General features: G+C 44.6%; 1 protein-coding gene across 1 annotated transcript; it reads left to right on the top strand.

Moving 5' to 3' along the window:
- Positions 1-481: 481 nt before the first annotated feature.
- On the top strand, positions 482-96,594 carry HGD (homogentisate 1,2-dioxygenase). The gene is made up of 14 exons (XM_033940322.1): positions 482-642; positions 37,687-37,758; positions 39,879-39,967; positions 42,229-42,334; positions 58,976-59,035; positions 73,029-73,120; positions 75,460-75,494; positions 77,195-77,274; positions 79,182-79,281; positions 81,482-81,606; positions 84,143-84,247; positions 87,385-87,511; positions 90,208-90,389; positions 96,154-96,594. The coding sequence occupies exons 1-14, from the start codon at positions 628-630 to the stop codon at positions 96,295-96,297; spliced, it is 1,332 nt and encodes a 443-aa protein (XP_033796213.1). The 5' UTR covers positions 482-627; the 3' UTR covers positions 96,298-96,594.
- Positions 96,595-121,896: the final 25,302 nt, after the last annotated feature.

The following is a 121,896-nucleotide window of genomic DNA, read 5'->3' as shown; positions in this document are numbered from 1 at the left end:
GAAACCAGAGGAGCAACAGTTCCATTTATCGTCTGGGTAGCAGAAGTTTCATTTACTGCAAGTTAACTTTCTTAGAAGCCAATTTCTGTTTGAATTTGTGATTAAGTATCCAGCAGCCCAGTAAAAACGTGTAAAGAGCTGTGAAAACAGTTTCAGTAAAAAGGGGCATTTAAAACAATTTTATGCAACTGTTGCCCCTAGCAAAGTGTCAAGAAAATGTACAAAATATGAAAAGCTGCATGAAACATTACACACACAATAACATGCTTGGAAACAGGTTTCTTCTCATGTTTCTTTGCAGGTAAAAAAAATTCTTTAATGAAGAGTATCCCAACAATTCAATTCATTGCAGTGACAACAAAAAGTTAAAATCCCACAAATAAACCCAGCCCACCACTTTCATTACGTTTGGCCCTACGCTTTCTGGATTGGTCAAGAGGCTGACTAGGCCTGTATTTAATTAAACTCACACTGAGTAACGTTCCTTCTGCAGAGTTGGTGAATTTCACAGCAGAGCTGTACATAGTAGGAAAAGTGGCTTAACTTTCTGCAACAAGAAAAGCATTGCAAAGTCTGAGGCTGCAGCTTTCTCTACTGGAGGAAAAGTCAAAATCTGATTCAGAGGCCATGGCAGAGCTGAAAGTAAGTGTGTTTGCTTTACTGCATGTCCTGATTTGATTCTCATGGGAAACCTGATTTTCTTCAAATGACTTTTGGGTTCTGCTTTTCTGTTATTTTTACTCATAGAAAGCATTGTCCGGACTTCTCCCTCTCCTCTGCCTGGCTTCTGCATCTTTAGAGCTGAGTTTCCAGTTCCAAGCGAGAGATTTTAGATCAGTCCAGGATTCGTGACAAGCCTATTCTGAAGCATTATTTGACCTACAGTATTAATTTCAATTAGTATAATTAAGGGCTACAAATATCATCACGGCATTAGGACTGGTCAAAAACTCTCCCTCATGAGTAGTTTCTCAGTTCATGCATCTCTGCAGATGCTTTCAGTTCCGCACATCATATTTATTGAAGGCAAAACAGATCAATGATTAAGTTTTATGATATTTTTTTTTTGTGTGGATGGGAGGAAGGTTGTCTGCATTTATTTTAGTTTTTTTGCTTATTATATTACTTCATATCATTTATTGCAATTAAGCTTCAACCCACCAAAAGCCACAGTAAACCAGTGCCCTGCTCTTACAGATTTAGGGGGCGTTTATGAAGCAGCCAATCAGATTTGTCCAGACACATCTGCCCAACACATCTGCACAGTCATAGCTAGTTCTTTAACACGGTGACTTAAAGCTATACAATATAGAAAAAATAAAGAGGGAAAACCCTCACCGTATCCTATTCTAGGCTTTTAAGTGCTTTCTGCTGCTTATTGATGTTTCTTGTGACTTGCAGAACCTTGTCATTTATAGATTTTTTTTTTAAAAAAAAAATCTATTAAGGTTCAGGAGCTGAACAACTAGAGAGAGGAAATGTGAGCAAAGAAGGCTCCAGAAATGTTTGTGATATTTTACTGGTGATTAAGTATTCGCTCTCTAGCCATAACCTAGAAAGGAGAGGCCTTTCTGAGAATCCATAGTTAATTCTTTACTGAAATGTTACTTCAGCGTTCTGACTACCTGTGAAAATCAGTTAACCTGTGGCTCTCCATTTTACAGAGGAAACAGTTAAAAGCTGACTACCTCCAGCTATTTAACTTTTCAGTCAAGGAATTTTCGGTATTCAAAGAAAATCCCAGCCATTCACTATTCTTTCAAGGGAGCTTTTCATAGAAACATAGAAAGATGACGGCAGAAAAGGGCTATAGCCCATCAAGTCTGCCCACCCTACTGACCCACCCCTTTAGTCTATGCCTTAATAACCCAATTCCTTAACTTAACCTTCGTTAAGTTAATTTTGAAAATTTCTAAATGCAAAATTCATTATAATTAGTTCAAATTAGTTGCTATAATAACCCTGCACATTTTCACAGTAATCTCAATGGGCTTTATTAATCCATATTTGGAATTTAGGATTATTTGTATTCTCAAAATTCAATTTTACCTACTGTAGGTTTTCTTTCTATCTTAAACAAATTAAATATTTTTTATACAATATAAGAGTTACCATACTGGGACAGACTGAGGTCCATCAAGCCCAGTATCCTGTTTTCAACAGTGGCCAATCCAGGTCACAAGTTCCTGGCAAGATTCCAAAAGAGCAAAATAGATTTTATGTTGCTTATCTTAGAAATAAGCAGAGAATTTTCCCCAAGTCCATCTTAATTAAGCAGAGAATTTTCCCAAGTCCACCTTAATAATAGCTTATGGATTTTTCCTTTAGGAAATTATCCAAACCTTTTTAAACCCTGTTAAGATAACAACTTTTACCACATTATCTGGCAACAAATTACAGATTTTAATTAAACATTGAGTGAAGAAATATTTTCTGATTTATTTAAAATGTACTACTTGGTAGCTTTTTTGTGTGACCCCTATTCAAGGGTTACCATATGGTTCCAGAAAAGGAGGACAGATTGAGACATCCAATTTTACTTCCATTGCTTTCAATGAAAGTAAAAGCTGGATGTCTCAATCTGTCCTCCTTTTTCTGGAACCGTATGGTAACCTTACGACTTATTCCTAATATTTTTGGAATGAGTAAATATGCGATTTATATCTACCTCTTCCACTCTCCTCAGCTGTCTCTTCAAGCTGAACAGCCCTAGACGCTCTAGTCAGTCCTCGTAGGGGAATTGTGCCATCCTCCTTTATTTTCTGTCACCGTTCTAATCCCACTATATCTTTTTGAGATGCAGTGATCAGAGCTGCACACAGTATTCAAGGTACAGTTGCATCATGGAGCAATACAAGGGCATTATAATATTCTCACTTTTCCATTCCTCTCTTCCTAACATTCTATTTGCTTTCTTAGCTGCTGCTGAACACACTAAGCAGAGACGTCAACATATCATCAACAATGATACCTAGATCCTTTTCCTATGCGGTGACTCCTAATGTGGAATCTAGCATTCTGTAGCTATAGTCTGGGTTCCTCTTTCCCACATGCATCACTTTGCACTTGCACACACATTAAATGTCATCTGCCATTTGGTTGCCAAATCTCCCAGTGTCGTAAGATCCTCTTGCAATTTTTTATAATCTTCTTGTGATTTAACTACTTTGAATAACTTTGTCAGCAAATTTAATTACCTCACTAGTTATTCCTATTTCTAGATCATTAATAAATATGTTAATAAGCAGCAGTCCCAGCTCAGACCACTATTGAATCTCATTGTCTACCCTTTTCATTGAGAATACTGACCATTTAACCCTACTCTCTTTTCTTATCTTTTAATCAATTCTTCCAGTGCAATAGGGATGGTATGCTGATCCAAGGGACTTTCATCTGCTCTCGTGTCTGTTGTAGGAGATACTGATCAGTTCTCAGAACCTCCTCCTTCTCCTTCATCTCTGCTGCCTCCTGTCACCTATTTCTTCTGCATGTGAGCTTGCTCGATCTTCTTTGGTGGCTTTTGTGCAGGACTTTGTGTTCCAGTAAAGCTCCAGTGACTGCCTAGCCTGCATGAGAGGGATGGTCTTTGGTCAGTTGCTGATAGGTGGATCCTCTGGGGACCTGCTCAGCCAGCCTGCTTGAACTGTGGAGCTATGGGTTTTCCCCTTACTGTTTGCTCACTCCTTGGCTTGATCAGGAGTGCTAGCGCAGGCTGTCTGAACACCAATTGCATTTCTTAAGAGCACACATGATGTCAACTGCACTTTCCTCCTCCCTCCTTATGGCATTTGGATCCTGGTCATGGGGGTTGAGGCTCACTCCAACAGTGGCCCGACTAGCAGTTGAAGATTCAGAAGATGCAGCTTTCCTGGTGGTAGAGGTCTTCTCCGATTTCCAGCTGAGGCAGGCTGTAGCACTTCTTCCCAGCATCTGGTCTGTGAGTAGGGCTGTTGCAGCCCACAGGACAGTTCAGGGGAGGGGGGGTCTGAATTTGCTGTTTTTGTGGTTATATTTTGATGTAGCCTTCTTCTTTCCCCACCCTAAAAATCCTAACATCACTGGTTTTGGCTTTTTGATAGAGTTATAGCTGTTTTTTCAGCAGGAAATCCTGGTGGTGGCCATCTTTATTTTTCCTGATTTGAATTCTAAGTTCTTAAACTTCCTTAAAAAGTCTTATTTTTTAGTCTAACCACCAGGGACGGAGTCCTCATCCTTCCTGCATCTGCTCCTCTGAGTAGACCAGTGTCTCCCCCAGTTTCTGACAGTTGGTTGGATGGAGTCATTGAGGAGGATGATCTGGGCACTTTTCCTCTCTCCCAGAGTGAAACTTCAGTCAAGGACAATGCGATTCTGTGTGAGAGAGATTAGGGAGTAAGTGCTGCTGTGGACCAGGGTGAGGACCCTTCTGTTCACAGGCTGTTCAAGTCTGCTGCCCTTGATGGACCACCTTATTGAGTCTCTGAAGGAGCTTAAAATTGATTCTCCTCAGCCTACTGCCTTTTCAAAGCATCTGAATATGAAAGTTCAGATTTATGAGCACTGGAAGAATCCAGAGGGCTCCCTTAAGGTAGCAAAAGCAATGTCCAAGTTATATCCTATGAACCAGGAGTTCAGCAGATGTTTGCTATGCTTAAAGTGGACTCCTTAGAGGCTCAAGTGACAAAGTGCATGTCTTTGCCTAGCGAGGGAGGCATGGTGCTCACGGATCAACAGGATTGTAGGCTAGACATGTTGCTCAAAAGGCAGTAAGAAGCCTTGACTTTGGTGGTTAAGGCTTCTGTGGCAGCCTCCTTTGTTGCTTGAGCATGCCATTCTGAGTTCCGTGATGGAGGAGCAACTTTAGAGCTGCTGTCCCAGTTGTTGCTGGTGTGAGTGGACTATGTGGCTGATGCTCTGGATGGCCTGTTTTGGGTAGCAGGTGAGGTCTCTGCTTATTCTGTGTCTGCCCGCCAGATTTTGTGGATCAGACATTGGGCTGAGGACATCCCCCCCCAATCAAAGCCACTCTCAGCAGGCTTCCTTTCAGGGGCAATATGCTATTTGGCCAGGGATTGGATGATCTTGTGGCTAGTGTTCAGGACCGCCATCCAAAATCTTTTCCAGACAGCAGGCCTCGGGCTGCGAAAGGGCAAACCTATGGGTCCTTTTGAGGCTCACACCATTTGTGCCAGTTTTTCTCTGGATCCTCACCCCTGAGATCCTTTCAGAGATCATTACAGAGGTTCACTGGGAATAGAAAATCCCAGGGCTCAACCTTTTGTAAAGGTGGGCAGGCCAAGAAATCTCAATGGTGCCAGGCTTCCAGCCCCTCCATGCAAGATTGGAGGCCGGCTGCATGACTTCCTGGAGGCTTGGGAAGCTATCATGATCAACCAATGGGTGCTAGAGGTTTTCAGGGATGGCTACAAGTTAGTTTGCCATCCCATATCTGCCTGGTTCGTGGACTCCCCAGTGGGCTGACTGGAAAGAGCCGCCCAGGTCCAGATGATCTTAAGCAGACTGCTAGATATTTAGGCGATTGAATGGGTGCCAGATGCAGACTTGGGCTCTGACAGATACTCCATATACTTTGTCAGAACCAAGAAGGGTTCTGAGGAGTGGAGGCTGATCTTGGAATTGAAGTACGTCAACGCAGCTCTGTTTTTGGCTAGAGGTGCTTTGGTCGGCCATTGCATCTGCACAGCCAAGAGTTCCTGGCAGCATTTTTCAGTTCATGGCTGTGCTGTTTGGTCTTGCCAGAGTGCTGTGGACCTTCACTGAGGTGATGGTTGTGGTGGCAGCCCACCTCTGCAAAATGAGTTGGCTTGTCCACCCTTACTGAGATGACTGGCTCATCAGAGCTTCCTCAAGGGAAGAAGCGGAGAGTGCAGTCCAGGCCATTATGGCAACTCTTTAGTGTCTGGCCTGGATTGTCCACTTAACAAAAGAACCAGTTGCAGCCGGTTCAATTTCTGGAGTAGCTGGGTGTCAGATCCGACATGGAGAAAGGCTAAGTGTTTCTTTCAGAGGTACGCAAACAGAAGCTTTGGGACCAAATTTTGGCTCTACTGGTGCAACAGAGCCCATAAGCCTGGGACTATCTTCAAGTTCTGGGTTCAATGGCTGCCATGATAGAAGTGGTCCCTTGGATGAGAGAGCATATGTGTCCCCTACAACACTCCCCTTCTGTTTCTCTGGTCACTGCAGAGGGGCTCTCTGCATGTTCTACTGCCCTGGACAACAGCTGACTGCTGTAACCTGGCCTGGTGACTATGTTTACAGTTGTTGACCTCAGGGATGTCTCTTTGTATCGATTCTTGGACCACACTTACATTGGATGCCAGCCTTTTAGACTGGGGAGCGCATTGCGAGTATCTGTCTCAGTGCCATTGGTCCATCAATAGGCTGGAACTCAAAGCCATCTGACTTGCACTGAAGCAGTATCAGTCTTGGCTAATGAGCAGTCTTGGCCAGCGGATGAATTCCTGTACATATTCCCTCCCTGGCCAATGATAGGCAGAGTCCTGAGAAGAGTAGCCAGACACCTGTAACGTGTCATCTTGGTAGCTCTGGACTGGCTCTGGCATCCATGGTAAATGGATCTGGTATGTCTCCAGGATGGTCCTCCTGAAGTTTCAGCTGCTCGAGGGCCTTTTCTCTGAGTCTGATCGTGCTGCAAGATCCGGCATATTTTAGCCTTATGACATGGCTCTTGAGTGCTCTTGGTGGTGTATATGCTTCTGAGAGCCATGAGGACTGCCATATTTTCAACATATGCCAAGGCATGGGATTCCTTCCAATAATGGTGTCAGAAGAAGAAGCTGGACCTCACCACAGCCTCTGTGTCATCAGTACTGTCCTTTCTTCAAGAAGGCTTGGACATGCAGCTTTGAAAGTTCAAATGGCTAGAGTTTCCTGTTTTAGAGCCAAGGGTGTCAGGTGTGCTGCATGTGTCTGGTAGCATTATAGAAATAATTAATAGTAATAATAGTAGTAGTATTCACACCCAGATATTATCTGATTCTTTAAGGGTGCCCTGACGCTTAGGCCTCCAGCTCACCAGCCCTGTCCTTTTGGAACCTTGCTGGAGGGGATCTCTCAATCTCTGTTCGAAACCTGACTATAAAGATGGTTTTTCTGGTAGCAGTTACTTCTGCTAGATATGTTTTGGAATTGCAGACCTTGTTTTACAGGAATCCTGACCTCCGTATCATGGATGAGGGGAGGTTCTAGAAAGAAGGACAAAGTCTTGAAGTATTTGGATATCTGGAGGGCTATCTTGCGATACCTGGACGTCACGAATGATTTTGTCTCTCAGACCATCTTTGACTTAATGAATCCAGCAAAGAAGGGGAGGCAGGCTTCCAAGGCTACCATTTCAAGATGGATTAGGTCAGCTATCTTGTCCTCCTACATTGTCTGCAGGAAGCAGCTGCTTTTCACTCTTTGAGCGCATTTGACTAAAGGAGTTGCCTCTTCTTGGGCTGAATGTAGAATAATTCTGCCAGATATGATTTGTCAAGTGGCGACTTGGTCATTTCTTCATACTTTCACCACGTTTTATAGGGTGGATGTGGCAGCACAGGAGGACTCCACGTTTTGGATTCTCTGTTTTGCAGGCAAGCTTATCTCTCCCATCTGGAGTTTTAGGGACTGCATATGTACGTCCCTTGGTTCAGCATACCATCCCTATTGCACTGGAAAAAGAGATTAGGTTCTTACCTTAATATCTTTTCCAGTAGATATGGATGGTATGCTGAATCCCCCGCCCATCATTGTCAATGCACCTACCTGGACTATTTGCTGCCTGGAGGCTGCATCTCTGAACTTTATGCCAGCTGTCCTTATTTGAAGAAATTGCATATTGCATTTATATAGATCCATAAGGGTTTTTTCCTGTGTTCCACAGTTCCTTATGAACCGATTCGAATCGGGCAGCACTACTGCGTAGTTCCTCTCCCCTAAGGAACAGCTTGTAGCTAATGTAGGCCACTGGGTATTCTTCCCCATTCTCCTCCTGAGCCAGGACTACCCCAAGTCCAACCTATGAGGTGAACCGAATCGAATCGGGCAGCACTACTGTGTAGTTCCTCTCCCCTAAGGAACAGCTTGCAGCTAATGTAGGCCACTGGGTATTCTTCCCTATTCTCCTCCTCAGCCAGGACTACCCCAGTCCAACCTATGAGATATGTTTCTATCACAAAAGGTCGATTGAAGTCTGGGCAAACCAGCACCAGCTCTGAGCAGATATCATCTTTCAAAGCTTGGAATGCCTTGTTTAACTTTGACATTTACTGTACTTTTTTCTGGGTCATTCTTCTGTAGAAGGTGGGTTAGACCATGGTGGTCCCTTGGTCAGTATTTCCATAGGGATTCCCTTCCTGGAGAAGACTTCCCACAAAGCTCAGTGACCACTGTAGTGACCTTCATGTTGCATAGAGCAATAGCCTCTGGATATTGAATGGTATAGTCCAGAATGACTGACTAAAATATACGTGTTGTCCCAGGCAGTGTGTTCCAGAGGTCCCACAAAGTTTTCACAGCCACTTGATCAAAAGGGTGTTAACCAGGGGCATAGGCACAAGAGGGCCCGGTGGAATCCTTGCAGGACTATTCAGCTGACAGATCAGGCAAGATTGACAGAATACCATATATGTATACTCAAATATAAGATGAGATTTTTAGGCTAACAAAATGGCCCAAAAATGGGGGGTCTCATCTTATATTTGGGTGAGTGCCCACCCGCTCCCCTCCCAGACTTGTTGCAGACCTCTGCCGGTCTGCTGTATGACCTGATGGGCTGGGACAGGAGGGATCCCTCCCATCTCCTGTCTAGGCTGACTCTGACAATTTTTTTTACCTATCTCCCGCCTCCCCCATGTACCTTTATGAATCCCTGGTGGTCCAGCAGTGTACCAGGCAGGAGGGAGTTTTCCTTGCTCCTGCCCCACACTGAGCCCCTCTGAATGGCTGCTGAGTTTTTACGGTCTAGGAGTGAACTTTTTTGCGCTAAGCTGCTCACTGAATGGCTGCCACCAGTTTTCATGGAACTCATGAGAACTGGCGGCAGCCATTCAGGGAACAGCTCAGGGCCGGGCAGGAGTGTGGAAAGCTTGCTTATGCCCAGTACGCTGCTAGACCACCAGGGATTCAAAAAGGTACATGGGGGGTGATGGGAGGGAGGTAATTCAATTGTCACAATTGGCCGGGACAGGAGACGGGAGGGATCCCTCCTGTCCCAGCCTACCACTGGACCACAAGGTCATAGGGCAGGCTCGGTGGAGGCCTGCAGGACATCGGGAGAAAGGGGGGACATGGCAGGGAGGTGGGACAGGGGCAGAGCCTGGCAGGGAGGGATGGGGACAGGGTGGAGAACCAGGCAGGGAGTGAGGGGGGGCTGAGTGCAGAGCCTGGCCGGGCAGGGCACATGAAATTAACCCCTCCCCCAGCTTATATTCAAGTCAACCTTTTTTTTTTCCTCCCTTTTGGGGGGAAATAGGGTACCTCAACTTATATTCAAGTATATATGGTAATTCTATTTGCTTGTATATGCCTAGCCAGAAAATACGGGCCAAATTCCATTCTCGGTTTTCTCCTCGCCCAGGTGACCTCCTAGCAGGTGACTATGGGTTAACTGCCTGACTTGCTTGTGGTAAGGCTGCGGAACTAACAGCTGTTCTATTGAAAGGTCACTTGGACACACAAAGTCAGAGGCGTGAAAAAAGTACAAGAAATTTATTATGGTATACCGGACTCTAGTGCAGTTAATAGCCTGCCTACTAGAGTGTCAGAAACAGGAAATACACGGACTTTTATGCCCTTTTTGCAAACTAATATATGCAAAAACTACAATTTTCATTTATTACTTCTATAACTTCTCTTCAATTATTATTGGTCCTAAGCTCACACTAGCAGGTCACTTATCTAACTCTTACAGTTCTAAATGTTAAATGTACAGAAGGGCAGGGTACATCATGGCTCAAACTCTTATCTATTTAGCTTACAATGTGGTAAGGCAGGGACATACATTTTAGGCAGATGAAGTCAATAGATTGTACACTTTTTTCAGCTATGTAGGCCAGAACAATATTTTAAACAACAGTTAACCATTTCATGACCCTACACTATCTCCTCCCTCTCCAGGGTTCCCTTAGTCACCCTATACACCAGGTCCCTCTTAATTAAAGTATGGGATTGTTATGTTAGAGGGATTTTTTTTTTTTAATTGAGAATAGAATGTAGCACCACAATGCCAAACGCAAATGCCAAAACAAAATTTCCATACAGAGACATTTGGCAGATATACAGTGAACAAACAAGCACCAAACTGTATGAATCAAAACCCAACCAGAGAAAATATGGAAAATATGTATGTGGGTGCAAGCACTCCACCCCCTTATTTTGTGTTTTATAAAGACAAAACTTTCAAACATACAATACTACCCTTCCTTTCCCCTCCCCCAGTCTAAACTCCTGTGATCATTGGCAAGTCAGAAAACAAACCATGAAGATTTCCAAAGGGTACAGGTAATTATACTAGGTTTTCTCCTTAAGGCCTGTAACCTTTTATATTCCCAGTCAGCCATTTGTAATATTAATGTATGTCAGTGAGACGAACGCCAACTCTCTCGCCTTTATTTTCTCAGCCACTAGGTTGGAGAACCATATTGGCTTCCTTTTTCTCTTGTTTATATTGATTTTCTTCTCATAAAGGTCCGTAGCCATTTTTATCGCTCCTTTCAGCTTAGACCACTGTCTTTCCACTTCTCTTATGTCCTCCCATCCTAACAGCTCTTTCTTCAGGTACTCTCCCATAGCATTAAAGTCCGTACGTTTGAAATCTAGGACTTTAAGTATCATGCGGCCGCTCTCCACTTTACCCTGGCATAGTTTTAGTCCCCATATCACTGTATGCTTCTCAAGGGAGATGTGCATCTAATTTACCCTTACTCGTATCACTCTATGCCACTTTTAAAGAGATTTGCATCTAGTTTACCCTTAAACCCTAGAATGGTGGATTCTGCAATTACTTCCTCTGGGAGAACATTCCAGGTGTCCACCACTCGCTGTGTGAAACAGAACTTCTTGATATTCGTCCTGGACCTGTCCCCCCTCAGCTTCAGTCTATGTCCTCTTGTCCGTGTCACATTGAACATTGTAAATAGCTGCTTTCCCTGCTCTATTTTGTCGAATCCTTTCAGTATTTTGAAAGTCTTGATCAGGTCCCCTCGCAGTCTCCTCTTCTCAAGGGAGAATAACCCCAGTCTCCTAAGTCGTTCCTCGTAGTCCAGGTTCTCCATACCATTCACTAGCTTCGTTGCTTGTCTCTGCACCCTCTCTAGCAGTTTTATATCCTTCTTTAGGTATGGAGACCAATGCTGGACCTAGTATTCCAGGTGCGGTCTGACCATGGCTCTGTAGAGCAGTACTATAACTTTCTCTGATCTACTCGTAATTCCCTTCTTTATCACACCTAGCATTCTATTTGCTTTCTTCGCCACCCCTACACATTGTGCCAACGGCTTCAGGGTCCTGTCTATCAGTACACCCAGGTCCTTTTCCTGTTCGGTCTTTTCCAGAGTTACACCTGACATACTATACTTGTAATCTTTATTTTTTCTGCCCAAATGCATCACTTTGCATTTTTCCACATTAAACTTCATCTGCCATTTATCTGCCCACTTCTCCAATTGATTCAAGTCGCTCTGGAGTTCCTCGCTGTCCTCCTGTGATCTGATTGCCCGGCATAGCTTTGTGTCATCTGCAAACTTGATGATTTCACTGGATGTTCTTTCTTCTAGGTCATTTATGAAAATATTTAATAAGATGGGTCCAAGTACCGAGCCCTGGGGATACACCGCTAGTCACTTTTTCCCATTCTGAGAACTTACTATTTATGCCCACTCTCTGTTTTCTGTTCTCCAGCCATTTGCCTATCCATCTTAGTATATCTCCCCCTATTCCATGGCCTTGTAGTTTCCTGTGAAGTCTTACATGTGGAACCTTGTCGAATGCTTTCTGAAAGTCCAAGTATACAATAGCCACCGGTTCTCCACTATCAATTCCTTTATAGGTCCCCTCACTCTTGAGTGATTCAAAGAGGCATCATCTGCAAATGGTACAATATTTTGGGGAGCAGTACCATTTTGACCAGTACCATATACCCCAGGAAAGAGATGGGCAGATCTTTCCAGCTCTGGCAAAAGGATTTGATCATATCCAATTTGTCAAGTACATTCTTACGATATACAATATTACTATCTGAATTTAAGTAAACACCTAAATATTTTAAAGTTTCCTTGGACCACACTAATGGGAAAGAGGGATTGTTTGGGCATTTACAGTTAGGTGAGAATGCCAATGCCTCAGATTTTTCAAAGTTAATTTTTAAACCCAAGAATGATCAGTTGAGGGATCCCCTGTGTAGTTTGTCCCAAAAAGACAAGCATATCATCCGCAAAAAGATCAATCTTTTTTTTTATTTTTTTTTTAAATAAATCTTTATTGATTTTTAAACTTTGCCAATGCAATACAAATATCTGAACATAAATATTTCATAAATCGCATTATTAAACATACAATTTATACTTAGAACAATCATTTTCTCCCCCCTCTTACCAAATTACTACAATAAGACAAATTATGTAATTATAATTATTATAATTAAGTGTTTTAATAAACAAAATATCTTTCCCTCCCCCCTCCCTCCCCTGGATGTGAAAGGAATTCTACCAACCTAAAAAAATAAATAAATAAATACATTACAATTATTATGTTGTAACAAATATAGTCAATGGACTCCACACTCTATTAAATGTACTGCTAAACCCCAAACACTCTGCATTCATTTTTTCATATTTATAGGTGGTACAAACATTTGTCCACCAAAAAGTGTAATTTAGTCTGTCATACCTCTTCCAATTATGTGTAATCAATTGGATAGCTATTCCCGTCATTATCATAAAAAGTTGACTTTTATATTTATCCAAAGAAGGCTTGACTTGTAAAAGCGTACCACAGATTATGACTTCATATGTTAGGGGAATTGCTAAATCAAGAATAAGATTAATTTGTCTCCAAATTGATTTCCAGAAATTAAGTAACAAAGGACAATAATATAACAGATGATCCAAAGTCCCTATATCATTATGACAATGCCAACATCTATTAGACTTGGAATTATCTAACTTTTGTAAACGTCCTTTGCAATAAAAGTAACCAAGTTTGTCTCATAGATGCTGACCTTGTACACTTCAACCTCCAAGACCAAATTCGTGGCCAATGAGATACAGAAATATACTGTTATCTCGATGCTCCAAATCTTAAATTCTTTAGAGCCCACCCTTATTCCTTGCAACATAGATTATTGTCTGTCTGATTTGAGCCACCAACGGTTCTAATGATAGGACAAAAACATAGGTGACAAGGGACAACCCTCTTTGGTGCCTTGTTCAAGCATAAAAGAGGGAGGGGGGGTAAGATCACCATTGATTAGAGAATGACACGGGGAAAAAATCTGTCCCCGTCACCGCCCCGTCCCCGGCCCACCATCCTCTGCACCGCCCCGTCACCGCCGTTCCCTTCACTGCCCCGTCACCGTCACCGCCATCCCTTTCACCGCCCCGTCACCACCACTGCCATCTCATTCACCGCCCCGTCACCGTTCCCATAGCATCCATATAAGCACATAAGCCTTAGTACTCTAATATTTAGCTTATTCCGTTCTTATAAATCAAAGTTCCTGCTGCTGAACTAGAGAAAGATGTTCAGCTAGCAGGGCTTTGTTTATAAATTTTTATCAACACAACTAATATACTACTTTATCCTAAAGCAATAAATAAATAAATATAATTTTTTTCTACCTTTGTTGTCTGGTTTCTGCTTTCCACATCTTCTCATTCAGTTACTTCCATCCACTGTGTGTCTTCTCTCTGCGTCTTCCATTTGCTGTTACTGTGCCTCTCCCTTCACCCTCCCCCAATTGGTCTAGCACCCATCTTCTTCCCTCCGCTCCCCCATAGTCTGGCATCTGTCTTCTTCCCTTCCAGCATCTTCTCCCCACTCTGTCTTCCACATTTCCCTTCAGGGTCTGTTCCTCTCTACCCTCTTTCAATGTCTGTTCTATTCCTTTCCTCCACCACCCTTCCCTCCCTCCTTTACCATCTGTTCCTTTCTTCCACCCTTCAGCTCCTCTCGCGTGGCCTATCTATCTACCTCTCTCCCTCCCTCTTATTTTCGTGGCACGTTACAATGTAATTTGTGCAAGCCGCTGGAGCCTGCGAGCTCGGTCCCTGTCCCATCCCCACAAACCATCTCGTTTCTGTGTTCCTCTTTTCCCCATTTCTAATATCTCCCCTATGTATCTGGCATTTGCCCCCCCCCCCCCCTGTGTCCATATACCATCCCCATGGCATGTCGCCTTTATGTCTCTGTCCCTATGCCCCATGCACATAATTTCTCCTCTTTCTGTTACCTTCCTCTGTCTCTTTTCAACCCCATTAGCTTCTTTCCCTCTTTCTTCCCCCCCCCCCCCTGCTTCTAGCATCTGGCTCACCTGCCTGTCTTCCCCTTTCTTTCCTGCTGTGGGTTTCTTTCTTTCCCTCTTCATCCCCTTGGCCCAGAATTTATTTTCCTTTCACTCCCTCCTTCCTATTTTGAGCAGGGAACACACGCAATCGCGCGGTCCAGCAGCCCCTACCTCCCTCCACCTCACCTTATATTCTGAGTTTGCCGGCTTTCTTTTTCCGCGAGCTGCACGCATTTAAAAAGACGTGGACGCGCGGCTGCACAAGTCGATCAAACTTCTCCTCTCCTGCAACTTCCTGTTTCCGGTTGCGTCAGAGGAGAAGATTGATTGACTCGCGCAGCCGTGCGTGCACGGCTTTTTGAACGCGTGCGGCTCGGGAAAAAGGAAGCAGGCAAACTTGGAATATAAGGTGAGGTGGAGGGAGGGAACTGGCTAAACGCTGTGGGCAGTGGCTGTGGGGACCGCGCGATTCTTGATGCCTCACTGCGGAGACAAGACCATTCACCGCTCCATGGGGCGGTGAATGGCTTTGTCCCCATCCCCGCAGCGACTGCCATTTTTCTTTCCCCGTTCCGGCGGGTTACCCGCGGCTAGCCGCGGGTAACCGCCACCGTGTCATTCTCTACCATTGATAAGAATCTGTGCAGTTGGGCCTTTTGTAGAGTGCCTTAACTTCTGTTAGAAATTCTCACATTATATTGAGGGAGAACCCAAAACAGATAATCCCATAAAATCTTATCAAACGCTTTCTGTTGGATAAATTAAATTTGATAGTAATTTCTGGGAAAGATTTGGACTGGTTTTCTGCATTAAAAAAATTATATAGTTATTAAGAAAAGGTAATGTTTTTCTGCCAGCCAAGGCCTTAGGCTCCTTCTGGGTGCATCTTGAAATGTATTGGAAGGGGCCTATGACTCTGACCCAAGTTCCTATGGCCCCTCCCATAGAAGGAGCCTTAGGTACCTGGTCCAGTCAGGGCCTTAGGCCCCTTCCCGGTGCATCCTGGGTACACTGGGAAGGGGAAGGCCCATCATTTTGATGAGGCGGGCCTGCTGGTAGGAGTGAGTGGGCATCCCTCCTGATGATTTTCCATCAAAGGTACAAGGGGGGGGTGGAGGGGTGTGTGAGGATGTTGGGCTTGGCGGGAGGGGTCTTTCTTTGGAGGGGTACTACAGGGGAGCGGTGGGTGGGAGGGAGAGAGAGAAAGGAATAGGGGATTTCCCTGCTGGTTCAGCTAATTGTGGCAGGGGAATTCCCAATCAGCTGAGCGTACAGGACTCTCTAAAGTTGCAGTTTCGGGGATTCTGGCCGGCTCAGCTGATTGGGGATTCCTCTGCCACAATCGGCGTATGGTAAGCTGTGGACTATTGTCGGGATCCCCCGACAAAGATGGGCGCCAGAAATATAGGTCAGGGTTTTCTGTGCTTACATTTCTGATGCCTATCTTTGCATGAATCGCACCTACATAAGCACTTGAGGTACAATTCTCTAAACATCACTGTCACATAATTGACACACGATCAGCTGTTACTTTTAAAGCAGCCGCTGACATGGGCGCTGGTTAGAGAATCCGGGGATTAGACTATTTTTGTTAAACCGACACAACACGTGAGTAAATCTAGACTGTAGACATTTTAATTGTATAAATCATTTGGATACATAGTGTACATTTCTTGATGTTTTGTGATAAATTAGTCTTCTTAATTTTAAAAGAAAAAAACTAATTATGGGGAAAGATTGCTAATGGATCGCAATGACAGTCTATTGCACTTACTAATAAATGGCATGGGGCATGTTCGCCGTTTGAGCCATTTGCTTGGCCTGGTTCATTTCACAACCTTTTAATTTGCTGTTATCAATCTATAAGAAATTTGTGATTTGACTTCTTATATATAAGAGACACATAGGCATCCATATTTAATAGAAAGAACAAGTTTGGAAGCGTCGTGAAAACTTCCAGCAAATGCCTTTCTAATTTTAATTAAGGTAAAGAAACATTAATTTGTAATAAACAAACATTGACATTTTCATAGTCCATCTAACTTGCATGAAAAAAATAGCAATAACGTGGCTGAGCTGTCACCGGGCATCCAGGTGGCATTCATTTATCTCTGCCTAGGGAGCAACTCCTACCATTTATAAATAAATCATTGTTAGAAGTGTCACCCTACGATAATTATGTAGACAAATGAATTATGCCAATCCTTGAACACAGGCACTAATTATACTTCTGTGTGTATTAATATTTCACCAGCCTTTCTTTCTGCTTGCCTGCTGTCTAATCTTATAAAGAAAAGGTCACAGAAATAGGTCAGCAGATGGCTTTCAGCGAGTCTGCCCGGCATTGCATCAGATCCATCCGAATCGATAAACATTGTTTAATATTTCATGTTTCTTCGGGCTTTTATCATTCTGCAGTATTTTATTTCTTTAAACTTAAGAAATATGCAATTCTATTCATTTGGAAAGATGACATTCTTAGAGATGCTTTTTGAGTGCCAGTGCTCAAATGTTACTACATCTTGTATTTTTATATACCACCTCAGTTTATCCTTATACCAGGAGTTCTCAACCCAGTCCTTGAGATAACACCTAGCCAATCTGTTTTTTAATGACTATGCATGAGAGAGAGTGCAGTGCATGAAAATCTAAATCATATATATTCATTAGGGCTATCTGAAAACCAGACTGGCTAGGTGTGTCTTGAGGACTGGATTAAGAACCCTCGTATGCCAACAACACTGGGGAAAAAAATTGAATTGATAAAGCAGCAGCAATTGTGAACAGATGGGACAAATGTATAATGGTCCTGTGAAACATGGCACAAAAACTGGGCCAGTAATGGAACTCTCCAAAACAGACAGTTTTGATTCATATAGCTTAAGAAGAATTCTGCATATCTAGTCGCATAATAAGGTTAAAACCAAAGTGATAAGAGAGAGAACTAAGCCACCAGTTAGTATGAAACTAGTGAATTGGAAACTTAGATAGTTTGGGCACCATAGGCAGTGGAATGCTTTTTGTATTGGGGGGGGGGAGGGGAGAGCTACAACTACTACTATTTATTATTTCTATAGCACTGTGGCTGCCTCTCTTTCTTATTCTCTTTCTCTCTCTCTCTCTCTCTCTCTCTCTCTCTCTCACACACACAAGCAGGCCTGGCAGTCTTCATTCTGTAATGATGCTGCGTAGCGGCTGCTGGAGGATTTAGGAGGTGGGTGGGGGAGTAGAGCCATAATTGACTCTGACTGCCAATTTTTGGGGAGGCTATGGCCCCTGTGGCCTCCCCCCATCCCGACGTCAATGTGGGGCACCTACAACAAAATAGCAAGTCGTGAACTGAAACCAAACGGGGAAAAGAGGTCCAAGAAGCCAAGACAGATGTGGTATCTAACAATCAAAGTACCTCACTGGCCATCAAGTGTGGAAGATACATAGGTCTTTCTGCCTTATGCACAGACTGGCTCTAAAAGACATTATTTTATTTTTAGTATTTATATACCACTTATAGCCTAAGTGGTATACATTCAGGTACTCAAGCATTTTTCCAATCTGTCCTGGTGGGCTCACAATCTATCTAATGTACCTGGGGTCGTGGAGGATTAAGTGACTTGCCCAGGGTCACAAGGAGCAGCACAGGGTTTGAACGCACAACCTCAGGGTGCTGAGGCTGTAGCTCTAACCACGGTGCCTACAGCCCAAAATGCTTTACAGTAATCACAAGATATGCTATAAAACAATGCAAGAAATAGGGTATGAAACATTATCTCTTGATATGTAAACATATAGAGATAATGGGGTCAATTTTCATCTAGAACAATCATTGGACAACACTTCATTGATATGTCCATATAGGTGGCAGAGCTGAACATACATATAGGCTAGTGACCATGCCAGGACTCTTCAGTTTAGATCTAATTTTAGTAGCAGGACTAAATGAAGAATGAAGTTTATATGAATTTATTTGTTTAGTGACTGAATATTGCCGTTATCTGGATAATTTTTAGGGCTGCTCTTGCCTCACCCCTAATTCAGCCTGAAACTATCTATATAACTTTTAAATTTCTACAGCAAAGCTAACTATTAATTTGGACTCCGATTCTATAAACAGTGCCTGAAATGTAGACGCCGAGAAATGCGGTACACAGCGCCTTTCAGTCTTGTTAGACTCGCGTCTAGCAGCACCTAAACTGGACTTAAACACTGGTAGGTGCCTGAATCGTAGGCATATCTTATTTATGCCAGGGTTTTCTTGGCCTAAATAACAGCGCCAAAGGGCGGGTCAGATCCCAATGGGCTGAGTGAAACTTCACTTTCCAAGCTGAATCGCTCCTGGGATCCAGTCCCAGAAATGCCCGACGCTGAAGGAACTATAAAAGCTGTTATTACAGTTTGTCGCGGCGTTGATGATACAGGCAGAGGGAAACTCCTCTACCTACCTCTCCTCTTAGGCATGAAAGAGTAAGTTATAAATCTTTCTGAAGAAAATCTTTAGAACGCTGATGAGCGAGCTCGAGCTCACGCTTCCTACTTGGTCACCATCTTGCCTCCCTTCTCTCAAAGGAAAGATTTATAAATATAAAGAGTTTTACCTCATGCAAAATTATAATTTCTTTAATAAGACATTAACCAATTTTTCTGCGGCCCTCCACGTACCTATAAATCCAAAATGTGGCCCTGCAAATGGTTTGAGTTTGAGACCACTGTTCTAGATCATTTCAAAGGGAACTTCTGTGGCTCATTTCCCTTTGAAAATATCTTACCCTTAAAATAAAGAATCATGTTATTTGAATCTCCTATCTGTACATGAGGCTGACTGGGAACAAAACCATGTGCATACAGTTTAAAGTGTTAATGTACACCTGCCTCAATGTACCCTAAAACTGTCTGGTTTTAACCTTGGCCTATGGCTGTCTGCCTCAACATACACTGAGAAAGTCCATTTTTAACTTGAGTCATGTGAACTCGTAGCTAGACTGAGAAGGCCGGCTTTCAGCTATTCTAATTTTCCCAGATAAATTCCAATTTATTTGGGCAATAGGTTTGAAAATTGTTCTCATTTGACTACAGGTAAACATATCATTAACATAGTGGATGTTGACATATACCAAATTTGGACCATCCCATCTGCTAGGTTGTCCCCACCCTCCACACTTTATTTCCCAATTTCTCCAGCTAAAGCCATTTTGCAGCTAACAGACATACAAGTGTGATGACCTGCAAGATCTTGCTTCTTATCCTTGATTGCCTTAGCTGGAGCATGGAGCCAAGCAGGTCCATCCTTGGCAGCCTACCACCTCCTCTCAATTGTGTCAGAGAATGTGCAAAGTCTTGACATCGATTCACTACCTGCTGATTAATCTTCCTGTATTTCCTTGGAATTTAATGCCAGAGAACGTATGAGCTAAAGGAATAGGAGGAAATTTAAAAACAGTCAAAAACGAAGGCAGATAAAGGCCATATGGCCTATTCAGTCTGCTCATCCATGCCATCATATTCCTCTCCTTTAGAGATCCTATGCCATAGACATACACAAGAGTGAATGTGAGAAAGAGACAACAGACAGAAAAGGTTGGAATAGGTGCCACAGAAGCTTCACATCTGAGAAACAGAAAGGAAGAGATGCATGCACTTAGAATGCACAGAGTATTATTACCTCAAGAATGAGAAATAAGGAGACATACTTTTGAAAACACCTCAAGAAAGGACTCTGAGACTTAGGCTGTGTAAAATGCATAATAAATACACTTATTAAATGTAATCATTTTGCAGTGCATTTGCTTATCTGATGCTTACTTGTGTAAGGAGATAAGTCCTTCAGTTCCTGGTATAGATATGTGTTTTTAGGATGTTTGGTTTGTTGGTGTGCCTTAAATGTAATGCATGCTCAATCAAATTAATGTGATTAACCTATGAATTAACATGTTATGCTAGAAAGTTCTGATGCATGTTTAAAAAATATTAATATGAATGTGTGAAATAAAATAAAGTCCAACATTGGGGGAAAAAATATCCAAAGGTGATCTGAAAATGAACTGAAAACATTTTCTGTGGTATGTCTCTAGCTCATGGTCAAATGGCTGGTCTCTGTTGTCTTCCCTTTTATTCTTAAAACTGCTTTCTACCCCACCTGTCTTCCAGGGCTTCTATAATGAGAAGCATTTTTTTTTCTTTCTTTCTGCTTTAAATGCAGTTATCTGCAGATTATTTATTTTTTACCAGATGGCTTTAGGCATGACATCTGATAAAGAATGACTCAGCCACTTTGTCCTGCCAATGCACCACAGACAGCCTGTCACAATGATATGGTGCATTATCTGAATTACAGAGTCTCTCCCATCCCTTTCCCTGTGCGGCAAGCTCACCACCATCCTTCCTCTGCTACATATATCATTCATCCCCAGAATGCTTTCCTCAGTCCCAGAAAACCTGCAAAGGTTGGCAGGGATGATCTTGGTACAAGGAGTGTAGGGATGTGTCTCTCTGTACATCTATAGGCAAAGCAGGGAGTAAGCATTGCATGCCAGAAAGGTGCCTGCATCCCTATGGAACATAGCCAACAAATCCTGCAGCTCTAAAGAGGGTAGGAAAGCTGTTTCAGTACAGAGCAAGTTTTGCTGTATAGCTGCTTTGGACTATTGTAAAGCAAGGTGAAAGGAATTAGCCTTCTGCATAGCAATCAGAATCCATTAATATTCCACCCAGTATGTCCTTATGATGAAGAAAGTACGTTCTGCCAATCTCTGTCATAGAAAAGACATATGGACAATTAGATTTTTAATCCTAAAAAAATCCAATATAGATTACGGGATATGAGAGCTAAAAGCTTCCTCTGATGCCCTTTCTTCACACAGTGGTTAAAGATTTCTTGCTGAGCTGATTAGTTATACTCTATATGCTCATGCCTCTGTGTACAAGAAATTCACATTTGTGGATTATAGTTAACTTTCCATTTTATTCTAATAAATTCTAGTCTTTATTTTATGTGAAATGCAGCGAATGTTCTTTTTGCCTATGAATTTATAACATTGCCAATTTCCTTAACCATGTATTACCATCTCTATAATTCTATGCATCCATACATCACATGTGTCAGCACTGGGCAATTGCATACCTCAGCCAGATAAGTGATGCGAGTCAATATGTTCTGGCACTGGTGGTACCTTATGTGAGGCAGAGAGAAATTTTCAAAAGCCATTTGCTATTTCCCCAGGAAAAAGAGCTTTTTGAAAATTGCATGCTTTGAAGGTAGCAGTAGAACCCAGTTTCATGGAAGGAAAGCAATTACATGCTCTCTCTGGACACGCCCTCCGCCTTGAGAATGCCCAGAAAAGATCTTACTCACACTACCTACTGTGCCTCTGGAACAAACTACCTACCTGCATAAGATCGTTAGAAGGTCTACTGAATTTCAGGAAGGCAATAAAAACTCGCTTCTTCCCCTGGCCCTCCATGAGAGTATGCCAACTCAAATTCCCCAGACCTTCTGACAAAGGGCTCGACTCTCCACTTTCTCGAGTCTCAGATGCTGATGTGCTTCATTCTATGTCTGACCATGCCATGTTCTGTCATCCAATGTTCTACTACCACACTCATGCTGTTCACCATCCTTGTCCTACTATGCTTTACTGCATACCATATTTACCATACTATGTTGGCCCTACTGCATTCTCTTATACCATGGTTGCTACACATTGTTGCTGTACAGTGATATAAAAGAATTTCGAGTGACAGTGAGATACTTTAACAAAAATGGTGTCGATATGTAAAGCGACTTATAAGTTTAGACCAGTGGTTCCCAACCCTGTCCTGGATAACCTTCATGAATAGGCATGAAACAGATTAGCATTCCTGTCACTCCAGTACATGCAAATCTTTCTCATGCATTTTCATGAAGGCTATTCTGAAAACCTGACTGGCTGGTGGTCCTCCAGGTCAGGGTTGGGAACCACTGGTTTAGACGGTGATTCTATAAAAGCTGGGAACATGATCAGTGGTATTCTATAAAGGCAAAACCAAAAGGGGTGTGTTTCAGAGAATGGGTGTGCACTGGGTGGGATTAGAAACTACACATGCATTATGTAGTCCATTAATATTGGGCGCATATATGGTGCCAAAACGATGAACCACAAACAGTTACTAAATGGAAGAGATGTTTCTTATGACTTGGAATGTTGGTTGGTGTATTGTGCAGCTGGCTGGCATCTCAGTGTGTGGTCAGGCCTCATTCATCCTTTAACTGGCAACTTGTCTGGCCTCATTTGCCTCTCTAGTGTCCCATTACCACACACTAGGCTCCATATTGTCCCTATCTTCCAAACACCACCTCCACCACATAAACAATCTCCATAGCCCTCTTTTTAGCCTCTATACCCTCTCCCTTCAAATCAGTAGCGTAGCCACACATCCAAGTATGGGCGGGCCTGAACCCAAAATGGGCGGGCCTCTCTCTTTCCCTCTCTTGCCGCTCTCCCAGCCTGTGCATAGCATTATCAGATGTCAGGGAAAGCTCAAAAATGTCCTCTTTATAGAGGACTGGGTGCCCGGATGTTTGTTTGTTTTTAAATAGGGGAGTCTGCCTGGGTTTAGCTGGCTCTCTTGGCTCCCCCACCTATCTCCTCCCTGGGTCCAGCTGCTGTAATTTAATCTTCGGGCAGCCATCAGCAGCAATGAGGTGAGCCTGTGGCTGCTGGCCTGCCCCAGAAGCCGCCTCGCTGCAGGTACTGCCTACAGCGAGGCGTTGCTGCAGAGAAGTGGTTTCCGGGGCAGGCTTACCTTGCTGCTGCTGCTGTTGGCTGCCCGAAGATTAAATTAGAGCAGCCGGGCCCGGGGAGGAGAGTCAGTTTACAGTTTATTTAAAATTTGATAAAATGCTTATAAAGCTTTCTAAGCACTGTACATAATAAAAAATGGGGTACAAAGCATACAGAGAAATATACAAAAATACATGATGCACAATGGGCAACGACTTCAGGAACAAAAAGAGTATAGGGGAAGAACTACAATAGTATAAAGAAAAGTTCACATTAAAGGAAAAACGAAGGGAAGGGGACTTGACTAGATACAAATTTCAAGAAAAAGAGGAAAGACATGCTGAGGAAAATAGATTTAGGTTTCAAACGCATCCTTAAAGAGAAAAGTTTTCAGGGAATTCTTAAGTTTTTCGAGTATGGGTTCCTCTCTGAGATGAGTTGGGAGCGAGTTCCAAAGCTGGGGCATGGTGATTAAGGGGAAGCAGTGTTGGAGGAGGGAGGGAGCTGGAGAAACGGCATGGGGGTACTGGAGAAACAGCATGGAAGGAGGGCTGGAAGAAACAACTTGGATGGATGGAGGGAGAGAGAAATAGTATGGAAGGAGGCAGGAGAAACAGCATGGAGGGAGGGAAGAGCACTGGAGAAACAGCTTGGAGGGCTGGAGACTTGGATGGATGGAGGGAGAGAGAAATAGTATGGAAGGAGGCAGGAGAAACAGCTTGGAGGGCTGGAGAAGCATAATGGAAAGAGACTGCTGGAGAATACAGCATGGAATAGGGTAGTGCTGGATAGGAGGGGAGAGACAGAAACAGCAGGAGCAGAGGATGGCAGGAGAGAGAGGTGCAACAATGGGGGGGGGGGAGTTGGTGGTTGGAAGGAGAGAGACAGAGAGAAGCACCTGTGGGGGAGAAGGGTTGGAGGAAGGGAAAGAGAGAGAAGCATTGGTAGGGTACAGAGAATGGAAAGGGGGACCAAGGAAATGGGTGGAGTGTGGGCAGGGTCATGTGTCCTCTTTTTTGACTTCACAAATATGGTAGCCCTACTCATATAGTCTCTCTCTTTCCCTTTCATGCCACCCCCAGCCCATGGAGCCTTTCTTTTTCCCTCTCTTGCCACCCACCCCCAATCCATGCAACCTCTCTGTTTCCCTCCCCCCAGCCCGTGCAGCCTTTTTCTCTTCAAGACCCCAGCAGTGGGTCCTATACATTGCCGGTGACTGACCTGGAAGCCTTCCCTATGATGCAAAATGCAAATGTATCAGAGGGAAGGCATCCAAGTCAGCTGTCAGTAGTGTGCAAGGCATGGAGAGGACAAGAAAGGATGCATGGGCTGGGAGGGGTGGGAAGGTAGGAAAGAGGCTGCACAGGCTGGGGGGGTTGGCAAGGGCAGCCTGTGGTTGCTGGGTAGATGGGCCCGAGCACAAACTGGGCAAGCAAGGGCTGTCTAGGCCCATCTGTAGCTACACCCGTGCTCCAAATTCTCTCTCTCCAGCCATCTCTGTGCTATTTGGCTGTGTATGTTTGTGCTTTGGAGTGTGTCCCTGTGCCATGGTGTTTATATATAGTGTCTGGTGAAGGATATAAAAAGACTTGAAGCGGTCCAGAGGAAGGCGATGGTAAGAGGTTTGAACCCAAAGAAATATAAGAAGAGACTAATATGTATACTCTGGAGGAGAGGAGGGACAGGGGAGCTATAATACAGATATTTAAATTCTTGAAAGGCATTAATATAGAACCAAATCTTTTCCAGAAAAGAAAAAATGGTAAAACTAAAGGGCATAATTTGAGGTTATAGGGAGGAAGACTTAGGAGCAATGTTAGGAAATTCTTCTTCACGGAGAGGGTGGTAGATGCCTGGAATGCTCTCCCAAGGGAAGTGGTAGAGAGGAAAATAGTGATGAAATTTTAAAAAGCATGGGATAAAATAGAGGATCTCTAATTAGAAAATGAAGGATATAAAGTAAAGAACTAAGGCCGGTATTGGACAGACCTGCATGGTCTGTGTCCCATATATGGTGATTCGGTGTAGGATGGGCTGGGGTGGGCATCAATGTGAACTCCACTAATATGGAACAGGAGGATGTTACTGGCCAGACTTTACGGTAGATTTCCTGCAAACAACGGGATGATTGAATAGGCTGGAGTGAGCTTGGATGGCAACTTCAGCATTTGGAACCTAGGACAATACCAGACTTTACAGTCTATGGCCCAGAAATATCAAAGAAGACACAAGTTAATTATGTATTTTTTAATGAATATAATTTATGGGCAGACTGGATGGACCGTTCTGGTCTTTATCTGCTGATATTTACTATATATAATATGGTGGTATATGTCTCCCCCTGATTATTCCATTGTGTATGTGTGTGGAGAAGGGAAGGCTTATGTATCTCATGGTGTCATTGCTGGTGGTGGTGGGTACTGGGTGTTAGTAATGAGTGAATAGATGGATGACAACTGGCAGGGGGACTGAACTAGCGAGTGAATGGTGGACTGATGACCAGTGGGTAGCTGAATAGTTGGGGAGGGGGTTTATAACTAGTAGATGGGGGATAGGGGGTGTGATGGGGGATAGGGGGTGAGATATACCACCTCATTTAATAATCTAAGCAGTTGGCAGAAAAAAATTTTTTAAACTGTAAAAAAACCCAGCAAATAGACAGAACTGGGTTGCTAAAGGGAAGTTGCTAAAAATGTTACAAGATTAAAAATATAAAAAATAAAAAAGGGAACAAACAATGAGGGAAGGTAAAAAGATTCTGAAATTGCTAAAAAGTTATAAAAGTATTGTCTCTGGCCTTTACTTTCCTTCCATTTCCACCTCCATCCCTTTACCTTGCTGCCACTTAATCATATTGCTATAGGTCTAGACCAGACATGGGCAAACTATGGCCCGCGGGCCATATCCGGCCCATTTAGTTTTTTAATCTGACCCACCGACCATCTGAACCCCACCAACCGCGAGCCCTCCAAACCTCCCTCCAGAGCAGCGTCAGGCCGGCAGCACTCTAAACAGGCTGCTTCATGGCCTTCACTCATCAGAGAATTCCCTCTGCTGCATCACTGATGATGTCATCAGTAATGCGACACATGGAAGACCGCAACGAGAGAAGGCTTTGAAGCAATCTGTTTAAAGTGCTGCTGGCTGGATGCTGCTCTGGAGGGAGGTATGTAGGGCTTGCGGTCGGTGGGGTTCGGATGGAAGGGAAGGATGGAGAGTGGTTCGGCTGCACAGCGGGGGCGGGTGCTCAAGGGTTCTGCTGCACAAAGAATGGTAGGGAAGGATGGAAGCTGGGCAAGGGTTCTGCTGCACAGGGGGATGGGAGGGATGGAGAGATAGAAAGATGCTCTTGGTCTGGCCCCTCTGTCAAATTTAAGAACCTATTGTGGCCTGAGTCAAAAAGTTTGCCCACCCCTGGTCTAGACGCACTTTCTGCAGTGGAAACATCTGCTGGCTTTTTAACTACAATTCTCAGGTCTCTATACACATACCTTTCTGAGCATGTGCAAACAAAGTTATGCATACAGATGAACAGTCGACTGAGCATCAGCACAAAGTGGTTTGGGCTAAGCATTACTGTCCTGAATACATATAAGCTACAGTAAAGTAGCCTGATGTTCAGAGACAGGTACTTCCTTTTATACTCTGATATTTGTGGCAGTGTGAGGGGGTCAGTGATCACTGGGGGAGTGTGTGTGGGTCTTTACATTGTCTCTGCAGCGGTTATCTGGTCACTTTGGATACCTTTTTGCCACTTATACCTGCTTTTACATCATCTAAGTCACAACGTATAAGTTTCATCCAGGAAGTCTTGTGAAACATTAGATTATCCCTGCAAGACGACTAAGTGTAGGTTGGCCCACATTCCACCCAATTACCGCCCTAACCACTCCTCCATATATGCCCCTTTCAGCTCTGGGAGCACAGCGGCATTCAGAGGCCTAAAAAGTCCCTGGATACGTCCAGAAATGCAGTTTGATTATTGGCACTTTGACGACCTGTATCCATATCGAATACAAACCAGACTCCAGCCAGAGTTTTAGAAAAGTTGTTGTTGTCTTGCTAGTCAACCTAGCCAGTCTCACTTAAATCCACCATTCTGAAGGTGCTCAGTTGAACTTGGTTCTAAGAAGAGACACCGCCTTGGTCATACAGTGTGGCCTTTAACGTTAGTAGAAACACAAGCATAAAGCCATTTTGTCATAGGTAGAGAATGACACGGTGACAAAATTCATCACCGTTCCCGTCCCCATGGATAACCGCGGGAAACCATCTTCATGTCATTCTTTAAGGAAAGAGGGAAGAATCAGAGTATGAATGGCCACAACCACTGACCCGCAAGCTTTGCTTTGAATAATGCTGGTGTAGAAGGACAGAGGATGAAATAGACACTAGAAAATTACATGGGTTTATTTCCCGCGGTTATCCGCGGGGACGGGGACGGTGATGAATTTTGTCACCGTGTCATTCTCTAGTCATAGGCTATCATTTCAGAAGTTTTCAGGTTTTAAAAAACTTACCCATATCTAAAAGTCCACTAATTTAGAAAAAAAAAAAGCTTCCAGTGCTACCATTACTAGAGGATCAGCCCTTTCTCCAGTGAGTGGATGTGAGAGAAGCAGGAGAGGAGAAAGAGGAGAGGAATAAGAAATGGTATGGAAAGAAAGGTTGGAAGAAAGATAGAGCAGATGAGAGAGAAGGTGGAGAAGACTGGAAAAGAAAAGATAGTAGAAACACCGAAGGAGAAGCCGAGGGAAAGAGATTAAAAAGAAGGAAAGAGATTAGAGAGAATTAGACCATCAGTAACATATAGGGGGCAAGATAAAGACAATAAAAGGGTGACAGGCAATAGAAGTGGAGGGGTAATGTCAGATTGACATGAAGGAGTATTTTGCCAATTTATCATCATTGAGATCCTAGAGAAATGATCAGGTGAAAAGTGAGGAAGAGAAGGGTCAAAATGATGGAGGGAAAAGAACTGCTTGAGATGGCATGAGGGCAAATGAATATAAGAACATAAGAAGTTGCCCCCGCTGAGTCAGACCAGAGGTCCATCTTGCTCAGAGGTCCGCTCCCGCGGCGGCCCATCAGGCCTAGTGCCTGAACAGTGGTCCCTGATTAATTTTGTAACTTACCTCTAATCCTATCCCTATAATCTACCTTTACTCTTATCTGTACCCCTCAATCCCTTTGTCTTCCAAGTACCTATCCAAAGCTTCTTTGAACCCCTGTAGTGTGCTCCTGTTTATCACATCCTCTGGTAGCACGTTCCATGTATCCACCACCCTCTGTGTGAAAAAGAACTTCCTGGCGTTTGTTCTAAACCTCTCCCCTTTCAATTTCTCTGAGTGCCCCCTTGTACTTATTGATCCCCTTAATTTGAAAAATCTGTCCCTGTCTATTTTTTTCTATGCCCTTCATGATCTTGAAGGCTTCTATCATGTCTCCTCTAAGTCTCCACTTTTCCAGGGAGAAAAGCCCTAGCTTTTTCAGTCTGTCAGTATATGAGAGGTCCTCCATGCCCTTTATTAGCTTAGTTGCTCTTCTCTGGACCCTCTCAAGTACCTCCATGTCCTTCTTGAGGTACGGCGACCAGAACTGAACACAGTACTCCAGGTGTGGGCGCACCATAGCACGATACAGTGGCAGAATGACTTCCTTTGTCCTGGTCGTGATACCCTTCTTAATGATACCCAACATTCTGTTTGCTTTCCTTGAGGCCGTGGCACACTGCGCCGACGCCTTCAATGTTGTGTCTACCATCACTCTCAGGTCTCTTTCAAGGTCGCTCACCCCTAGCGCTGATCCCCCCATTTTGTAAGTGAACATCGGGTTTTTTTTCCCTATATGCATGACCTTGCATTTCCCTATGTTGAAACTCATTTGCCACTTTTTGGCCCATTTTTCTAGTGTTGTCAGATCTTTTTGGAGATCTTCGCAGTCCTCCATGTTATTGACCTTGCGATATAGTTTGGTGTCATCCGCAAATTTAATAACCTCACGTTTTGTTCCTGCTTCCAGGTCGTTAATGAATATATTGAATAGGAGCGGTCCCAGCACCGACCCCTGTGGAACTCCGCTCGTGACCCATTGCCAGTCTGAGTAATGTCCCTTTACTCCAACCTTCTGTTTCCTGTCTGCCAGCCAGTTTTTGATCCATCGGTGGACCTCCCCTTGCACCCCATGGTTCCATAGCTTCCTTAGTAGTCTTTTGTGTGGCACCTTGTCGAAGGCTTTTTGGAAGTCAAGATAAATGATATCTATGGATTCCCCTTTATCCACCTGGCTGGTTACCCCCTCAAAGAAGTATAATAAGTTCGTGAGGCATGACCTGCCCTTGCAGAAGCCATGCTGGCTCGACTTTAGCTGCCCATAGTTGTCGATGTGTTCCCAGATGCTGTCTTTAATCAGTGCTTCCATCATCTTTCCCGGGACTGAGGTCAAGCTCACCGGCCTGTAGTTTCCTGGGTCTCCCTTTGAGCCTTTCTTGAAGATGGGCGTGACATTTGCTATTTTCCAGTCTTCCGGAATCTCTCCAGTTTTTAGGGATAGGTTGCATATTTGTTGAAGTGGCTCAGCTATTTCGTTCCTTAGTTCCTTGAGTACCCTTGGGTGAATGCCATTCGGACCTGGCGATTTGTCGCTCTTTAGCCTGTCTATGAGAGCAGTGAGGGAGAGAATAAATGGAAGAAACTTGTAATGGAAGGATGGGATGAGTATGAAGAAGAGGCAAGGAAGAGGCAGATGAACATCAGAAAGGATGGGATAGAGGAGCTAAGAGACGGTGACTGAAAAGGAGAAAGTGACAGAAGACAGATGGAATAGACAGGAGAGAGTGAGGGGAAGAGGAGAAGAAAATAGGCAGCACAAAGGCAAGGGGTTTGAGAGGAAAGGGGAAAGGAGAAATATGAGGGTAAGGAAATAGCTGAAGGAGGAGTTTAGATGAATAAGATGATGTGTTTGTATCTGGCATGAACTCTAGTCTGTTATTGAAGAAGACATGGGGGAAGCCACTGCTTGCCCTGTATCGGTAGCATGGAATATTGTTACACCTTGGGTTTTGGCCAGGTACTACTGACCTGGATTGGCCACCATGAGAACAGGCTGATCCAGTAAAGCTATTCTTATGTTCTTATGAACCTACTTTAAGAATGGGCAGAATCAACAAACTTAGGGGTCCTTTTATAAGGTGTGCTAACCAATTTAGCTCATGCTAATGATTAGCATGCCATTCAGTGGCATAGTAAATGGGGGTGCGGACCGCCCTGGGTGCTGAGTCGGTAGAGGGGGGCGCTGCCTCCTCTTGGCTGCACCTTGCCACGCCACCCCTCCCCTCCCCTGTACCTCTGTATTATATTCGCTAGCGCAAGCAACTTCTGCCTGTTGCTTTGTGCCATCCTGGCTCCCCTCTGAGTCACTTCCGGGTCATGGGGTAAGGAAGTGACATCAGAGGGAAATCCAACGCTGGTGCAAGCAGCATGCTGCCAAAACCACTCACGCTGGCGAAGGTTTAGAGGTATGTGGGGGTGGGGAGGTGTGGAATTGGGGTGAGAAGTGTGAAATGGGGGTGGGAAGGAGCAGGGAGGCTCCACCACTGATGCCACTACAATAAATGATAAAACACATTTTATCATTTAGTGTGCGCTAGTCATTAGCATGTGCTTAAATCAGTTAGCACACCTTAATAAAAGGACTCTTAAGTTGTCATTTTTTTAAATCAGAAAACTGTTCAAAATACTCTTTAAACTAATTTTCCATTGGTTTTAAAAGCGACCGCTGCTGCTGCTGCTACTTATAAATGATCAGGAACGGTCACAAAAGATGTAAATTTGAAAATGTAGGGCCTCGTTTATCAACAAAATGAGCTTGAGAGCGTTCCATAAGCTGCTTCATCACAGCTGCACGCAGTCCTGCTTGAATAGCTCAGTGTCCGATTAATGACTTGCTCTAACATGTAGATTAGAAAATCCTGCATGCAGCAAATGTGCCCCCTGGAGACTTAAGCGTAGAGCTTTCTTACCTTGGGCGTTTTAAGATAGATCTGAATGGAACAATGTCCTGGCATCCTATACAGGCCACAGGAAGCCTTGGGCACACTGGCCCTACAAACTGTCCAAGTTGGACGTCGGGTTTTTTAGAAAAGGTGAATGCAGTTAGCAGAGCCTCATTGATTCCTAAGATGCTGCAGTCCTACGCTAATCACTCTGCTGTATTTTTGACAGTCAGCCAAACAGCAGCCATTGGCCAGGACTGCACTGGTTGGAGCATACTATTTGGTCTATTTAATTGAGTTGCAGCTTGGGTGTATATCTGTATATATAGAAACACAACCAAAGTCTCATCACACAGGACATTTAAACATATGGATAATTTTATCCCAAGAAGCACAGAAGGATCCAGATACAAACACAAAATCCTCCTCCTCTCCGTGTGTGTGTGTGTGACACATCTGTCCTTTATCTGAATTTCTCTTTTGAAAGCATAGGGCTCTGAATGGGGTTTTTTTTTTAAGGATGTGTGTAAACAATCCTTCAAAATCCAACAACTCTTCACCCTAAAACATTAACGTTTATTTGGAGTTTGAGTAGTATCAGCTTTAACCAAAAATTAGTTCTTCTACTGCATCCTTAAAACCTGACGCCTGAAGGGAATCGTCTCCAAAAATGCTGTGTGCATTGAATCCTTAACAAGTGCAGAGGGCCAGGCTCATAGCCAAGGCTACAGTTAGCAGCCTTAATAACTGCAGCATTGAGAGGTTTATATCTAGAGTTATGATTCTATGAGTATTACAGTGCCTTTTAAATTATTTGTGGAAATAATTTTCTATTTTTGGCTCTTTGGACTTCAACTTGAATTGAAACCAGCCTGTGTTGGGACACACCACTATGAGTCTTCATTTCCAGCTGGAGTTCATTCCCCACCCTCCCTTTATTTTTTTCATTTGAAATCCTCTGTCCCCATTTGTTCCAGCTGTCTCAGTTTTTAGGCAGAAAACACAGATTGTGGTTCCCTCCAGAATGTGTATACATATACCCTCGACCAGGGGTAGGCAATTCCAGTCCTCAAGAGCCGGAGCCAGGTCAAGTTTTCAGAATATCCATAATAAATATGCATGAGATAGATTTGCATCTCAAGGAGGCAGTGCATGCAAATCCATCTCATACATATTCATTGTGGATATCCTGAAAACCTGACCTGGCTCCGGCTCTTGTGGACCAGAATTGCCTACCCCTGCCCTAGACATTTGGCCTTGCTATCATGTACTGACAAGGTCCTCCCCTCTCTTCCCTTCCTCATCTGCCTGAGGACCAGGACTGTCTCAAAAGGTTATGGTGCCCTGGACCTACTTCTGTTTTGGCACCCTGAACCCAGACCCATTGTTTTTCAGTGCCCTCATGCCCCGCCCCTAGACCAGTTCCCTCCTTCCTCCTTTGAAGCTACTGCCCAGTCCCAATAGGATGCAGCTTCATAGGCCAGCTGCCACAAGGAGGGAGGACCAGTGTCGGTAACAAGCAGCAGCATCAGGATGGAGGAGGGACCTCTCTTCTCTGACACTAGCCCACTACCCTCACAGCAGCTGGCCTATGAAGCCGCATCTTGTCAGGATCATGCAGTAGAGTTGGAGGAGGGAGGAGTTAGAGAGTGTTCAAGTCATCTCAAAGCTTAAGTGATGGGCTGGTGATGTCACGGCCCTGGGCATTTGGTACCCTGGGCCAGAACCTCACTCGGTCAATAGATTAAGTCGACTCTGCTATCAACTTCTTAATGATTTCAGAATTTGAGGCACATGCCATAAAGAGTGTCTATATCCTTTCCCCCTCCCATACAGAATATATGTTGTAGGCTACATTTCTAAATATATTCATGTCAGTGAAGTTTCCAGAACATAAAGATGCACAAGTTGAATTTCATCAGTAATATCCATGGAGAAGCAGCTAGTCATCATCAGCCAAATATTAAAAATACATTATATGTTCACAGGTGTCAAGGTGAACATATAACTTCATCATCTGTATATTTTTGAAATTTATATGTATAGTAGTATTGGGGCAAATATCTGACTGAATGATCGGATACTAACCATATAAGAAGGGGCTGGATTTGGAGTAGATGAGGGTAGGCTTTAAAATATTCACCTGTTGTCTAGATAATGTACGTATATGTTTAGTTTAGGCTTGCTTAATACAGTCACTATACTACTGTATTCTGTGCTGCTCCCTATATGAAGTATGGTGAAGAGGAAAGGAGGTATGGTGGAGAAATCACAGTGAACATGCCTTATAGAATAATTTCCAAGCTCTCTGCATACATATGTGTCTGTCTGTGGGTATATCTATGTCTGTGTATGTGTGTTTTATATTTGTGCATATGTGTTCATGTATGTGTTTTTACATCTATGTTAGTGTTTCTATATGTGTATGTATATGTATCTGTGCTGTCTCTGTGTTGAAAAGAGCAGTCTGAAAGGAGCAGTTATCTAACAGGGAGGAAAGGGAATGGAACTTCTATGCCATTCAAAGCAGGTATATATAGGTATACCAGGTATACAGTATACCTATATACTTGTATATGTAGGTATTTATTGTACCTTAGGCAATGAAGGATTAAGTGACTTGCCCAGGGTCACAAGGAGCAGTGCTGGGATTTGATCTCACAACATCAGCGTGTTGAGGCAGCAGCTCAGCTGTGTTTCCATGCTATATGTACTGAAACTCTCCCTTCTAGAAAAATGCAGAGAGACAATTTTAAGGGACTTTATTTCTCTGGAACCCAAATTTGGTCTGACCCATTTGTGAATTTGATGTGTGTTCTGCCCCCATTTTGTGTGGCCATTTGCTCAATTTCTTGTATAAGAACAAGTTCCAATGTTTATGCTAAGATTGTATAAGTAAGGTGTGCTCTGTGGACTTAAATCCCCAGAGGCCTTTGCGTCTTCCAGAGAGCTAGGCTGCATCCACAGAGCTTAAGCCCGCTGCCTTCTTCAGTTTGAGAGAAAACAGTTGCCATATTTGCAGACCGCATGGCTGTTTGAGTACCTGAGTCTAGCACTGTTCTCCACCAGGTTTTCACCCTTTATTTCTAACAATCTAACACAGCTTAGTGTTATATCTAAGTATAGAGAACAGTGTTATTTCCATAAGGTGTGGACACACTCCCAGCTCCCTTTTTTTAATAGGATGGGCTTGTAGAGTGAAAAGATTCTGTGAAAATTGAACTGCCTTGAAGTCATCAATTGTGTTTATTCTTTACTTCATGTTATTAAAGAAAGTTGTTCAAGAACTACAGAGTCTGGCTGATAACACTAAGACTACAAAAATAAGGGTTAACTAATAGGAGTTTCATACAATTGCCAATATAACTCAGAGTGAGTTGAATAGTGTTTGGCCATTCAGAGGAGTCCTGTTTCCTGTACAGAGATTGAGGAGATTTCAGTGAGGAAATCTACAAAGACTGTTCAAGGAAACTGTAAACTGTCCAGTAAAGCTATGGTCAGTACAATGTGCCTTTTCTACAGTTAAGAACATAGAAATAGCCATACTGGGTTAGACCAATATCTTGTTTCCACAATGGTCAATCCAGGTTGCAAGTACGTGGCAGAAACCCAAATAGTAGCAACATTTCATGCTACCAATCTCAGGGCAAATAGTGGCTCCCTCCATGTCTGTCTCGATAGCCGACTATGGGCTTTTTCTCCAGGAACTTGTCCAAATCTTTTTAAACCCAACTACCCTAACCACTGTTACCATATCCTTTGGCAACAAGTTCCAGAGCTTAACTATTTATCGAGTGAAATTTTTTTCCCCATTTGTTTTAAAGATATTTCAATGTAACTTCATTGAGTTTCCCCTATTCCTTGTAATTTTCTAAAGAGTAAAAAATCAATTCATTTTTACCCATTCTACTATTGCCATGGTTTTCCTTCACACTAACCCCCTCCTTTACAAAGCTATGTTAGCATTTTTAGTGTCAGCTGCCGCAGTAACAGCTCCGATGCTCATAAAATTCCTATGAGTGTCTGAGCTGTTACCGCCACAGCCAGTGTGAAAAATGCTAGCGTGGCTTTGTAAAGGAGGGGGTAAATTTGGTCCCATTCTGTTATGTTTGCAGACACTCTTATGCACAATTTCTTTCAACATTCAATTGGGTGGAAAGAATACAAAAGGTAAATTAGAGTATTCTGAGAGTGAGGAGTTGCAAAGAGCTGGTTCCAGATTACCAGATCAATTGCTAGTAAGTAGGTTAAAAAGAATTCATTTAAGTGTTTGTACACAGATACCAGAAGTCTAAGGCAGCAATATTCAGTTAACAAGGAAGAAAAGGCTCCCTCCTACCCACTTCATTAACACTATTTGGGTTCTGATAGGATATTTAGCAGCACATAATTAGAGAGTGCTGGTGGGCAGAGTGATATTCAGCATCACTGTCTGCATTAGCATGGTGTGTGTGTGTGTGGGGGGGGGAGGGTAGACTGACCTGGGCACTGCTTTGGCAGGGGCATCAGCAAATCTCCTCTTCCTCTGTGCCTCTCTTCTTCAAATCTTTATCAGCAGCATGTCTTACCTGCTGCTTGCACTGGCCTTATCCCTCCCTCTGATGTCACTTCCTATTGGTGGGGACCAGGACGTGACATCAGAGAAATTGAGGCCAGTGCAAGCAGCAGTCAGAAACATTGCTTGTGGCTGGTGAAGATTTAAAGAGGTTTGGGGCACGTGCCATAGTGATGCCAAGAGGAGCGTGTGGGGAGCATAGTGCAGCAATGACAAGGGGAGCATGGGGAGGCACATGGCGCAAACCTCCTTGCTATGCCACTGAGTATCTGGTTAGTGACAGGGTAATCTGGGGTCAAAGTTAGGTCAGAGCTGGAAGTTACCCGAGCACTGCCAATATGCTGCAGTATACCCAGATAACTATCTTATTAAAGTAAGACAGTAAAAAAGCTGTCCTAAGTTAACCAGGTATCTATCTGGTTACCAATGCTGAATATCAACAGCATCTGGGTAGCACCTGGGTAACTCCTGAGCCACCCTAGACCCGGATATTCAGTACCAGTACCCAGATAGGGGCTAACACTGAATATCCGGGTCAAACTCAGCTGGTGGTGGCCAGCATTTAAAGAAACACTGAATATAATAAGATTGACGAGTTACAGTGAATGGCATTAAATACAGATACTGACATAATAGGCATCTCAGAAACCTGGTGAAAAAAAGGTCAACAAGTGGGATACTGTGATATTGGGATACAAGACTTATTGAAATGTCAGGATAGATAGATATAGGGGTTCTTGTTCCGGTAGTAATACTAGCAGATCTCAGAAAAGTACAATTATGGGAGTGCATGAACAAGTTCATCTTGTTGTATAAAGGATTAAAGTGGGTGCGGGTATTCTGCCTGTAAGGGGGGGCTAAGATTGGAAGGGAGCTGATGGGGAGCTCAAAGAAGAATAGGGCTCATGTTGGGGCTGGTGCATAAGTGACTGATAACTGGGAGAAACTTTGGCTTGAAGGGACTTGATTGCTGGAGATTCTGATACTGTGATATTGGGGAACTAGGACTGGAAAGAGGCTGATGCTGGGGTTGGGAGGAGCTAGGATTGGAAGGTACGTGGCTTCTCTTGAAGTTTTTATAATGTCATTGCTTTCTCTTTTCTCTTTATCCTTTAGTTTTTCTTGTATTGATTCCTGAACTTTTATTATACTCTTACTTTTTATATAATTTTATTGTAACCTGTATTAATGATCACTTTTTAAATGACTACTGTTAACTTTTCTAATGATTTTTTTTTTTTTTTTGCTTTTGTGAACCACTCTGTTGGTTTGTCCAATGGTCTATATACAGAAGCCTAAAGGGGCTGCTGCTGGGGTTCAGTGTGTATGGGGGGAGGGCTATGATTGAAAGGAGGCTGATACTTTATTTATTTATTTCAAGGGAGCTCAGAATTAGTTTACGTGAATTTATTCAGGTACTCAAGCATTTTTCCGTCTGTCCCGGTGGGCTCAAAATATGACTAATATGCCTGGAGTAATGGGGGGATTAAGTGACTTGCTCGGGGTCACAAGGAACTGCGTGAGTTTGAATCTACCACCTTAGTGTGCTAAGCCTGTGGCTTTAACCACTGCACCACACTCTGGGGTCCACACTTCAAAAGCAACAGGTGGCTCAGGCAACTAGAATGAGCCCCTTGATGTAGCTGTTGTTCTAGTTTGTTTTTTTTAATATATACCTCGTATAAATTTAGGGCCCCTTTTACAAAGCCGTAGTAGTGATTCTTCCATGACAAATGTACCGAAACCCATTTGATTCCAATGTGCTTCGGTACATTTACTGCAGGGACCTTTGGACAGTAAATTACACAAAATTTTATATTTTAATATAAGATTCATGTGAATGTTGTGCATTTTCTGTATGTTTGTTTGTTTTTTTCAGTACCTATCTGGATTTGGTAATGAGTTGACCTCAGAGGATCCACGCTGCCCCGGAGCTTTACCACAGGGACAGGTACTGCAGATTTCTTACAACTATTTCTGCAAGTTTAATCCAATCGCATTGTTTATTCTTAATTTCCTAAACAGTACTCCCCTGAAATTCGTGGGGGTTCCGTTCCAGAAACACCCACGAATTTCAAAAAACCGCAAATGCAGTTTAGGAGCTGATCGAAGACAGGAGAGGGCAGCTGGGGCACCAGCTGGTGCTAAAAATCATTCTCAGTATTTTCCAACTGCCTCTTCCTGGTACTAAAGTCAGGCTACACCAATCAGGAGCTGCTTTGACACAACAGATAGCGTGTCAAAGCAGCTCCTGATTGGTGTAGCCTGACTTTAGTACCAGGAAGAGGCGGTCGGAAAATACCGTGAATTACTGAGTCCGCGATTCACAAACCTCGAAGTTGCAGGGGTTTACTGTACTACCTACACTTTAGATGGGATCTAAGCAGTTTACAATCCATTCTAAAATATACAGAAATTTGATAAAGCACAACAAAGTCACTATAATGAGTCATTTACAGTGTCATTTGCAATAAACCTCCAGCCAACAATGCAGCTCTTCACCAGGAAGGCCAAATGCCTATTTAAAATAATACATGTCTTTTAAAATGTTAAATTTCTTTAAAGAAGCTTCATTACAAAGCTCAGAAGGTAATTTATTCCAAAACTGCAGAGCTTGCCAAAATAATACAGTCCCATGGCCTTTAAATAAATGGAGAATGACCACTCTATGATCTGTTAATGAATAGTGATCTAGAAGGTGCATATAGTACAGCCATTGATGTTAAGAAAGAAGGAATTGTACCATAAAATGCTCTATGGACTAGTGTTAAAGTTTTAAATTCAGTGATATTAAATTGAAAGCCAGTGGTATTTCATTACTAAAGAGGTTACATGGTCCCTAACCTGTGCCTTAACTAAAAGTCTCATGGCCGCATTCTTCAGTTTACAATCTTCTTAAAGAACATGAAGGAATACCTAGATAGATAACACTTGCATGATACTATTTTGGAAGAGGTGATCTAATTAATGAAATATAGCTGTTAGTGTAGAGGATTGTGCTGTAAATGGTTTAGAGATAGCTTTATTCATATGCTAATAAATCATTTATAAATTGTTACAGCCTCTGAAAACTCTGTAAAAGTTACACAACTGTGGATAGTCAATTAGATGAGTCTTCTTTTCAGGTGATTATTCCCTTTCCTTTGGGTTTCTCTGGGACCCTTCTGGTCTTTGGTCACCTCCAGTCCCTTTGGGGTCACTTCCAATCTCTGATCACATGTGGTCACTGCTGGTTTCTTGTCACCTCTAGTCACTCTGTGGTCACATCCACTCTCTGGTCACCTCTGGCCATAATGGTATGGTTTGTGCTCTTGGCCAACCTTTGGTCAAAATGTTAAGGTTTGAGCATACTGGGGATTAGGCAGATGCCAGCATCCATCCCCCCCAAGGCTTGCCCATAGGAATCCTTGTTGCCAAGAACTCCCGTTCTGTTCTTCCTTAGTCCAGTGGTCTTGTGAAGGGGTTCCCAAGAGGCTTAGGGTGAGATTACTCTGGTGGACCCTCTGCTGGCTGGGATACATTCAAGGACCCCTTCCTTCCTTCCTTCACTGCAGGCATAAGGGCTATTGGTGTGGTGTACAGTAGGTTTTGGGTGGGTTTTGGATGACTCACCATACAATATAAGCTGGTTATGATATGTGTACCTGGGACTTTTTATGTGAAGTTTACTGACGTGCCTCCTAGGGTGCCCCACTGCTCTGTTGGGATGGCTGTATGGCCAGTCTACTAAAAATGCTGGTCCCTCCTACATCCCAATGGCTTGTTTTATGCAAGATTTTTGTGTGGCTTCCATAATGTATAAACTTGGATTCAGACGTCATATCAAAAATACCCCTTCACATCTCACATTTTGTAATACATGCAGTAAAGCATTTTCAGAGTACAATATTTGCAACATTACAGCATGCATTATTAAATTGTAAAAATGTAATACGTAATACAATGAAACAATATAGCTAGGAAAAGAAAACAATTTACAAAGCACTAAACCAAAATGACCAAAAATAAGCCCCTTCTTATATCCATGCATGCCCCTATAGATTATTAATGCTGTCATTTTTCATATTTCAGAATAATCCACAGGTCTGCCCCTACGGCCTGTATGCAGAGCAGCTGTCTGGATCCGCTTTCACTTGTCCAAGAGCCACAAATAAAAGGAGGTAGAATAATTCAGTGTTTCTGAAACTCTTCCACTGGTCGTCTTCCCCATCCAAAAACCTTAAAAATGATTCCAAGACCTTACCCATAGTGAGATGACTTCAGATTGCATATTGAGATGTGATGCTCTCCAAACTGTTAATGTCTGTTTAATATCTTGCCAACTTGCTGTTACAGTGGTCCCACCCCCACCCCCTATTTCCTGTGACAGATTTTCAAAGGGATCGTTGTGAATAGTGCTGAGGAGGAGATGGATAGAGAAAAGGGAAGGAGAAGGCAACTCTGAGATGGGGGAAGATGGGGAACTTCAGCAGATGGAAATGGGATCTTAGGCAAAAGGGATAAATGGATAAGGCAAAGAGTAGAGGAAGGAGGATCAGTAGAGTGAGACAATCTAATTGCAGCCTTCCTCTGAACACTATTTTCATCTCTCACTATTATACACATCTCCTTCAATCCCCACACTCACTCTTTGCCCATACCCCTTCTCATTCCACACTTCCTTCCAATCCCTTCACTCAATTTTGCCTTATCCACTTACTCAATCACATGCCATTTCCCTGCCCTCCATTAATTTGCTTGCTCTCCCCTTACCCCATCTACTCATTTTCTTGTCTAGTTCCTCCCACCCACCCCCTTACATGCTCACTCTCTTGGTTTCCATCCACTTACTCATTTTTTTTTGCTTGCATTAATTCACTTGCTTACTCTCCCTTCTCCTCCCATCCTTTGACTCCTTTCTAGTGCTCCACAAACCTCTTGGCTGCAGCAGAAAACTACTGGGAAGTCAGCACTTCAGGCTGCAAATTCATCCTCTACATCAATGGTTCCCAGCCCTATCTACCAGCCAGTCAGGTTTTCAGGATAGTCCTAGTGAATACACATGGGGCAGATTTGCCTCCAATATATGTAATGTAATGTAATTTATTTCTTATATACCGCTACATCCGTTAGGTTCTAAGCGGTTTACAGAAAATATACATTAAGATTAGAAATAGGAAAGGTACTTGAAAAATTCCCTTACTGTCCCGAAGGCTCACAATCTAACTAAAGTACCTGGAGGGTAATAGAGAAGTGAAAAGTAGAGTTAGAGGAAAAATAAAAATAAAATAAACATTTTAACAAGATTTTAGTTTCCAGAAAAAGGGCTTTTTCAGGGAAGAGACTTGGCCGACAGTCCCAGGATGTCTATGTCTCCTCCCCTGCGATGTTCTCCCATCCATACATTCCCTCCCAGACACACTGCCCGTGCCCCAGCCGCTCCAAGGAGGCTGCCACAGATGAGGCCCACGATGAATGCAGGATTCTCTCCTCTGTACATTTTTCTCATGCAAATTGATTAGGGTTATCCTAAAAACCTGACTGTCTGGTGGTCCTCCAGGACAGGGTTGGGAACCACTGCTCTACATCCTGGCTGCCCTGTCTCTAGCCCAGTGCAGTTCCAGCAGCAGGCCAGCGACTCAGGCCATTCTCTTCCCTCTGTTTCCAGAGGGATTGTCATATTTTGAATCACAAAGCACAACAGACTGGCCAGGAAGTAGAGGGAGGGGGGAAGATGCAGCCTCTGATTGGGATCTTTTCTGTGCCGCAGAAAAGAAGCACATTTTTCCCAAATTATTTCCTTAGCCGATGTCTTAAAAATGACATGGCAGTATAATGAAGCAGCCTCTCACATACTAATTTTATAGGCTCATCTGGTGGCTTCTAATTGCCAACTGGTTTTCTTTAAGGAAAGTCTGAATCGTTCCTGGTTCTACCCCATTGCTTATTTGGACCTGGAGTTTGCACTAGTGACTAAGGGGGCAAGTGTGCCTACCTCTGGTGTTAAAAGCACCTCAAAATTTCATTACAAAATTTTGTTCACCTGGATCCTCATGGATATTCAGTTTTATGAAATCTGCTATTAATATATGAACTGCAAGATTGCCACTTTTAATTGGAATATGTTTTCTCGTGAAATGACCACATCAGCTGTGTGCATTTCCTGTATCCTTATAGATATTTTACAATGGGTTCTGCATTCAGCAAGCCTTTTGTAAAGTACCTTGCTAATCGTAAACATCCCAAATTAGACATTTGTTTTCTACTTATAAGACAAAAATTTGCAGTGGGGATCTAATTACAACCTCAGTCTGGTTGGCACCCTGAAATCATAGGGGCTACACTCTTAACTGCTAAGTCAAGCAGCTCTAGTTTATAGATTACCTATTGAAGGACTCATTGCTTGAACCTCACCCTATGTTACTGCTTCTCCTTTCTCCAGCTGGCTGTATCGAATTCTGCCTTCAGTGTGTCACAAGCCATTTGAGCCCATTGACCAAGGCTATCTCACACACAATTGGGATGAAGTGGAGCCCAATCCCAACCAGGTGATATCTCCTTGTGAGATGATGCACTCTTGAACAAATTTAAATATTATTAAGCAATCCACACAGTTTTGAGATGTATTGTTCTCTGTGTGTGACTGGGGGAGGAAGGGGGTGTTTGTGAATAGCATAGACTGTCCATTATTCCTTATGCCTTATGAAAGATTATTCTTGGATAGTAATGATGAGCTGGGAGACTATAGGCTCTGCAGCCACCTTGTTGCTTGCTTCCCTTTCACTATGTGATTGACAGTAGTTGTCTGATGTATGTGTCTGGTTATATTTACCATTTATAAGACATGAGGGGAATATTACTTCAGCAGTCAAGGCATACCTTTCAACATATAAGACCCAAAGCTTGATCCAGCAATCAAGTGCCTTGAGCTCTGACTGGGTAATAAGCAACTGGGAGAAAAGAAAAAGGTCTGCAGTGAAATATTATTTACTTGCTGTTCGCTTCTTTGTCCATTTTCCCCTCTTTAATCGGATAGTGCCACTGAAAATGTCCGGTTAGTGCTCAGTCCAAAACCGGTTATTTTGGAGGCATTCCGGGAGCAGAGACAGCACTTAGCCAGTTATGTGCTGATTTTCTCTGAGCACGTGCAGTACCCGGGCCCCACTGGGCATGCCCGAGCCCTACCCATTTCCCCCTGCTTCCCCCTAATCCCCAGTCTTTAGTTTCCGCCCGTTCCCATTGGTCGGATTTTTCTACAGCTCTCCATTACAACTTTTCTACTCATCAACTTGAAGATGCCTGAATCATCTAAAGAAACAACTGGGATGCAGGAGGAGGATGAACACACTGGATCCACATGAATTGTGCGCCCACTGATTGGATCCGGCACTCGAGGTTTCCGTGTGGCTTGCATTGTGCGCACATGTCACCACGTGCACGCAAGCTAAGGAAGAGGGCACTGAGAGACTTCATGAAGAGAAGTGAGGCCCGAGAATCTTCCTCCAGCAGCCATCCTCATCGGAGCGTAGCAGCGGGGGATCCACAGACGAATCCGGTGAGGAGCCTCCAGGACATCCTGGCTCAGTCAACCCCCCCGACTGCAACTTGCCCGGTCGAGAAATCTCTCCCGGAGGTCCTGCATGCTGTCGCTAGCCGCCAGCTCCTGCAGGAAGCTGATAGGAGTCTCACCAGACCGAGAGATCTCTCCAGGAGTTCCTGCATGTTGCTGCTTACAGCCAGCCTCTGCAGGGCATGAAGAGAAGTGAGGCCCGAGAATCTTCCTCCAGCAGCCACCTCATCAGAATGCAGCAGCGGGGGATCCACAAGCTACAGTGGCAAGGAGCCTCCAGGATGCCCTGGCTCAGCTAATCCCCCCGCCTGCACTTGGCCCGGTAGAGAAATATCTCCCGGAGTCCCTGCATGTTGCCGCTTAGAACCAGCCTCTGCAGGGCAGCCGATAGGAGTCTCGCCAGACCGAGAGATCTCTCCAGGAATCCCTGCATGTTGCCACGTACACATCCTCTGCAGGGCAGCCGATAGGAGTCTTGCATGCTGCTGCGTAAATCCACAGCCTCTGCAAGCAACAGATCGGGGCTTTCACCCTCCAGACGGCATGCTGCCTCTTACAGCCAGCCTCTGCAGGGAGCCGATTGGGGTTCAAAGGTAAGTCCTATTTGCTTGTTTTTGGGAAAACCTCTGATAATCTGTTGCAGCCCCGAGGGCTCTGCCCCACCCTCCTCCCAATCTGAATTTAAGTAGAAAGAATCTCCCATGCTTCTTTCCCTTGGAGGGGACCTGCAGACCTCTCCCCCCAGTAGGAGACATGCTGCCCCAGAGTTCAGCTTATAAAGGACATGCTGAAAAAAACCCCCCCAAAAAAAAAACCCAACTCGATGTTTCTTTCCCTCTTGGGGTCCTGCAGAGTCTACAATTCACACCTTTCCCACCCTGCCCCTCTCCCCCTCTCATGTTGGGAACGAGGAGTCTGCCTTTCTCAGCAGGGTGCTGATATCTTCAGAGATGCGGCATGTCAGACCATGCTTCTCCAAAGGTGGGGGTTTGAAACTCCTCAGTCTAAAAAGCTGTTTGCTCTTCATAAAACCTAGGCAGAGTGCTTTTCCAGCTAGCATGAGGGACTCTGTACTATTCATGATTTCTATAGCACTGAAAGGCATATGCAGCGCTGTACAGTTTAATATACAATAGGCAGTACAGCAGCAGAAGCCCACTCAAGAGGCATTATCACTCCTCTTTGCCTCCAGGCACAGTGGGAAACGCAGCCAGGAGCACTGGCACAGATGAAGGGGTGCATCCTGCCCCTCTCTGCAGGCTCTCCCCCTCTCTCAAGAAGGACAGAGAAGGGCGGTGGGGTACATGGAGCCACCCAACCAGTCAAGTGGAACAGCACATGAACCTGCGAACCACCAGGGGTGGGACCAGCAGCCACAGTTAATCCTCCTGCTGACCCACTCCTCTCTCAGCGGGCTACACTCCCCACAATGCCCCCCTTTAGAGGGAGCCACGCACAACAACATGGTGCGGTCCAGCGGCATGTCATGCACCCAAGCAACGGAGGAACAAGCTACACACCAGCCTCCAGCCACGCCCCGAGTTACCACCCACAAAAATAAATAAATATTTACTAAAAAAACAAAAAAAACAAAAAAAAAACAAAAAACAAAAACCCACAAACGAGGACTCACCCCAAGTCCCTCCAGAAACTCACAGCCTTTCTCAAGATCCACATGGGTGGACAACAAGTACCCAAGACAGAGTACTACAAGGCCTGAACTACCAGTACCAGTACTTCACGCAGGCAGTGGCGATTCCAGTCCACAAGAACCTCCTGGACTGCAGAGACAAGTTTTGGCTGACTCCCTCCTCAGGGCAACCAACATCAAGGAGACTGGGATTGAAGTACCAGATCTTTCCAGCCCAGGGATTCGACAACCCGCAGCAGCCATACATGGACATTGCGGTAGCTTAAGAGAAACAGGGCAGCACGACCCCCCCCCTCCAACCCCCGTCAGGGAAGGACCTGAAAAACCCTGGTTTCCACGGGGAAAAAGACCTTCAAGGGCGCAATGCTGAGCGCACGAATTGCTGCGCTCCAGTTCCAGATGCGGCTTTATCAGGAGGCCAGTGAGAGGAAATAAATAAATAAAATAAAATAGAGACTCCAGCTCACAACTGAGCCAGTCCACACTGGCAGCAGTCTGTGCTCCAGCGCTCGCAACAGTAACATAACTGCTACGCAAACAAGCACCGCCCGAGGGGCAGGGGCATTCAAGGGCAGCCCTCTCCCCAAGACAAAAACAGAACCTTGACCACCCTCCAGCCCAGCAGGATCAGATTATCTGCGAAGGCTTGAATTCGTCTCCACTCCCGCCCCCCCCCCCCCCGAGTGGGCGGGGCACCCTCCATCTGACGACCCAACTTTCCTGCAGCAAGGAGAGGACCTGCTTCGGCAGAATCAATAGAGACGGTGACGAACAGAGGAGATCACCAAGGGGTTTCTACTCCAGGAACCCCCGCGTCACCATGGACAAGGACAACGCTCGTTCCTGGATCTCTGTAAGCTCAACAGATGCATACACAAGGTCCAGACGCACTCTCTGGGTATAGTCTTGGCCCTGTTACAGCCCGAGTATTGGCTAGTATCCCATGCACCCAGCCCACAAGAGGCATCGTCGCTTCTAAAGCCAAGACAGACGCCTCCAGTACAAGGTCCTGCCCCTTGGACTCTCAACGGCTCCAAGAGCGTTCACAAAGTGCGTGGCAGTGGCTCATCCTCGCCTTCAAGGGGTGCGCGTCCTATCTTATCTCGACAGCTGGCAGCCCCGTCAACCACCATAACCCTCCTCCAAGAACTGGGGTTCCTCATCAACTACATGAAATCCCACCTGATACCCACCCAGGGGATATCGTTCATCTGGGCAGTCATCAACACCACGCAGACCAAGGCCGTCCTACGGGACTACCAGATCGACGCCATGACATCCCTGGCCCAGTGCATCCCTGCCAGCAGCTCATCGTCAGCACGCTCCGGTCTTGGTTGTGCAGCACACCAGACTACTCATGTGATCCCTGAAAGGGCACCTCAGACGTCACTGGGACCAGTGTACCCAACCTCTGACTACCCACCTACTGGAGCTCAGGGCCTTAGGGAATGCCCTCGAAACCTTCAAACAGGCAGGGCAGTCCTCACCCAAACAGAAAACCAGGTGGCCTTGCACTATATCAACAAACAGGGAGGGACAGGGTCAACCTCGCTATGCAAGGAAGCTTGCCACATGTGGGAGTTCTCCAACTCCATTCAATGCCCCATCCAGGCAACTTATCTCCTGTGGGAGCAGAACGACCTGGCAGAAAGACTCAGCCACCAGCTGGATCCCGATGAGTGGTGTCTCAACCCAGCGGCGATGAAGAAGATCTTCAGCACCTGGGGCACACCGAGCATTGACCTGTTTGCAACCGAACCGAACTCAAAATACTCGACCTTCTGCGCAAAGAGATCAACCCATCGCCGTCTCAGCCCCGACGGTCTGTCTGTGAGTTGGAACACCCTAAGTCCTGCAGAAGATTCTTCAGGACAGAGCAACGGTGATCATGATTGCCCTGTTCGGGCTCCTGCAACCATGGTTCCCGTTCCGGCAAGGGATAGCGGTTCACCCACCTTTCCCCGCTCCCGATCAGTGCAGTTCTCATTACACAACGCAGGAACCTTACCCTCCACCACGACCTGCGTTCCTTAGCCCTGACCGCATGGATGATGAGAGGATGAACCTACCACAAGACGTGGAGCACACTCTTATGGCAGCCAGAAGACCTTCAACCAGAAAACGCTATGGGTTGAAAGGGAGATGGTTCCGCTACCAGTGCACAGACACGCAGCGAGACCCCTACAACTGCCCCATACCGGACATCCTGCAGTACATATTGAGCTTATCTCAGGGGGACCTAAAACCCACTTCCATCAAGGTCCACCTAAGTGCAATCACGACATACCACGCTGGCCTAGACAGCAAACCAGTGTCGAGGCATCCAGTAATCATAAAATTTCATGAAGGGACTGTCCAATCTGCACCCACCGGCCAGACCACCACCGCCCGGATGGGACCTCAACTTGGTGCCGCATCATCTCACCTCGACCCCTTCAAACCTTTGGGGGAGGCAGATCCCGTATTCCTGGCTGGGAAAACCCTGACCATCGTGTCTACCGACACACTCCCTCATGAGAACAGGGTGGTACCCAGAACCCACCCCCGATTCTTGCCGAAGGTGGCTTCAGCGTGCCTTCCGGCACTCTACATCTCCCCACAGGGAGGCACACTGCCACCTCAGCAACACCTCCTGGACTGTGTGCGGGCCCTGACTATGCAGCAGATTAGACAAGCCTCAATTGTTCGTCTCCTACGACCAAAACAGACCAGGACTTCCGGCCACCAAACGCAGGCGCTCGCGCTGGATATAAGAGTGCATCCCCTTCACCTATAGAAAAGCGCAGCATCAACCGCAGGTGGGAGCCAACGCCCACCAGCGCAGAACCATAGCCAACACAACGGTACATCTGCACCACACACCAATAGGGGACATCTGCGACGCAGCCACTTGGTCCTCCATGCACACCTTCACCAAGCACTACTGCCTCGACATAGCATTCCGCGCTCCAAATGCATTCGGCCGAGCAGTCTTGGAAGTGGCTCTTCCCTCCCGGGAGGGACAGCAACCACTAGCACAGCCTTGACAAACACTGATCAAGTAGGGTGTTATAAATATCGACAAACACTGTTCAAGTAGGGTGTTATAGATATTGATTAAGTAGGTCTTCCAGCACTCCTTCCTAGACTGAATGTGGAATAGGCAAGTATGAATTCTCATATGCAAGTATGAATTGTCACTATTGACCAGTTATGAATTGTCACCGTTGACCAGTTGGTTTTCTCACTGTTCATTGATTGTCATTGACCAGTTTTCGCTGTTCTGTGAGTTAAGTAGGTCTTCCAGCACTCCTGTCTAGACTGAATGTGGAATAGGCAAGTATGAATTCTCACATGCAAGTACGAATGGTCACTGTTGACCAGTTGGTTTCTCACTGTTCATTGATTGTCATTGATTGTCATTGTTCTGTGAGTATTATTGCTCAGTTAACACAGCACTTTATCTAAAACCTTGTTTCCACAACTTTACCTGCTTTGCCTGATTACCCTGCCCGGCTCGGCCTCCACAGCCAGGCGAGGGATGCACAAAGCGCTAAGGCGCAGGTCCAGTCGGTACATCCCTCGGCTAGGGAGTCACCCATATGTGGCTGACTCATCCTGCTTGTCCTAGGAGAAAGTTTAGTTACTTACCTGTAACGTAGGTTCTCCGTGGACAGCAGGATAGTCAGCCACACAACCCACCCGCCTCCCCATACAGCCGACCCGGCCACAGCTAGGAACATCCTGGGGATTAAGGGGAAGCAGGGGGAAATGGGTAGGGCTCGGGCATGCCCAGTGGGGCCCGGGCACTGCACGTGCTCAGAGAAAAAAAAAAAAAAATCTCTCTGAGCTATTGGAGAGCTTATCCGCAAATTGGGAGGTGTTGGGACAACACCCATATGTGGCTGACTATCCTGCTGTCCACGGAGAACCTACGTTACAGGTAAGTAACTACACTTTATGTGCTGATTTTCTATCAGTTAGCCGGCTAAGATAACCACATAAATAGATATTCAATGTCAGTGACGTGGCTTGACATTGAATTTCCAAGTAGCCTCGGCACCCTGAGGTTGTGGGTTCAAACCCACGCTGCTCCTTGTGACCCTGGGCAAGTCACTTAATCCCCTTGAGTGCCTGAATACATTCATGTAAACCATTCTGGGCTTCCTTGGGAGAACGATATAGAAAATTGAATAAATAACAAATAAATAATGCCAGCTGTGGTCAGCAAAACACTGATCGCTGCCAGCTGAGTATCGGACCCTGTGGATCTTCATCTCCCACTAGAAACAAATGTGGTTTCTAATAATCCATACCGTATTCAGAATAGACACACAAGGACTTGTGATTGCTACAGGACACGGGAGTCTGAGCTGTGCTATGTCTGCTAAACATGTGTTAGTTGTGGGTTTCCTAGTATCCAAAAAAGACTCACCAAAGGAGCTAATGTAATAAATAGGATATTATCTCCGATTATAATATGTGGCAGACACACTGCACACGCTGATGAAACATTGCCAGTGCTCAAGCCAGCTCCTATGTTAGGAGCTAAACCAGTTTAAATTCCTTGGTTTGAGAAGCCTGCTAGTGTCCTGAGCCCCAATAGGAACATGATTGGGGAAAGGGCTAGAAAAGTGAGAAGCTATGCCGAGTCAAAGCTCCAGAATGAAACTTTCCCTTACTCAGGAAAGTTCAAGTGGGAGAAGGGAAAGCGTACCCTTTACAAGCACTGAGAAGCTCATGGGGGAATTACTGAAACACCTGACATCTGGTGGCCAAAGAAGGTTGGGTGAATTAGGACACACCCTTAGTAGCAGGGAACTTAAATTCAGCTCAGAGGATTCAGAGGGTGGGAGTTAGCCAGCACACCTGTCTGCAAGATCCCTTGTGATGTAGCAATGGAGGAGCTACCAAAGGAAACTGCTGATGTCTGACATGAATTCCCAAGGGGAGCCAATGCAGCAAGAACCCAGTGAGTAGAAGGTTGAAATGGGGCCAGAATTCATGGAGTAGATCTGAGCAATGCAGGCAGCAGCTTAAAGGCAAGAATAAAACTTAAATTGTGTTTTCTTCTGGTGTTTGATTTTCTTCTGCTCCACCATGCTGGCTGGACCGCAGAGAGTGTTAAGCTACTAGAAGCCTCACCCTGTTTGAAGAAAAGTTTTCCTTTTGGAACTGTGATGTTTGTTATTGAGAAAAGAGTGCATAACAGAATGAATTATTGAATTTGCTAATGAATTGCACAGCTGCCTAAACCAGAAAGGTGAATGAAGTGCATTGTGGGAATTGTAGTCTGAGCTAGAGAATGACACGGAAGTTGATAACTGCGGCTAACCACAGGGAGCAGTGGGTACCTTGCTGAAACAGGGAGCGAGAAAATAGTAGTCACCGCAGGGACAAGGCCATTCACCGCCCTATGGAGCAGTGAATGGTCTTGTCTTCGCAGTGAACATAACGTACGGTCAAGGATCGCACGGTCCAGGAGCCCCCTCCCGCCAAATCGCTGCGTCCTGCTATTTCTCTCCCTCCCTCATCCTTACCTTATGTGCCACATTTTTCTTCTTCCAGCGGCACGCTTTCAACAAGTCGCGCACGGGCGCAGCTGCTTCAGTTGAATCCTCCTCTGACGCAACTGGAAACAGGAAGTTGCGTCAGAGGAGAAGATTCAACTGAAGCAGCCGTGCCCATGCACAACTTGTTGAAAGCATGCTGCTGGGAGAAGAAAAATTTGGCACATAAGATGAGGGGAAGGGAGGGAGGGAGGGAGATGGTGGAATGCGGTGATCGGGTGAGAGAGGGCTATTGGACCATGTGATCCATGACCATGCAGGAAGGAGGGAGTGAAAGGGAAAGAGATGCTGGGCCAAGTGGATGAAGAGGAAGACAAATATTGAGAAAGGGGAGGAAAGGCAGGTGAGCCAGATGCTGGAAGCGGGGGGAGAAAGAGGGAAAGAAGCTAGATGGGTTGGAGAAGAGAGACACATTGGTGTGGAAGAGGAAGAGAGGGGAAATCTGGACACAGGAAGGTAACAGAAACAGAGGGGAAATTATGTGCATGGGGGGCATAGGGACAGAGACATAAAGGGGAGATACATGGGGATGGTATATGGACACAGGGGGAGCAATGCTGGACACAGGAGGGAGTATACAGATACAGAGGGGAGATAGGCACACAGAAGGGAGATGGTTTGTGCGGATGGGATCAGATGGTTTACGGGGATGGGGCAGGGACAGGGACTGAGCTTACGGGGATGGGGGACAAATTTTTTTCCTTAACTCAAAACAAGCCCCACACGGACAAACGATACACACATCCAGCAACACTACAAGGCCTTAAACATACAACCAACAGCATTCACACTCCCCAAAGACAAAGGGAAAAAGAAAAGAAGTGGAGAAAAAGGCCTCAGTTCAGCTTCATTTGGCCAAAAAAAACCTCCACTCCTACAAAAGCTGTTAATCTGTTTATGTGTAAATGCTGAAAAATAGTCCCAAAACAAGGCAACTAAAGTAGCCTGCCAGGTGGTATCAAACAGCACGCCTAATACAGATGAAAATTAGTGGGTGAATGTAACAAAAGGCAGTTATATCCTAATAATGCCCTGTGAACTAATGGCGTAGTGAGGATAGGAGGCGCCCCTCGCGGTGGTGTCCCCACCCCCGCATCCTCCTTTCCACCTCTCCACTCCTTCCCCACCACCCCCACAACATACTTGCACCCTCCCTCCCCCCCTGTACCTCTTTAAATCTTCGCTAGCATGAGCAGCTTCTTTGGCCTGCTGCTGGCACCGGCATTGGTTTTCCCTCTGATGTCATTTCCTGGCTCCATGACCCGGACGTGATTTCAGAGAGGAGCTAGGTCGGTATGAGTAGCAGGCTGGAGAATTTGCTCGCATTGGTGAAGATTTAAATAGGTACAGGGAGGGGGGAAGGGAGGGCGCGAGCATGGCATGGAGGGGTGGAGAGATGCCAGCGCCCCCAGCAAGAGGGGCACCCCCACCCTCACTCACTAAGCCACTGCTGTGATCGGCCCAGTTTTGCATTGGTAAGCTTTTATTACATTACATTACATTAGAGATTTCTATTCCGCCTGTGCCTTGCGGTTCTAAGCGGATTACAAAATTGGGTGAAAACTGGACATTTCCAGGGAGTTTACATATCAGATATATAACATATACATAACAATAGCAATACATACAAATTAGGAAGATTATTACATAACATTGAAGGACGGAATATTCTGGTTACAGCGTGTGCCAGATATAAAACCAGATTTACACTGTATGTACCCAGAGACTCTAAGGAGGGTCCCCCACGTCTCTGAGAAATGTATCACTTTTCCTGTGTACAACAGCACCAGTCCCACAGCATCAGCAACAACTCAAGAAAGTAAATTCACTAGAAGAGCCCACCACGAGCTATTTGTACAGGCCAATTTGATGCTCTGCCCCCTTGTACTTTTAAAACCTATAGGCAGACATTTTTTTTCACTCAGAGAATAGTTAAGCTCTGGAACGAATTGCCAGAGGTTGTGGTAAGAGCAGATAGCGTAGCTGGTTTTAAGGAAGGAAAGTTACTGGAGGAAAAGTCCATAGTCTGTTTATTGAGAAAGACACGAGGGAAGCCACTGCTTGCCCTGGATCAGTAGCATGGAATATTGCTACTCCTTGGGTTTTGGCCAGGTACTAGTGACCTGGATTGGCCACTGTGAGAACAGACTACTGGGCTTGATGGACCATTGGTCTGACCCAGTAAGGCTATTCTTATGTACCACATGAGCTTCCTGTTACCATGGAAACCCATGCAAGGTATGGAAGGCCCCATGCTGAATTTAGTGCCCAGTATTGCTGCCAGGCTGGTTCTTCTTTATAGACCAACTGATTCAGGACAGCAGTAGTGAGTGGCAGGCCTGGATGGTGGCACAGTAGTTGATTAGAAGGTTTTTCCCGACTCTCAAAGCACACTCGGCAGTCAACGATAAAACAATTGGAGATGTATGAGGAAAGACTGGAAGCCCTGAATATGTGTACCCTAGAGCAAGGGTAGGGAACTCCGATCCTCGAGAGCCGTATTCCAGTTGGGTTTTCAGGATTTCCCCAATGAATATGCATTGAAAGCAGTGCATGCAAATAGATCTCATGCATATTCATTGGGGAAATCCTGAAAACCCAACTGGAATATGGCTCTCGAGGACCGGAGTTCCCTATCCTGCCCTAGAGGAAAGGAGGGACAGGGGAGAAATGATTCAGACGTTCAAATACTTCAAGGTAGTAACATAGAACAAAATCTTTTCCAGAGAAAGGAAAATGGCAAAACCAGAGGACATAATTTGAGGTTGAGGGGTGATAAGATTCAAGAGCAATGTTAGGAAGTTCTGCTTTACGGAGAGGGTGGTGGATGCCTGGAATGTGCTCCCGAGAGAGGTGGTGGAGAGGAAAACGGTGATTGAGTTCAAAGAAGCGTGGGATGAACACAGAGGATCTAGAATCAGCAAATAATAGGGTCATTCCATGTCAAGTGATCAGATTCTTGGAAAGTGCCCTGCATGACCATCACGGATTTTGATGAAACTTCATATGCAGAGTCCACCATGTCTCAAACGAACTTTGGTAAAGTTTTAGTTTCGCCTGTGGAATATTTGTGGAGATGCAGCCATTTGTTTGACCCCATACCACAATGAAATACAGTACGACAATGACATTCTGACAACTTTGAGACACAATATCTCTCGAGCTGTGTTTCCAAAAAAACTGAAACTTAGCTACCCTGCACAACTTTTTGAGCTCTGTTCATTGCTACCAATAACAATTTTTGCCGAGCACTGATTGAATGCCTGAATTACAGTAAACTTGGCCGAAAAAATTAGTGCTCCAAAAAAAGTCAAAGTTTGATATTACTTAGCTCCCACAATAATTGAGTAATAAATGCGAAATTTGGCGCATAATGTCTCAGTACAACGTTGTTTTCAAAAGTACAGTTTCAACCTCCAAGCTCTTTCCATTAGTTTACAAATTAAGTGTAAAGTTGCTAATTTGTGTAAAAAGGCCAAAAATAGGGTATTTTCAGCCTGCTTTTACAGAAAAATACCTTTTAGAAACGCTTTCAAATCAGTCTCATTAGAAAGAGCATATTTCAAACCCCCTAGAAAAGTGGACTTCATTTTTCAACGCATGTTAACAATGGCTGAAAAAGGGGGACAAAGTTGGGAGATGTTGCCACGGCAACAACCTCTATTTCAACATAGTTCTGTCATTTTTAAAGTTACAGTTTTGTATTGACGTAGTATTACTACTACTCTATTGCGTTGGTCCATGGTGACAATGTCACTACCAGTTCAAGAGTTTGAACTGGCAACCCCATCGCCATAGGGGTCACGCCCGATAGCTGTGCAATACCAGCCACGGGTGGGCCACTTTGTCCAGGTTCCCAAGCCTCGCATTTGGTTTCTTTGTCAAGGTTCCAAAGCCTTTTGTTGGTATCTTTCTGGTTCCAAAGCCAATGATTAGGGTGTCTTATCCTAGGTTCCCAAGCCTAAATTGAGTATCTTATATGGTTCCCAAGCCGAAGTGAAGTCCACTTTGATTTTAACTGCCAGCAATCTTTATAACATTCTGTTAAATTTTTGAGCCACTTTCTTCAATGCAGTTTCTGGAAATTGATATTGGCGGCCGGATGATGTAACTGAAGGGGCACAAAGCATGCCAAACGTCTTGCCTTTCTGGCCAATAAAACGAATGAGCTGGACCGTGAGGATGCATAAATTTTATCAATGCATCATTTTGTTCAATTGAGACTTCAACAACGTTGCCTATCCACCATTGATTATCGTAAGTACAGGCAGCGTAGCAACCAGGAAAGATTTCGGACACTTTCAAATTTGGAATGGCAGTATCAGAAATTTTGGCAACAAAATTTATTGTGTCATTTGAAACTTTGCTGACACGAACCGAGTTTGAGTCGACTGGTACAAATTGGTGGTGCTCTCTGGTACCGGCTACTGTGCTGCTTTCATGCCATCTTTCTTCTTGAAACTTTTTGCTTTCTTCAATTTCTTCTTTTGGAACATAAATGTATTTAACTCCGTGTATATTTTGGTCACAAAAGTTAAATAGATCCTTTGGCGTCAATATTTGATCCGTTGATGGTCTTTGGAGGCTAGACCGGGCAGCCAGTCGTTTAGTTGTTCCACCAACTCCATCGCAGGGTGATTTTCCGTGGCTAGTTCCAAAAAAATTCCATTCAGCCTCAATGTTGAAATCATTTCTGTGATTGCACAAATTCACAAAGTTCTTGTAGTTTTTATATTGTGCAGCTGAGCCGTCACTGAAGTAGTATAATTTGGTAATGTTTGTTTGAGTTACCAAAAATTCGATCAACTTTTGAATAAACACGTGTACAGATATCGTATCATGTTGCATATGATCAGAAATAATGCAACAGTTTACAACTTGCAATGTGCCCACTTCATTGAGGTAATATGCAACAAAAGGATGTGAATTTTCCCAGTGAAAGCCTTGGGCGGCATCCTGTACAACAAATGTGTAATTTTCAGCGAAATCCATCAAAACGATCATTTCCGTTTCTTTTAAGCCTGTCTTCAACATCTTCAAATATTCACTTTGATGTTTTGAAATGAAATGGTGGCTTGTCAACTTCCAAATCTTGCTTGCAAGTCTTTCAATAAAGTTGTCCATGGTTAGTATGCTTGTTTCTAATGTTTCATGGTCAGCGTGAACCCATTGCTTAAATTCTATTGATTCTTCTGGATCTAAATCCTTGAATATTTCTTCCAGGTATGCTGTTAGTGCTTCTTCACCAGGGCAGTTTTGACATCGTTGTAGCATACAGTCCTTGACATTTAGGTCGCACACAGTTTTTTCCATAAGAACTTTGTAGTTCTCTTTGACATTGGCGCCTTGTAGCATGAGCTTTACATTTTGATGTATCGTGCAGACACACACAGAGTGTGCACCTGATGCACCAACGGTTACACATCACTTTGGCCTGAGCTCACGGAATTTGGAAAAACCAATTTCAGTTCCGTATTTGTTACAGTACGCCACGTACAGCTCTTTTAAATTACACAACAGCAGCCGCTTTTGCTTTTGATCTTTTAAACCATTGAGGCAGACTGAAATGCAATCTTTTTTGCCAGGACATATTCTGCTGAATTAATCGTCTTCGTAAAAATCTTGAACTCTATTTGCAATTTCTTTTGGAAGGGACTTGCCAATTTTTGCATCAGGTATAGAACAAATGCCTTTCTCTTTCTTTACTTTTTGGGCTGTTCTGACCATGCGCTCTGAAACGCCAAACTTCATTGCTGTTTCCTTTATTGACCAACTTTTTGGGGCCATCGTCAATAACTGAACTTTCATTGACATGTTGGATATTGCAATTTTCGTTTTCATTTCTTCAATGAGGTCAGTGTAATCTTCACATAACTTGCATTCTACAGACTGAAGAGACGGCCCAACTTCTTCAGCTGAAACTCCAGCAGCAGATGTAATCTTCTTGGCTATCACATTCTGCACACGTTCAATTTTTCGTGTCACATAGCCGGCTTTATCTCTACTAGCTAACCTTCGAATTTTCAATGGAGAGGTTCCTAAAGCAGTCAAGCTTTGATCAACTGCATCGGAGATGCTGATATCAAAATCGTCTGAAGATGAAGATGCTGCAGTAGCTTCACTCATTGAAACGTATTGGGCTTTGCACCTACTGCAAAGTTTCTGACCTGGCTTGATATTTATTTTTGCCACTTTTCTAAAATCATTAGACATGGCAAGATCGACTTTTAACAATCCATTTTGAACAATGATTTTTCTTTTCAAATGGATTACAACACGATGTTTGCTTTAATTCGTATTTGTCGAGATACTTTGCTTTGTGGTGGAGGCAGATTTGGTCTTTATCCATCAGTTCAACTTCAGAGCGCCGAGTGATAAGCAATTTTTCATCGGTTGACAAATTATGTAAAAAAATGAGCCCACATTTTTTAGAATAAAATATGCCGTCATGACACTTTGACAACAATTTTTGCCCAATGGCACAGTCTGGCAGAAAAGGATTATTATTAGTTGATTCGTTGGCATCCATTTTAAACTGAATTAATAATAATGTGGATCTGAAAAAGAAAACAAGTTGTAATTTGTGATCTGCATGCAACAAAATTATCACCTCAATTTCTAGTTAGGAATAATCATTAATTAAGAACACTCTAATTGTACCCAAAGCTTGAGTAAAAATAAACAGGGAAAAACAGTGTGAAAAGTGACATAATTGTAAGTTGAAACGTAGGCCATTGCCATGGTGACATCTCCCAACTTTGTCCCCCTTTTTTGGGCATTGTTAACCTGCGTTGAAAAATGAAGCCCACTTTTCTAGGGGGTTTGAAATATGCTCTTTCTAATGAGACTAATTTGAAAGAGTTTCTGAAAGGTATTTTTCTGTAAAAGCAGGCTGAAAATACACTATTTTGGGCTTTTTTACACAAATTAGCAACTTTACACTTAATTTGTAAACTAATGGAAAGAGCTTGGAGGTTGAAATTGTACTTTTGAAAACAACGTTGTACTGAGACATTATGCGCCAAATTTCGCATTTATTACTCAATTATTGTGGGAGCTAAGTAATGTCAAACTTTGACTTTTTTGGAGCACTAATTTTTTCGGCCAAGTTTACTGTAATTCAGCCATTCACTCAGTGCTCGACAAAAATTATTATTGGTAGCACTGAATAGAGCAAAAGTTGTGCAGGGTAGCTAAGTTTCAGTTTTTTTGGAAACATAGCTCGTGAGATATTGTGTCTCAAAGTTGTCAGAATGTCACTGTCGTACTGTATGTCATTGCAGTATGGGGTCAAACAAATGGCTATATCTCCACGAATATTCCACAGGCGAAACTAAAACTTTACCAAAGTTTGTTTGATACATGTGGGACTTTGTGCATAAAGTTTTATCAAAATCCGTGATGGTCATGAAGGGAGCCCTTGATCACTTGACATGGAATAACCCAATATTAAATATTGAACTAAGGCCAGTACTGGGCAGACTTGCACAGTCTGTGTCTATATATGGCCATTTGGGGGAGGTTGGGCTGGGGAGGGCTTCAATGGCTGGGAGGGTTTAGATGGGCTGGCGTAGGTTTTTTAACAGAGATTTCGGCAGTTGGAACCCAAGCACAGTAGAGCTTTGAATTCTTGCCCAGAAATAGCTAAGAAGAAAAAATTTAAATTGAATCAGGCTGGGCAGACTGTATGGACCATTCAGATCTTTATCTGCCGTCATCTACTATGTTACTAATTAGCAATAAGTCCAATAAACCATAGCTTTTCAATAAACGACACTTGTTATAAGATATTTGGGGAAAAAAATCAGTTCTTGGGGAAACTTCTTTTTTATATACGGTAATAATAAATCTTAAGTCTCCACCAGGGTTTATCCCACAACAGTACATGTGCACCCGAAGACCCATGGTGGCACAGTAGTACATTCTTTAGGACTAGCCTATATCCCAGCCTCTTCAAGGCTGAGGATGCCATACCTTTCTCTACCCCATTCTTCCCTGGAAATCTTGGGGGTGCCAGGACTTGCAACACTTGCCATTTGTGATCATCCCAGACCTGCCTGGATTTTCTCTCATGTTTCTGGAGCTTTATAAGTGGAAGCAGATGGTGTGAAGAACAAAATGGTTTGTTTCCTGCATCAGTGCTTCTGCTGATTCTGATGTACAGCTACTCAATATATCTTGAGTCCTGCCACCTTTCAGCCCACAGCCACATCTGGCGAATCCAGCACCCTGATGCTGATGCCTTGGGCACTCTTGTCATTGTAGAGAAAACTATTTCCAAAATAGGAAGAAAAGAAGAACAACATGGAGCAAAATTAGGAGCATCAACATTATTTTCCGTTTTTAATTTGTGTCATTTAGTGCATAATTCATGATTTTTGTTGGTGTAATAATTCTCTTCTTTCTGCTATATTTGCAGATGAGGTGGAAGCCATTTAATATTCCTACTGCATCCCAGAAGAAAACTGACTTTGTGATGGTAAGAATTTGAGGCCTGTTTTTGGGGGTGGGGAGAGGAGGGGGATAGTTTTGATTTCAAAGACAAACTGAGATTCCAGCATAATAAAGTGTGATAGATTTTGCGCACATCCTTCTGCACATAATTTTCTGCACTGCTATGACCACTCAGGGCCAGATTCTCAAAACTTTAACGCGGTTTAGCATGCACGCATTTTAGCAGCGATTATCAAAATGGCTTATCTCGGCATTTAGTGAGCTTTCTATCAGTCTCCAACACTGCCATGCAAATGGGCTCTTCAGTATTGAAATGAGTACTCCAGTGAATTATTAATAATCGCCGAGCTATTCTCCAATAGCGGTGTTGGCTTTTGGAGACAAAAATCAGCGACTGGTCCAGGGGCACCAGTACAGTGACAACACTGTTTAAAACCCTGGCAGTGTGAGAGATGCTCATTCTCTCCTGCCGCCAAGCGACCCACCCCCCAGCAGCGGGAGAGATGCCTATTCTGTCCTGCTGCCACGTAATCCCCCCCCCCATGCCTCCGATGACCAACACCCTCTCCTCTTTACCTTGATTTAGATGGCTAACCAGAGGGATGCCTACTCCAGCTGGCCCGCCTCTTCAAAATGGGCCTTCCCCTCCCTGGTGCATCCTGGGATGTACTGGGGAGAAGCCTGAGGCTCTGATTGGCCCAGGTTTTGAAGAGGCGGACCAGCTGGCTGGAGGGAGTAGGCATCACTCTGGTTAGCCATCTATATCAAGGTAAGAGGAGAGGGTGCAGGTTGTTGGAGGGATAGGGGGAGGGTGTTGCATGGCAGCAGAAGAAAATGGGCATCTCTCCCGCTGATGATGGGGGTGTGCTTTGCGGTGGGAGAGAGTGAGCATATCTCCCGCTGCAAGGGGCGTGTTTGCGGCAGGAGAGAATGGGCATCTTTCCTGCTTCTGGGGGGGATCACTTGGCATCAGGAGAGAGTGGGCATCTCTCCCACTGCAGAGGGGGTGTTGTTTGGTGCGGGAGAGAATGGGCATCTCTCCCGCTGCAAGGGGGGTGTTGTTTGCGGTGGGAGAGAATGGGCATCCCTCCTGCTGCTGGGAGGGGGGTTCGTTTGGCAGCAGGAGAGAGTGGCTATGTCTCCCGCTGCCGGAGGGGTTGTTGGTTGGCACGGGAGACATAGCCTGCTATTGTGTTTCTGGTTTTGTTTTTATCTTTTTTTGTTTATTCTGAGCATGTGCCCATCACTATCACCAGCGATGGGCACATGCAAATTTAGCGAGTACTCTCTTCCAACTCAGTTACATGAGTGTTTTTTGGAGAATGACTCGCTTTTTAAAATCGCTACCAGAATGGCTGCGATAGCAGCCTGTTGTTTTTTAATGTGTTTTTTTGAGAATGTAGGCCTCGATGCTAAAAGGAGTTTTGTGCATTTGCAAACTGTATGCAAATACCCATTCTGACATTAGCAAACAGCTCAATTTAAATTCTGTGGTAATGAAGGTATCGGCTATTACATTACATTAGGGATTTCTATTCCGCCTGTGCCTTGCGGTTCTAGGCGGATTACAATAAAGATGATATCTGGGCATTTCCAGTAGAGTTACATTACAGGAGAAGAGTAGATTACAAGTAACAGTGAAGAGTTACAATACATTCAATATCGCAGCAGATGTAACATAGCCACGGATTACAATAAAGAGGATATCTGGGCGTTTCCAGTAGAATTACATTACAGGAGAAGAGATAATTACAGATTATATTGAAGAATTATAGTACATTCAATATCACAGGAGATGTTACATAGCAACTGAGTCAATTTACTACTGGTGGAGAATAAGGAATTACAATTTGTTCTAGATTACAAAAGATGTTACATGAGCTGAGTCAAGTTTCTTCGGATGGAGAGTAGCATCATGTGCCTATAAGCGGAGGTGTATTTATTGTTTTGATGATTGCATGATGATGGTTAATTAATGTTGATGGTATGGACAGTAGGGGTGTTTAGTTTGGGTTGGATAAAGAGATTCTATTCCCAAGGAATTGATTGGGAACTCATTAGATGGCGGTTTAGATTGATGGGATATATTTTTTGAACAGTAGTGTTTTTATTTCTTTTCGGAACTCTTTTATGTCTGTAATTTCGATCAGTAATTTTGAGATGTCGGAGTCAATATTAGCTGCCTGTGTCCCTAGTAGGTTGTCATAAAGTTTCTTACGTCGAGTACCATTGAGAGGAGGATAGGTGAAAATGTTCTGTGTTCTCCTTCTTCTGGATAAGAGATAGTAGTGAAAACGGTTGTTTAGGTAGCTGGGTGCCGCGCCGTGGGTTACTTTGAATAGGAGACAGTAGAATTTGAATTGTGTTCTTGCTTTTATTGGTAGCCAGTGAGATTCTAAGTATGCTTTGGTAATATGGTCGTATTTGCTGAGTGAGTATATGAGTCTGAGGGCTGTGTTCTGGACGGTCTGTAGTTTTTTTATTGTGTTGATTGGGCAAGGTAGATAAAGGCTGTTGCAGTAGTCTACCATACTTAGCACGAGGGATTGGACAATTATCCTGAATTGGTCTTTATTAAAGAATTTTCTTATTTTTCTCAGATTACGCATTGTGAAGAATGCTTTTTGGATGATTTTATGGATTTGTGTTTGCATAGTGCAGCATCTGTCTAGTTGTATTCCCAGGATTTTGAGGGAACTCTGTATTGGGTATTTGCTTGAGTTTACTTCCAGTTCTGTTAGGGATGGTTTTTTGTCCTTCTCTAGTAGTAGGAATTTAGTTTTGTCCGTGTTCAGCTTCAACTTATGATTTGTCATCCATTTTTCTACTGTTTCCATTATAGTTTTCAGGCGTCCTGTGGAGATGGGGTCGTGGATGTCGAATGGAAGGAGGATGGTTATGTCGTCCGCATAGCTGAATGAAGTTATGTTTAGGGCATCTAGGGTGCTGCCTAGGGAAGCAATGAATAGGTTGAAAAGTGTGGGAGAGAGGGGAGAGCCTTGTGGCACTCCGCAGGGGTTAGACCATGGTTCTGATAGAATTTCTTTTGACTTGACTCTATATGTTCTTGTTTTAAGGAAGCCTTGGAACCAGTTGTGCACTTTACCTGAGATTCCTATTGCGTCTAGAATCTGGAGAAGTATGGGATGGTCCACTAGATCGAAAGCCGCTGAGAGATCAAGTTGGATGATTAGCAATCTGTTTCCTTGGCTGAGGTGTCTTCGGGCTATGTCTAGTAAAGCTACCAGAAGAGTTTCTGTACTGTGGTTAGTTCTGAATCCAGATTGGGATGGATGTAGGATGTTGTGGGCTTCTAGGTACATGGATAGTTGTTGTGCTACTAGACCTTCTATTATTTTGACGTATGTAGGGATAGAAGCGATTGGCCTGTAATTTGACGGGTTATTTATTAGACCTTTGGGGTCTTTCAGTATAGGGGTTATTATGATTTCTCCAAGGTCTGGTGGGAACTGGCCTTCCCTGAGTGTGGTTTGCAACCACAACGTGTAGCTAGCTTTGAAGTTGGTGGAAGCTGTTGCTAGTAGGTATGATGGGCAGTTGTTCAGGTCGCATGAGGACTTGCAGTATTTTTTATATAGCCTGTCCAGTTCTGACCACTGGGTTGTAGGGAAGTTGGTCCAGGACCTGTCTGCTGAGATGGCTTCATCTGTTGTGGGTTTTATTAGAATATCTTCTATGTAGTTTTGTGAGTTATTGAATGTTGTTCTGATTGTGATGATTTTATTTTTGAAGTGATCTGCTAGTTGAGAGGCTGTTGGTGTTAGGTTTCCCTGGGTGGCTAGGCATGGTTTGGTATCTGTGAGGTTTCTTACTAGGTTGAAAAGTTTTTTTGTGTCTGGTTTGTCGGTGCCAATGAGATTGGAGTAATAGTCTTTTCGTTTCTCCTTCAGTTTGATTTTGTATTGCTTGATTTGGATTTTCCATTCTGTTTTGGTGTTATCTTGTTTCTGTTTTTTCCATGCCCTTTCTAGTTGTCTACATTTCCTTTTTAGATGTAGGAGTTCTGTGTCAAACCATTTGTCTGATTGTCTGCATATTTTATTTTTTGATTTTAGTGGTGCTAGTTTATTTAAGGTCGATTCGCTGAGAGACCGCCAGGTATTTATGAATTCACTAGGGTTGCTGGAATCTATTACAGGATCCACTGCTCTCCAGAATGTGGTGGGATCGATTTTCTGTCTGAACGTAATGCTTGTTTTGGGAGGAGTGGGTTTATTTTTATTATGCTCCCAGTTGATGGTGAAGTTATATTTATAGTGGTCCGACCATAGGGTGGGGTGCCAGGCGCCGTTGGTGATTTTGATATGTTGTGTGTTGAGATTAGGGGATGAGTATGCTGCAATATCGAGTTGATGACCTTTTTCGTGTGTTGGTTCTGGGTTGAGGATCTGGTATGATAGGGTTTTGAGGTATGATAGAATTTCTACTACTTGTTTGGAGGTGTGGTCTTCTAAGTGGAGGTTTAAATCTCCGAGGATCAGATTATTTGTAGAGGAGAGAGAGTTCTGGAGGATGAACTCTTCTAGTTCTTGTTTAGTGGTGTTCCATTTTCCTGGGGTGATGTAGCATAGAAGGCAGTTTAGATTTCCTGTAAGTGTGTTATCTGAAAGTTGACAGGCTAGTAGGTCTAAGTGAGGTGTGGAGTGCTTGGCTAGTACTTTGATGTTGAAGTTGTTTTTTACTATGATTGCTAGCCCTCCTCCTCTTTTGTTGTCTCGGCATACTAATTCAATTTTGTATCCGTTTGGACAAATTTCAATAATGTGAGGGTCTGTGTCTGCTGTGAGCCAGGTTTCTGCAAGGAAGAGGCATCCTAGGTCGTCTTTAATTAGCCAGTCTTTGATTAGTTCTGTCTTTGGGCTTACTGATCTTATATTTAGGTATGAGCATGCTATTGATGTGGTTTTTTTGAGAGGGATAGGGGTAGGAGCTATTTTTGTGAGTATTTTTTGTGATGTCTGTAGTCTTTGTGAGCTTGTCTTGGCATTTGTTGTATGTCTTTTTCCCCAGATTGAGGGTATGCTTGTATGGCTGAATGATGAACAGGGGATTAAGGTTCTTGGGGTTTGGAGTTTCCTGGTTTGTAGGAAGGGTTTGTGTGGTACTGTGATGATTGGGATTGATTGTGTGTGGTATCCTGCTGTTTTCCATTTATCTGTGAAGAGGGAAAGCAGTAGTAGGGCGAAGATGAGTTTGGGTGTACTTGTATCCATTGTGTGAGTGGTAGAGAGTGGTTGTTGTAGGATTTGCTGGTACTTTTGAGGGCCTTAGTAGTTAGATTTCTAGTTAGTGTTAAATTGCTATTCTCACTCACCTCAAGTTAACTTGTGGTGGCAGCTTAGGTTAGCGCTGTTATTTTAAATGGCTCCCTTGCTGGGCAGGAGAGGGGCAGAGCAGGGCTCCCACGCTGACCTCTCTCTCAGGATCGAGTCCGGCTAGCTGTGGCCTCCTGCTGGTGTCTGGTAGGGGGCCCGAAGTGAGACTGAGCGCCGTTAGCGCTGATTTTTTAAAGGCTCCCTTGCTGGGCAGGAGAGGGGCGGAGCAGGGCTCCCACGCTGACCTCTCTCTCAGGATCGAGTCCGGCTAGCTGTGGCCTCCTGCTGGTGTCTGGTAGGGGGCCCGAAGGGAGACTGAGCGCCGTTAGCGCTGATTTTTTAAAGGCTCCCTTGCTGGGCAGGAGTGGGGCGGAGCAGGGCTCCCACGCTGACCTCTCTCTCAGGATCGAGTCCGGCTAGCTGTGGCCTCCTGCTGGTGTCTGGTAGGGGGCCCGAAGTGAGACTGAGCGCCGTTAGCGCTGATTTTTTTAAAGGCTCCCTTGCTGGGCAGGAGAGGGGCGGAGCAGGGCTCCCACGCTGACCTCTCTCTCAGGATCGAGTCCGGCTAGCTGTGGCCTCCTGCTGGTGTCTGGTAGGGGGCCCGAAGTGAGACTGAGCGCCGTTAGCGCTGATTTTTTAAAGGCTCCCTTGCTGGGCAGGGCTAGGCTATTAAACCTAGATGTGAAGAAGTGTGCAAAAAAAAAAGAAAACTGAGCAGAGGGTTTTCTAATGCCATTTCTGTGGAGGAGTGAAAATTTAACTCATTTCCTGCCTTTGTTACGTAGTTAGGAACATTATATAAGTTTTGTTTGAAGATTTTTTTTAGATGGATTATACTATGGGACTCATTTTCAAAAAAGAAAAGCATCCAAAAAATGGCATAAAAGGGCAGATTGCTGTTTTTCTTGCCAAAACCTTCTAAAATTTGCTATTTTCAAAAACTATTTTTTTAGATGGTTATCTATGCTTTTCATCTGCAGTTTGCATAACTCAAGGGGGCATGTTAGAGATGGGGTGTGGGCAGGACTAGGACAGACCTATGACTTGAATGTTTTTCTGCCATAATTGAACATTTAAGAATACGATCAGAGCACAATTTGGATATCTGAAGCTAGACAAGTTTCAAGTTTATGAAAATTTTGATAAAACGCCAATCATGAATTTTAGGTGTTTTACAGTAATAAAAAAGGGAAATACAAACAAGAGACTAAAAACAGGACATAATTGACATATGATAGAACAGGAGGTAAGGGGGGAGAACTACAATATTTAAAAGAAAAGCAAATGATGAAGGGAAAAAACAAAAGGGAGAAGAGACAAGATCAGTTTATTATTGGTCCATAAGCATTCAAAAGACTGGATCAGTTTTCATAAGCATCTTTAAAGAAGAAGCATTTTAATCCTCCTTTGAATTTATCCAGATTATGTTCTGCCCTGATGTGGGTTGGTAAAGAGTTCCATATCGTGGGAGCAGTTACGGCGAATGAAGTGGCCCGACGTGTGCTGATGATCTTTAATGAGGGCACGTTGAGAAGATGTTGGGTGGTGGATCTTAGAGTTCTAGGCGGATAGTGAGGGATGAGAAGTTTATGGATGAAGGCAGGTTCTTTAGTATTTTGTCCTTTGAATATTAGCATAGCAATTTTGTAAGTTATTTTGTGCAGTATTGGTAGCCATTGAGCTTGTTTTAGAAGGGGAGTGACGTGATTGAATCTCTTAGTGTTGGTGATGATTTTAATAGCAGTGTTTTGGATTAATTAGAGGCGTCTGATATCTTTTTGACATATACCTTTTGTATAATGAATTGCAGTAGTCGATTTTAGTTATGATAAGAGAGTAAATCAAAATGCTTAGAGACTGAGGGTCAAGAATGTTAGCTAGGGACCTAATCATTCTGAGTTTATAGAAACAATTTTTGATTACTGCACTTGCACTAGACAACAAATAAATGCCAAAAAAGGTGACCAAAGTGACCAGATGGTCACTGGAGGGATGTAAGCATGACATTCCACACTCCCCAAGTGGTCACAGACCCCTCCCTCCCTTCCCCCCCAAGATGTAAATTAAACAGTGCATACCTATCTGTATGACATCTTCAGATATTATGGCTAGTCATGTTACAGCTGCAAGCAGGTTCCTGAAGTAGCCTGGTGGACAATGTAGTGAATCAGAGAGATGGGAACTCAGGCCCATACTCCACTCTAAGTATTATACTTATGGTGGAATTTGTGAGCCTTCCAAAACCATCCTAATCCCATTGTACTCACATTCAAGTTCAAGTTTATTAGGATTTTATATACCGCCTATCAAGGTTATCTAAATGGTTTTTACAATCAGGTACTCAAGCATTTTCCCTCTCTGTCCCGGTGGGCTCACAATCTATCTAACATACCTGGGGCTATGGAGGATTAAGTGACTTGCCCAGGGTCACAAGGAGCAGCGCAGGGTTTGAACCCACAACCCCAGGGTTACTTGCAGGCATAAGGGCTATTGGTGTGGTGTGCAGTTGGGTACACTCAGTTTTCAGTGGGCTTTGAAGGGTTCACCATATAATATAAGGGGGCTATGGTGAAATGTGTATCTGGGATTTTTAATGTGAGGTTCACTTCAGTGCCTTCTAGGGTATCCTACTGCTCGGCTGGGATGTCTGTGTGGCCAGTCTACTAAAAATGCTGGCCCCTCCTAAGTCCCAATGGCTTGTTCTGTGCATTTTTCTTTTGGACATGTTTTTCTTGAAAGTAGTTCAAAAAGATAGACACATAAGAGCACAAACGCATCCATTTTTGAAAAAATAAGATAGATATTTTGCAGTTTTGAAAACGGGCAGGTTTGGTACTGGACTTTTGTTCATGCTCCACAGAACATCTAAACTCGGATTTAGACGTCATATCGAAATTGCTCCTCCCATATGCACTAATGAGTTGTTTTTTTTACAAATTTTGGGTGAATAATTGATCATTTATGAACATAATAATATTTATACAAGATTTGAAGAAGGTTGGAGAAATTTGGACCAATGAGGAGTGTGATGAGTGGCTAACATAATGTTTATTATAAGCTCCATCATCTGAAGATTCCATTATAATTTCTATAAAATCAAAACATTGGGGAAAGTTGGTTCTAGTGTGATCTATTTACTACAAGGGCTTGAAGTGAATATACTCTATGCTTAAACTGGGATGAGGGATGATCCTCAAGGTTTCAAATTAGTTTTGATAGTTGCTGATCTATTGAACCCAATATATAAACTGCTACTGGATGACCAATCAAATATATACAAATGAGACCCAGATCCTTCGGGGTAATGTATGCAGTTTTCTGGGTGTACACAGAAAAAGGAATGTTTCTATCCCTCATTTACTAATTGACAAGGGTCTTTGGTTGAGACAGGTGGATCGCAATGCAATGTAAACATGGGCATGCCAGATAATGAGGCCCAAAGTAAGGCATTGGATACCTAGGAGAGGCCTCTAGAAAGCCCAATTCACAGCAATGTGAGAACATTTTCCACTGCTAAAAGCAGTTTGTACCATTCTGCATCGGGGCATGCCTATATGTGTAAATTATAGCATACTATGATTTACCATGTGTCCCTGGTGTAGTTGTGAGCATTTACCCCCAACTCTATGGCTGGTATAACTGCTCGCATATCAGAACAGACATGCATATTTGACCGGTTATACTAGGCTCTAAAGAGGAGGGGGGTTTAGAATCTAGAGTGAAAAGATGTGGTGACTGTTAGTCTACTCTTCAAGGTAATATGTAGAAATAAAACAAAATAATAAAGAAAAAAATACAATAACTTTTTTATTGGACTAACTTAATATAGTTTATGATTAGTTTTTGAAGGTAACCCCTTCTTCCTCAGATTAGAAATAAGCAAATGTTGGCAAAATCAATATATATAAGGGAAACGTGAAAGCATTTCAGTGATAGTTGGAGACAAAGACAAAACCGTTTGAATTTCTTTGCAGTGGGACTAGGGGTCTGGATTTTCTGATTGGAAAATCTGGCAACCCTAAGAAAAGGTAACCAATAACAGTGTTCTCCCTAGCGCCTTTCAGCCGGGCGCTCCGCCCAGCTAATTTTGGTGAGCGCCCGGCTGTCAACTCGGAAGGTCATGAATCCTGCTGCCGCTGCTCAACAGGTTGTTTGTTTTGTTTTTTTAAACTCTCACCGGCTTGGGGACTCCCTGGACTGATTTAGCACAGCCTGAAGAGCCGCCAGAAGTACACAAATCAATCCTTGATGCGGGGCCCATATCCAAGAAGTTACAACCAGAGACTGGCTCACCCCTGATCTCGCATTTCTGAACATCGGGATCAGAAACCAAAACATCTCCAACTCCCGGTTAGGTCTTTCAGTCACTTGCTCAGCTGAATCCAGTATACAGGCAGACTGAAGAGCCAATCCTCACTTCATGGGGCACGGCCTGTAACAGTCTATCACAGAGGGGGAGGGGCGTGGGTTAGGAGCAAGAACAGCTCACTCTCCTGGTCTGCTTGGGAGGGGAGGAGAGAGAAGACGGGTGACTAATGCTATAGGGATCGAGATCTGTGTCATGCCCAAGCCAACTGCCTCAAAATGGAGAATCTGCTTCCACTAAAAGGATCGTGGGTCAAGAAGGAAATGACATGTCTGCGGATAGTATTGATTTTACTGCAACAGAGCTGAAAAGGACATTCTCAAGGCAACCCAAAAATAAACTACACGAGCATTTCAAAGGCACGCCGACAATCGCGCGCTGGACATTTGCGCGCCAGGACACACTGAGACCGGACAATTTTTTTATTTTTGAGGGTTACGAAGTAACCCAGTTTTTGAGGGGGGATTCCCTTCATAACCTTTCCCTTCGTAACCCTCAAAAAAAAAAAAAATGTCGGGTCTCAGTGTGCGCTGGTGCGCAAATGTCGGGCGCGCGATTGTTGGCGCTTTTATTTTTTGGTTGCTGTGAGAATGTTGGGTCTCAGTGCGATTGTCGGCGTGCCATTGTCCTGTGGTCACCAGGATTTCTGAGGAAGAAGATCCAACGCAAGATTCAGTTTTCTACAACTCCTATCTAGGTAAGGTGAATTTAAATGTTTGTTGACTCTGGTTGCGATTTGACCTGCATTAATACTCAGTTTTATAATTGTTTAATCTTTCTAGAGCTCATACCCTTTTTTGCTCACCTAGTTTGTGTTAATTAAAATCTTTATCCTGCTGCTTCTGTTAAAAAGTGTGATCTGGCAGTTTAGGGTTTGTTTGTTTTTTTACTCATTAAGGTTAGTTGCCTATAACATTTTTTTCTGTTATATCTGATATCTGACCTATCAAATAGGTCTTCTGTTTTCTTGAATACTACACCTTTCTTTTGTGATTTAGATAAGTACAGGAAAAACACATGGTTTTTAGGATTAGAAAGAAGTAATGTCCACAAAATGAAAGTGCCAAGGAGGGGGGGGGGGTTAACTCCCCCCCATGAGTTGATCATGATCAGTGAACTTGGATACTAGAAAAAAAAGATTTTGTACTCTTTCTAGTTCTGACTCTCACCTCCTTCAGCTTTCTCTCTTCCTTGTCTGTTGCAATGTACTGCAGCTCCTGTACCCAAGCACCACATTTTAGGTGCATGGGCAATCTGGCTTCTGGGGTTTTTCAACTTACTTGTGGTGTTACTATCAGCATAAAATGGACATACCCTTGAGAGGGAGCATGACCTCTTACAGATCTATTTGAATGTGGAATTCAGCACCTAGCCAGTGCTTGCATTGTATTGGGTCATAAAGCTTGTGTTAAAGTTTTGAGTTGTCCTTTCATTTTGAAGTGAACCTTTTGAGTTTGGAGTTAATCACAATGAAGTGTTCATCGTTTTATCGTGTTTCTTTTGGGCTTTATATTTAATCTCTGCTCAATTAACTGATTACAGTAATTCATTTTCTTTACATTTTAATTTGCTGGTAGTGCTGCCCGATTCAGGGGAAAAAAAATTTCAATTTGGCCTATTGAATTGATTTTTTTATTCAATTTGCTTTTCCTGCTGAATCGGGTGTTTTCCTTTTTTTTTTTTTTTTAATGGCCTGGGTGGTTTTATTTTTGTAGGCTCTTCACCCCGACCACCTTTGCCCTCTCCAATTCCACACAGGTGCTGTGGTGTAAATAAGACAAAAAAAATACTTTTCCTCTCTCTTTCCTAGCTCAAGCTCACTAACTGCCTCTTTCTTACCCTTCTCTTTTTTACTTTTCAGCTACCTATCAAATTTCCATATTCTCGATGAAGTTACAAAGAAATACTTTTAAAACCAATAGGAGGAAATTTTTATCACTCAGAGAATAGTTAAGCTCTGGAACACATTGCCAGAGGATGTAGTAAGAGCAATTAATGTAGCTGGTTTTAAGAAAGGTTTGGACAAGTTCCTGGAGAAAAAGTTCATAGTCTGTTATTGAGAAAGACATGGGGGAAGCCACTGCTTGCCCTGGATCGGTAGCATGGAATCTTGCTACTTCTTGGGTTTTGGCCAGGTACTAGTGACCTGGATTGGCCACTGTGAGAACGGGCTACTGGGCTTGATGGACCAATGGTCTGACCCAGTAAGGCTATTCTTATGACTCTCGTTTCAGCCAGACTTTTTTTTAAGTGCCAGCATGTGAATTGAATCGGAAGTTATGTCATGGGGGGAGGGAGGAGAAGGGAAGCCAGCACGCAGAGTGTTAGCATTACAGCCCCGAAGCATTAGTTCAATTCGCTATAGGCTAAGGCGGGAAATAGGGCAGAGAGGGAGTCGCAAGGAGGGAGAGAAGCTTGCAACTTGCTGCTCTTGCTTGCTTCGGGGTCGTCCTTGCTGCCAGGTCCTGCCTTCGTGGAAATAGAAAGTAGGTGGGACCCGGCAGCGAGGAAGGCCCGAAGCAAGCAAGAGCAGCAAGTTGTGAATGCTGGGCTGCTGATGGATGTGTGAGACAGGGAAGGGGGGGAAGAAAAATGCTGCTGCACCCAATTGGGGGGAGGAAGACCAGGGAAGGGAGAGGAAAGATAGATGCCAAGACCATGGGAGAGAGGGATGGAAAGGAAAGGAGATACCAGATCATGGAGTGGGGAGGGAGATAGATGCCAGACCAGGGGAAAGGAAGGAAGGAAGGAGGGAGGGAGGGAAAGGAAGGAGAGGAGATGCCAGATAATGGAGGAGGAGATGGAAGGAGAGATATGTCAGGGCATGGAGGGAGGGAAGAGAAACTAAAGAGACAAATGCAAGACCAGAGGGAAAGGAAGGAGAGGAGGTGCCAGAGCAAGGAGGAAGAGGGAGAGATAGGAGAGGAGAGAGATGCCAGACCATGGGGTGCAGTGGTAAGGAAGGAAGGAAAGGAGGAGAGAGATGCCAGAGCATAGGGGAGGGGCTAGAGATAGAAAAATGGAGAGGGGGTGAAGCTGAAATGAATCATGTTCAAAGGAGAGAAAGGGCACATGATATACAGTTTATTGAAGGGACATAGAAAGAGGGCAGATGCTGTATTGAAGAGAGGGTGGACGGTGGATGGAAGGGACAGAGAGAGGATGGACAGTAGGTGGAAGGGGTAGAGAGAGAGAATTGGATACTTCTTAAATTTAATAAAAATATTCTGGAACAAGTGTCAAACCTTAAAAAAGTAAGTCATATTGAGCATTGAAAAATAATTTATAATTAACTAATAAAAATAGTACACATTTAATTTTCCCCACCACCAAATTTCCTTATCCCGTCCCACCCGGCTACTTTTTCATGCCACCCGCTGGAAAATATTTCTGGGGAGAACACTGCAATGAAGATGGATGAAGAGTGTTGTAATATGACTGGATTTTTTTTTTTTTTTGCTTGGCAGAGGAATCTGATAGTGAAGTTATGTAAAGTTTGAAGTCTTTTATGCTGGGAACATGAACATAATCCAACCTGGAAATTATAAGAGTGTGGAGCGTTGGGCATTCAAGATTTGCAAGTACTCGTACATACTTTTTGCAAAATCAAAAAGCCCTGTTTGATGCCAGAAATTTGTTTTTGAAAGTTTAATTGAAAGTCAAAAATGACCCTAGGCATCAGAAGGAAATTAGGTACAAGTAAGATATGAAATTTTATGAACTACAAGAATATTGATCAAGTTAGTCTTCCTTCTGGTGATAAAATTAATTTTCTAACAGTAAAAGCCTTAAGGCTACCAGTCTGCTAGGAGTTATCGAGGGATTCCTATACACCTAAGAGAGGTTGACCCATTGCTGGCTTTATTTCATTGCACGCATGGAGACAGTTTTGGTTTCTATAAGAAAACCAGGAACTATAATCCCCCTAAATCAGGGGTGTCAAAGTCCCTCCTCGAGGGCCGCAATCCAGTCGGGTTTTCAGGATTTCCCCAATGAATATGCATGAAATCTATTTGCATGCACTGCTTTCATTGTATGCTAATAGATCTCATGCATATTCATTGGGGAAATCCTGAAAACCCAACTGGATTGCGGCCCTCGAGAAGGGACTTTGACACTCCTGCCATAAAAGCAATGGGGAGCACCCAAGACTGAATGATCCTGTCCAAGGGAACATGGCATCATCTGGTAATCTAATGTCATGGCTGTTTTGAAACTTCCCTGTATGGGTGGTGAAGATATGACAGTGCTGTAATTTCGTTGTCTGAGATTCTCTCTCCACTTCTGTCTCTTCTTAACCTTGTCTGTCTCTCCAGGGGTTGCAGACATTGTGCGGAGCTGGAGATGTTAAATCTCACAATGGTGTCGCTGTCCATGTTTACACATGCAACACTTCCATGCTTGACAAGTACGTACACAAAATTCCCATAAGAAATCCTTTAATTTAGGGCTGTTCTTAGAGATCATGTGACCTGGGTTATCACACACTCGTATCCATTTCCTCCGTTACACATGTGTGATATGTTTTGTAGCTACAACGTAGCCAGCTGACTTCAGATTGGCCTAATAGGTTAATCCAGTTCTGCATGCAAGAACTTATAGTCAGTAATGTAGTAAGGTGGGTGAGGGGGGCAGACCGCCCCGGGTGCCATCTTGGTGGTCGCGCCAGCACCACTCTGCCCCCCCACCACCACCACCATGCTCGCGCCTTCCTTTCCCTGCCTTCCCCCTGCCCCCCGTACCTCTTTGGATCTTCGCCAGCGCAAGCAACTACTCTGGCCTGCTGCTCGTGCCAGCCTGGTTCCCTCTAAAATCACTTCTAGGTCATGGGGCCAGGAAGTGATGACAGAGGGAAAACCAATGCTGGTGCAAGCAGCAGTCCGGAGAAGCTGCTCATGCTGGCAAACATTTAACAAGGTATAGGGGTGGGAAGGGAGGGTGCGAGTGGGGCGTGGGGGGCACAGAAGGAGCTGCGGGGTGGCACAGAATAAGAAGGGGGCTTGGAGAGCAGGGCCTTCACTATGCCACCGCTTATAGTCTTCCTTTTCTTACCCAGCGCAATGGGGAATCGGAACTGCAGGTTCCTGCATGCAGTGTGATAAGCTCAAGACTTGATCAAGCTATCGGAGAAATCTGCATAAAAAAATGGCAGCCCTGTTTTTTAACAAAGCATTTAGACGTATGGACTTTGTACCTGGACTCCCCAGTGCTTTGGAGTATCCTGCATATGTTTCTCTTCACCCCTCCTGTCCTACCCCAACCCCAAGTATGCTGGGATCAGTGACAGCAGGTTGAAATCTAGCAGCTTTCTAAGGAACAGTATGAAAGCATTCAGAAGCTGCATATTAAGGCAAGTTGCATTAGTGAGAAAAATTCACCAAGCTCTTGGCCATTCCTGGGGGAGAGGAGAGAATGACAGGTTCCACCATTTCCAATTTAATGTCAGAATACAAGTAGAAGAAATGAAAAGGTGCATCATTGTTGAATATGACATCTTTCTTCTCTTCAAAAAGCAGCTACCGATGTGCTACCTACAGTACTCCTTGTGACTTTTGTGCCTGATTTTTCCTCACTTCCCCCTCTTTTACTAAGGCATGCTAGCTGATTTAGCGTGCGCTAATTAGTTAGAGCACACTAAGGGCCTGTTTTACAAAGCCAAGCTAGCGGCTGCCGCATGGTAACGGTCCCAAAGCCCATAGAGATAAAAAGGGCTTCGGGGCTGTTGCTGTGCGGCTTTGTAAAACAGGCCCTACATCGGTTAGTGCACCTTAGTAAAAGGACCCCATTGTGCCAAATAAACAATGATAATATCACAGCTGCCAACTCACCAGCTCCAGAAGGGACATTTTAGGCCAGTCCTGGCTTTGAACTTAAATCCTAAAGCACCGATGTTCATAATCCCTGATCTGACTCATTGAACTTGAGGATTATTCCAGTGTTTTTCCAGGTTGTAGGTCTGGTGTGTTGGGAGCACTCTGCCGCTTTCACTCTGGTCTATTATGCAGACAGTGAGTTTCTGGAAACAGATGAAGGCACATATGTTTCAAAAAGCCTTTCCATACATTTCTACCTAGGAATAGGCATGTGACTGAGGTATAATAGCATGGCATTGACAGGTATGAAGTACTGTAGTTTAATACAATGATGTATTTTCACTTGATTAGCAAGTTCAATATTGTTATGTAATGTAGCTTTAACTTTGTTTTTCGTATTTATTTGAGTATTTTATTTATATGTATAATTGTAAGCCACAAAAGATTTGTGGGGTTTAAATAGATGAAATATTGAAATCATTGAAGTTCTGCAGGTCTCATAATATACCAGTACAGGGTTGTTAGACTGGTTCAAGTTGTCTGTACTTCAGCTGGCTAAGTTGACAGTTATGCAATAAGTTTCCTTTCTTGCTTTGAAAGTCGTTATGATGTCTGGAGGTCAGTGCACATAACTGTCCATCCCAGTAGCAGTTGTGCATATACGAGGGCGGTTTGAAATCTTTGAGGAAAAGAAAAGTTAAACAAATATTTTTTTAAAATTTGACAAAACCTATTTTTCTGACAGGATGGAAAAACTTGATACTCGCTGGACTATGTTGAGAAATATAACTGATTTTAAAAAAAATATTTCTTTAACTTTTTTTTTTTCTTTTTTAACAAACTTTTCAAACCGCTTTTGTGTTTAAGATTGTAGAATGATTGGAATTCTGCATGGACAAATGATGTCATATGAATACATATTATTATTTTGCAGGTGCTTGTATAATTCAGATGGCGATTTTCTAATTGGTAAGTTATTGCCTTTAGTACTACGGTAACCCTTGCTGATTTATGGTACAAGCTTTTTTATTCAAAGCGTTAACAAATGAACAGCATTCCTCAGTCAATATCTGTGTGATAACAAGATATTGTTGAAAAGAAATCGCATTTTAAAAAATGGTACACCTTGGAAATTTTTATCTTACAGTACTATAATCCCTACTCCCTCAACCCCCCCTCCCCCAACCAAACCCTGTTATCTGCTGCTGGAATCAAATACAACTGTATTTAATATTTCTAGTACGGCTCCTTTCCAGAGGAGCAGGAGAAACCCAAAAGTGTTCCCGCGTTTGCTGAAATATTTTTCCAGGAGACGAGCCCATGTCTTGAATTGAATTTGCAGTATCATGTACGCTCTCCAACATTTCAAAGTCAGTGGTAAAGGAGAGAGCCATTACTTTAAAATCAACTTAAGATCCATTTACACTGCTCATTTCAAGAAACGCTTCAGTTCCCTAAAAATACTCATAGCTAGCATATGAGCATTGCTGAAATCAAACATTATCTTAATTCAGGAGTCCTTGGTATGGCGGCACCAGACGGAGCCTTCTTCTGGTGTTTTCTGGCCACTGTTGGAAACAGGAAACTGGGCTTTTTGGGCCTTTGGTCTGTGGATGATTGACAGCTGTGCCTAACAGCACCAATGAGTTAGGTGCCATTTATAGAATCAGGACCATAGGGTTGAATTCTCCAAAATGGAGTTGAAAAATCAGTGCCGACTAAAAAGCATGCTAAATACTAATCTATAAATGGTGCTCAAAGAGGCACGGTGGGCATGATTCTATAAATGATACCTAGGTTCTATGCTGCTAGGCGCCCTAATCAGACACCTAGCGACACCTAACTGAAATTTGCATGCAGTTTTTTTGTTTGTTTTTTTAATTGACTTAATTGGCATGTTAATTACAATGACATTAAAAACTGATTAAAAAAAATTTAAATTAGGGTTGTGTGTGGAATACCATGCTGTGCCTAGTGACACCTAAGTTGAGGCACCTACTGGCAAGCAGGTGTGGTTAGGGGTGGAGTATAGGTATGGTTGACTTAGGCCTCATTAGGCATCTGTGGAGTAAATTGTGGCGTTCTGTTTTAAAAAATTTGTATACCAATAAAATCTGTTTTGACCACCATGTCTGCTCCGCAATGCTGTCAGTTCTTAACTTTGAATGGATACATATTCTGCTTTTTACCTGTTGCCACTTGGCAGGATAACTGTTTTTGCTGTGAACTGCCTTGAACTGAAGGCTTGGCGGTATATAAATTATTATTATTATATGTTCAGCTGCAGAATTTCACCGCTACATGTACAAATATTTTCATCGCTCTCCCCACACCCCCAAACTATGACCCCTTTTCATGATTCAAATGACCAAAGCTGTATGTTTATCTACCGTGTATTTTAAAAGACACTGATGAGGGTGCAATACCACCACCAGCCACAATATTTTGAAAAAGCTTATACTGTACGTTGTCTGTCCAAAACATCAAGAAAAGCTTTTGAATAGTATTAACCTGTGTGTGTCCACAGTGCAGTGTAGCAGACATAGAGGTGTGCTATAACTCTGAACAGGGAAGAATAGACGACAAAGGATTTAATGTCTTCAATATCTAATTCCATCTCCTGGAAAATTTCAATAATCAATAAGGCTATCTCTGTTTATTTGCTGCAGTGCCTCAGCAAGGTAAACTTCTCATCACAACAGAATTTGGCAAGCTGCTAGTGAAACCCAATGAAATCTGTGTCATTCAGGTGAGAGCTGGGACTTGTTAAGTTTCTACTAAGTGAATAATTCCTCATTCTAGTTTTGCTCCTCCCACCATTGAATTCAGGGGTTCTTCTTGCACATCCTTCCTTAAGACCCACTTCTCTCTGGCAAATGGCAGCAGCAGCAGATTTGCATTCTATTATTTGAGAGGTATGGCAGAGAGCCAGAGCAGTGCATGTAACTATCAGTTGCCTGTATTTCCCTTCATATCTGCTTGGTTTTCATGGGAAACTGTGTGGTCATGCCAGCATGCAAAGCAAAGTTACTAGCCGGCTACAAGACAGGCTGATCCAGTTCTGATTTGGCCCTATTGCCTGCACTGATTTGCAGTTGTCATGTTCCTAAGGAAGCATTATTGTGGAACCCGTGCATAAAACAGGGTAGATTCAGGACTGGATTTGTTTGTCTTAAAAAACCCCAAACATTGAGAAGCCCGTGTTGACTAGATGAAACCAATGGGTAGAAGTAGATTGATGAATTGCAACACTAAGTCATCACAGTCATCCCAGTCATCCCAGGCCAGGGTAGATATGGAGACCTGAATCACCTCCCCCCCAACCAATCCTTAGCACACAGAGCCCGCTACCTTAAGCCTATCCCCATCACCCCTCCCTCTTCTGCACCCAAGAGCTTCAAAATTGCCCTTGCAAATGCAAGATCCGTAAACAACAAAGATATCATTCTAAGTGACTTCCTTACAGAGAATAACTGGGACATCTTCCTAATAACTGAAGCCTGGCTGAAAGACAATGATGGAGCCACACTAGGTAAGCTTTGCCCATCAGGGTATCAAACTCTAGCCTGCTCATGCACCGAGACACGAGAGGAGGAGGTGTAGCCGCTATTATTAAATCCAAACTCAACCCAAGATTAATAGATGCCATCACACTAAACGCACTAGAATGCCTCATCTTCTCAGAAGGTCACAACAGAGATCTCACCATAGCCCTGATATACAGAGCTCCCCATTCTCCAATGGCTGCCTTAGATGACTTGCTATCCATTCTTAGCAAAGTGGTCATCACTTACAACCAGATTATCATACTAGAAGACTTCAACTTAACAAACTACTCAAATGAGACAGGATCCCCAGCAGACTTCATCACATCACTCCAACTTGACTTCCACCAAATAGCCCCTTCACCAACACACTCTGCAGGCCACATCCTAGACCTAATCTTTATCCAGAAAGAGACATCACTCATCACAGAGACTCCTAACTGCTTCATCCTGGTCTGACCACCATCTGATCATATTTAACCATACCTACTCAAGTAAACAACCAACAACCAGTAAACAAACCCAACCCAAGAAAATATACCCATGCAGGACGTGCTGGTGCTGGTGAATGAAGATCCTTCCTGTTGCCTGGGCCTTGAGCATCTGCGCATGTTCAAGGCCTTCTGGCTCTCGCTCTCTCTGAGATTCTCGGAGAGAGTGAGAGCTAGAAGGCCTTGAGCATGCGCAGATTCTCAAGGCCCAGACAACTGGAAGGATCTTCATTCATCGGCACGTCCTGTGGGCTGTGTGCCGGTGCCAGATCGGGTAAGGTTCTGTTCGGGCTGGCGGGGGGTGCCGGATCACGGGGGTGGGGGGGGCATTCATGAGCAGGGGGGGAGCGATGCTGGTTCTCGGGAGGGGTGCTCACAAATCGAGTCAACGCTCGGATTGCAAGTCACGATTTGCAAAAAAATGTTTTGCTCATCTTGCAAAACACTTGCAAACCGCGTTACTCGCAAACTGAGGTTTGACTGTACTTTGGAGCTTCATATCATGACCCCTTATTCTAGCACTTCCTTTCCTTTGGAAACAATTATATGGATGTCTGTATCAGAGCTTGTTTGCCTCTCTATAATAGTGGATTTCCCCCTCTATCTCTGTTCATATACAGCAAGGAATGCGATTCAGCGTAGAAGTGTTTGGGGAGACCAGGGGATACATCCTGGAGCTGTTTGGAGTACATTTTGAGTTACCTGACTTGGGACCTATTGGTAATAATTACTCCCTAACTTTTTATACTTTTATGAATTCATATTTTTGCAAAATTTTGCTTTACAAAGTTGTCAGCTGCTGGCAAATGAATAAAAAAGGGCAGCAAAGCCCATTAAAAGAAAATATTTTTTAAAAGCAGAGTGCACCCTAGAGGTCTGCACGGGAACAGGGATTGCAGGAATCCCAAGGGTCCCAGAGGAACCCCCCCAGATCCACAGGACTCCCATGGAGATGGAACCTGGGTTTCAGAGGCCTACCTAATTTTCCATCAATTCAGTTGATGATTGCCGTACATCCACCAGTTGGAAAGACAGAGCTAGAGCTTGTATTCTATTCAGTGGCATTGCCACACTAATTTTTTTGTGTTGGGGGGTGGGGGAGAGGGCTGGAGCTCAAAAAGGGTGGGCAGGGGCTGTTCTACCTTGCATTGAACTAACATAATATTCACCCAGTGATGATGTTGTTTATAACCCTTGAGACTACATAGAGCATTTTCAGATGTGACCAGAGATAACAACCAGATATAAAAATAGCTTTCACTGGCTAAACAGCTGTACCCCTTTGAGGTCTTATGTAATTGATTCCTCTTAGTCCAAGAATGGTTGGACTAGTAATACCCATTTTGGTACCCTTAAACACTTTCTTTTTGAGTGTCCCGCCATCTCCAAATTTTGGACTGAAGTCTGGAATATGATCTGCTCAGTCTTTAAACTTACTGCATATTTTTCTTATGCAGCCACTGTCCTGAAAAGTGTCTCTCTCAATTCTGCTTTAAATGATTTTAATGCTGTATTGTTTGATTCTATACTCATTGCTGCATTAAAAATCATTTGTAGATCTTGGAAGGACCTCTCACAAGTTACCTACGCCAGATGGTAGAACCAGATTTGTTTGCTCTACAGATAAGAGTTGGATTTTTTGGCAATATAAAGCTCATATTTCTTTTAACAAGAAATGGTTGACCCTAGTCACATGACCTAATGTCTATTCTAATTATTTCTGGTGATGTATGCATTTCTTATTTCTGTTCACTGTTATTTGCTTATATTGTATTTTATTTTAAATAAACTAAGACCTTAATTAAAAAAAGTCAAAACTGTCAGAAGTAATTGCTGCTTTTTATGGGGACAGGTAACTTTTATTGGGGGGGGGATTCCTTGCGGGGATGGAGGAGATTCTGATGGTGATGGGCGGGGTCAGGCAGGATACTGGTGGGGATGAGTGGAATTTCTGTCCTCTTACAACTCTAGTGCGCCCCCCCATTCCTACTTCCCTCCTACCTCTCCCCACCTCCTCCAATTGATCCCCATGACACTTCCCACACACCAAGCCAAAAACCTGATGGTCCAGTGGCCCTCTCCTGAGATAGTCAGGGTCTTGGACCCCTCCCAGTTGCACTGGGAAGGGCAAGGCCTGCCATTTTGAAGAGGCAGACCTGTTGGCAGGAGGGAGTGGGCATCCCTCCTGCCTTCTATTTAAGATTGGAGTTGTTGGGGGGGGATGTCAGCCATATGGCCAGGTGGAGGGGGGTTGGTCCCCCCAGCTCAGCCCAGCCCACTAGACCACCAGGCTTTTGTGGAAGGGGAGAACTTGGTGGCGGTGGGAGGGGGACATATCTCCCTTTCTATTTGGTTCTGCTCCCAGTCCTTCAGATGTGAACACAGAACTGAGATATTCAGCTTTATCTTTATCGCCTTCTACACATTCCTTCCCTTCACCTTTGAGTCTCACAATTCCACTTTTGCACTTCCTCCTATCTCTAAAATTTAAAAGAAATCTTGTCCTCTCCATTTTACTGTCAGCTATTTTTTCTTCAAGACTACTCTACCAGACTACTTTCCAGACTACTCTACCAGCTTCTCTTAGCTTTTCCAGATATTTTTGCCTGTTTTCCTCTTTCTGTAATCTTGATATTATTTATGATTTATAATTTTCCTTACCTTTTCAGCTACTACTTTTGAGAACCAAAGTGGCCTTTATCCTGCATTATGTTTCATACCCTCTATGCTAACTTCTCAGAGCAAATAATTGAACTCTTCTTCAGTTTCCACTTCCACCAGGATCAAAGACCTGAACAAAGTTTTTTTTGAAGTCTAGAACCTTTGCTTTTTAATGAACTCTCTCTCTATATATATCTGTCTTAATATTAAACCATACTATCCGGTGATCTACAAGCCTTTGTTTCTTTCTTCATTTCAGGAGCCAATGGCTTGGCTAACCCTCGAGATTTCCTGGTGCCTACAGCCTGGTATGAAGACTGTCAAGTACCTAGTGGTTACACAATCATTAGCAAGTTCCAGGGAAAGCTCTTTGCAGCCCAGCAGGTAAATAAGTAGCCTCTTCAAAAGTCCTCTGTTATAGGTCACACTTAGGGGATAATCCGGTACGTGATAAATTTGAACATAAATGATTAGAATACTGATACATACATGCATATGTAATCACATACACACATAAATACAGAAAATGCACTTAAACGCTATTCTGTAAATACACGCATATCTTACATAGTGCATGTGCATACACATGGGTGGCATCTGGGCAGTGCATGGGCAGGACTCGCACATTTAGGCATAAGCACTTATACCAGTTCTATGGTGATGTAATTACTTTCCTTTATAGAATGCATCGAAATATACTCATAGGTCAACTAGCATTATTGAATTTCTCTCTTATTTTGTGTAAATAAAAGCAATATTAACAGTATTAATCTATGATATAAGCAGCTAGATGGACCAGAAACTGCAGTATGACTATAGGTGGTTAGAAGAAATCTCTCCTCTACTTGGTGTACAAGGTGATATTTATTAACGATATCTATAAAGTGGAAACAGCATTATTTCTCTACAGTATTAAGAAACAGACTTGCACTATTTTTATAATCCTTTGAACCTTTCCTATTTTAATTCTTTACCTACATTCACAGCAATCGCTGGGCTGCAAATCACATTGCCCACTCTCGACTGGACTGGGTCATCCTGACTAGCTTGGTGCAAGTGCAGCTGTGCTGGCTACAGGGGCCTATTGGCTACTGCTTTTACTGATGACATTTGGGACATTTTTATGTCGAATATGGCCTAAAAGAATCAGCAATAAAGCCAAAGAACCAGTTTCAACTTTGGCACAAATAGGGGAATTCTAAATATGGCACAGAGCTTCAGGCACTAGTTTTGTGCTGAATATTTGGTGCAGAAAAGCGTCCTAATGGATACAAAGTGCCAAAATGGGGCAGGAATGGCAGATCTTCGTGGAAACACACTTACATGCTTATTTATAGAATAGCACCTAAGGGTTTCCACACAGATCTGCAAAGGGAGCGTGGCCATGGGAGGGGCATAGGTGGGTCAGGAGTGTTCCTTTAAAATACACACAGGGGGATATTCTGTAAATGACACCGAAACTTAGAATTGCCCCCTTGCCATGTGCATGTGTGTGTGGGGTATGAGCTGCCTTTTCTAGATATGCAAGAATATTTTCATGGAGCTGCAGCGCTGGCGTTAACTACCAGCTACGTTCCTCCAAAACAGTAAGATGCCATGATGTCATTCAGGCTTTTCACAGCCTCGGTCCTGCACACAGCTTTTACGGATCAGTTTATTTCCGACTGGCATTTTTATCCATGTATCTTTACCATAGGACTTCATAGGACCCCTGAAGAAGACAGTCTGTCAAAACACGGACCGTGTTGGGTCCAAAGCTTTTAAGTGGACTGTTTCCTAGAGGTTTTTATATGGTTTGCCAAGTTTTAATATTAATAAAGTCCATCTCAGGAACATTATTTCTCCACATTGTTTTTTGTTTTTTCAGGCTTCAGTGACAAGTGATTTTTACTTGATAAAAGAAGGCTACCTTCTTGCTTTAAGCTTCTTTGAAACCCGAGCCATTCTCAGTCTGCTCCAATCTGGCTTCTGCCTTCTCCATTCCACTAGGGTGGCCTTTGCCAGGGTTTCTACTAACTTCTTCATGGCTAAGGCTAGAAGCCATTACTCAATCCTCCTCCTCCTTGACCTATCAGAGGTGAGGAGTGGCCTAGTGGTAGAGTTGTTGCCTTAGCCCCTTGAGGTCATGGCATCAAATCCCAGCGCTGCTCCTTGTGATCCTGGGCAAGTCACTTAATCCTCCATTGCCCTGGGTACAAAAAAAGTACCTGTATACATGTCAACCACTTTGAATGTGTAATCACACAAAAAAAGCAGTATACAAGTCCCCATTCCCTATCTGTTGTTACAGTCTACTCTTTGGTACTCTGTCCTTGCTTAGATTTCTTGAGGTTTCTATCTTGGTTCACCTGTTATCACCTGTTATCCTAGCCACTCAAGTAGCAAAACTAGACAATCAAATCTCCAATCTACTGATAACAACCCCAGACTACAAGACGTTCAGAAAAGAAACAAAAACTATACTCTTCAAGAAATCCCTGAAAAAGTCTTAACACCACGAGTACCTTCCTTACTCCCATCTTCTTCCTGACCCCCCCCCCCCCCGAATCAACCTGATCTACTCTTTACCCTCTCTGGAAATGACCAGAGATCCTCTTTTGTAACCCAACTTCTATAACTCTTTTGTAATCTGTCTTGAACCGCAAGGTAATGGCGGAATAGAAATCTCTAATGTAATGTAATCTCTCTCATTACTTCTGTGAAGACGCATTTAAATTCAATGTCCACCAATCATGTTTCTCACTCATCTCACAATTTTCAGGGAATACAGAGGAGGAGAGCTGTTGAGTTCCTTTTCTTTCACATAGCTGATAACAGTTATAAACATTTTATTTTGGATCAGTATATTCTTATTTGTCTAACAAAGAGCAGAGCAAGTTCATATTATTAAAATCTTCTTTCTGTTGTTTTTTTTTTATAGCATTTCTCCCCGTTCAACGTTGTGGCCTGGCATGGGAATTATACACCATATAAATACAACCTGGAGAACTTCATGGTTATTAACTGTGTTGCTTTTGACCATGCTGTAAGTTCTGATAACTTATTTGAGCAGGGGCTGGGCCCCCAATCCACACTTATTAGTGAAATGAACTAGTATTCTACATGAAACAGCAGCAGAAGGGAGAACTAGGAAGAGTTCAGTAAAGGTGGAAAATAAAGGCACTGAAGGTCAAAAGGTGGTGGCAAGGGAGAGGAATAACGAAGAAGAAAAGAGCAATGGACTGGTTGGACTGTATCTGAGAATTCCTATATTATTTCACTATGGTGAAGCCTTAGGTTTGAGCTGTTACAGGTCTAGAGATAGTGAGATTTGGAAGACAACTGACCCTCAGACGAGCAGGATATTGGCTGTTGTTGGTGATTATTCTAAGCAGACAGAACAGAAAACGAGGGGCTGCGTGAATGTCTGTCTGGCATCATTTTCAAAAATATGGCCACAGAGACATCCCTGCAAAACAGAGGAGTAGCCTAATGGTTAGTGCCATGCTGTGTGACCCAAGGGACACTTGTTCAAACATGCTATAATTTTTTATTTTTTCATTTTTTTTTTTTGGGGGGGGGGTAAATGTGATCCTCCAGGACCTGAAAAATACCTACTGTATCTGCATGTACACCAGTTCATGCTTGCAGGTGTTTTATATACTGTATTTAGGATCACCAGGTATTTTTCTGTTTTTGTAAGGCTCAGAATTATTTATTTTAAACAAAAGGAAGTGGACTTGAGCCTGTACTTATCACTAATCTACTCCTCTGACCTGCTTGCTACTGTGATCACAATACCCATAATACCTGCAACTATTGAGTCTGGTTTTCCTTTCCAGTTCCTCTTTCAGGGGAGAGGGAAGGGGACAACAACCACCGGGGGGGGGGGGGATTAATGAAGGGTCATATCTTAATCTCTCCAACATTTTGTAACTTGGATGTGACTGAAACAGATCTAGATAAAAATGTTGGTTTTAGATATGGATTTTTTTTCAAACTCAGAAATCCCTTGCTGGGTGTCCTACTTTTGCGCCCTCTGTAGTCCCATCCAAAACACGCCCACAAAACACTCTCATTTGGATGAACTGCAGTTTGAAACATCCAAATTCTGACTTTCCAAAATCAGAATTTAGATATTTATAGCAGATGAAGATTTTTGAAGGCATTTTAAGATATCCATCTGCTTTGAAAATGAGGACCTATAACATTAAACAAGGAATCATGATATGAGTCTAAAAAACTTAACAAAATAATGGAATTGTCAAAATATTTTGTTGGGTGAACAAAGTTCATGAGGAGAGGAGTATGGGATCATGTAACAAAATAGGAAACATGAAAATCTAGTATGTTGATTATCGACATGAACCTAGGGTTATCAGATTTTCTGTATGGGAAATCTGGACCCCTAGACCCGCCCTCCCCCAGGCCTGCCCTGTCGCGCCCTGGTTCCACCCTGTCATGCCCCCAAGCCCAGCCTCCAATCCTGCTCCAGCCCCACCCCCCACTGCCTTCTCTCGTCGGGCAGGACAACCACCCATGTGCAGATGCAACGCAATGATGTCACGCGCCGTATCCGTGTATGCGCGCATGCCTTCCTACACGAAGGAAAGCTTTTTCAAAACCCCAACAAAGTGCCGGGTTTTGAAAAGCCGCCTGGACCCCGGGACATGTCCTCAAAAGGAGGACATGTCCAGGGAAATCCGGACGTCTGGTAACCCTACGTGAACCAGAGTACGAACAAAAAACAAAATCCAACAAATCTGCAGGGAGGGTACAGCAGATACAAAACAAAGAGGAACTGCAGACAACTGCACAAGATGCAGGCAATGATTATTTAAACAAATTGTTGTGCACAAACAGACCACCGTTTTACGGATCATGGGACCTGACACGGTCCATGTTTTGATCAACTCGTCTTCATCAGGAGTCCCTAGGTATGGTGGTCAGAAAAAGCTCGCTTTCCAGGACATCACAGAATCAGGCAAAATTTGTTGCGAGCCTTTTTTTGACCACCATACCTAGGGACCCCTGATGAAGACGAGTTGATCAAAACACGGACCGTGTCGGGTCCCATGATCTGTAAAATGATGGTCTGTTTGTGCGCAACAATTTGTTTAAATAAATATTGCCTGCATCTTGTACAGTGGTTGTCCTTTTGGGAAGTAGTCCTTCCCAAAAGGACAGTGGTCTGCAGTTTGTTTTGTATAATTAATACATGCTTTGATAGGTAACCAACTTTCGGCCCTTAGTAATGGGGTTACATGGTCAAACGTTTTTGCCCCAGTTATCAATTTCACAGCTAAATTTGAAATTTTTTTTTATTTCCTTTTCACATAAATCTTTTACAAAGCGTTAGGGTAATAAATGTATCAAAACAAAGGAATAAGATAACGATACAAAAAGCCTACGTTTCTAGAAGATATCTAATTGAGCAAATTTGTCATAGTTTAAAAAAGAGCTTCCCTATAACAGATAAAATTTGAGGGTGAAAAGAGAGATCAGAATCTATAATTGCCCCTAATATTTTGGTAATTTGAGGCCATGAGTTGGGGGCTACAGCCACTGAGCTCTCTTGAGCTGCACACACAGGCTATTTAGGGCCCAATATCCAAAGAACCTATGGTCCTAAAATGGAGAGTTATGCTCATACTGTAAATTGGCTTCTTTGAAAATTTACTAGGACTGAGTGCATATCTTTATACTCAAAATTTTCACTAAACTACTAAATTTTGGAGCATAACAACTGGGTGGGAGCAGAGTCGAACTTAGGTGGGGGAAAGAAATTAGGAGATTAGCACTAGGCTCGCAAATATAGGCAAGTGAAAACTTAGGCTCCTAAGTTTGGCTGAAAATTGGGCACAAATTTAAGAGCACAATTTAGAGCATAAGTATAGGTCTCAGGTATAAAAATGTGACTGGTGTTGAGTCAATGATGTCAGCATTAGTGGACTTTCATTCACTCATTTATAGGCAGTGGTGTACCTTCAGTGGTATTACCTAGGTGCTCTACATTAAGGTCAAAATAGGTTGCCTGTGAGTAGAAATACAATCAGTGTGTGAAAGTCTGCTTGAAAGAGTAGTCATGCTGCCATGGATCCATGGCATTTGTTGAGCTCTTTAATGTGCATGGATTTGGCCCTTTGGTTGTGCTTATTTTGGTTTGTGCTTTGTTTTCATTAGGATCCCTCTATTTTCACTGTATTGACTGCCAAGTCCACACGGCCTGGGGTAGCCATTGCTGATTTTGTCATCTTCCCTCCCCGCTGGGGAGTGGCTGACCATACCTTCCGACCTCCTTATTATCACCGTAAGTTACTGCTTTGTATGAAGCCATGTTGCAAAACAATAGAAAATATACAGCAGGATGAATTATACTACTGAACTGAGGATATGAAATGTAGTCATCCTCCTGTCAATGGTTCCATTCTGAAAATGATGGTTAGTGAATGTGGTTTCAGTCTATTCCATAGGCAACGGAACACTTTTTTGTTTGAGGAGCCCCGCAAGCTCTGCCCCAGACCCCGCCCCATAATAGTACTAATTGTAATACCATTTTTTCCATTCATTTTTCATATATACACACAATATAATCTTATTAACAATGCATAATGGTTAACCACAAAATTCAACTATGCAAAGCACACTGTATGTTTCTCAACATTCATTCCTACCAGAACACCTCGCCTCGGTCACACATGCAGAACACAGATAACCCTTATGCAAATACAGGTCCACAAACTAAAAGTACTAATATATACAAACAAAACCCTAAGATACAAGACTCTACATGCAGTACAATCCCCAGAGAAATAGAAACAAATGCATTTCTTCCTGAGCAGTGCAAAATATAGATAGCAGATGTAATTTCTCAAGATGGACACAATTCAATCACTAAATTGAAAAATAAAATCATTTCCCCTATCTTTGTTGCCTGGTGATTTTGGTTTTGAAACCATCTTTCCTAGTCTCTGGCTGCACGTCCTTCTGTCTGTGCTCTTAACTGTGTATCCAGGTCCACCTTATCCATTTGCTGTTTTTCTCTCCTTCACTTTCTGCCATACATCCATCTATAGGATTAATTTTTAACATTCAACTTTCTTCCAATTTTCTGCTTTGTTCTCAAAATCTACTTTTCCATGCCTTCCTTTCCCATCTATCCATGTGTACCATCTTCTCCCTCTTTCGTCTCCCCTCCTCATCTATCCATAAGAAGCATTTCTTCTTATCTCTTCCCTGTCGCACCCATCGCTGTGCACCATCTCCTCCCTCTGTCTCCCCTTCCCCTCCATCCCTATGCACCATCTCATCCCTATCCCATGGTCAGACATCTGTCTTTCCCTTTCCTCCCTCATATGGTATGGCAACTTTCTCCTCTCCCTCCCATAGCCTGGAATCTCTCTCCCCTCCCATGGTCTGGCATCTCTCTCTCCTTCCCTCCCTCTTCCCCAGGTCTAGCATCTCTCTCCTCTCCTATCTGCAGTCAGGCATCTCTCTCTCACCTCCTTCCCTTCCATTCTGTGGTCTGGCATCTCCTTCCCATTCCAGTGATCTGATATCTAACCTCCATCTCTCTTCTCCACCACTATCATGTCCAACAAGTTCTCCCTCTTTCTTCCTTTCCCCATATACATCATCTCTCTTTCCCTCTCACGCCACACACCTATGTCCAACAATTCTCTCTTCCTTTTGCCTCCCCCACCGGTAGCATTTCTTTCTCTCCCTTCCCACTACTCCACCTGTGCAGCATCTCTTTTCCTGCTTTCCTAATCCCCCCCAGCCCATGCATTTGTCCTTCCCAACCCTCTCCGAGTATGTGCAGTATCTGTCTTTCCCAACCCCCTGAGCATCTGTCCTCTCCCTGCCAGACTTGCAAGAATTCATGGGAGCCAGTCAAAGCCGCTGAACGCCGAGCAGGAGCGCCACAGCACGCTCCTGTTCATTACCGCTCAGCAGCTGAAGAAACCAGCCACAACTGACTAGGTTAGCAGTGGGCTCCTGCCCGCTGCACCTCTGGACCATCAGGGATAAAAGTAAGTGAGTTAAGTGGCAATTTTGGGGGAGGCCATGGTCCCTGTGGTCCCCCCTGTTCCGACACCTATGGTCTATTCTATTCTGTCATGTTTGCACTCCTGGAGTTAAAATTGTGAGTGTAGGGATTAAACAGCCTTGCCACCACTCTACAAGGGGCCGCTAAAAAGTTTTCAGCCTAACCAAGAAGAGAATGATGTGGTGCCATGAAACTTGCACGTTATTCCACATTTTTCATGACACTTTTTGTTTCATAGAAACATAATGGCAGATAAAGGCCAAATGGCCTATCTAGTCTGCTCATCCACAGTATCCATTATCTCTTGAAATAAAGAGTGTGGAATAACTTGTAAGTTTCATGGCTCCACATCATTCTCTTCTTGGTTGGGTGAGAACTTTTCAGTGGCTCCTCATAATAACTTCAAAACCAGTGTGAATGATATCTAGCCTGAAAAATATTTCCCTCTCTTAACACTGCATAACTGTTGTCCTAAAATTCTCAGCACTGGTTTCAAAAAACAAAAGACATCATCAGCAATTTAAAAACATAAGAATAGCCTTACTGGGTCAGACCAAGGGTCCATCAAGCTCAGTAGCCTGTTCTCACGATGGCCAATCCAGGTCCCTAGTACCTGGCCAAAACCCAAGGAGGATCAATATTCCATGCTATCGATCCAGGACAATCAGTGGCTTCCTCCATGTCTTTCTCAATAACAGACTATGGACTTTTCCTCCAGGAACTTGTCCAAACCTTTCTTAAAACCAGCTATGCTATTTGCTTTTACCACAACCTCTGGCAACGCGTTCCAGAGCTTAACTCTTCTCTGAGTGAAAAAATATTTCCGCATATTGATTGTAAAAGAATTTCCCTGTAACGTCATCAAGTGTCCCCTAGCCTTAATAAATTTTGACGGAGTAATATGTGTCTTAGGTGACTGATGGTAAGATACTAGCAGCTTGCCTCTGTATTTGTAGGGAACTGCATGAGTGAATTCATGGGACTGATCAAAGGTCACTATGAAGCGAAAGAAGAAGGATTTCAGTCTGGAGGGGCCAGCCTTCACAGCATAATGACTCCCCACGGGCCAGACGCGAGCTGCTTCGAGAAGTCCATCAAGGCCAGGCTGGAGCCACAGAGAGTTGCAGATGGGACCATGGTCAGTAGTATCAAAAGAGGAGCTGTTGCATGTATTCTGTGGAGAAACAAACAAAACTGCAGGCAAAAATTTATTGTACCAAAATTAAAATGCAAATAAGTAAAATAAAACACCGTGTCGGGTCCCTTGATTGGTAAAAGGGTTTTATTTTACTTATTTGCATTTTAATTTTGGTACAATAAATTTTTACCTGGATCTTGTACACAGTCTGCAGTTTTGTTTGTTTCTCCTGCTTGGTTTTTTCTGCAGCAAAGTTGGACTTTCTCCTTTGTTTTGTTGCATGTATTCTGTGCCCAGATCGCCCTTACGACTATAAAATCATGTGGATACGTAACTAAAATATATACATATACAATGAAATAAGAAAGCTGCTCTCCTACAAGCCCACATCCAGAAAAAGGGAAGAGGCAATTTATGACATCACTGGGTATTTGTATTTATTAGAGCTAATGCTGTCAAAGAGTGAAATCTGGATTTAATTTACTCCTTTCTCAGCAATTGTAAGTGAGTTACATTCAAGTACTGTAGGTATTTTGCTTTCCTCAGGTAGTTTATAATTTAAGGGACAAATATTCAGCCAATGGCGGACAGCGTTCATTTGGCCACTGACAGCGTTATGTCTGGATATTCAGTGGTAGGGCCCTGTCTGGGCACTAGTACTGAATATTCAGGTTTGTGCAGCTGGCTATCCCTTATCTGATTAAGTGCAATATTCAGCACTTAACCACCTAAGTGAAAGCAGACAAAGATAGGACTGAAGCCCCGATGCTCTAAGGTCCATGTTAAAATCCCATAGGTTGCTGTAGTCCTGGTAAATTTTCCACTTTCAAAATAGAAAGTGATGCTCAAAGAACCTCGCATGCAAATGAGGTTCATGGAGGTGTACGGAAATCCCATCCGACCAATTGTTGGAGAAAGTGACTGACACATGTGCACGCTAAAAGACATAAATTTTTCGTATTACCCAGGAGGGTGAATTTTGGAGGGCTCCCTATACATTGTAAGGGGGTTATGGTGAGATGTGTACCTGGGACCCTTTATGTGAAGTTCACTGCAGTGTCCCCTAGGGTGCTGCACTACTGGGATGTCTATGGGGCCAGTGTACTAAAAATATTGACTCCTCCTACATCCCCAATGGCTTGTTCTGTGTGTTTTTCATTTGGATGTTTTTCGAAAATGATAAAAAAAAAAAAAGGCACTACTCAATTTATGGATGCACTTCACAAAACTTCCAAACTCAGACTTTTAGACATCATATTGAAAATGGCTCTCTATATCACCAGCTATGGTTTTAACAATTAATGCTAATATTCAATGATATTACAAGTGCCACTGAATTTCTGCAGATAGCCCTGCACAAGTGATTTAACTGAGCAGAAAAGTCTCTCTCTGTCTTGAATAGACTGTAAAGTATGTCAAGTAGGGACTGTCTCATACATGTTTAATGTACAACACTGTGTAGATTTGGTAGCAGTATAGAAATGATAAGTAGCACTAGTAAATCGCTTTGAATATTTTATTCATTTAATTCATTTTCAATCCTGTTCTCCCCAACGAACTCAGAACAGATTAATTTTGACACCTAAGTTTACACCTGAGGTAAAGGAAGATGATATGAACTCTGCGTCTCATCCTGCGGCCCAAACCATTAGGCCTGTATTCCATTATAGTGAACCTCTTTTATTCTGATGTCATGGGTGTTCTTAGAAAAGAGCCAAAGTAGAGTGCATAAACCTTTTTCTTCTTGTGAGGTTGAGAAACAATTGGTACATAAGAACATAAGCAGTGCCTCCGCCGGGTCAGACCATAGGTCCATCCTGCCCAGCAGTCCGCTCCCGCGGCGGCCCAAACAGTTCACGACCTGTCTAAAATCACCAGAAGGGGCCCCCATGCCTCCTTGGTTTCCTAATTGAGTCCTATCTTCCTATCAAAGTCCTAGCCCTCCGGTCTTGCCTGCACGACCTGGTTGGGTTTCTGCATTTAATTTCTGGTTAGCTTTCTCAGTATCCCACGATCCCCTTATCCCTCAGGAATCCATCCAGTCTCTGTTTGAATCCCTGTACCGTACTCTGCTTGATCACTTCCTCCGGTAGCGCATTCCAAGTGTCCACGACCCTCTGGGTGAAAAAAAACTTCCTTGCATTCGTTTTGAACCTATCTCCCTTCAGTTTCTCCGAATGCCCCCTCGTACCTGTTGTCCCCTTCAGCCTGAAGAATCTGTCCCTATCCACCCTCTCTATGCCCCTCATGATTTTGAAGGTCTCTATCATATCACCCCTGAGCCGCCTTTTTTCCAGAGAGAAGAGCCCCAGCCTATCCAACCTCTCAGCATATGGGTAGTGTTCCAGCCCTCTTACCAGTTTTGTTGCTCTCCTTTGGACTCTCTCAAGTACCTCCATGTCTTTCTTGAGGTACGGCGACCAATATTGAACGCAGTATACCAGATGCGGACGCACCATCGCTCGATACAGTGGCATGATGACTTCCCGCGTCCTTGTAGTTATGCCCCTCTTTCTGATGCCCAGCATCCTGTTGGCTTTTTTTGAGGCCGCTGCGCACTGTGCAGATGGCTTCAGTGATGCATCCACCAGCACACCCAAGTCTCTCTCAAAATTGCTTTCTCCCAACAATGCCCCCCCCCCCCAATTTGTAGTTGAACAACGGGTTCTTTTTCCCTATATGCATAACCTTGCATTTTTCCACATTAAAGCGCATTTGCCATTTGTTTGCCCAGTCTTCCAGCTTGTCTATGTCCCTTTGCAGGTCCTCACACTCCTCCCTGGAGCTAACTTTGCCGCACAGTTTGGTATCGTCTGCAAATTTTATAACCTCGCACTTTGCCTCCTTTTCCAGGTCATTGATAAATATGTTGAAGAGTAACGGCCCCAGCACCGATCCTTGTGGCACACTGCTCGTGACTCCCCGCCAGTCAGAATATTGGCCCTTTACTCCGACCCTCTGCAGTCTACCCGACAACCAGTGCTCGATCCATCTGTGCACATCCCCTCCCACCCCGTGGTTCCACAGTTTCCTAAGCAGCCTTTCATGTGGTACCTTATCAAAAGCCTTTTGAAAATCGAGGTAAATGATGTCGATGGGTTCTCCATTGTCCACCCGACTGCTTATTCCCTCAAAGAAGTACAGAAGGTTCGTTAGGCACGACCTTCCCTTACAGAATCCGTGCTGGCTTGTTCTCAGTAGGCCATTTCTCTCAATGTGCTCGCAGATGCCGTCCTTTATCATAGCTTCCACCATCTTCCCTATAATTGAAGTCAGGCTCACCGGCCTGTAGTTCCCGGGGTCACCCCTCGATCCCTTCTCGAAGATAGGTGTGACATTCGCCAATTTCCAGTCCTCTGGTACCTCTCCAGTTTTCAAGGATAGGTTACAAACATGTTGGATTGTGCCCGCTATTTCTTGTCTTAGTTCCTTCAGAACCCTTGGGTGGATCCCGTCTGGACCCGGTGATTTGCCGCATTTTAACCTGTCTATCTGTTTGAGGACATCTTCCTTACTTACCTCTATGTGCTCCAATTTTTCAGTCTGTTCCCCACGCATGAGCTCCTCTGAGTCCGGTATATTAGATGTGTCTTCTCTCGTAAAAACTGACGAGAAGAACGTGTTCAACCTCTCAGCTACCTCTTTATTCTCCTTAATCACTCCCTTCCTATCTCCATCGTCCAACGGCCCCACCTCCTCTCTCGCTGGTTGTTTCCCCTTTACGTAACTGAAGAATGCCTTGAAGTTTCTTGCTTCCCTGGCCAGCCCCTCTTCGTATTTCCCTTTTGCTTTTCTAACCTCTCGGTGGCATTCTTTTTGGCATTTCCTGTGCGCCTGGTGATTTTCCTCCGTTGGATCCTTTTTCCATCTCCGGAAGGATACTTTTTTGTCATTTATTGCCTTCTTTACTTCTGCTGAGATCCAAATCGGGTCCTTTGACCGCTTGTTTTTGCAGCCTTTCCTGAAACTGGGGACGTACGTTTTTTGTGCTTCCTGCAGGGTGTCCCTAAATAGGGTCCAGGCAGAGTCAGGTCCTGTGGTGTTGATCACATTAATCTACTGCAAATATTCTCATCCAGGTATCATACCAGGCTGTCCAATCACAGTCAGAGTTGCTAATCACCAGTTTCTTAACTGGATGCCTGGTCCTTTAAATAACAGCCCTTTTCAATACTATCACACAGGCTCCATGGGCTAGGGGAGGTGCCTTTCTCCCTCCTAGATTCAGTGTCCCATGAACATTCAGAAATGTTTCAGATTGTGAAGTCAAGAAGAAACCTAATGTTCTTAGAATAATGAGAATATCTATAACTGTAATAAGATGAAGCCTCGGAAAACACTTTTTCACAGTAAGGGTGCTGAATGCTTGGATCGGCCTTCCAGTGGAGGTGATGGAGACAAAAATGCGTGACTTCAAGAAAGCTTGGGACAAGTACATTGGATCTCTAAGGAAGAGGAGAGGATAGTAGATGGCATGGTTAGGCAGACTAGATAGGCCATATGGTCTTTAAGAACATAAGAACTGCCGCTGCTGGGTCAGACCAGTGGTCCATCATGCCCAGCAGTCTGCTCACGCGGTGGCCCTCTGGTCAAAGACCAGTGCTCTAACTGAAACTAGCCCTACCAGCGCACATTCTTGTTAAGCAGGAACTTATCTAACTTTGTCTTGAATCCCTGGAGGGTGTTTTCCCCTATAACAACCTCCAGAAGAGTGTTCCAAATTTCTACCACTCTCTGGGTGAAGAACTTCCTTGCGTTTGTACGGAATCTATCCTCTTTCAACTTTAGAGAGTACCCTCTCGTTCTCCCTACCTTGGAGAGGGTGAATAACCTGTCCTTATCTACTAAGTCTATCCCCTTCAGCACCTTTCATTTTCATTTGGTGCCCCCCCCAACTATATCTTATAATACTGCATGTGCTGTGTGTTAAAGCAGGAGGAAAATTGATTGGATCACAGTTTTCCATTTCCTCCTGTTCCTTTTCTCTATGGCTCCACCCCAGGCAGCATTACCAGGCACACTAGAACCCTTACTGGCATGGAAGTCTGAAATCTTCTTTCAGATTAACCATCAGCAATGATCTTTGACTACTGAGGCTCAATATATTAATAATAATCATCTTCCCTCCCCCCCCCCCCACCCCCGGGGTTAGGGCTTGAGAAATCAATCCAAGCAGCACTATCAGATACAAGACTCAAATTTGCCTCCTTTACCTCACTCCTGTGGCTGAATCACAGGGTTGATCTTGCTTCATCCCCATCAGCCCATCTCCATTAACAGATCCTTTTGTTCTGTGCTTATTCCTCGTTTCTTAAGACTTTCTCAAGCTGTGATTACTCCAATACAAGATTTTTTAGCATGCTTTTCATCACTATCTTGTACTGAAACTTTTCATGTCAACAAGAGAAAAGGAAGACCCATGAGATTCCAATCCCCGTTGCAAGGAGTTCATTAGACTGTGAAGCAACCAACAGAAAAACAAGTCAGTTTCCTTCCTTTACCCACCTCTGCTTCTCTTCTGGCTATAATATTAATTGGTACAAAGTGTACCATAATCTTAATAATTTAGTATCTGTCTTGTGAAAATTGAAATGAATACAATGTTCCTGTTCAAACAGATCTAACAATGAGTACAGGGAAATTGTGATTGCTTAAGCATGCACAAAGTCAAAATAAGCAGTATGGCATGCCAAGTATATTTATTGCCATTTTACATTGCCAGAGAGAAGAATCCACACTTATATCCTCCTATCTCTCCCAACAGGCATTTATGTTTGAGTCATCTCTTAGCATGGCGGCAACCAGCTGGGGACTGGAGATCTGCAACCGTTTGGATAAAACCTATCATGAGTGCTGGGAGCCTCTGAAAAGTCATTTCAATCCCAACTGGAGACCAAGCAGCAAATAACCAAAGGCAATATTCACGTCTCGGGTGTTAATGCACGCTAAAGAAGATCTCATGAAATTATGCATTGCATTCAGTCTGCCACTACAGCCATCGCAGTAATGAGAATAATGCAGTATGATGGCTACAGTGCCTAATGCCTGAATATACGTTACTAAAGAAATAACCAGTGTAATCTTAGGAGCATGTTATCATGAGCGCTTTTTTGAGTGAATCAAGCCGAGGGTCATAATGTCACAACAACGCTGCAATGCTACTGTGCTTAACTCTTGTTATTAAAACAAGATTTGACTCCTTAAACTTGTTCCGATGGTGTGTTATCTCCTGAGGGTGAAAAGGGCTATTAAATGGCTGCAAACATTCATGCGAAAGTCTTCACATCTCATGTTGGAGTTGACTGTGGTAAAGTGGTGTTCTGCTGTTTGGTTACCATATGGCTCCAGAAAAAGGAGGATGGATTGAGACATCCACGTGTTACTTCCATTGAAAGCCATGGGAATACAGCGGACAGACTAAGACATCTGGGTTTTATTTCCATTGAAAGCAATGGATGACTCAATCCATCCTCCTTTTTCTGTGGTAACCTTATTTGGACTATCATGTTCTATCACGCTGTTGGGAGAATTAAGCCCTTAATCAAGTTAGTGAAAGAATTCTGTGGGGCTGCACCGTTTTACTACCATAAAAGAGTTTAATTTCCTCTCTGTCGTTCTTTATTGGGACTATAGGTGCTTCATTCTCAGTTCTTGCATGGGTGGGATATGGTTATACCAGGCTACAATCTACTACGTCGCGACAGAGAGGGCAAGTTAGGGGGAAGGGTAGCACTATACACTAAGGATAACATCAAAACTACCAGAATTACAGATGTTAGATACACTGGGGAATCCCTCTGGGTGAATTTGGCCAGAGGAAATGAAAAATGCCTATACCTTGGTGTGATATACAGACCTCCAAGACAACAGGAAGACAAAGACCTAGAACTAATCGAGGACATAGAGAACATCACTCTAAGGGGAGACACAGTACTGTTAGGGGACTTCAACATGCCCGATGTAGATTGGAACACACTCTCCGCGACTATGTGTGGCAGCAAAAGAATTTTGAACTCCATAAAGGGTGCACGACTCAAGCAAATGGTGTTGGAGCCCACCAGGGACCAGACGATACTAGACCTGGTACTCACCAACGGAGATAGCATCTCGGATGTCTCAGTCAGAGATACACTGGCCTCCAGTGACCATAATATGGTATGGATTAACCTCAAGAAAGGTTTCTCCAAGTCAAACACAGCAACGAGGGATCTCAACTTTAGAGGCACAGACTTCAACCGTATGGGAGATTTTGTCCATCAGGAGTTACATAAACAAGCACAACCTCACAATGTGGAGGATATGTGGTCAACTCTGAAGTCCACCATACACGAAGCAACAAACCGCTACATAAGAACAATAAGAAAGCACAGGAAGAACAAAAGACCCCAATGGTTCAGTGCAGAAATTTCGAACCTTGTTAAAAAGAAAAAAGAAGCATTTATCACTTACAAACATCTAGGCAAACGAGCGGCGGAAAAAGACTATCTAGACAGATCTAAAGCTGTCAAAATAGCAGTCAGAGAGGCCAAACTCCGAATGGAAGAAGATCTAGCACGGAACATTAAGAAAGGGGATAAATCCTTCTTCAGCTATATAAGTCACAGGAAAAGAAACAAAGATGGGATAGAACGCCTGAAGAAATCGGACGGTAGCATTGTAGAATCAGATTCTGACAAGGCAGAATTACTAAACAAATACTTCTGCTCGGTCTTCACCTGTGAAGCACCGGGAGCTGGTCCACAGCTTCAGACGGGAGACAGCCAGAAAGACCCGTTTCAAGACTTCGAGTTTATGCCCAGTAACGTCTACTACGAATTATCAAGACTCAAAGTAAATAAAGCCATGGGACCGGACAACCTACATCCCAGAGTGCTCTGGGAATTGAGAGAAGTCCTGGCAGAACCATTATCTGTTCTTTTCAATCTTTCCCTACGCACAGGAAGAGTCCCCTTGGACTGGAAAACCGCCAACGTTATCCCACTCCATAAAAAGGGCTGCAGGACAGAGATGGCAAACTACAGACCAGTGAGTCTCACGTCTATAGTGTGCAAGCTCATGGAAACACTGATCAAACGAAATCTTGACATAATCCTAGACGAGGAAAACCTACATGACCCCCACCAGCACAGATTCACCCAGGGCAGATCCTGCCAATCGAACCTGATTAGTTTTTTTGACTGGGTTACTAGACAACTAGACGCCGGGGAGGCACTGGATGTAGTATATTTAGACTTCAGTAAAGCTTTTGATAGCGTCCCACACCGAAGGCTATTGAACAAGCTGAAATCGATAGGATTAGGGGACACTCTAACTACATGGGTTGAGGATTGGCTGAGTGGTAGACTTCAGAGGGTGGTGGTAAACGGTACCCCATCCAAAACGTCAAGTGTGATCAGTGGAGTGCCGCAGGGCTCGGTCTTGGGCCCGATTCTATTCAACTTATTCATAAGAGATATGACCCAAGGACTTAGAGGAAAGGTATCACTGTTCGCCGACGACGCCAAACTTTGCAACATAGTAGGTAAAAGCAGTTTGCCTGATAATATGACGCAGGATCTACTGCTGTTGGAACAGTGGTCAGCAACATGGCAACTAGGCTTCAATGCTAAAAAGTGTAAGGTAATGCACCTGGGTAAGAAAAACCCGCACAGAACTTACGTACTAAATGGTGAGACCTTGGCCAGGACCACGACGGAACGTGATCTAGGGGTGATCATTAGTGATGACATGAAGGCTGCCAAGCAAGTGGAGAAAGCTTCCTCCAGGGCAAGGCAAATGATGGGTTGTATCCGTAGAGGTTTTGTCAGCAGGAGACCTGAAGTCATGATGCCGCTGTACAGGTCCATGGTGAGGCCTCACTTGGAATATTGTGTTCAATTCTGGAGACCACACTACCGGAAGGATGTGCTGAGAATCGAGTCGGTTCAACGCATGGCCACTAGGATGGTCTTGGGGCTAAAGGATCTCACATATGAGGAAAGACTGAATAAACTGAGGCTGTACTCACTTGCGGAACGAAGAGAGAGGGGAGACATGATTGAAACGTTTAAGTACATTACGGGCCGTATCGAGTCAGAAGAAGATATCTTCTACCTCATGGGCCCCTCGACCACCAGGGAGCATCTGCTGAAAATCAGGGGAGGGAAGTTCCATGGCGACTCCAGAAAATACTTCTTCACCGAAAGAGTGGTGGATCATTGGAACAGACTCCCATTGCAGGTGATTGAGGCCAACAGCGTGTCAGATTTTAAGAGAAAATGGGATATTCACATGGGATCCCTAAGGGAGTGAAACCAGGGGGCGGGTATTTGGAATGGGCAGACTTGGTGGGCTATAGCCCTTTTCTGCTGTCTTTTTCTATGTTTTCTATATCTAAGAAAGGGATAGAAGGGCCTTGAAAGCTCATCATTGAATGATAGTTGTTGCAGCCATTGAAGGATCCACTTTCAGCCAAGATTAGAACAGCTGCTGGGCCTGTGTAGCAAAGGGCTGTTTACTATGTTTGCTGGCTAGTTGCTAAATGTATAAGTATAATGTAAAAGTTTTCAGCAGCATTATATAGATAGTGCCAGAGTGGTCTGTGAGAATTTTCAGCGGCACTAACTGCAATTTAGCTATACAGATAGCAGCTCAGTATCAATGCTGACTAAATATGAGTGGCTGCAGTCAGAGGTCTATGTACTGCATATTCAGCACCATCACTTCTGTGTGTAGCAACAGTGGATATATGTAAAGACTTTAAATACTGACTCATCTGTCTTCAGAAGTTGGTGACTAAGCATATACCTCTGTTGTCAGTGCCTTAATCCAGCCCCATGGCTGCTGCTCTGGCTCATTTCTATTCAGCTCCCCAAACCTTTTACATGTACTCACTGGTGCATAAGTACTCTAACACTGGTCATGTGGAGGAGTAGCCTAAGATCCAGGAGAACTGGGTTCAATTCCTACTGCAGCTCCTTGTGACTCTGGGCAAGTCACTTAAGAACATAAGAATAGCCTTACTAGGTCAGACCAAAGGTCCATCAAGCCCAGTAACCCATTTTGACGGTGGCCAATCCAGGTCCCTAGTGCTTGGCCAAAACCCAAGCAACTTTCCATGCTACCGATCCAGGGTAAGCAGTGGCTTCCCCCATGTCTTTCTCAATAACAGACTACGGACTCTTCCTCCAGAAAATTGTCCAAACCTTTTTTAAAACCAGTTACACCATCTGCTCTTACCACCTCTAATCCTCCCTTGCTCCAGGTACAAAATAAGTACCTATATGTAATATGTACATTGCTTTCATTGGATAACATTGTTGTGGGAGTCTAATATACTTTCTAAATTAACACGTCAGAACATACCTGCAGTTGCTTCTGGGGGTGGGTGGTTTACTTTAGTGGCATACTGTATACCTGCTCCTAAGCTGCAAGAAGCCTTTTATAAAGGAGGAGGACGAGTGATACATACTACCCAATAAATGCTGCACAAACAAATTCATAGTCTCATTACACTGAAATTGATTTTGTGCAGTTGAATTTATTTCTGTCTCAGGACAGGTTATTGCTCTGCTCACCAGTCCATACCAGAATAGACAGAAAAAGAAAGGAGAGCAGACTGTATAAAGTGAGGCTCCTTATGAATGGCTCTCAGCAGGCAAATGCCTCATGCTCCAGTAATCTGGCAAAATACTCTGTAATACTCCCTAGTGGTGATGTAATGTCCAGCATCCTTGACTGTAAACCGCCTAGAAGTCGCAAGATTGTGGCGGTATAGAAGAATAAAGTTATTATTATAATTATTATTATAATTACATTACAATTTAATGTATGGGATAGGGACTTGTATACCACCTTTTGTAGTTATACAACCACACTAAAAGCAGTTTTACATACAGGTATTTCAAGCATTTTCCCTATTCCAGTGGGCTCACAATCTAATGTACCTGGGGCAGTGTAAGATTAAGTGACTTGCCCTGGGTCAAGGGAGAAGCACAGGGTTTGAACCCACAACCTCAGGATTCTGAGGCTGTAGCTCTAACCACTACACCACACACTCCTCTTGAGTTGATATAATCATGGGCAGATGTTTCAATAGGTTTCCCCTTCAATTCACACCAACAAAGAGGTGACTCTTTTAAAACCAGAGAGTGTTTCTCAGTCCCAGAGTTCAATAAAATACAAAAAAATGTATATATGTCTGCACATGAAAATAAAGTATTCAAAAAAATCTTGTTTCCACTGGTATCACCACTTTCTTGTATTTGACACTGCTGAGTTGTTGTCCTGTCACCTGTCTAGAACCAGTAACTCCTCTGAAGATCTGGATGTTTGCTCCTATCCTATCTGTAAATAAATGAAAGGAAGCAAAACCCTAACCTCCCTGGATAAATACAGGCTAAGGTCACATATTTCTAACTAACCCCTGCCCCCCTTTTATAAAACCACACGAGGTTTTTAGCACTGGCTGGCACGCTGAATGCTCTCCTCTGCTCCGATGCTCATAGGAGCTCTATGACCGTCGGAGCCATGCATAGCATTCAGGGCACTGGCCGGCGCTGAAAACCTATTGCATGTTTTTTTAAAAAGGGGGGGGGGGGGAATAAATGTGTAGAAGAACATATAATTCTTTTATCCCTAATCTGACCCGCCCATGAAAACAAAAAAAATGTTTTTGTTATGAAATCAGCTCACAGTTTCAACACACACATTCACACAATATCTGAGCAACCTCAGCTTTATCTGCATATCCAAGTATCTTTGATTCAGAAATAATAATCTCACAGTCCCACAGATCCTGCTAGTATATCAAGAATACTAACTGGAAACAGCTCTGCGCCACAGAACTTCTTAGAATTCTAAGACAAGAGATCACTCTTAAGGCTTTAGACCTTTAGTTCTCAAAAGAACATTTAATTTTCAAAAATAGCTTCAGATTCTCCAAGCTTCACAAGACTGTATACTGGTTAATGTCTCAGCAGATTAGTATTCGAAGACAAATATAATTTTTTCTCGTACCACAGAGGAGTCCACACAAAAGAATTAAATATATATAGTTATGTGGAAGACTAAATGTCAGCACATCAAATTATCAGTTTGTATGGTCCTCAGTAATATACAGCTCAACACAGGTTTTTGTTTGGTGAGTTGTAAGCTTGAAAACCCAGAAGGGTAAATTAAGCGTAATACATCCCTGAGCCTAATTATATGAAGTGCTGTAAATGAAGTCAACACAATGTGATCCCAATCAAAAATAGACTCTACTCTGTGATATAACACAAAAAATTTTTTTTTAAAGGAAATCCTATCCCCTAGTGCAATAAAGCCCACTAGAATGCGGGTCTAATTATCAATGTCCGTGACAGTAATTCACAATGCATTAAAAAAAAAAAAAAAATCAAAAGATATTAGTTACTTATCTCTGTTTGTGATAATGTCCATGTAATGGTTGTTTCACTTCTGAAGTCCATGCTAGGTGTTCGGCTCTACAGAGCTCTGTTACGGAGACTCATGCCTCCCTTCTTCAGGAGTAGTACACTGGATGGGAGTGATTTGAATGCCAGGAGAGTAGAAGGAACTCCTGTGGTTCTCAGACAGTAAAGACTGCAGGAATGCACTCCATCACTGCAGCAGGAAAACAGCTGAATACTAAATTAAATACAAAACATTTGCTTTAAACACCAATAATATTAGACAATCTGAGTTGAATCAGTGGTTTTACACAGTGAAAGGATTAAAATTTTCTATTTCCCAGTACTTATTTTTTGGCAACAAGTCACAAAAATCCAGTTTAATTTCTGAAAAACACTTTAAAAGTTCTTATTTTTTCCTTTGAAATATAACTCCAAACTTGATTTAGAAATCTCAATAATTCATAACAATCAGCAGCTATCAGATAAGTTATTGACCTATAACTCACACAAACTCAGTTGTATCCTCCTTCACGGTCTTCTCATTACATACCTCAACTCAACAGCCCAAAAGCAGGTTTAATTTGCTGAAATTTTAAAGGGAAAGGGATTGGAATTTGATATACTGCTTGGACAAGGTGTATTAAGTGGTTTACAATCAGATACTCAAGTATTTTCCCTATCTGTCCTGGCAGGCTCACAGTCTATCTAATGTACCTGGGGCAGTGGAGGATTAAGTGACTTGCCCAAGGTCACAAGGAGCAGCTCAAACCTTTATAGGAAATAGCATATTTTTCGCTCCATAAGAGGCACCTGACCATAAGACGCACCCTAGATTTAGAGGAGGAAAGCAAGAAAAACCCCCATTCTGAACCAAATTTTCCCTGCCAGGCTCTGCACCCTGTCCCTCCTCCCTGCCAGGCTCTGTACCCTGTCCCCCTTCTGGTGATCTAGTGGTAGGCAGAGACATGGCACAGGGAAGGCAGGCCTAGTGACAGGCAGGCAGGCAGGCCTAGTGACAGGCAGGGCCCCCCACCCCCACCCCGAGGCAAGCAGGCATGCAGGGCCCCCCAATGTGCACAATCTTTCTTCTCTTCTTCACTAACCATGTGTACCACTAACCCCTTCCATTAAGTATCGCATCTCTGTGGATGAAACAGGGTTATATTGGAAGCGGATGCCAGGACGCACTTACATCCACAAAGAAGACAAAAGCATGCCAGGATTTAAAGCACACAAGAATAGACTCACTCTATTGCTTGAAGGGAATATCAATGGGTTCAGGCTGAAGCCCTTATTAATTTACCATTCTGAAAATCCACATGCATTTAAGAATGTGAACAAGCACACTTTGCCAGTTTATTATAGATCAAGTCATAATGCCTGGATGAACCAGGCTTTATTTGAGGATTGGTACAGTAATTGTTTTATTCCTCAAGTGCATGAGCACTGTTTGGAGAAAGGAATCCCCTTCAAAATTTTACTGTTGCTTGATAATGCGCCTGGACATTCACATCACATAGCTGATCTCTATCCAAATGTGAAAATGTTATTTTTGCCCCCGAACACTACACCATGGGATCTTTAAGGGAGTAAATTCAGGGGACGGATACTTGGAATGGGCAGACTTGGTGGGGATATAGCCCTTTTCTGCCACTATGTTTCTATGTTTCACTTATTCAACCGATGGACCAAGGGGCGATTGCTACTTTGAAGGCAAGCTATCTCAGAACCACTTTCGCCCAAGCCATAGCTGCTATAGATGCCGACTCTAAACTATCATTACTTGACTATTGGAAACAGTATAACATTCTTAAGTGTATAAAAAATCTTGCTACTGCTTGGGACTCAGTGATGGAAAAGTGTATGAATGGTGTGTGGAAGAAGTGTGTTAAGCGCTATGTGAATACCTTTGCTGGATTTAACAGTGAACAATAACTTGATGAGATTAGTGAAGAAATAGTGAAACTATCAAAAGACCTTTCATTGGAATGTGAAATGGACGATGTTGAGGAGTTGCTAGACTGGGAATCAGGGGAACTTACGAATGAAGAGCTGATAGAATTAGAAGAAGAAAGAGTGGCGGAAGAAAAAATAAGAGAATTAGAGAAAGACCAAGAGGATGAGGCGTCACAACGAATGTTCACCACAAAGGGATTGTCAGAAGGTTTATCTCTACTGAATAAACTCCTCATCCATTTTGAAGACATGGGCCCAAACATTGAACGATTTGCGAGGATTGAACGGAAGGCATGCAACACATTTCGTCCTTATTGTGAAATTTATGAAGAGAAAAAAAGCAAACAATTCAGACAAAGCTCACTATGTTTATGAAAAGAGCAACTCCACTCATCACCGGGTCCGCAGCCTTGCCTGATGAAGGAGATATCGACAATCCGCAGCCAAGCACCAGTGGTGCCATGACTTAAATGTACTTTACTGTACTGTATTTCTTATTTTTGTCTGTTTTTCCTCAATTGTATTGTTGTTTGACTTAGAAAGAAAGAAAATGTTGTTAACAGATTGCTTTAAGATGATTAAAATTATTAAAATATCATTACCCAGTCTAATATTCTTGCCTTAATTTAACATAGGCCGACTTACGTCCTGATCCACTTACGACCTAGCAATCGGAACCAATTGTGGTCGTAAATCGACGACTACCTGTATATATATATATATATATATATATATATATATATATATATATATATAGGTATATTTTCTGTCCCTAGTGGTTTGCAATCTTTTTTCATGTCTGGTGTAATAGAGGGTTAAATAACTTACCCGTAGTCACAAGTGGTAATCAAATTCAGTTCCCCTGGGTCTCAGTTCACTTCACTAACCATTAAGCTACTTCTCTGCTCCATGCTGATAAGTTTAGGGTTACCAGATTTTGCATCTGGAAAAGGAAGACATGTGGCCCTACCCTCTTCTGCCCCCCACCAACCCCCAGCCCCAGCAGAAGCTCATATAACTGCTCCGAATTGACTTACCCAGTCATTAGAAGCGGTATAGAAGCTTTCAATAAACATAAACATGAATTTGTAGTTAGGCACACAAGTGCTAGGCTATAAATTGGCCCATATGTTGCTTGTGGGTGAAGCATGGGTGTTCCATCTAGTAATATGCAAAACGTATAGAATATGATCAGTTGCAAGCTTTGCAAGGCGCACGCAGGTGTGCCACCTTATGCCAGCCATTGACATGGCATAATCGGTCACACCTAACTTTCTGCACACCAGATTGGATTTATGTTAGTATTCCATAATGGGTTACGTAAGCCTAGCAGCATTATAGAACTAGAGCTAAATGCACCCTTTTGTGGTATCATAATTTAGGCGCCACTCTATAGAACTGCCACCAACATTTGTGAGCATAGTCCTGGGGGGGGTAGAAGAGGTATTATGTGCTTGTTTCCAAACTCCTGAGATGTGAGAGGCCTCCGAGGCCAACCAGCCGTCCAGACATCCCAGCCGATAAAGAACACGGACAGGCTGACCAACCCTGAAAACGGGAAAAATTGAAAGCAATGAAACACTACATTTTCACCCGGCGCTTGGCTTCCTCTACAGAGATCATCAGTCTGTAGACACTGTAGACATGTCAAAGCAGCCACGGAGAAACCAATCTCAATATCAGCCCTAAAGATAGGGGGCCATGCTAATTACCGATATGCATCAAGGCGATAGCCAGCACAGCCAGCGCACAAGGACACAGCTGCAAGTGAGATTTCAGGTTTGCAAATATTTCAGGTCTCAATTAAATGTGAAAAGGCATCCTCTGAGATCATATTAGGCTTTGGCAGTAAGGTCTTTGCTATCAATTTAGTGGTCTCAGAGTAACAGTGCAGGCGTTCGTTCATTGTCTGGGCTTCCAGCCACCTTTCAAAAGGACAAAACAGTAACTAGGAAATATTTACACCCTGCACTCCCCCTCCCCCCTCCCGGCTCTTACCAAGCAAACATAAGTTATAACCTAGCTATACATTTTGGGAAAAAGCTCAGCGAGTGAGAGCAGTGGGCTTTGTGCAAATCATATCTTTTACCCAAGCATTCATTTCCTACATGGAAAAAAAACACACTAGCCACAAACCTGGGAAAAGGTGACAAAGTAATTATCCCAGGACAAGCAGGCATGATATTCTCACATGTGGGTGACGTCATCTACGGAGCCCCAGCGCGGACAGCTTTTCAAGCAAACTTGATTGAAGTTTCAAGTTTGCTACACTGCACCACGCATGTGCATGCCTTCTTGCCCACTAGAGGGCGCATCCCACCTCGTGGTCCTCAGTTCAGTTTATTCCGCGGAGCCAGAAGCCCTGTGGATATTGAGCTCTGCTATTTTGCCTTCTGTCACCGCGTCTGGTTGTTTTTTCGTCGGTCGCTGTGCTTTATTTTATCTTTTCTTTCTTTCTTGATTGTTTATAAAAAAAAAAAAAAAACAACGGAACCCGAGTTTTTCCTTCGGTCGGCTCCGGGGGCTCCCGTGAGCCGCGGCCGCGGCAGGCCTTGTTTCCAGCCTGTTCGGGTTTCATGTCCCGTCCCTTGACGGGTTTCAAAAAGTGCACCCGGTGTGAGCGGTTACTTTCCATTACAGATCCACACCGGTGGTGCTTGCTCTGCTTGGGGCCCGAGCATCCGACTGACTCTTGCGATCGGTGCTCCACCTTTCAGGCCAGAGCGCTCCGCCGACGCCGTGCCAGGATGGCGGAGCTCTTCGCGGTCCTCGCTTAAGCCTGCCTCGGGTAAGTCCTCTCTTCCTTCCTCGACTCCAGGGTCGACTAAGAAGCCATCCTCGGGCTCCTCGACGGCGGGTGGGTCGTCCTCGGCCCCGCCAAGGAATACGGCCACTAACGCCCCGAGGGAATACTTGAGACCGAGGTCGCCCTCCAGGGAGCATCCCCCGGCCTCGGACCTACCGACCATGGTAGGGATCCCGGCGTTCCAGGATCTGTTACGAGCCCTGATTGCCTCGGAGCTCTCCAGGGCCCTCGAGCAATTGCAGCAAGCCGCGACCTCGGCTGCTCCGACCTCGATGGCTCCGGCCTCGGCGGTCTCGGCCTCGACTCCCTCGGGCACTGGGGCGGCACCGACCTCGACCCCAACCTTGCCCTCGACTTCGGCCTCGGGGGCCCCGCCTGAGAGAAGCGTCCGGCCCCGTGACAAGGTGCGCAGGGTGCGTCGGATCTCCTCCTCCTCTTCCTCGAGGTCCTCCCGGGGCTCTTCACCCTCGGGCAGGCCTCGGGCGAGACGTCGTCCGAGGAAGCCCAAGCGGTCGCGAGGTTCTCCTCGGCGCCGTGATCGCTCTTCGCCTCTCGGGGGTGAGGCCTTGCGAGTCACGGAGCTTTGCCTCGACAACCCGAGGTTGCTTCGTTCTCCCGTCCGAGGGGGTTCGCGTGACTCCTCGCCGAGGAGGAGGGGGCGTGCCTCGGTCCCTCGGACTCCTGGGACTTCTCCCAGAGGGTCTTCGAGACGTGGACGGTCCCCGACCCCCTCGAGGCCATTGGATCGGGCCTCTTGGGGCTCGGGTCAGGTAGGGAGCCGCACTACTCCCATGAGGCTTCCCCCTTCTGTTCGGCGGAGAGGTCGAGAACCCCCTCGCCGCCCGCCAGACCGTCCTCCTTCACCAGTTTTGTTCAGGACATGGCATGTGCTTTGGGTCTGGACCTCATGGCGGGATCCCAATACACTAAGGAGTTCCTCGAGGAGCAGGACCTCCCCACTCCCCCGAGGGAAACCCCCAGGCTTCCTTTGAATAAGGTCCTTTTTCAGACCTTCCTTAAAAACCTGACTTCACCTCTTACAGTCACAGCGGTGCCGTCCAAGATGGAGAACAAGTATAGAACAATCCCACCTAAAGGATTCGATAAGGCCCAACTATCTCACCAGTCTTTGCTGGTCGAGTCGGCCCTGAAGAAGACACAACCCTCCAGGGTTTCTGCGGCGGTTCCGCCCGGTAGGGAGGGTCGGACCCTCGACAAGTTTGGTCGTCGCCTCTATTCGAATTCCCTCATGGCAACCAGGGTTCTCAACTATGCCTTTACATTCTCATCTTATTTAAGGGGCATGGTGAAGGACCTCCCTCAGTATAGGGAGGACCTGCCGGATTCCCGTAGGGATGGGTTTGACAAGTTCATGTCCAACCTTTCTCAATTGCGCCTGTACCTCTTCCATGCGGTGTACGACGCATTTGAACTTGTCTCGAGGGTGTCGGCTTTTGCGGTAGCGATGCGCCGGCTGGCGTGGCTGCGCACCCTCGACATGGACCCTAACCTGCAAGAGCGTCTGGCGGATCTCCCTTGCGTGGGGTCCGAACTGTTCGATGAATCCCTAGAGGCGGCGACCAAACGGTTGTCAGAGCAGGAACGCTCTTTGGCCTCCTTGGTCCGATCAAAACCTCGGGCCACGCCGCAAAAACCTTTCCGGCCACCCCCGAGGCGTTACCCTCAGAAGACGACGCCGACCTTTTCTAGGCCTCCACCTCGGCGTCCTCCTCATCAGGGGAGAGGCGGACAATCTAAGCCTCCGGCGCAAGGCGCGTCCAAGCCTGCGCCGTCCTTTTGACAGTCTGTGTGGATGGGGCAGGTTCCCCTCCGCGTTCACGCCGGAACCCCTACCCATAGGGGGTCGACTCCGGGCCTTTTATGCGGCTTGGACCGAGATAACATCCGACGCCTGGGTGCTCTGGACCGTCTCCTAGGGCTACTCTCTCAACTTCTGCGCTACGCCGCCGGAACAGCCACCCGGGGCTCGCCCATACGATCGGGCCCAGCTCCCCATCCTCCTGGAGGAGGCCAGGGCCTTGTTGAAGCTTCGGGCGGTGGAACCTGTACCCCCCGATCAGCGGGGGCGCGGGTTTTACTCCCGTTACTTTTTGGTCCCCAAAAAGACCGGGGACTTACGCCCCATTCTAGACCTCAGGAGGCTCAACAAGTTCCTGGTCCGGGAAAAGTTCCGGATGTTGTCGCTTCCGGTATTATACCCTCTCTTGGAGGAAGGGGACTGGATGTGCTCCCTGGATCTGAAGGAAGCGTATACCCATGTTCCGGTGCATCCCGCCTTCCGCAGATTCTTGCGATTCCAGGTGGGCGAGCTCCACCTGCAGTACCGGGTCCTCCCCTTTGGCCTGGCTTCGTCCCCTCGAGTCTTCACGAAGTGTATGGTGGTAGTCGCGGCAGCCCTGCGGTCTCGGGGGCTTCAGGTCTTCCCCTACCTGGACGATTGGCTGATCAAGGCCCTGACCAGGGAGGGGGTTATCTCAGCGACCCGACAGTCTATCATCTTCCTTCAACGACTGGGCTTCGAAGTGAACTTTCCCAAGTCACAGTTGTGCCCGTCCCGATCACTTCAGTTTATAGGCGCAGTGCTGGACACTGTTCGCCTCCGTTCGTTCCTCCCACCTCCTCGTTTGGAGGCCCTGATTCGGTTGGGTCGTCTCGTTTCTCAACTGCCTGTGGTGTCAGCGCGGCGCATGATGATGCTTCTGGGCCACATGGCATCAACAGTCCACGTCACTCCGTTCGCCAGACTGCACCTGAGAATTCCTCAGTGGACTTTGGCCTCTCAATGGCGCCAGGAGTGCGATCCTGTCTCTTCTCGCATAACGGTGACTCCTTCTTTGAGACGTTCGCTCCGTTGGTGGACCGACTCTTCGAATCTTTCCGGGGGTTTGCTCTTTCTCGTCCCTCCACATCGCAAAGTTCTGACCACGGACTCCTCGGAGTACGCGTGGGGGGCCCACCTCGACGGTCTGCGGACCCAGGGCCTGTGGTCGGCGGTGGACCGACGCTGTCACATCAATGTGTTGGAGCTTTGCGCCATCTTTCTGGCGGCTCGAGCATTCTGCCACCTGCTCCGCGATCAGGTAGTCCTCGTGCGAACGGACAACCAGGTGGCCATGTATTATGTGAACAAGCAAGGTGGGACGGGCTCTTGGTCCCTCTGCCGGGAAGCTCTGCGCCTGTGGGAATGGGCGATCTCCCAGAACATCTTCCTACAGGCGGTCTATATCCAGGGGGAACAGAACTGCTTGGCAGACAAACTCAGTCGGCTTCTCCAGCCGCACGAGTGGTCACTCAACTCCAGAGTCCTGCGCGAGGTCTTCGACCGCTGGGGGACTCCACAGGTGAATCTGTTTGCCTCCCCGGAGACTCGCAAACTACCCCTGTATTGTTCCCGGATGTACTCCCCGGACCGTCTAGAAGCGGACGCCTTCCTTCTCGACTGGGGAGAGAGGTTCCTTTATGCGTTTCCTCCTTTTCCCCTGATCTTGAGGACGTTGGTGGGTCTCAAATCATCCGGAGCCACTATGATTCTCATTGCGCCTCGGTGGCCTCGTCAACACTGGTTCTCCCTGCTTCTTCAACTCAGTGTCAGGGAGCCTCTGCTTCTGCCTGTGTTTCCCTCTCTGCTATCTCAGAGTCGGGGTTCGCTGTTGCATCCCAATCTTCAGTCGTTACACCTGACCGCTTGGTTCCTCTCCCCTTGACTTCGGTCCCGGTTTCTCAGTCGGTGAGGGAAGTTTTGGAAGCCTCGCGCAAGGTCTCGACCAGGCTTTGCTATTCCCAGAAATGGACCAGGTTTTCCTCCTGGTGTTCCTCGCGTCATCTGGATCCGGATTCGGTCCCGGTGTCTTCGGTACTGGACTATTTGTTACATTTGTCTAATTCCGGCCTGAAGACGACATCTGTTAGGGTACATCTCAGTGCCATTTCTGCTTTTCATCGGCACTTGGACGGACGTTCTCTTTCGCTTCATCCTCTGGTGACACGTTTCATGAAGGGCCTAATCAATGTTTGTCCCCCTCTGAAGCCTCCTCCCGTCGTTTGGGATTTGAATGTTGTCTTAGCTCAACTGATGAAACCTCCCTTTGAGCCTATCGACAAGTCTCTCCTGAAATTTCTTACTTGGAAGGTGGTATTTCTGATTGCCCTCACATCTGCTCGACGGATTAGTGAGCTGCAAGCTTTGGTTGCGGAACCGCCTTTTACTGTGTTTCATCATGACAAGGTGGTTCTCTGCACCCACCCTAAATTTTTACCTAAAGTTGTGTCTGATTTCCACCTCAATCAGTCCATTGTCCTTCCTGTGTTCTTTCCTAAGCCCCACTCCCATCCTGGCGAGACGGCGCTCCACACGCTTGACTGTAAGAGGGCGTTGGCATTTTATCTCCAACATACCAGGTCTCATCGGAATGTTCCTCAATTGTTTTTGTCCTTTGATCCTAATCGTTTAGGACACCCTGTTTCCAAGCGCACCTTGTCCAACTGGTTGGCTGCTTGTATTTCCTTTTGCTACGCTCAGGCTGGTCTTACGCTCCCGGGTCGAGTCACGGGGCATAAGGTCCGGGCGATGGCAGCTTCGGTTGCTTTCCTCCGATCTACTCCTGTGGAGGACATATGTAAAGCTGCCACTTGGTCTTCGGTTCATACGTTCACCTCACACTACTGTCTGGATGCTTTGTCCAGAAGCGATGGCCGGTTTGGCCAGTCGGTGTTACGTAATCTGTTTTCCTAAATTGCCATCCTCCCACCTGCCCTTTTTTGGTTGGCTTGGAGGTCACCCACATGTGAGAATATAATGCCTGCTTGTCCTGGGATAAAGCACAGTTACTTACCGTAACAGGTGTTATCCAGGGACAGCAGGCATATATTCTCACAACCCGCCCTCCTCCCCGGGGATGGCTTCTTTGCTAGTTATGGAACTGAGGACCACGAGGTGGGATGCGCCCTCTAGTGGGCAAGAAGGCATGCACATGCGTGGTGCAGTGTAGCAAACTTGAAACTTCAATCAAGTTTGCTTGAAAAGCTGTCCGCGCTGGGGCTCCGTAGATGACGTCACCCACATGTGAGAATATATGCCTGCTGTCCCTGGATAACACCTGTTACGGTAAGTAACTGTGCTCTTTGACCATACAGACTTTACATAGTTTATTTTCTGTCCATCTAACAACAGAGTGGCACTTAAATGGCAGCCCCAGCAGTGAAGCTGATGCCAGACAGACTTTTACGGTCTGGGTACAGTATATGGCAAGATGGATTGGGATAGGCATGAGTTAGCTTGGACCGTGACTCCAGCGGTGGGGCATTGTGGCCTAAGCAGGGCAGACTTCTATGGCCTGTGTCAGGAGCAAGAAAGCTTCTCCTTTTTTTTTACCACATTCATTTAGTCTGAGTGCAAGTCTTGCCTACCTCAGGGGAGAAGGGGAACACATCTTATAGTGGAACTTAGCAAGTAAAATGAATAATTATTGGATTGTTGGTTTAAGATTGCCTTAAAAATTAATGTGACTGTAGGGCAGGCTGGAAGAACCACACAGATCTTTATCTGCTGTCATCTACTATGTTACTCTCTGACTCATAATCAAAACATCTAGACATCCAAAACCCCCCTAAGTCGACACTTGTATGTCCTAATAACTAGGACATTGAAGTGCTGATTTTCGAAACCACCTTTCTGAATGTCCAACAGGGCTTCTAAACTGCTGTGCATTGTCACACCCCCGGTACTAGGTTGTCAGAATGGCTACCGGGCAGTGTGCAAAATAATAGTCCCGAGCGTGCCTTCTTAAGGTAGAAGGGACCTGCTGGCATTAATAGTAGGGTAATAAAACATTCCCCAAGAACAAAAGAATATCAAACCAGAAGTTCTGTATGAGAGCAAGCTTTAATCAGGCAGCACTCTGGAATTGGCAGTGCTGTCAGTGTAGGTACTGTTTCTCAAAACAGGCTTGCATACAAAATCAAAAATGAGAGGCCTTAACAAAACTCACAGGCCTCTGCCTTTCCACAGGTAAGTATCCCGGTCTGGCTTCCAGGAATAAATTCACAGTCCATAACAGAACTATAGCAATCCGGAGAAGCCAGCTTGCATAGTCTTTAAGTGTAACTTATTCAAAAGTTCCTCTATCACAGTCCAAAGTACTGCACTCGCCTTTGAAACAACAGGCTTTCCACCTCAGCTTACTAAGCCGGTGGGGGAGGGGTGCAGCTGAGTCCACACAATTAACATTTGCCAAACTGGCCCCACAAACCCAACCCAAAGATCTTCGGGGACTCACCCCACACTATCCCAAGTTAGTTTTCAAGTTCCCTGCGAGCAGTAGCAAAAAGAGAGAAGCACAACTGTTCCAAAAAGTTTCAAAAACAAAAATGCTGAGCTTCAGCAACAAGCCCAGCACTGCTCACCAATTGTCAGCAGCAATTCCAAACAGGCAAGAGAGAAAAAAAAAAAACCACTTAACTCTCGTCCATAAGTTCCTCAGCAGGTTCCATAGAAGTGTCTATATCTTCTGTAGAAGGAAGGCTGGATAATTGGCTTGCTCCAGGGAAGGTTTCTAGTTCTTCCATCTCAATCTCATTCTCCAGGTGAGAGGGAGGAGGACTGGCTCTGAAGACCTCTTCTTCCCTTGGCTCAGGAGCTACTGATTTAAGCTTCCTGGATTCTGGTATTTTAGACCTGCACAGGACACGCCCTGACCTGGATGGGGGAAAGGCAAACTGCTGGTTCTGCTGTGCTTTCTCATGAGCCCTAATTAGTTTCAGCAGCTGAGCAATTCCAGCATTAGGCTGACTTCTGGGCAGTTCCTTCCTACCGGCTATTTCAGGTTCTTTAAGGCTGTTCCTGCAATGCTCCCCCTCCCCCCTGAATTCCTGCACTAGGTCAGACTTCCTATGCTCAGCAAGTTTGGGGGCAGCACAACTACTGCACTGATCTGTTCTTTTCAGCTGCAGTCTAGTAGTTTGGGGATTCCTACCTGGGACAAGCCTAGCTCTAGGGCTGGGGTTGTTACATACCCTCACCTTTAAGGGCTGGTCGCCCTGAGATCGCAAATCTGACTCTGTATTTTCCTGCATCCTAGACAGGCTATCCATATTAATGCTTAATCGCCCTGGCCGATGCAGTACCCTGAACTGAAACGTCCGAAGGGCCAAATACCAACGGGTGAGATGGGAGTTATTATTTCTCATCGTATTTATCCACTTCAGCGCCACGTGATCAGTTACAAGAGTAAACTCGCGCTCCTGTAAATAATGTTCCAGGGTCTGCATCGACCATTTGGCGGCCAGACATTCCAGCTCAACTGTCGCGTAATTCCTCTCATTGGGATGCAGCTTGCGGCTTAAATATAATACTGGGTGTTCCACCCCCTGTACCTCCTGACTTAGAATCGCCCCTAGTCCTGTGCCTGAGGCATCAGTTTGAAGGATCAGGGGTTTGGATAAATCAATGGATCTAAGCACTGGATTTGTGCATAAGGCTTTCTTGAGGTCTTCCAGTGCCCTTCTACCTGAAGCTTCCCATCCCAGGGTATCCGGCCTATCCTTCTTCAACATATCTGTGAGTGCCGATGCCCGGGTGGCGAAGTCGGGTATAAACCGCCTATAGTACCCAATGAGCCCAAAGAACCCCCGGAGTTGCTTCTTCGTAGTGGGGAGCGGGTAGTCCCTCACACACTCTACCTTGTCTACGAGGGACTTGACCTGTCCTCTTCCCACCACATATCCTAGATATTTGACTTCCCTCTGGCCCAAGTAACATTTTTTTGGGTTGATCGTAAACCCCACTTCCCTTAAAGACTCTAATACCGCCCTTACGTGCCCTAGGTGCTGTGACTAACTCCGGGAATGAATCACAATGTCATCCAGGTAGGCCTCCGCATAGGAATGGTGTCCCCTTAGTACCTCTGTAATACCCCTTTGACAAGTAACAGCCGTGCCGTGAAGGCCAAATGGCATATGCCGGAACTGGTACAAGCCGAGGGGGGTACTGAAGGCGGTCTTGGGTCTAGCACTAGGTGACAGCGGAATCTGCCAATAGCCCTTCGTAAGGTCGATAGTGGAGAGATACTGGGCCTGCCCCAGCCAATCTAATAGATCATCCACCCGGGGCATGGGAAAAGCATCAAATTGTGATATTTCATTGAGTTTTCTGAAGTCAATACAAAATCTGGGGGTGCCGTCCGCCTTGGGCACAATAACGATGGGACTTGACCAAGGGCTTTGGGATGGCTCAATCACCCCCAGAGACAGCATTTCCTCCACCAAACTCTGTACCAACTCTTTCTTCCTTTCGGATAACCTATAAGATTTCACCCTCACTATCTTCCCTGGTGTAGTGATTATCTCGTGGGTGACCACCTCTGTGCGACCCGGTATTGGAGAGAACACATCCTGAAAATCTTGTACCAAGGTTTCCAGCTGCCTAGCTTGTCCCTCTGATAAGCTGGTCCCTATATTGACCCCCTCTGTTTGTGTCAAGTCCGCTATCTGGGGCCCTAGGTCATCGTCCTGTTTTTGCTCGGCCATTAAGGCCAAAATCTCTCTTTCCCGCCAGGGCTTCAGGAGGTTAACATGATATGTTTGAACCCTATTCCTCTCATCCCTGACCCGATAATCAACTTCATTAAGCCTTTCCACAATGGTGGCTGGGCCTTTCCACTCCGCTAGGAATTTGTGGGAATCTGAGGGTATCAAGATTAACACTCTATCTCCCACCTTCAGTTGGCGGGCCCTGGCCTTCCTGTCATAATAGAGCTTCTGTCTTTTTTTCCCCCATTCCAAATTGTTTTTACCTATCCGAGCCACTTGTGCAAGCCTTTTCCTTAACTGGGCCAAGTAGGATACAACATTGGCTTCCGCCCCCTTCTGTGACCCCCACTGGTCCCTAACGATATCTAATATACCTCGGGGAGTCCTACCGTTTAGCATCTCGAAGGGACTGACGCCAAGGAAGTCTTGTACCTTTTCCCTGGCACCAACGGAATGAAAAGGTCCCAGTCCCTTCTATCCTGTCCTGTAACCTTCTTCAACATCTGCTTGAGCGATTGGTTGAAACGCTCAACCATCCCATTGGCCTGGGGATGGTAGGCTGAAGTTTTTATATGTCGAATCCCAAACCCCTGCCAGAACTTTTCCATTTCCTTTGAAAGGAAATTGCTCCCTTGGTCCGTCAAGACCTCTTGGGGAAACCCTACTGTGCAAAACAGCCCCACTAATTCCCTCATAATAGTTGCAGAGGATGACTTCCTCAACGGAAATGCCCATGGATGCCTCGTGGCCACATCCATGATGATGAGAATAAAATTATGCCCCCGTGGAGTTCTCTCTAGCGGTCCCACCATATCCATGGCCAGCCGTGCTAGCGGCTCCTCCACCCTAGGGACAGAGACCAATGGGGCGCGTGCAGGCTAGTTGAGGGATAGTTTTTGGCAGATGGGACAGGATTGGCAAAAATTCACCACATCACTAGATATTCCCGGCCAAAAGAATCTCCTTAACACCTGAATTTCCGTGGCCTCTGCCTCTTTGTGTCCCGACAGGGGATGGTCATGAGCTGTTTGTAGAATTATTTTACGAAACCCCTGTGGGACCACCAGCTGCTCCTGTCTAACCTTAGAGTTCTGTCCTGCACTATGTCTGTACAATAACCCTTGTCTTACCCGGAACCTAACCGCACCCGGGGAAGGTATAGACACTTGCTGCCATGCCTCCTGAAGTGAGGCGTCAGCCTTTTGTTCGGCAGGGAATGTAGGAAACGCTTCCCTCACCCCTTGAGGGAGCCAGGGTATTTCCTTAGAACTGGCTACTTGCCTTAGAGCCTGACTCCTTTGGTGTTTCTGTTTCCGTTTCTGGGCTTGAGTTTGCCGGCCCTGCCTTTGAGAGTATGTCTGCACCACCTCCCCCCTGAAGGGAAAAATGTGGTCTAATTCTTCTTCCCCTACCGACGTAACAGGACCCTGGGACCGAGTACCCACCAAGCCCTGTTTAACCCATAAATATTCCCCTAGACCTTCCCAATCTCGGCCTAATATAAGGGCATAGGGAGCTTTAGGCACGATAGCGAAATCAACCTTGTATACCTTATCCCCATACAGCATAGTTGTCGGCTGGAACAGGTATCTGATGCTATCCCCATGCACGCACCGAATAATCACCGTTCTTCCTCCTTCCCTCATTTTCTCCCTCAGGAAAATATAGCTATATTGGTCTGCGGCCATCATAGATTGGTCAGTGCCAGTATCTATCAGGGCCATTATCTCTTTTCCTGCTATTGAAACTGGCACCTGATACTCCCTAGGACTGTATCTATCCAGGCCACGTGTGATTATCAAGTCTCTCTTCCCTTTACAAAAACGCCGTGTATGTCCACTTCCCCCACAGCGAAAACACCGAAGACCCCTTCCCTGTGAAGTCTTCCTAACTTTGGGCTCCCCTGAGTTTTCATAATACCGCAACAGGGCATGCGTAGCACTCCCCTCAGCCTGGGCCAAGGCTCCAGCTTTCTCCGGCCAGCCCAGGTCTAAATATGTTCCAGCCACTTCCCCTGGTGTCCAGCCCCTTTGATCCGCTGCTCCCTCGGGCTCCCAGAAACCTTGGCTTAGCTCCTGGCTAGGCGGCTTTTCGTCTATATCCAACAACAAAAAAGGGCTTAGTCCTACCGCAGATGGGCGGTCTGGGTTCAATGCCGGCTTCGTGTGTGGCTCGACCACTGGCCGCTGCAATAGCTGCGTCAAGACCCCGGCCTGGGTGCCTATCGCCTTCACCAGTTCCTCATGCTGTCGATCTTCCCACTCTTGCTTGCGATTCCATAAGTCCTGATTTGCTTTTAGAACAGCCCGCAGGTTCTCGCCTTGCTTCTGCCGCTCCTCCGCGAGGAACCCCAATAGCTGCTCCTGGTTCATCGTCCCGGAGACTGGAACAAAGCAAACACAAAAGAAAACCAAGTGTGGCACCACAGGGCAGCCCAACCAATACTGCAGTTTCCCCTCACCAGCCCTTTAGCTTAGGTACTCTTACCAACAGTACTGGTGAGTCTGCGCCTTTGGGTATTAGGCCTCCTTGGCCTCCAGTCGTTCTCTCGGCTTGGCCTCCGGTCTGCAACCCACGAACTCTGGTCCTTGCTGTCCGCCTTCTGGCTCAGGTCCTCCTGCACTCCTCAGTTTCCAGCTCAGGCCAGGTCAGGTACCTCCGGATCCGATTCCTGGTTCCTCCGCTGCACTGCTCCTGGCTGTTTGTCTGGCTGCTCCTCCAGGTACAAGAGTCCTCCTTGCAACCACCGACAAGAGAGTCCAAAAACAGTTACTGGAACCAACAAGCTCAAAAAAAAACAACTCAAAACTTTTTTTTTTCCCAAAAAGTTCACAACTGTCACCAGCAGGAGGCACTATATCCCACTCCTGATACCACTTGTCACATACCCGGTACTAGGTTGTCAGAATGGCTACCGGGCATTGTGCAAAATAATAGTCCCGAGCGTGCCTTCTTAAGGTAGAAGGGACCTGCTGGCATTAATAGTAGGGTAATAAAACATTCCCCAAGAACAAAAGAATATCAAACCAGAAGTTCTGTATGAGAGCAAGCTTTAATCAGGCAGCACTCTGGAATTGGCAGTGCTGTCAGTGTAGGTACTGTTTCTCAAAACAGGCTTGCATACAAAATCAAAAATGAGAGGCCTTAACAAAACTCACAGGCCTCTGCCTTTCCACAGGTAAGTATCCCAGTCTGGCTTCCAGGAATAAATTCACAGTCCATAACAGAACTATAGCAATCCGGAGAAGCCAGCTTGCATAGTCTTTAAGTGTAACTTATTCAAAAGTTCCTCTATCACAGTCCAAAGTACTGCACTTCCCTTTGAAACAACAGGCTTTCCACCTCAGCTTACTAAGCCGGTGGGGGAGGGGTGCAGCTGAGTCAACACAATTAATATTTGCCAAACTGGCCCCACAAACCCAACCCAAAGATCTTCGGGGACTCACCCCACACTATCCCCAGTTAGTTTTCAAGTTCCCTGCGAGCAGTAGCAAAAAGAGAGAAACACAACTGTTCCAAAAAGTTTCAAAAACAAAAACGCTGAGCTTCAGCAACAAGCCCAGCACTGCTCACCAATTGTCAGCAGCAATTCCAAACAGGCAAGAGAGAAAAAAAAAACACTTAACTCTCGTCCATAAGTTCCTCAGCAGGTTCCATAGAAGTGTCCATATCTTCTGTAGAAGGAAGGCTGAATAATTGGCTTGCGCCAGGGAAGGTTTCTAGTTCTTCCATCTCAATCTCATTCTCCAGGTGAGAGGGAGGAGGACTGGCTCTGAAGACCTCTTCTTCCCTTGGCTCAGGAGCTACTGATTTAAGCTTCCTGGATTCTGGTATTTTAGACCTGCACAGGACACGCCCTGACCTGGATGGGGGAAGGACAAACTGCTGGTTCTGCTGGGCTTTCTCATGAGCCCTAATTAGTTTCAGCAGCTGAGCAATTCCAGCATTAGGCTGACTTCTGGGCTGTTCCTTCCTACCGGCTATCTCAGGTTCTTTAAGGCTGTTCCTGCAATGCTCCCCCTCCCCCCTGAATTCCTGCACTAGGTCAGACTTCCTATGCTCAGCAAGTTTGGGGGCAGCAGAACTACTGCACTGATCTGTTCTTTTCAGCTGCAGTCTAGTAGTTTGGGGATTCCTACCTGGGACAAGCCTAGCTCTAGGGCTGGGGTTGTTACAGCATCCAGAGCTCAAAGGGGTTTGTTGGAGGCGTGTTATGGGCGGGCTTAGACCTGGAGGTCCTAGATGGAACTTAGATGCCCAGAATTAGACCTGCATCTAAGTGCCCAAACTGATCAGATGACCACTGCATGCATTAAGATATAACCTCCCCAAACACACTCCCCTAATGCTCACAGACCCCATCCCACCCCCAAATATCCCGGTTAAAGAGTACATACCTGAAGCATCTGGTATGGGAAAGTCTAGTACAGCTTCACACAGGTGTCTTAAGTAGCCTGGTGGATAAGCTAGTGAGGAGGACCTAAGCCCATAAGACACTCTAAATGTAGTGACATTTATAGTGGAAAGTGTGAGGCCACTAACACCCACCAAAATCCTATTCTACTTCCATATAGATGCCACTTATATCCATAAGGGCTATTGGGGTGGGAGACAGGTAGATATAGTGGGTTTTGGGGGAGTTTTGGAGGGATCACCCTAAATTATAAGGGCGTTTTGGTGAGATGTACATTTATGTGATGCTCACAGTAGTGCCCTCTAAGGTGCCCCGCCGCTCTGTTGGATATGTCTGTGTGGCAAGTCCATTACAATGCTGGCCTCTCCCATGTCCAAATGTCTGCATTTGGCTGCTTGGATGCATCTGTGGTGGAAAATATTGCATAAAGTTAGACATCTCGTCGGCCAAGACGTTCAAGTAGGTGATTTTCAGAAAAAAATTTGGACGTCCAAAATATTCAAAAACAGCTTTATTCTCATTGAAACATGATAGCAGATAAAGGCTAAATGGACCATCCAGCCTGCCCATCCGCAGTAACCATTATCTCTGCCTCTCTCTAAGAGATCCCATGTGCCTATCCCACGTTTTCTTGAATTCAGACACAGTCTCTGTCTCTAACACCTCTTCCGGGAGACTGTTCCACACATCTACCACCCTTTCTGTAAAAACGCATTTCCTTAAATTACTCTTGAGCCTATCACCTCTTAACTTCATCCTATGCCCTCTCATTCTAGAGCTTTCTTACAAATGAAAGAGACTCGACTCATGTGCATTTATGCCACGTAGGTATTTAAACATCTCTATCATATATCTCTTTTCCTACCTTTCCTCCAAAGTATACATATTGAGATCTTTAAGTCTGTCCCCATATGCCTTATGATGAAGACCACACACCATTTTAGTAGCTTTTCTCTGGACCGACTCCATCCTTATATATCTTTTTGAAGACATGGTCTCCAGAATTGTACACAATATTCTAAATGAGATCTCACCAGTCTCATACAGGGGCATCAATACCTCCTTTTTCCTGCTGGCCATACCTCTTCCTATGCACCCTAGCATCCTTCAAGCTTTCGCCGTCACCTTTTCAATCTGTTTGGCCACCTTAAGATCATCACATACAATCACACCCAAGCCTCGCTCTTCTGTCATGTACATAAGTTCTTCACTCCCTAAACTGTATCGTTCCTTTGGGTTTTTGCAGCCCAAATGCATGACCTTGCATTTCTTAGCATTAAGTTTTAGCTGCTAAATTTCATGCTTCGTTAAGTCTTTCTTCATGTTAGTCACACCATCCTGGGTGTCTATTCTATTGTAGCTTTTGGTATTATCCGCAAAGAGGTAAATCTT

Source organism: Geotrypetes seraphini, chromosome 4 (genome assembly GCF_902459505.1).
Source record: "Geotrypetes seraphini chromosome 4, aGeoSer1.1, whole genome shotgun sequence".
NCBI classification, from domain to species: Eukaryota; Metazoa; Chordata; class Amphibia; order Gymnophiona; family Dermophiidae; genus Geotrypetes; species Geotrypetes seraphini.
Note: the sequence above shows the minus strand (reverse complement) of the source record. Positions and strands in the feature narration are given on the sequence as shown.

Excerpts from the sequence above, each read along its gene's own strand:
- HGD (XM_033940322.1), top strand. Across the intron at positions 39,968-42,228 it reads AGAGCCACAAATAAAAGGAG|CTGGCTGTATCGAATTCTGC; the intron begins GTAGAATAATTC and ends TCCTTTCTCCAG. Across the intron at positions 79,282-81,481 it reads ACCTGACTTGGGACCTATTG|GAGCCAATGGCTTGGCTAAC; the intron begins GTAATAATTACT and ends TCTTCATTTCAG.